At 41.7% G+C, this 117,723-nt stretch overlaps 1 protein-coding gene across 1 annotated transcript; it reads left to right on the top strand.

The window, feature by feature from the left end:
• The first annotated feature begins 25,546 nt into the window (after positions 1–25,546).
• Positions 25,547–117,200, top strand: FGD3 (FYVE, RhoGEF and PH domain containing 3). Its single transcript, XM_077822203.1, has 18 exons — positions 25,547–25,634; positions 25,939–26,107; positions 27,162–27,759; positions 46,041–46,130; positions 48,897–49,033; positions 52,135–52,291; positions 57,270–57,408; positions 58,213–58,271; positions 77,599–77,745; positions 78,075–78,167; positions 79,397–79,476; positions 79,889–79,919; positions 80,445–80,546; positions 87,665–87,727; positions 97,744–97,869; positions 100,864–101,016; positions 108,407–108,547; positions 115,773–117,200. Exons 1-18 carry the CDS (start codon positions 25,595–25,597, stop codon positions 115,995–115,997), a joined length of 2,550 nt encoding a protein of 849 aa, XP_077678329.1. The 5' UTR covers positions 25,547–25,594; the 3' UTR covers positions 115,998–117,200.
• Positions 117,201–117,723: the final 523 nt, after the last annotated feature.

Genomic DNA, 117,723 nt, shown 5'->3' on the forward strand with positions numbered 1-117,723 from the left:
TGCTTTTATAACGTGTATTATATTTAAAAAGGTACACTCACCAGAGGTCCCTTCTCTGGCTTTGTTGGGTTGGGAGGGTATTTCAGTCAGGGTGATGAAAAGATCCTGGCTGTTGGGGAGAACGGTGTGCTGTATGCTCTCCCCAACCTCACCCTCCTCCTCCTCATCTTCCCCATCTGCAAAATCCTCAGGCATGGTGGAGAGTACCCCATCATCGGAGTCCACGGACAGGGGTGGGGTAGTGGTGGCGGCCCCCCCTAGAATTGCATGCAGCTCAGCGTACAAGCAGCATGTCTGGGGCTCTGTCCCAGATCGTCCATTTGATTCTTTGGTTTTCTGGTATGCTTGTCTGAGCTCAAGTTTCAAGCGGCACTGTGTTGCATCCCTGATGTAGCCTCTGTCCCTCATGGCCTCTGAGATTTTTTGAAATGTTTTGGCATTTCGTCTTTTCGAACGTAGTTCTGATAGCACGGATTCCTCTCCCCATACAGCGATCAGATCCAGTACCTCCCGTTCGGTCCATGCTGGAGCTTTTTTTTGATTCTGGGACTGAATGGTTACCTGTGCTGATGAGCTCGCCTGGCCAACAGGAAATGAGATTCAAAAGTTCCTGGGGTTTTTCCTGTACACCTGGGCAGTGCATCAGAGTTCAGAGTGCTGTCCAGAGCGGTCACAGTGGTGCACTGTGGGATAGCTTCTGGAGGCCAATACCTTCGAATTGCGTCCACAATAACCCTAATTCGAAACAGCGATGTCGATTTCAGCGCTAATCCCCTCGTTGGGGAAGAGTACAGAAATTGGTTTTAAGAGCCCTTTATGTTGAAAAAATGGCTTCGTTGTGTGGACAGGTTAATTCGGATTTAATGCTGCTAAATCCGACATAAACTCGTAGTGTAGACCAGGCCCAAGTGAGCAAGAATCATAAGGGTTAAAATAGCTACTAACCACTCCTTTACCTCGAGACATCATTGATATCCAAATAATTACCCAAATTCTTACAAGGTAGATTCTGCTACTAACATTCATGTTACAAAGATTATCTCTTGGGTAATGAGCTCTTAAGTGTCTTTAAAACTAAACTTAGCTTCTTTTTTTATTTTTAATTTCCAAGAATATACATGTATTTGTCCTGTTGGTACTTAGTTCAAATATTAGAAATTTTACCTTTAAGTTATGTTTCTATATCTCTAATAGCAATATGGAACTATTAGATCTAGATAGTCAGTGACTTCAGACTGATGCCAAAATTAAAGTTTTTTGTGTAACTGATGTTTCTGTATTTCCCACATGCCAATCTGAAACTGTCGAGTCATACACTGTTATATGACCAAACTGTACCCAAGTTAGTGATCTCTCTTTAAATATTCATACATGCATGCAGATAGCTGCATTTGCTTCAGACTGCATAGGCTTAAGTTGTTGTTCTTATCCTCCTAGCTAAGACATTCTGTCACTTTCATTAGTTTAGTAGTTCTTTTGTGAACCCCCAGAATTAGTGTAATACCTTTTTGCGAATACAGACTAACACGGCTGCTACTCTGAAACTTAACATACCTGCTATTTTGACTGTAGAAATAAAACCTACACAATAATATTAAGCACTCTTCACGGTTGGAGTGAAATATACATACGGGACATAGAAAATAGGTTTACAATAAGATTATTTAAAATTCCTGCAACATGGTGCTGGAAACCTATCACGGGATATAATTAGCCAGCTATGAGATAATTTTTCTTAAGTGTAATTCTCAAGTTTTTCAAAATGTACACTCAGACAGTTTGTAGAGAGAGAAATCCAACCTTATCTGAAGTAAACACTGTTGGGTATTGCATATTCATTTCCCATAACTGGAAATCAACAGAAATTTTAGATTTACCAAAGGAAAGAGAGAGAGGCAGATAGAGCAAGACAAATTCATGCTTCTGTTCAAAACATTTAGTTGACTTTTTCCATGGGAAGAGTAATTATGTTTCTCTAGATAAAAAACCATGCATAATAATCTTCATGACTTCAAGACAAGAGATAGAGAAGAAAACACATTTCAAGTGAAGTATTATAAACAATGATAAACAATAAAAAGGCTGGAGGAGCCCCGGGCTGGCCTAAGCCCGGAGTGCCGCACCTCTCTCGTCCAGAGGAGCTCCAGTCTGGCTGAAGCCCCAAACTCCCCCACCTGCCTGGAGGAGCCCTGGGCCAGCTGCAGCCAGGCCTCCCTTCCCCTTCCTTCCCCAGACCCAAGCCACCAGATATGTTTTTCATTATTATTCGGACTTCTATTATGTCAAAACATTTTTAAATTTACTTCAGAATTGTTATACAGACAACAACTTTTACCAAAAAAGCAAAAGAAACAATAAATAATAAAAAAGACAAGAACATGCAAAGCAACCTATTTGTGTTTCTATTCTGTTAGGTCCAGTAAAGAATAGAGATAACTGTGCATGATTTTTTTTTTTGAGTGGGCAAAAAACCCCCAAAACCTTGCATAAATAAATTACAATGATTTGGATTTATATATGTGCATATTACTTCATTAACTTTAGGAAAAATAAATAGTTTTAGGAAAAAGTGTCAGTGCAGCCACCAGCAAGAGTTGGTGGCCGTACTCTGAGGCCACCAAAAAATCTGTTGCGAGAACCCCTGAGTTAGATTGACATCATATGTCACAGTAGTAGCCCAGTAGCAGAACTAGCAATGCTGCTCACAAGGTGCATCATAAAAAGCAACCAAAGAGGGAACTAGAATAACATTCTTTCACAAAAGAAAGATAGACAGGAATATAAGATCAGCCAGCATCCTCTCTGAAGTCTACAAAGTTTATTTATTTATCATCTACTGAAGTTGCAAAGCAATAAGTTCTACTTCAATTCCAGATACCAGTCAGAAGGGCCCATCTCCAGAAAGTAAACAAACTAATTGAAATATTATAAACAGTGCTTAACTTGAGAGAAAATAATTGACTTTTTGGCAATACTATTTTATGATGTTCAAATGAATAAAATAAAATGCATCATTCCCACTGTGTTTGGGGGTAGGAGGAGTTGGCGTTTTGTTTACATTTTACATTTATTTTTGGTCTCTTATGAATGAAAAATAACAGGTTTAGCACCTGTTTATGACTCTTTGGACTCATCATTCCCTTCCTTCCATATACATTAGGAACCTGGTATTGAACAGCTGTAATTCTTGTGGTGGATGTTTCACTGCCTATAGACAGGAGTTTCTGGTTTGCAGTTTTACAATCTGAGATTATTCTTTTAAAAATTATGATAAATAGGAGCCATATTTCTCTAGTTTCTGTAGTCTAGAATTCAGTATGTTAACTGGCCCATTACCAGGGCAGTATTAGGATGTAGCCTTTTTCTAGTCAGTAACCTTATTATGAGTCACAGCAGTGACAGGTTTTTTCTAGGGTTATCTTTCCCCAAAGTAGCTGCTTTGTTATCTCCAGCCAGGATCTTTGGTTTCCGCTTCTTCCTCCTCTTCTAAGTTCCACACTGGTTTCCTCAGAAGCTAATGGATTCCATTTATTTTGATCCCCTCCCATCAACACTAATTCACCTACATGGAATTCATCTAACATGGAACCGTGGGGTAACCTAAGATCTCTTTCTGGAAGCCCCAGGTAATATACCTCATCAGATGCCCTGGATTCATGACCACAGCTCCCTCTGTCCGCTGAAACTCCACCAAGGACGCATGGCAGTATGTGGGTTTATGACTGTAAACTTCTTTCAGTGGGAGAATTGCTGGGTTTTGTGTTTAATTTAAAGCTATAATTTAGCCTGTCTTACCATTTGAGCCTTCTGTCTGTGCACCTCAACATCCAAAACATGAGCCCTTCCTTTCCCAGGAAAATAATTGACTAAACTCCAGGAGAATGGCAAACTAGTCACAGAGCACTCTCTTGTAAATCCTTTCACAGATGAACACAGAATATATTTTCTTGACAGGTAGCAGGGTTTTATTATGATGAATGAGTCCTGATTTATATTACACTGATTATGCTAACCAAAGAACATATTTCAAGTTAACAGTTCCCTTGAGACTATGTATCTGTACTGTTTTAACAACATAAGAATTGCAATACCAGACCACTCCATTAGCTTTAAGTCATTAAAATTATATACGGGTTAGAAACACACAAAGTTTATCAAAGCTATTTTGAATTGCCCCATCAGATTATATCTGTCTGGATGATTTATTGCACTCTGGGCTGCTGTTCCTGGAACTGAGACGAAACTCACGGATCTGTAATTCCCAGGATTACCCTTCTTTCTTTGTTAATGTGAGCATCATGTTGACCACCCTCTAGTTATTTACAAGATTAATGTGAAGGTTACAAAGTTACCAGCTACTAATGAATATGACTAGAAACACCACAAACTAAGTGACACCAAAAATGTTTCAGATACTTTGGTAACTTCATAATTTACCATTTTACTATTGCTTTATCATTTTTTGCTAATAACATACAGCCCTCAATTAATCCTTCACGTATAGGTGATCTACATCTGAAGCTTTTAATGACATGTATTAGTATTAGTAAACTCTCATTTAGCAAATGTACATAGTATAAATTATCCATTGCTTAAGATTTAATGAAAATGCAGTGTTATATCTCATGAGGCTTGCCCAATTAGCAGGATGTTTTAAAAGCTCAAAATGTTAATTTAGTTTTATTACGCCAATATATTAGCCACTGCCTGTTAAATAACATACTTAAGTACTACATAAAATACAAATTCTGAGTTCACTTCTCTTCTGCAACCAGGCTCTCCTGGGTTGCAGTGGAGGTGGGGGGTTGCATCTACCTGACCCTGTGACCCAGAGGATGTTAGAGCAGCTGGGAGCAGTGCCCTAAGGGACCCTTGCCAGTGGAGGGAAGGCAAAGTGCACTTCTTCTCTGACATTGCCCCCCACACCCAAAAGAATAGCTATACCAGAGGTGGGACGAAAAGGGGAGTAGGGAGATTGGGATAGGAGCCACCTCTGCTAGCCTTACATAATGGCGATTTCCCTTACACAAGAGGCACTTTTCCACTTTTCTGTCAGCACCAGCTGGTATCCGTCCACTTTGCACTGTAGGTGCAGCTACATCTTCAGTGGAGATCCAGCTTTTCTGTTTTATAAACACATGCCACTACTCCACACCATGGAAGGTAGCAAACACAACTTTTATCATTTTAAACTTTATCACTTTATCATAACGTGTATTTTTTAAAAGGGGAAAGCTATTCCGATGATAAAGTTGCATACAAAGAAAAGGTAGCACCGCTCCACTAATATGTATCTCAACTGTTTCACAAAAATGATTAAAGCAGTAAGAATGCTATACACTTTTCATGAGTTACAACTGCTTTGTAGGTTTTCTATTAATAATTTATAACCCCTTGCAGAAGATGATATATAGCATGACTTGTTTCTGTTTAATATAGATGTAAACCTAAGGCTCCAGAGTCCAATAAAATAAGTCTTTTTCCCCTCCTCTAATAGACATAGCTGAAATACCAGTGCTGAGAGGTGTACTATTAGCATTATTTGCTATTTATACCGCACAATAGCAATGCATGATGACACTTCAAGGGGAAAAAAGAGGAAACAAAGAATAGGGGCTGCATGAAAACTTCCAACTTCTTGCTGTGAGACTTCCACAAAATTTATCACTGGAAACATTGAGTGTGTGTTTGTGGTCTCTTGGTTTTCAAGTCAACTTTTTCATCAGTTTCAACTAAAGTTAACTCAAAGGAGCGATGTGCTGTTTGTTTTGTTAGTGGCTATGGGATCATGACTTTAAAAAAAAAATCCCCCCCTTTTTTTTAAATTTTTTTTTTTTGAGGATTGATAGGCAAGGGGGAGAGACAGAATTTAAGTCTCTACACAGGTGCTTTCTTTATCAGAGTGAAGAAGCAGGATAGAGAAAGAGGTGATGGGGAAGAAGCAGCTGTGGATGCACTGCCTGTTGATGGGGAGTGGGGGCAACTGGTTAGGTCAACTGAGGATAATCTCCAGGTAAACAAGGCCTTAGGAGCTCTGGATTTTGTGGTTGGAGCCCCAAAAGCCTTCACAGGAGTGCCCTGTGCCCAGCTGCCCAAGTCTGTGTTGCAAGTGCCAGAGGGTAATAAAACTGATATGTTCGACAGCCAGACAAACCTGGTGTAGTAATTTGCACTATAACTAGTAAATGTGCTGTCAGCTAAAGACCGAAGTTACTCTTCCTCTCTCTGTAGCCTCTGATAACTAACAGTTGCAATAATGAGCAAAGAACACAAAAGGGCAGCGTACACCATAACAGATGTAGCAGTATACAGTAAGGGCCTTGTGTACAGCTTGGGGTGCACTGTGGAGAGTGACTTGAGTGAAGACGCCTCATCCTCCCTGTCCTTGCTACAGGCCACGCTATCATAGAATCATAGAATCATAGAATATCAGGGTTGGAAGGGACCTCAGGAGGTCATCTAGTCCAACCCCCTGCTCAAAGCAGGACCAATCCCCAATTAAATCATCCCAGCCAGGGCTTTGTCAAGCCTGATCTTAAAAACTTCTAAGGAAGGAGATTCTACCACCTCCCTAGGTAACGCATTCCAGTGTTTCACCACCCTCCTAGTGAAAAAGTTTTTCCTAATATCCAACCTAGAGCTCCCCCACTGCAACTTGAGACCATTACTCCTTGTTCTGTCCTCTGGTACCACTGAGAATAGTCTAGAACCATCCTCTCTGGAACCACCTCTCAGGTAGTTGAAAGCAGCTATCAACCCCCCCCCCCATTCTTCTCTTCTGCAGACTAAACAATCCCAGTTCCCTCAGCCTCTCCTCATATGTCATGTGTTCCAGTCCCCTAATCATTTTTGTTGCCCTTCGCTGGACTCTCTCCAATTTATCCACATCCTTCTTGTAGTGTGGGGCCCAAAACTGGACACAGTACTCCAGATGAGGCCTCACCAATGTCGAATAGAGGGGGATGATCACGTCCCTCGATCTGCTCGCTATGCCCCTACTTATACATCCCAAAATGCCATTGGCCTTCTTGGCAAGAAGGGCACACTGCTGACTCATATCCAGCTTCTCGTCCACTGTCACCCCTAGGTCCTTTTCCGCAGAACTGCTGCCTAGCCATTCGGTCCCTAGTCTGTAGCTGTGCATTGGGTTCTTCCGTCCTAAGTGCAGGACCCTGCACTTATCCTTACTGAACCTCATCAGATTTCTTTTGGCCCAATCCTCCAATTTGTCTAGCTCCCTCTGTATCCTATCCCTCCCCTCCAGCGTATCTACCACTCCTCCCAGTTTAGTATCATCCGCAAATTTGCTGAGAGTGCAATCCACACCATCCTCCAGATCATTTATGAAGATATTGAACAAAACCGGCCCCAGGACCGACCCCTGGGGCACTCCACTTGACACTGGCTGCCAACTAGACATGGAGCCATTGATCACTACCCGTTGAGCCCGACAATCTAGCCAACTTTCTACCCACCTTATAGTGCATTCATCCAGCCCACACTTCTTTAACTTGCTGGCAAGAATACTGTGGGAGACCGTGTCAAAAGCTTTGCTAAAGTCAAGAAACAATACATCCACTGCTTTCCCTTCATCCACAGAACCAGTAATCTCATCATAGAAGGCGATTAGATTAGTCAGGCATGACCTTCCCTTGGTGAATCCATGCTGACTGTTCCTGATCACTTTCCTCTCACGTAAGTGCTTCAGGATTGATTCTTTGAGGACCTGCTCCATTAATGTCATCTGCTTAAAAATCAGAAAAAAGAAATTCCTGCACAATCACCTTGTGGCAGCAGGTACATGTTCATTTTATATAGGGGAGTTACTTCTCTGGTCCCTGTCAAAAGGTGAGTTTACACATCAGACACAAGTGTGCCTGCTGTACTAAACACTGACTCAGAATAAACACTGGAAGGAGAGCAGCTTACATAGGGTACACTTACTTAGATAGCACAGGCCACAGATCCCTCCTGAGCAGCAGTAGGGACTCTATTGGCAGACCAGAGAAATTTTGAAGATAACATTGCCCCATCTGTGCAGCTCAAAGCTCTGTGTGTTCCTCAAGATCTCGGGCAGGCATAGTCAATAGGTGGACTGTGGACCAAATTCAGACCACCAGATGCTATTGAACAGACCCCGAAATCTTTTTATTTACTCAATATCATCATTATTGTTATTTTTCATTATTTTTCTCTGGGGTCTGGACCTTGACTATACCTTGACCAAGAAATTTGGAACTTGACAAAAAGTAATTGATTATCCCCGCTCTATGGTAAGATATACAAGTCTACCAAATGTCCCAAAGGAGCTTCATATCATGTGTGCTGCTAATGATAAGTTCGTTGCTGCTGCTAACTCATTTATCTTCCTCTCAGCCATGCTGCTGCAGCCAGCCACCACCACCGCAAAAGGGGGATGTGGGCTGAGTCCATACCTGAAATGCTGAGCAGTCAATATTTGATTGCACTAATTTTCTGAATCTAGGTAGTGGTCATGGTGTTTTAGAACTGTGAACAGAGTGTGCTGTATTTCACTATGCAGTGTGCCAGATGATGCTACAATAGTCTGCCTGCTACATGGACTATGAAGAAAGAGTTGCACCACTCTGGAGAAAAAATGTCAAAGGAGACAATGTTGGTTTTTAAATCAAAAACCCAATTAATAGTGATGAACCATCCCTTTAGCTATCATTCGCATCCAGGAATGGTGGATCCCAGCCATGCTGGCTGGTGATGCTGCAAGGTTGCTTTAGGTGAGAACTTATTTTAGACCAGTGGTTCTCAGCCAGGGGTACGTGTATACCTGGGGGTACACAAGGGTCTTCCGGGGAGCACATAAACTAATCTAGATATTTGCCTAGTTTTACCACAGGCTGCATAAAAAGCGCTAGCTAAGTCAGTACAAACTAAAATTTCATACAGACAAAATGAGAAATTAAGCTATTTGTCAGTAATAGTGTGCTGTGACACTTTTGTATTTTTATGTCTGATTTCGTAAGCAAGCAGTTTTTAAGTGAGGTGAAACTTGCGGGTACACAAAACAAAACAGACTCCTGAAAGGGGTACAGTAGTCTGGAAAGGTTGAGAGCCATTATAAAGTTTAGACAATGATGTTAGCTTGTTAAAGTTAAGTTTTTAGACTCTAAGACGGGCGGGCAAACTTTTTGGTCTGAGGGCCGCATCGGGTTTCGGAAATTGTATGGAGGGCTGGTTGGGGATGCTGTGCCTCCCCAAACAGCCAGGTGTGGCCCAGCCCTCACCCCCTATATACCCCCCCCCTTCTCGTCCCCTGACGCCGCCCCCCCCCTCAGGACTCCTGCCCCATCCAACTCCCCTGTTCCCTGACGGCCCTCCCAGGACCCCTGCCCCATCCACCTCCCCTGGCCCCTGACTGCCCCCAGAATCCCCGCCCCTGACTGCCCCCTGCTGCCCCATCCAACCCCTCCTCTCATTCCTGACGGCCCCCCCGGGACTCCTGCCCCATCCAACCATCCCTTCTCCCTGTCCCCTGAATGGCCCCAGAACCCCTGCCCCTGACTGTCCCCTGCTGCCCCATCCAACCCCTCCTCCCTCCTTCCTGACTGCCCCGCCGGGACCCTTGGCCCCCATTCAACCTCCCCCACCCCGTTCTCCGCCCTCTGACTGCCCCAACCACTATCCACCCCCCCCAAACTCCCCTGCCCTCTATCCAACCCCCCTGCGCTGTGCCCCCTTACCGCGCTGCCTGGAGCACCGGTGGCTGGCGGTGCAACAGCCGTGCCGCCCGGCCGGAGCCAGCCACAGCGGCGCAGTGAGCTGAGGCTGCGGGGGAGGGAGAATAGCAGGGGTGGGGCCGGGGCTAGCCTCCTGGGTCAGGAGCCGAGCAGGAGGGGCCTGCGGGCTGGATGTGGCCCGCAGGCCGTAGTTTGCCCACCTCTGCTCTAAGAAGTGTTATACTTTTGTTTCATATGTAACCATTCTGTTTCCAATGTTCTTGCTACTCATTTGAATCTTTGCATCTCTGTTGTTTGTTAATAAACTTATTTTCATTTGTGTTATAAATACATCTCAGTGCTGTGTTGTTTTCCCCAGTTGAATCAAACAAGCGAATGTGTATACTGTGCCTGCCCTTTGGGGACAGCAAGCCTAGTTATTTCTGTGAGTGTCCAGTGACAAGGGCTCAACACTGCAGGGGATTCTTTCAGATTAGACATGCTTTGTCTGGCAGAAAGCCTGTTTGTTAACTCTGCCTGGTTACATAGTTTCACATATATTTTTAGTAGGTATGCGTAACTCCTTTCATGCCATTCATACAAACATTTCGCAATGCCTATGATGACCAGTGTGTTACTGGCTTTTATTTGATATTTTACATGGCAAAGTTTGTGGATAAATACCATGAAAGTGGTTTGTTAGGTGCAGTGAGTTTGTCAGGCCTGATAGGAGTTGCTGTTCCAGAACAGTGAACCCTTTGCCAGCTGGCATTGAGGGATTCTGAGGGTCTCAAAGTCAGAGAAAAGGTTGTTGCAGTAACCCAGCCATGAGATGATGGGGCCTGGATGAGAATTTTAGCTGTGTGTATGGGTATGAAAGGCTGCATGTTAGAGATGTTATGCAGAAGGAATTTATGGGATTTAGACTTAGCCTGGATGTGAGGACCTAGGGTGGTCCAAGTCAAAGATGATGCCTGAGTGACAGGATGGATGGTGGTCCTGCCCATGGTGATTGAGAAAGGAGATAGCGGGAAGGGTGTGGCAGGGTGAGGGTGGAAGAGAAGGAGCTTTGTTTTGACCCCTTAGAGACTAACCAATTTATTTGAGCATGAGCTTTCGTGAGCTACAGCTCACTTCATCGGATGCATACCGTGGAAACTGCAGCAGACTTTATATATACACAGAGAATATGAAACAATACCTCCTCCCACCCCACTGTCCTGCTGGTAATAGCTTATCTAAAGTGATCATCAGGTTAGGCCATTTCCAGCACAAATCCAGGTTTTCTCACCCTCCACCCCCCCACACAAATTCACTCTCCTGCTGATGATAGCCCATCCAAAGTGACAACTCTTTACACAATGTGCATGATAATCAAGTTGGGCCATTTCCTGCACAAATCCAGGTTCTCTCACTCCCTCACCCCCCTCCAAAAACCCACCCCCATACACACACAGGTGGGTTTTTGGAGGGGGGTGAGGGAGTGAGAGAACCTGGATTTGTGCAGGAAATGGCCCAACTTGATTATCATGCACATTGTGTAAAGAGTTGTCACTTTGGATGGGCTATCACCAGCAGGAGAGTGAATTTGTGTGGGGGGGTGGAGGGTGAGAAAACCTGGATTTGTGCTGGAAATGGCCTAACCTGATGATCACTTTAGATAAGCTATTACCAGCAGGACAGTGGGGTGGGAGGAGGTATTGTTTCATATTCTCTGTGTATATATAAAGTCTGCTGCAGTTTCCACGGTATGCATCCGATGAAGTGAGCTGTAGCTCACGAAAGCTCATGCTCAAATAAATTGGTTAGTCTCTATGGTGCCACAAGTACTCCTTTTCTTTTTGCGAATACAGACTAACACGGCTGTTACTCTGAAACCTTTGTTTTGACCGTGACCGTGCATAGTTGAGCTGATGGCTAGACATCCACAAGGAGATGTTAAAGAGACAGGGCGAGATTTTAGTTTGGACAGGACGAGACTAGTCTGGAGCAGAGAGAGAGATCTGTGAGTCATCAGCATAGAGAGGGTAGTTGAATGTGTGGTTGCTGATGAGAGTTAGTCGGGATAAAGTACAGAGGGAGAAGAGGGACAGAGCTCTCTGGAACCCCCACACTATTGAAAATAATGGTTCTCTTATGGGACATTGGGGACCCCCACTAGTCAGATCTTGTGCTGAAAATTGTCCATTTAGTTCTACGCTTTTATCAGTTCCTAAGTTTTATGCTTTTACCAGTTCCTAATTCATGTCTGACTAGACCTGGCTTGTAAATGGGGAAAGCTCTCTGTGAAAAATCACTTCCTGTTTTTTTGTAGAAAGTTTGTCTTGTTGGAAATTTTTCTGACAAGCTGTACCACATGATGACTTAATTTCCCAAATAGCCCCTTGTGAGGGACAGTATCACAGCAGCATTTATGTGTGCCCTTATTCTGGCTTTCGGGAGCTCCCTGTACAGTCCCCTCACTCCTTTTCCTTCTGCTGAGATCAAAAGGGATTTCCACGCTCAGCTGGGAATCATGTGATAGGCGCATTAGCACATGGGCCATGACCCGGTGCCACTCCTGTGGTGACATGGTATCCCCCAGGAAGTTTCAAGGTGGCCAAAACTGAGATTGTCAGTTTTGTGCCTCTGCTGCTGGTGGTCATTTTTCAACCATACACTATCATTATGGGAAAACCTTTATTCTGCAGTATGGAATTGGAACTAAGGAGAAATCTGGTTTTTGGTTTTTACAGACGTAAAGATCTGTTTTTATCACCCTCTTGCTAGTTTTGAAACTTGCAGTAAATTGCCTTACAGAAACCTCTCCTTCCTATTTAGCACATCTCAAAGGACCATTAAACTTGATCTTTGTAAAACCAAACAGCCCTTTTTGCTCACTTGAAGTAATATCCACTAACAGCTATCTAGCAACATTCTTCAGAGATCAAGTTTGGTAGGTTTTATCATCTGCTGCTCAAACAACCACATTGTTTTAGAAAAAAATTCAGTTCCTGTGAATGTGAGGCTTTACACGTAATAAGCCAGAAATGTAAATGCACTGTCATTTTAGGACCAGTGCTCTGAGAGTCGGAAGCCGGAACTTGTGCTTTTTATTTTTGGATATCTAATTGTTAGAAAAAATAAGAAAAATGTGGGTCTGTCCGCCAAAGCACAAGTAAGTAATACTTTTGATATAAAACTTCAAATGCAATCAATGCTGGATTCTAGCTTACTTTCTAAAGAGAATGCTAGTGTTACTGAAATTGTCTTCTGTAACTGCTTCAATGCCAAAAGAGAAGATGCAGTTTTAAACATCTGTTACTAACGTAATTCAGCTTAGTAAAAAGGCACTCACATGCCGCTTGACATGCAGGTAGATTCAAAGTCTGTTGCATACCAGCACCATCTGCAGCTACATTAAAGCAAGGTAAGAAGAGTGCTGTGGTCAAGTTTTAGGGGCAATGATTTGAGCAGAGGGAAACATAGAAAGTGGGACTTGATTGTTTTATTAGAGATGTTTAGGGGTCACAGGTCAGAAAGAAGAGGTGTTTTTAAATGGAGTTTTAAAACACTCCTATAGTCAATTAGGCACCAGAAGTAGAGGGAGAAGGAGGTTTCAGATGGCACTGGAGATGGCACTGGAGATCTGTTGCTTACGCTGGCTGGACAAGAAAGGGGAGGGACAAAAAAATTCTGGTGAGTGAGGAGCACATCGAATGGGAGAGAACAGAAAAGATGTGAGATTCAGGGCATCACAAGTCCATGAAACATTTGAAGCTAGTATAGGGTTATATTGTAGCAGGTTCGGTAACGGGCAGGATGATGATATGCAGCTATAAAATCTGCAAGTAAATGAAAAGCATCAGGATTCATTTAATCACAGTGTATTGTGCTTGGTCCTTAACCCCTGTGACACTAGGATTGTCTGCCAACTGAATGCTTTTCGCTACACATAGAGGTTTTTGTGCAGTTGTATAGAGCACAGGCATTTTTCACAATAGTATGCCACATTGTGCACGTGTTTCACCCCTGCTGGCACAGGGGGTGTGACTTGCTCTCCCAAAGAGGAGTCAGTTTCAGGAGAGGGGGTTCTACCAAGGGACAGCACCTTTACTCTGTGACTGGGTCTCTCGCAAGAGTTTTTTGCCTATGAACGTACTGAATCGACACATCTTCCAGTGTCCTGGCTATGTCCTTCCCCTTACCCAGCTCTGCCCTTCTTGGTGTTGTACTGTTCAGCTGTGGGCACCCCATGGACTTGTGCATGAGGATAACACTAGCACAATTCGCTCTTCCTGGATGATTTCCTGTCTATGGGGACCTGCAGGCCTGAGTGACATGGAAGTTGTAACCAAGGGCTGAGTAAAGTTGTGTATATCTCAGGGAAGGACTCGTCCCTGGCTCTTGGCTATATGATATTTATTGGACAGTACTGTTACACAATGCATCAAATGGATGTTTTAGCTGAAAATGTGCAGTTACTTCTTACAACCTGTTGGAGGTGTATCATCAAAAAATTTGGAGCCAGATTTTCAAGACCTCAGCTTCCATTCAGGCACGTAAATAGGGACCAGCTTTTCAAAATAGCTCGACATGTTAGAGGTAGAACTCTCTAGAAAAGCTGCCTAATAGTGTGCATACAGAGAGCTTCCATATATTGTACTTCTCTCGCTCCAAGCTAGCTACAAAATGTCAAGTTCAGCAGCTGCAAGTGTTGTCTGCTCACAAACAACTTGTAAAAACCCACACATGAAGAGTCTTAATATCTATCAGCACCACAAATCTGTTATAGCTTTCCACCAAGCATCTTGTCTTACGTTTTCAGTATTTACCCCCAGATAAGTGCACAGAACATGTAGCCGTCACTGTGTATCCACTTTCAGTGCACAATAGAAATCAAAAGGCGGAGTCAAGCAACCACAATAAAAGTACTTTGCTTGTGTTGATATCTTGGTCTGCTGATCAGAAACAGTGAGTGTTTTCCTCTGCTTATGCTTTGATGTATTGCCTGTATTTAGGGAACAGGGCACATGCTGCATGTTGTAATAAAATGAGGCCAGGAATAGAGAAGCCACAACAAGGTCCATCTCTTGATGTTAAAAGCTAGCTGAGTGTTAGGTTATTTTATTTTTTAAAAGACTGATTCAAGGAGTGAGAATCATGATCTCTCTCTGTCCTTGCAGACATCCACAGTGACCTATTCCATGCAAACGGACATGCTGTTCAGTCCCATTGATTACACTGAGGTTGCACAGGGCTTAAATCAGCACAAAATTTGGCCACTGGCATTTTAAGCTCAAAACACCAATCTTGCAAGTTATCTCTTCTGGCTAGGCATATGATGCTGCTAACTGAGAACAGAAGAGAGAGTGCTCCTTAAAAGCTTATTAAGAACCAGTTTCTCCACTTGGCATCCAGGTGTGTCCTCCATATCTCTGCTGCCAATCCAGCTGGCTTCATTTTCATCCACTTTACTCCACCCCAGCTTTCAGGACACACCTCGCAAACACCATCCTTCTAGTCAAAAGGATTGGATGAAAATCCTTCAGAGCAGTCAGTGCCTATTAGGAGTAAGTTTTCAGCCCTCTTCTGATTTTTTTTTTTTTTTTTGGGTACATCCACTTTTGCATGCCTGACTGATGGTTCTCATAAAAAAAAAAGGTTACACATCCACATTTGAACATGCAGGTCTAGGATCCCAACTGACCAATCTGAGTGCATAGGTGGTGACTTTTGCATGCAAAACAGGTGCAAAACCCCAGTTTTGTTGTGGCACAAACAAGGGGGTCTGCAAATATGAGCATACAAAATCAGAAGCTGGGAAAACCATTTGGCCCTAATATTCCTGGTAGTGTGCTATGGTGCGAGAGACTCCTCCTAGGTGCTCAGCACGTCAGCCCAACAGTGTTCCTGGATGAATGAGAGACTGGGCTTGGGAATTTAATATGGGTCAGTGATAGAACTGCCACTGTGTTACTGGGATAGAGCCTCAGCTGATGTAAATTCACTTGGCTCCTTTGAAGCTGGTGCTACTATGATTTACAATAGCTGTAATATTTGGCCCTTTATATTCCGTTTATCTTAATTTAATAGAAATACATTATAGGCTTCAAGAATCTCAAACCTGAAACAGCTTCTACAAAAATGTTTTTATCTTAAACTTAGCCAGCTCAGTGAGGAAACCATCTGGCATGGGTATGATTCAGAGGACGAATGATGCTCTTGAGAAATTGCTCTGTTCTGTGAAAAATAGTCTTCCTGATAAAATTCTGAAGTCTTCAGCAAAGATTAAAGTGGGTATTTTTGCAAAAGTTGTTGCAGGTTTTAGGCTTCTTTAGGAGTCTAGTTTATCCTGTATTCAGTTAAAGTTAAATAAATATTACAGGAAACCTTAAACACCAATTGTACTATGTGACTAGTATGTGAAAAGTTATGGACAGCAGTGACCTGTGCTCGCTGTGGGCTGGTCATGCAAACTTTTATGCTTATGAGTAATTTTACTCATGTGAATATGTTAGTTCCAGGGAAGTCATTGAAACTACTCTTGTGAGTAATTTTACTCATATGCATGGCCTATAGGAGTGAATCAGTGACTGCAAAGTTGGATGTAATGAAGCTGAGCTTCAGTTATGTGGCGTTTGTCTTTGACTAGTTTCAGAGTAGCAGCTGTGTTAGTCTGTATCCGCAAAAAGAAAAGGAGTACTTGTGGCACCTTAGAGACTAACAGATGTATTTGAGCACAAGCTTTCGTGAGCTAACCATGTATATGGTAATCAGGCTTGGACGGTAAAATGCACTGACTCTTTTTTGCAGATTATTTTTTAAAATTTGAATTGAATTGGTCTTTGCAAATAGAACCAGTGTTCATGCAAATTAACCTCAGAGTCTGAAAGAGAAGCATTCGTCTCAGATTTCCTTTTGGCATTACCTGCATATTTCACAGCTTATTCACACCATAATATTCTTCCAGCTACTCTGTGACTAGGTGTAAAGCACATTACAAGAGACAGCCAGACCCTGGAAATGGCAATGTGTTAGAAATGTTTGTATGCAGTTACTACAAAACAACTTTGCTTTCTACATTTTACTGACTTCAATTAGTAGGGATAGTTATGACCAATCCATTCTGAGCTAGCTTGTGACTAGGGGGTTGCCCCTGCACAGAGGAGTTAGGGGAAGTCTGCTCCTCTTCTGAAGCAGTGGAGTCGGGCAAGGCCTGGAGTAGGAGGAGCTTTGGCCGGGGAATTGTACTTCATGGGTGTGTCTCAAAGGGGCTATCTCTTACTGGGACAACTTCCTGGGTGGTGCAATTTACACCACCTCTTTCTCAGTTCTGTCCCTAGAAGCACAGTATAGCACTCACAGCAGCCTATAAGTGTCTTACTTTGAGAAGAATTCAGCATATAATAATCTAGTAATTAGTAACTCTTTTTATCAAGGTATTTTATAGTGTTGGAAAAATAAGTTAAGAAAGTAAAAAAAGTTGTAGTTAGGTGTACTACATGTGAGAAGTAACGTTTAGGGTCACATTCACAAATGCACAGGGAATGGCTTAAATTTAAAAAAAAATGAACCCCACCACTTGTGTGGTTTCACATAAGCATATTTTTCTTGTTACATGGCCAAGAATCTGCATTTGCTGTTTAAAGCTCTTATGGATTCAGAGATTAGCATTGGTTGTAATTGCTTATCAATTCTTTTCTGTGCCTGCTTGCTCTTTTGATACGATGTTAATAAGTGTTTGCATGTGAAGTGCAGAGAGTTGGTGAGTAATATTGTCAACAATAACACGTATATAGTGTGCAAGGCACAAGATGTCAAATTTTGTTCTAAGGCAGTTGACTTTTTTTATTTGTTCTTTTGAGCTAGGCAGCGGCTTTTAAAAGGAAGTGGTTTAAGACTTATCTAAGTGTTTGGTGCTCAGACATATCAGGGAACAAATCATTAGATGCTTTCAGCCAAATTCAGAGGGAATGAACAGAACTGGTAATCATCAAGTAATCCATCCCTTGTCACCCATTCCCAGCTTCTGGCAAACAGAGGCTAGGGACATTTCAGAGCATGGTTTGCATCCCTGTCCATCCTGGCTAATAGCTATTGAATGACCTGTCCTCCATTAACCCTTTTTTGAACACTGTTGTAATCTTGGCCTTGACAACAACATCTGGCAAAGAGTTCCACAGGTTGACTGTGTGTAGTGTGAAGAAATACTTCCTTTTGTTTGTTTTAAATATGCTGCCTATTAATTTAATTGGGTGACCTCCCAGTTCTTGTGTTATGAGGAGGAGTAAATAACACTCCCTTATTTACTTTACTTATTTCATTTACTTTCTCCACACCAGTCATAATTGTATAGACCTCTATCATATCCCTTCTTAATCATCTCTTTTCCAAGCTGAAAAGTCCCAGTCTTATTAATCTCTCCTCATATGGAAGCTGTTACATACCACTAATAATTTTTGTTGCCCTTTTCTGTACCTTTTCCAATTCCAATTTATCTTTTTTGAGAAGGGGCAACCACATCTGCATGCAGTATTCAAGATGTGGGCAGTACGATATTTTGTCTTATTTTCTGTCCCTTTCATACTGATTCCCAACGTTCTTGGCTGCACATTGCATGGATGTTTTCAGAGAACTATCCACAATGATTCCAAGATCTCTTTCTTGAGCGGTAAGGGCTAATTTAGACCCCATCATTTTATATGTATAGTTGGGATTATGTTTTCCAATGTGCATTACTTTGCATTTATCAACATTGAATTTCATTACCATTTTGTTGCCCAGTCACCCAGTTATGCGAAATCCCTTTGTTTCTTCAAATGATTAAAATTCAGTGCTTATAAAGTCCTGCGTTTAAGTTTGAAGCAATTCTGAGTAGCTGAGATCAAATAAATCCCCTGAAAAGTAGATTTGATAGCAGATGCACTAATGAACTTTTAAACAGCAGTAATAGGAAGCAGTGTTGAAGAATTCAGAGATTATGCATTAGGGTGACAGAAGTGGACAGACTTGTGCTAATTCATATTTATTTGATGGCTTTGAATTGATTTTTGTCAGCAAACAGTTATAACTTTGGAATATTCCACATCAATTTGAAAAAATCCTTAATGCTCCCGTGTAACCATCTACCTTTTAAGAACAGCCCTGTGAAATATTTGCAATACTGTATACCTTTAACCCACTCAAACTCAATCTAGATCCAAAGGGCAGTGTTCTGAGGTCGGTAACACATGTAAATCCAGTGTAACTCCATTGACTTCAGAGTCTGATCTCAGTGTAAAGCTAGCCGTGAGTAGGTTGCATTTGTGCAGCTCAGCTCATGTTCCTGAATAATTCACAAAAAAGTCTGAAGATTACTTTAATGTTTAGACAGATCCTCCTTCTCAAGTTTTTGAGATCATCTTATCATTTTAAAGGGGTAGAGACAATTAAACTAGTCCATTTTAAAACATGAAATTAATAATAGTTTCAGGGATTACCTCTGCTCCAGAGTCCCCTGCCAATTTTTATACATTTACAGTCACATTACAGTATTTCATTCAAAGAAAAAACTCTCCAGTTACCATGTTAACATCCACACAGACTGACAATAGAGAAGAAATACCCACAAATACTGTTAAATTCACCAAACAAACTGAAAAAAGAGACTCTCTCTCTCATCTCTCATTTATACTAGTTAGGGATGTTACTTGTAACAATGGGCTTGATTCAGGAAAGCATCCCTTGTTCAGGAAGGGCACTTAAACATGTTTCATGGCTTAAATTCTGATCCCTTTGAAGTCAATGGCAAAACTCCTATTGACTTCAATGGGGCCAGGATTTCACCCAATGGAACTTAATGCTTAATTGCCTTTCCTGAACAGCAATGCTTTCCTGAATCAGGGTCAATAGTAGGCTGAAAAATGTCAGAAAGTGTGACTTAAGTTGACAACGACCATGTAAGGACCAAATTAAGACCTGTTGTGAATAGGTGCAACTCGATTAACTTCAATGCATATGCATCAGGTCTGAACTTGGCCCAATGTGTTTATCTGCAGCAGTTTTAATCAGAATCAGTATTAGATTGGGACACTGGACACTTGATTGTCCAAAAGCACATTCTGTTTGGCTGGTTGGGCCATTTTTGATGACATCACACCCACATACAGTATCAACTTTCTTTGGTACCTGTTGAGACTGCATCAGTGAAAGCCAAAACAAAAAGCAAACAGAAACCTACCTCCCAATATATTAAATTGGGTGGGTTGTTTTATTTCTTTAAAACCCGTAGGAAATGAGTAAATAATAATTTTTTTAAAAGAAACAAAACATCTTAGGCATTCCTTCTCTGGATTTCTCAATGCATCATGTCTAATCTGTCTTTCAGACTATCAGCCCTCTGGGGAAGACCCTGTTTGTATATTGTCTTGATGTATAGGCATTTAATAAATAATAAACAGCAATATTATGTCATTTAAATTGTTAATCTAATTCTTGCAAAGGATTGAAGCATGTTCATCATCTGCCTCGTCTATCACAGGCATTTGTGATTCAGCCATTCTTGAATTTAGGTGCTGATTTACCAAGTAGAATGCAGTGCCTGTGCACCTGTATCTCTACTTAGAGCAGTAGTTCCCAAACTTTAATAACCCGTGAACCCCTTTCACTAAAATGTCAAGTCTCGCAAACCCCCTCCTAAAAATGAATATTTCCAGGGATTTTCTCCTATACCTGACTATAAATTATAAAAGCAGTGATCTTGGAAATATAACATTTGTTTTTATGACATGCTTATTACACACTATTTATTATTATTTATCATTACAGTATTTATATTACATTATGAAAACAGCAACACTCTTCCAAGATCTCACTTACGTAGCTTGTATCACTTTGAATAAGCCAGTTATAAGACAAGGCTCCTATATTTCATCAAGGAGTATCAGATGTGAAACAGCATGAAGGTATTTAAGAAGGAAACTCAAAGAGTTTCTCCTCCACAAGCATTCAGGTCTTGAGCAGTCCAGGCAAAACAGTAAAAAAATATCCACCTCCCTTTCCATTTCTTATAAGGAGCCTTGAACTTTAAATCTCCTCAGTGTGATAGATATGCTCGCTTTGATCTGCTTAGCTCTTGGAAGTCCAGGGGCTCCGGGCCGCTGGCCCTGTGCTGCCTGGGGTCCCTAGGGACAGCTCTGTCCGCAATTAGGGAATTTTTTTCCGAGAACCACCTGTAACATTTTGCAAACCCCCAGGGGTTCACGAACCCCAGTTTGGGAACCACCGACTTAGAGGAAGCCTATCAAAAAGGATTTTATATATACATACTCCCATAACCATTCATTGTTAGATCTATTTAGCTTTTTAGTGAAGAAGTTACTAGTTGCTTGGACAAATTAATACCGAGGTTCATGACCTCTGTCAACCATCCAGTTTAAAGTGATTGTCAAGATGGATGTTTCTGAAGTGATAACTTCTAAGTTAATGACTTTTCTTTCCTTCAAATAACTGATGCAAGCTAAGCTACCAGAGCCAGGACAAGCTGCTTTTCAAGGGAAAAAAAGAGGAAATAAACATTGACCCATTTCTTTTTCCAGGTTGCCCTTGTGCTCCTTTTCAAATCAAATGTCATATTGACTCAAATCCGACATTGGAAGCATGTGGCGAGCTGCAGCACATCGGCCCTGTACAATGTATCCATCAAACTGGAAGGAAACCCAAAACCAAATCTCCATTGGCCAAAACACATCTTCTGCAGAAACCCCAAGGCAAGTGGTTTTGTTCCTCCAATTTTCATGCCATTTTCTATTGTGCTGGAAGTCTAATGTTTTTAAAAAGATTGTTTTAATTTGAAAATTAGAGCTGTTGTCTCATTTGATACAGGGAAAGTACAATTAGCGTGACTTTGTATTCATTTTTCCAGTGTTAAAAATTCAATTGAAAAAGCTTTGGGGGGGAAAAATGGACTCATGAATGACACAGATAAATTAACTTTTCAAAAATGTGACCGTATACATTTTCAGTGTGTATATCACATGTAGTAGTAAACATTAGGAGTTAATTAAAAATATTGTTTAAATTCTTTATTCATTTTTATTATAAGAACAGCTTAGCACTCAAGTCTAGAGCTCCTTTGTGCTATATTGAAAACAGCTGCACTTCACCTAGCAAAAAGAAATGCCTGAAAAATTACAAATATATTTTTTAAAAAGGAAACATTAACCAAACCAATGTGCACAGCCAAGCATACCATTATTAGATGTAATAACTGTGCAACCCCATCTAATTCAAGAATAATCACAGTGAAACAAACGCCTCCACCTTACTTCCGGACACCTTACTTCAAGATACAAAGAGCTAGCTCCTCAGCTGGTGTAAATGTATGTAGTTCTGTTGAAGCCAGTGTAGCTATGCTGATTGACACCAGGTGAGGAGTGGGCCCCAAAAGTGCAGAGTTTGAGCATTTAAAATCCCCAGGCTGTTTTCCCCCCATATCCATTGAAGTGCTAACTGCTTGAGGAGACTAAAGGCCCAGTCCCTTGTATGGGGAGAAATTATTTCCACATGTTGCAGTCTGTACAGTGAAGTGTTAGTCTCTTTGTAGTACCAATTATTGTTTTTCTTACTAGCTCTTAAGAAATTACTTAGAATACTGTGCGTACTAGATGTTTGTCTTCTCAGCTAAGAGATATGCTTAATTTGGAAGGCCTTTTTTTTTGACAAGTGCAGGTGAGAATATCCCAAAGATCTTGATTTAAACAAAGCTTATAAAAAGCAGTCGCATAAGTAGGTAGGTATCATCATTACATGACAACAGGAAACAACCATTTTGGTCACAATCAAAAATATTTAAATATACTGTACAAAATGAGACTCCTATCTTATCATCCTGAATGCCTGTAGAAAAAACAACTTTCTGCCTTACCTTTAACGACTGTTATCCATAAAGAAAAACTGTTGACATTTCTGAAACTGAAAGGCCAGTCTTAAAGTGTAATATTGGTATATTAGTCAATACTTCCCTCCCTGTAGGTGATGTTCTCTGTGTATGTGTGTGTGTGTATATATATATATATATATATATATATATATACTAATTAAGTGTGTATACTAATTAAGTAAGAAATTACTAGTTGCTTGGACAAATGAATACTGAGGTTCATGACCTCTGTCAACCATCCAGTTAAGTATACACACACTTAATTAGTTTTCATCTAGAATTCTTTCTCTTTCAGATTTCATTATTGAACAGTCCATTAACATTATTAATAATGCTATAAGGTATTCTGATAAATAGGAATAGCTAAAACTAGATCATCAGCTGGTGTATATCAGTGAAACTGCTCTGGATTTAGTGGAACTGTACACATTTAAAACAGCTGATCTGGCCCATTATCTGTATCTGCATCAGCTTGCTCCATTTGATTCAGATCATGTTTAAAAGTGCCCCAAATTGCATTAACATTGGTCAGCCTCATCTCCATTACTCAAATATCAACATTCCTGAAATGGTATATCCAAGCCTTCCCTCTCTCCCCCACATGGAGCAAGGAATTTAAACTAAAAGGAGTAACTCTCTTTCTATCTGGCTGAGATTCAGTTTAACACCCTGAGTAATAAAAAGTTATTGAGATAAAAGGGACAAACACACATAAAGGAAGGTGTAATTTTGAAAAGTTTATCTTGCTAGTACTCCCTACACTCCTGTTGCAAACCAATTTGACACCAATCCCCAAAAGTAGATGACATATATTCAAATAGGAAAAATAAGAAAGTAAGCCAAGATTTTCAAAAGTAGCTGTTGCCAAGTAGCCACCTTCAGCAAATCAATCTCCGTTTCCTGACAGCCCCACCACTCCTGATAGTCACCCAGTGGGAATATCAGGAGAGGTTCAATTCTTACTTCATAATTACTGCAATACTTTAAAAATATTGCTACACCTAATTCTAGTTATCCTTTAGCTTAAATTGTAGAGGTCTGGTTTTCTAACCCTATTGCTCCGTGTGTGTATTAGTTGACAAACATGTCTGTGTGCATGCAGCCATGGAGTCATTACATTTTGGAGTAGTGATCTGTGACTTGCAGCTGCTTCCCCTTCTGGACTCAGATCTACTCTTCTTCTGTAAGAACCAAATGAAGCCTCTAGATCATTCCAAATTTCCGTTGCTGGTTTAGTTTCCCTTGGAAAAGGCCTGCACATTCTTTTGCAAACACGTGTGTGTCCACACGTCCTCACTGTATAAAACATTCTGTTTGAAGGTTACTCATCAAGGCCTACAGTGATAAATCTTCAGCTAAGTCTGAGGAGATTTAAATGTGCAACCACCAATATCATTAATGGAAATTGGATTGCTAAATCAATCCAAGTTTGCTCAGAATTGGCTGAACTGAAGATGTAGTTTCACACTCCTCTTTTCTCTCTTCCACAAAGTAAGAGGAGGGCTTGTGACCCCCCCGATAATAACCTTTTGACCCCCAGTTTGAGAACCCCTGGATTAATGCCTGCAACAATTTACAAACATTTTATAGAATCTAAACACATTCTTACAAGTCTAACACCTATCTGAACAATACTAATATATAGGCGAGCTGGTCTGGCTTCCCGCTATGAATTTGTCAGTGGTGAGCTGATGCCAACAGCCTGGCCAGAGCTGGCATCTGGTCTGCCAGTGACACAGCCACCCTTTCACATGCAAGAACATTTCCTTTACCATCTCCCCACTCTTCCTGTGCACTTTCAGTTTTCTAGAAAAAACCCCAATAGCAACCCTCTTATTTTTGAAAGGGAATTCAAAGTGGCTTTGGACAGTAGACCAATCCAGGAGTTTAATCCTACTGCTCTAAATGTACAGTAAAGCCCAAATCCTTCACAAGATGTACTTTGTGTTTAACCAGTATTGCTCAAACAAGCTGTGCAGTTTAAATGGTTATAAATGCTCCTGCATGTTGTTCTCAAACACATTAAATCATCCTTAGTCATCAACTTCAGTGGAGCTGTGACAACTGACAGCAGCTAAAGATCTACTCCAAGAAGAAAGGACAGTTAGGCTCGTTCAGATCTAGAGTCTGAAACTCTCATCCAGAGCTTTGCCTGAGTAAAGACTTCAGGAATTGGCACTCTAAGTTCGTTATCATATAATTTAAAAAAGAAAACAAAGCTCTAAAATTACTCATTCAGAACTGTTGATAATTAAAGACATTTTACAACATTAAGCACATTATGCAAACATGTTCCAAATGGACCATTTCACCATAGTTGCTCTGACTAACATGAAAAACTTGAATTCAGCTGCTGTTCTTGAAAAGTTATTTAGGAAAACGCTTTATAACTTGTGTGTCGAACTTTTAGTATATTTCCTATTAGACAATTTAGGGCTGAGTGAATATTTGGCAGCACTGTTCAAAGAAATGCACACTTCTGGATTAATTTCACTGTCAAGTTTTTCTTAGCTTCTAGTTTAAGGTCAACTTATGTGAAGTTGCTTTCACTGCATAAAACAGTAAAGCATGTGAAACTGTTGCCATGGGTTACTGCTTACGTATTTATAAAACCATTTACTCTGCAAAAAATGAAGAACTGATTGCATATGTTTTGCTACATTACATTAATTAGAAGGAACTGCAAAGGACTAATTAAGAGGTTAAGGTACAACGTTGACTTTCTTTTTCAACAGATTGGAGACATGTTTAACGTAAGCACTTATTTATACAGTATCTTGTTCAGTGCGGTACCAAAAGAGGAAGGAAATTTGTGAAGAATATACCACAGAGAAGCTGGGGGAGGGAGAAGGAAATAAAGTTTTTTACATTTTCTTGCAGTGCTTCCAGTAGAATGAGTGAGCTGTCCAAATCCATATTTTTCTTATGGGATCTAGTTAAGTGTATTAGAGCAATAAGAATTCTAAGTTTTGAAAAGTCACCGTAAGGGAAATTGAGCACTATGGTGGAGATGAAGAGAGTGCTTGCACAACCAAGTCTTGGTGTGTGCACTGTGCATCCTGTTTGGCAACAAGGAAGCGGTGATGTTCTGTCAGCTACTCAGTGCTTTGACAGATCTGACAAAACTGTAGAAATGCAAAAGAGAAGCTAGGCTATTTCTTTAGAACATATCAAAGTGTTTTTGTGTGAAAAATATCTTGTGACTGCAGTGGTTCCGATGTAATTAATAAACAGCAGTAAAACAATGGGTGCTTCTCGCTCTTTCTTCAGAGTGAGGATCTGTTGTCTTTGTTGTTATAAAGAAGCCAGAACTTTATCCTCTCTTTTTCCCCTTAATTTTATTAGTACCTCCTAAACCTGTCCATCTCAAACCTGGGCAGGAAAGAATTCCTCCAGCACCTTCTCGGCCTTTGCCAGCTGATCCCAAGTCATCAAGAAGCTTAGTGCCTGACGAGGAAGAAACACAGACATCAGCAGGAGTCAACATCCTCATTGAAAAGTTTGAAAGTATTAGGTAAATATTTATATTTGTCTATTTCTACCTGTGTCATTTTTTGCATTCGGTTTGAAACTTCGTTTCAATGGGAGGAAAATACAAGTGTATAAAATCAAGAATATTTATTATAACTATTGTGTACAAATTGACATAGAGCAATTTGTCTAATCATAAACCCTAAACTTAACTGAGTGCATAGGGGGACTTGATACAAAAAGCAATGTTGCTAAAAAATGTATTGATCTATATCATGCCATGAATCCCCAAATAGGAGTTTCCACTGAAATCATTGAAGAGTTGTGCCTAGACATAACTCAGTGTCTGCTTTTAGTAGGCAAAGTTTGGGTTGGAATTGTTTAGCTATTACAAGATCTTGATTATTGTGTGGCTTTTGATTTTATTGATTGAAAACTTTATAACATTCAATAAATGTCAGGCAAACTGCTTACAGTTTATAGGGAAGGAGAACAGATCACAGCATATTCTAGATCAGGCTAATGTACAAGCTAGTTTCTACAGAAACTGCATTTGTTGAAATTTGGTTGGTCAGTTTTACTGTAAAATTGGCTGATCTTGCAAACCCTATTCAGAGGAAATTCCCATTGAAGGCCAAGCCTGCAGGACAGGGTGTGGAGTTTAAAAAAAAAGTTCTTTCTACTAGTTATGATATTTAAACAGATCACATGAATTTTGAAAGTTATGCTTTGATATAGGAAAATAGTACACTGCTGTCCCTTTAAAATTTCATCTCTCTTGTAGGAGATCCCCTGCCCTGAAGGGATAATTCCATTGAAGAACAATGAGTTCCTGTCTTTAAGTGGGAGAAAAGGCACTTCCTCCCTGCAGGACAGGAGGAATTTTAAAGGGATAGCAAGTGGCATGGCTTTGTGTGCAACTTTTGAATGAGTATTTGTTTCAGTCATTCTGACTGGAATTTTCAAAGGTTCTTAAGGGAGTTAGGACCCCGCTGCCATTGCAACTGAATGGAAATTGGGCTCCTAACTCCCTTAAACACCTTTGAAAATCCCAGCCTCCAATTCAAATGACCAAGGTGCTTCCTCTTCATTTGTAGGCAACCTACCCACGTTCTTCAAAGAAACCAATTAAATTTAACTTTTAAGATGGAACCTGGATTGGACTCTTCCAAACAGCCAAGCTCAAGTGACTGTGAAATGGTAGCTTCCTGTGGCAGTTCTACAAACGAAAAAAGTGAGCCCGATGAAAATGAGCCAGACGTCCTGTGCAGTGCAGAACTGTCCAATGCAGACAAAATGAAAATTAAAGAGCTAAGCATCGGGGAAAACAAAAGCTCTGAAGCCTGTACTGCTGTGAATGTGAGCAAAGAGCCCTCTGGAGAGCTGGAGAGTAAGGACTCAACCTCAGAGCTGAATGGTAACGGTAAAATTCCCAACAGAGACAGTGGAATTGACAGCCCTTCTTGTAGTGTGGCGGGAGAGACTTTCCCAAATGAAGAAGGCACAGACCAGAAGAAGTCTACTGCCTCTGGGAATCCAACAGAGATGGAAACTGACAGCAAGGGTAGCAAGTCTTCACCTGTAGAGCAGAAGAGAGACTCAACCCAGGATGAAGACAGTGACCTAGATGAGGGAAGTAGCGAGGAACAAGAGACAGCAGAAGTGCCGAAGTTAGAAGATTTAGATGTAAACAAGGTAAGATACTTATTTCTTCATCGCTTTCAAACCTTAAGCCCTGATTCTGCATCTGGCCTTGTGCTGGGGAGAGACGCTTGCATCCACATTCATGGATTTTAAAGCCAGAAGGATCATTATGATCATGTCATCTGTTGCTGTGTATACCACAGGTTATACACAGAGTTAGAGTATCTCTTTTAGAAAGACCTTCAGTCTTGATTATCACTTGACTTCAAGTGATGGAGAATCCACCCCATCTTTTGGTAAGTTGTTCCAATTATGCTCATATTGCACTCAAAGCTAAAAAAGTGCACCTTAGTTCCAGTTTGAATTTGTCTAGCTTCAGCTGTTGGATCCCTAGGTGCAGGTGTCTACTAGTGTGGAGCTCCTGGAAGGATCAGGGCCTCACATAGTCATATTTAAAATCATAGCCATGGAAGTACTTGCACGTCATTTGAAGCCTTTGTTGTATTTTTCATAAAGGCGCTCATGCCTCTTTCTCTTTTATATATTGTGGGTGGAAATGTTTCTTATTAAGGCTGGAGTCTCTGTAAATTACATTGTTTCCAGGCAGTAATACATCTGAATACAGTGTGCAAAGGGTCCAGTCCTAGAGCAGTATTACGTAACTTATGACAAGCAAGGAGCAATACTGGTTCACTGTTCAAACAATTCTTTGCAGCTAAAAGACAACATCCTGGAATACAGAGTACTATAGCTCACAGCTGCAGCAATGTACACAACAGTCTGTAATTTTATATTAAAGGAATATGTAATTAACTGTATTTACTTGGGCTGTCAAGCGATTAAAAATATTAATGGCGATTAATTGCGCGATAAAAAAATTAGTGGCGATTAATCGCGCTGCCGAAGAAGAATAGAATGCCATTTATATAAATATTTGTGAATGTTTCCACATTTTCAAATATATTGATTTCAATTACAACACAGAATACAAAGTGTACAGTGCTCACTTTATATTTATTTTTATTATAAATATTTGCACTGTAAAAATACAAGACGTAAAATACGAAAAATACAAGTGTATTTTTCAATTCACTTAATACAAGTACTGGAGTGCAATCTCTTTATCATGAAAGTTGCACTTACAAATGTAGAATTATGTACAAAAAATAACTGCATTCAAAAATAAAACAATGTAAAACTTTAGAGCCTACAATTCCACTCAGACTTACTTCTTGTTCAGCCAATCGCTCAGACAGATAAGTTTGTTTACATTTGCAGGAGATAATTCTGCCCACTTCTTGTTCACAATGTCACCTGAAAGTGAGAACAGGCGTTTGCATGGCACTGTTGTAGATGGTATTGCAAGGTATTTGCGTTTGTAAGTTGTGCTTTCATGATAAAGAGATTGCACTACGATACTTGTATGAGGTGAATTGAAAAATACTATTTCTTTTATCATTTTTACAGTGCAAATATTTGGAATAAAAATAATATCAAGTGAGCACTGTATACTTTGTATTCTGTGTTGTTATTTAAATCAATATATTTGAAAATGTAGAAAAACATCCAAAATATTTAATAAATTTCAATTGGTATTCTATTTAACAGTGCGATTAAAACTGAGATTAATCATGATTAATTTTTTAAATCACAATTAATATTTTTGAGTTAATCATGTGAGTTAACTGCGATTAATTGGCAGCCCTAGTATTTACCACTTAGTAGTAGAATTGGTTGGAAATTTTTCCAGCAAAAGATAAAATGCTATTGTGCCTATTTCCTTGACCAACTTACACCATCTCATATGAGCAGGTCTGGCCCATGGTGTAGACCTTATTATAAAGTCACTGTTATGTAGCAAGAATATAAGGCCTGATTCTCCTCCAAAGTACCCTAGTGTAAATTGGGAGCAATTTACTTGAAGACAAAGCTGTAATACCAGTGTGAATGAGAGGAGAATCAAATTCCTGGAACCAGGAACATTTATAACCCTCCACTTGCAAATGGAAATGTAGCAACCCAAATGAATCTTGTGGTGATGGGCTCAGAACTTGTTAATAATTGTAAATCCACATGCATCAAACACAGTATTCTTCCTGTAGCACCATCAGTTAGTAGTCTGAGCCAAGTCAGAAGGAAGGACAAAAACATTGATTTTGGTGTCACTGAGACCATTAACTTCAGAGAAAGAGCTGACGTTAAGGCAAAACTTGAAAGTTTATTCTGGCAAATGCGGCTTCTCAAAGTGAAGGTTGTTTACATTTTCCAAACAGCGAGATGAATGAATACACAGTCCATTCTAGTGTCAAACAAAACTTTCCAGCATAATTGTAATAGTTTATATTTATGTAGCTAGAATTTTTCATCTGGGGGATCCCAAAGTGCATTGTAGGCTTAACCAACTGATGCTAAAATGTAACTGTTGAGAAGATGGCTTCACCAACTGTATAAGTCCACCAACCCTGAGCTGGACAGCCGCAACCATTCAAGAGTATACGCAGCATGGCAATGCTCCAATTTTAGAACAAATACTGAGATAAAAGAATCACTGTCTGGCAGATAGCGGAAGCCTGAGCAATAACTAATGTGGGTTTGATAAACTACAGCTACTTGGAAAAACCTGATTGCTCTTTTGACAGAACGACACCATCGGTCAATGAGGGTAAAGCAGCAGAGGAGATATATTTGGATTTGCTTCCCTGTGCATTTTTTGTAGTTCACAAAAACTGCAGACACTGAGAACCATGAACCCGATACAGATTTTATACCATCTGCACTGGACAATGAAGACTTTATAAAGTTTATATCAGGTCCAGAGCTACTGTGAACCTGCTATGGTCTGATGTAGGTGCTGTGGACTTAAACATTTGCAGGGAGGTAAAAATGGAGTCGTGCAGGAATCAGGGTATGGAGGCTTGAGAAGCTGAATCAGGGGGCTATCTGGGCACCCAGGAGGGCTGCAGGATCTGCTTAAGGCCAAAGGAAATCTGCACAAGACTCTCTGCATGGACTCTGAGTGCGGACTAGAGGGAAAGCCCTTTGGAACATAGTGGTGCAGGATTAATCAGAAACTGCTGGGGGGAGGATTCAGAGAAAGGGACATGGTGAAGCTCTTCAGGACTGTGGGTCCCCTGACCTATAGAAGTGAGCTCCCCTTTCCTCTCTGGCTCCCCCAGGCCGTGATTTCTACTAATTTTCCTAGCTTGCTTCCAGGCAGGCCTTCTAAACCTCATAAAACTGGCTGCAGGTTTTAGTAGGTCTTCAGGAACCATTCATTTATAAAGTCCGCATTCAAGTCTTCCAGTACTGTGGGCTTCTGTAAGCTTTATAAAAAGTTCACACTAGTCCATGTAGACTTTATAAAATCTTCATTAGGCCCAGGTTCTGATCAGGACTTACAGCAAGTCTTGGGGACTTCAGGAGAGCTGCGCTATGGCAAAGCTGGGAAGAGGAACGAGGGGGGCAAGGTATAGAGCAGTGGTTCTCAACCTGGGGTGCAGGGCACCCTGGGGGGCCATGAGCAGGTTTCAGGGGGTCAGCCAAGCTCGGCCGGTGTTTCACTCGCTAGGGCCCAGAGCAGAAAGCTGAAGCCCCGCCGCTCAGGACTGAAGCCCAGGGCCCTGAGCTCCAGCACCCAGGGCTGAAACTGTAGCTTGAGCAACTTAGCTTCATGGTGCCCCTTGTGGCATGGGGTCCTATGCAGTTGCCCTGCTTCCTACTCCTTAACGCCGGCCCTGGCTTTTACATGGAGAAAAACCATTGTGGTACAGGTGGGCCGTGGAGTTGTTATAGCATGTTGGGGGTGGAGGGGTGTCTCAGAAATAGAAAGGTTGAGAAACCCTGGTATAGAGCCTAAGGAAGCACGGGAAGGCTGGGAGTGGAGGGGAGATACTGTGGGAAAGCCAGCTGAGAAGCTGGGGATCTAATGAGAGCTTCTGGAATGACAGGTGGAATTCTATGGGGAATTTGAGCTATGGATGGGTCACTTGAGCTGGGGTTGTTTGTCATACATCCAGGGAACCTACCTGACTCCCTTGGCACACCACAAAGTCTGCAGAATCCTGGCTGGCCATTTGCTATTGACTTACTTCAAAAGTATGCCTTTATCTCCCTCATAATTGGTCCTGTGCATTAAATCTCCTGTGGAGTTTCTAGATCAAACTTTTTCTGAGATAAACCACGGCTAAAAAAGACTTACTCATGTTTTCTAAATTACACAGATTTTTTTTTTTCCTAAGTCTCAATCTCAGAAATGGCTGGCCTGAATTGCTATACACTAGGCCAAAAGACCATGCAAGATCAAATAAGAACAATTGTCTGGGTATGGGAAGGGCCTGGGAATCTGGACAGCATCAACAAGAAAAGTGAAAGAGTTCTTGAGCACACAAACATCTCCGTTGTGCTGCAAATGTCCTTGCTTACGTCGAACACTCTGGACTCTAACCCTACGAGCAGGGCTTTCTGAATCAAATGTGCAGCTGCTTGCTGTTTATTTGTACTGAGATGTAGTTCTTAGGAGCCCCAGCCATGGACCAGGACCCCTTTTGCTAGGTCCACACAGAACAGAAAGAGGGTCCTTGTCCCAAGGAGCTTGCAGTCTAATCTATTGGTGATAGCAGCAGCAGGCTGGTAGATACGATGATGATGTGTGTAGTATAAGAATCTAGACAAGATACCTTTGTACTAACTGTATCACTGTGCTCCAATAATTTCTGGTTTTCACATAGGTGATCCTTTACTAAGACTCAATTTTGGAAATATTGTATTTCTTTGGTCTCCTGTGATAAACCTTCATAGCTCTGTCACTTAATTCCAACACCAGAACTAAAAATGCTACAGAGTCAGATTGTAGAAGGGCTTGGATGGCTTGGGGATTGAAGCCTTCCCCTGCAGTCCACTGGTTCAAATCGAATTGGTAGTAACAGAAAGGTGTTACAATCTGAGTGCTGTTCAGTGGTCTTTGTGAACTGTCATGATTTTCAGTCCATCTCCCAGTGGATGTGTGTCACTTTTGCAAAATCCCCACAACACCAGGAGATGCGAATAAGGCACTTTTCTCACTAGCCCTGCAGTCACAAAAACACATTTTGTTTTCCAGTTTAACGTTTCTTTGAAGACTAAATTCAGCTAGTTGAACCTCAGGTTGCCAAAAAGAAAAGGGAGATCTATGCATTTACTGTTTCTGATGTGGACCGAAGGCTCACCAGATGTAAAATGTTACAAAGCTAATAATGGACCCAATCTAGAGTCCAACCGTATGTATTCAAGTCAAACCTGGTGGAATAGTAGTCATGACTGGGCTACAGGTATTGAAGGGTATGTGCTGTTTAGGAAAGACCGAAATAAAGGTAAAGGTGGTGGAGTAGCACTGTATATCAATGATGAGATAGAATGTAAAGAAATAAGCGATGAAATGGATATGACTGAGTCTGTCTGGGCAAAAATTAAATTGGGGAAGAAAACTATTAGAGCCTCCCCTGGGATAGTGCTTGGGGTGTGCTATAGACCGCCGGGATCTAATTTGGATATGGATAGAGCCCTTTTTAATGTTTTTAATAAAGTAAATACTAATGGAAACTGTGTGATCATGGGAGACTTTAACTTCCCAGATATAGACTGGAGGACGAGTGCTAGTAATAATAATAGGGCTCAGATTTTCCTAGATGCGATAGCTGATGGATTCCTTCAGCAAGTAGTTGCTGAACCGACTAGAGGGGATGCTATTTTAGATTTGGTCTTGGTGAGTAATGAGGACCTCATAGAGGAAATGGTTGTAGGGGATAATCTTGGCTCAAGTGATCATGAGCTAATTCAGTTCAAACTGAATGGAAGGATTAACAAAAATAAATCTGCAACTAAGGTTTTTGATTTCAAAAGGGCTGACTTTCAAAAATTAAGGAAATTAGTTAGGGAAGTGGATTGGACTGAAGAATTTATGGGTTTAAAGGTAGAGGAGGCCTGGGATTATTTTAAATTAAAGCTGCAGAAGCTATCGGAAGCCTGCATCCCAAGAAAGGGGAAAAAATTCATAGGCAGGAGTTGTAGACCAAGCTGGATGAGCAAGCATCTTAGAGAGGTAATTAAGAAAAAGCAGAAAGCATATAGGGAGTGGAAGAAGGGAGGGATCAGTAAGGCAAGCTACCTTATTGAGGTCAGAATATGTAGGGATAAAGTGAGACAGGCTAAAAGTCAAGTAGAGTTGGACCTTGCAAAGGGAATTAAAACCAATAGTAAAAGGTTCTATAGTCATATAAATAGGAAGAAAACAAAGAAAGAAGAAGTGGGACCGCTAAAAACTGAGGATGGAGTGGAGGTCAAGGATAATCTAGGCATGGCCCAATATCTAAACAAATACTTTGCCTCCGTCTTTAATAAGACTAAAGAGGATCTTAGGGATAATGGTAGCATGATAAATGGGAATGAGGATATGGAGGTAGACATCACCATATCTGAGGTAGAAGCGAAACTCAAACAGCTTAATGGGACTAAATCGGGGGGCCCAGATAATCTTCATCCAAGAATATTAAAAGAATTGGCACAAGAAATTGCAAGCCCATTAGCAAGAATTTTTAATGAATCTGTAAACTCAGGGGTTGTACCGTATGATTGGAGGATTGCTAACATAGTTCCTATTTTTAAGAAAGGGAAAAAAGGTGATCCAAGTAATTATAGGCCTGTTAGTTTGACATCTGTAGTATGCAAGGTCTTGGAAAAAATTTTGAAGGAGAAGGTAGTTAAGGACATTGAAGTCAATGGTAAATGGGACAAAATACAACATGGTTTTACAAAAGGTAGATCGTGCCAAACCAACCTGATCTCCTTCTTTGAGAAAGTAACAGATTTTTTAGATAAAGGAAACGCAGTGGATCTAATTTACTTAGATTTTAGTAAGGCGTTTGATACGGTGCCACATGGGGAATTATTAGTTAAATTGGATAAGATGGGCATCAATAGGAATATTGAAAGGTGGATAGGGAATTGGTTAAAGGGGAGACTACAACGGGTCCTACTGAAAGGTGAACTGTCAAGTTGGAGGGAGGTTACCAGTGGAGTTCCTCAGGGATCGGTTTTGGGACCAATCTTATTTAATCTTTTTATTACTGACCTGGGCACAAAAAGTGGGAGTGTGCTAATAAAGTTTGCAGATGATACAAAGCTGGGAGGTATTGCTAATTTAGAGAAGGACAGGGATACCCTACAGGAGGATCTGGATGACCTTGTAAACTGGAGTAATAGGAATAGGATGAAATTTAATAGTGAGAAGTGTAAGGTCATGCATTTAGGGATTAATAACAAGAATTTTAGTTATAAGCTAGGGACGCATCAACTAGAAGTAACGGAGGAGGAAAAGGACCTTGGAGTATTGGTTGATCATAGGATGACTATGAGCTGCCAATGTGATATGGCTGTGAAAAAAGCTAATGTCGTCTTGGGATGCATCAGGAGAGGTATTTCCAGTAGGGATAAGGAGGTTTTAGTACCGTTATATAAGGCACTGGTGAGACCTCACCTGGAGTACTGTGTGCAGTTCTGGTCTCCCATGTTTAAGAAGGATGAATTCAAACTGGAACAGGTACAGAGAAGGGCTACTAGGATGATCCGAGGAATGGAAAACTTGTCTTATGAAAGGAGACTCAGGGAGCTTGGCTTGTTTAGCCTAACTAAAAGAAGGCTGAGGGGAGATATGATTGCTCTCTATAAATATATCAGAGGGATAAATACCAGAGAGGGAGAGGAATTATTTAAACTCAGTACCAATGTGGACACAAGAACAAATGGATATAAACTGGCCACTAGGAAATTTAGATTAGAAATTAGACGAAGGTTTCTAACCATCAGAGGAGTGAAGTTTTGGAATAGCCTTCCGAGGGAAGTAGTGGGGGCAAAAGATCTATCTTGCTTTAAGATTAAACTCGATAAGTTTATGGAGGAGATGGTATGATGGGATAACATGGTTTTGGTAATTAAATATTCATGGTAAATAGGCCCAATGGCCTGTGATGGGTTTTAGATGGGGTAAGATCCAAGTTACCTGGGAAAGAATTTTCTGTAGTATCTGGCTGATGAATCTTGCCCATATGCTCAGGGTTTAGCTGATCGCCATATTTGGGGTCGGGAAGGAATTTTCCTCCAGGGCAGATTGGAAGAGGCCCTGGAGGTTTTTCGCCTTCCTCTGTAGCATGGGGCACGGGTCACTTGCTGGAGGATTCTCTGCTCCTTGAGGTCTTTAAACTACAATTTGAGGACTTCAATAGCACAGATATAGGTGTGAGGTTTTTTTTGTAGGAGTGGTGGGTGAAATTCTGTGGCCTGCGTTGTGCAGGAGGTCAGACTAGATGATCATAATGGTCCCTTCTGACCTAAATATCTATGAATCTATGAATCTATGGGCTCCGAGGAAGATTTGTTTTTGTAAGGAATGCAGGCTCAAACCAGATTTATCCCTTGTGTAAATGCAATGGGATGGATTTGTTTCATTTTAAAGATGTGCTTTACTGACACACCAACATTTTATAAGATATTTGAGTTCCAGGGTGCAGCATTTATAATAATACTCCTTGCTCCTCTGAGATAATTTATGTAATTAAATATATATATAAAGTTTTCATTGTGAGTTTTAAATAACATAAACCATGTGTTTGAAGTAAAGCTAATTGTTACTTTGCTTGGTGCTTTGAGTAGGTTAGGGAATCTGTAAATAGAGACTTAACTTTGCAATTTAAATGAGAAACTCTTGAGGGGAAGGAATTATCCCTATTGCCAGGATTTCAATATTACATTGCCACGTTGTCCTCCCTTCCACCTCCTTGATTCTGCTCACTTTGACTGTTATGGTTGTTCGGTGCTATGGAATGAACTGGGGAAAGCCCAGAGCATGCGCATTGCCTTATCTGACAGCCTTGTGCGGAGGAAAGCTGGGAAGATTTTTTAGGCTGCCCTGTCCCGATTGACTGTTCCATTACTGCTCATTCTGGAACTGTCAGCTGGAGAAAGGTAGGGCCCAATCAGGCTGAAAGTTTATTTCACTCTTCCCAAAACCAGTTATTGTGTGGAAGGGAGGTTTCCCTTAACATTAAAAAGCTCCTGCCCAGTTATAAGGGAACGAAGAAACATCAATCACCATCAGCTCTTGAGATTGGGGGCAGAGAGAGTGCCTCCTCCCTGTCTGAAAAGGACTTTTTAGAAAAAAAACATGCCCGGGGTTGGACCTGTTTCTTCCTGCTTTTTCTCTACACACACACTCAGACCCATACAAGTGCCCCAGACGTTGCAGCCACTCAGCAGGGGTAACTAGTAACTGTAGTAACATCCATGTCTCTGGAAAGCTTTGTATCTTGTAGTCCGAACAGGGTACATAGTAATTACAGCTGCAGGTTGGTTTAATAATGACTTGATGATTCCCAGTCCACCAATTTAAATGGAGATCATGAATAATTGCTGATCTTTCTTCCCCCCACACTGTATTTTTCACACACACACACACACCCCAGCCAAAAACAACAACTTTTGAATCAATAAACCTTTGCTGGTGAAGTACTATTCCCTACTGTGAAGCTTGCATTTTTCTCTTTAGACTAGCTTTAAATATCCTATGTCATGTAGCTTCTCTTTGGAGTCTAACACATCTCACTATCAGCACACAATTACTGGAATATATTTTTAAAGTAATTGGGATTTTTATCTGTCTTTTGTCAAAATGAAAATGGACAAGGGGAGCTTATCAGTTTTGATAATGTCTCAGAAAACGTCATCAGCGCAGAAACTGAGACATGTTAGCCTTGATATACTTACAAGAGAGTGAATGAAATGAAAGTGGGATTGGAGCCACTATCATGTTCTGTAGACTGTTAATGTCAGCGTCTTTGGTGGAACTACGGCTTCGCATGGACTGAGTAAAACTTTTGAAAGTGAGAACACTTTTTCATGTCTTTTTATTTAAATGTTTGCAGTAAAAGGAAAAATAAGTAGAGAAACTCCTCAGCAGACAAACCCCACTCCCCCTTTTACACCCCCCCCCCCGTTGTCCATCACTGTACTATTTGAGTGCCTTTCACATAACAACGATGGCAATAGCAAAGCCTATAGGGGACTTCATGGAGTCTCTGGCTTATCTCCTTTTGTGGCTGAAAACTCTGTTTGGTGTAGGGATTTGGGGTTTTTTGTTTTTTGTTTTTTCATTACCTGTTTTTCAGTTTTTGTTGGAGGGTGTCTTTGGAAAGAAAGGGGTGTCGATGTTGTGTTATTTCTATGGTATTTGCAGTGTTGTTCCCAGAATATGAGACACAAGCTTGTCTCCTTCACCAACAGAAGTTGGTCTAATAAAAGATATTACCTCACCCAGTTTGTCATTACAGTGGTGGAAAGATGGTCGTCAAGTAGGAAGGTTTTGCAATGTTTCCTAAAGATGCTCAGGCTCTGGAGTCATCTAAATTTCTCTGGACGTTCATTCCATAGCTGGATCCCCTCATTTTCCCTAGCTCTCATGTACTTCATCCTGGGCTGTGTGATCTGCACTGTCTCAGGGGAGCACAACTGTCTTGGTAGTTCATAAATCGTAATTAGGTCTATAATGTAATTGGAGATTGATCTATTTATTCCATTGAAAATTAGAAACAAGATATAGGTCCTGCTGTGACTATGTAACTATACAATAGATTATTTCTTACAAAGAGGCCAAAAACCCCACACCTCAATCTCAAAGAAAGATCTTCCTGTTCTCTTGCTATTTTCTATTCCCACTACCACCTAGGGCCAATAATACCTCTTGGTGAGGAAAGATGCAGAAGTATAGGCTGTAACTATGTGTGTGGGTTGGCTTCTATATCATCCTGGATTATGGGCTGACCAAGATGGGTTTATTCATGGGATTTGGCCATATTGGATCTCGTTACTCCATCAATTCCAGTATTCTGTTGCTGACTGTGACAAGTATCTGAATAGAACTCTGCATATTTGTTGTCTGTATAGTTAATTGAAAGTTCAGCCTGTCTCAAGGTTGAAGAACTATAAGCGGAGTTTCAGTTCCAATTTTGTGGCATAATTTATCTGTTGGGAAACTTCACCTGGATTTCTGGGTCAAACTATTGGTCAGATTATCTCTGTGTGTTCAGAATAACTTTCTTTGCCTTAAAGAGGATGTGAAATCATTATGTTTGCTTCCTGATTCAACCTTTAAAGTTGCACCATTCTAAAGGTTGAAACACGTTTCTTAATTTATTTCTTTAGTGGCTTATGTGCAATGGAGTGTTGCCTCTTTCTTTCCTAAGTCAGTGACATTTAAAGGCCACAAATAGATTCACCTAGTTTTCCCTAAAGTGCGCAGCTGCTTTGTCAGTCTTTTTGTCTTAATGGTGGTTAAGAAACAATGGATTTGCTATCTAATCACAATCAATTTATTGGCAACCCCTGGGATAGTGAGGCATCCAGGCTATAAGGAAGTGGATTTAATAGCCTAGGAAATAGATTACCTTTCACTACTGTTTTCAACATTTTTTTTTTTGAGTAGGAATTTTTTCCATAACAATTATTTGCCAGAAACTTTTGTGATTTTAAAAAGAGCTTGATCATATTTGACTTTGGATTCCTTTTCACATAAGATATATGTTGCTAGTCTGTCTGTTTGGCAAGATTCAAGACACACCCATCTTATAATAAATTGGAGATACTAGCTGCGTATTCCTGTTGACTTAACCTACAGCTCTGCCTAGTCTATGAGGAGTTAGTGTCATGTGTCACTTGAACAGTAATTTTCCCCAGATTGAAAGTCAGGGCTTGGGTTTGACCTGTTATTTCGCTGTGATGTATGTTCTTAACATAATCACTGCTCCAATGAGCTCCTCCACAAGTGCGTGTGCTTTCTATGGGAGAGAACCCGTGTGGAATTATGGGTGATTGTTCATTTGGCCCAACTCTTCTTGTGTCCCCTCCCACTTCTACACAATACGCATATGAGGCAGAATGCCCCCCATTTGCCTCTATGGGTAGGGGGAGCTTGATGAGGCTGTCTGTGAAGGGGGACAGTCCCAGTAGTGAGGAAGGGGACACTCGATGAAGGACACAAAGTAGCTCTCCCTTTCCCAAACCCCCCCCCCCCCCGCTTTCCCCCCTGGCCCCAAGTGCCTGGGACCCACTGGCCAGCTGGGAGGAAGAGGTGCTGATTGGCCAGCATTCCCCAGCTCCCAGGATTTAACCTGGAGTGGGGGCCATATCTAGCCTCTCTTGGCTCCATTCCAGCAGGAAAAAATTACTCGCCACTCACCTGCTTCCCTCTTGGTCTAGGGCAGAAGCAATCTGCACTCTCCCATTAGTTGGTACAGCTTACTTCCCTTTTGGCTCTGGCTCAGCTGCACTGTCTCTTGCATTGGAGGGGAGGCGGGGTTTTGCAGAGCCTTGGCTGTGCCCACTAACCCTCTCCTGTTTCCCCCACTCCACCCACTTCTGCAGGAGGAGTAGCAGTCCCAGCAGTGGCTGCTTTTCCTAATGTGTGGGGGTGAGCAATGTGGATAGCTTATCCCAAGGAACAAGGGAGCTCTTCACTCTCCTGAGTGGGTACATAGCAGGACATGTGATTGAGCTCTGAGGAAGTGCAGTGCACACTTACGGCAAGCAAGCTGTCCAACTAGGCTTTGTGTGTGTAATTACCCATTTGCCTCTTTGACTGTGATAACTGCACACACAGTTTCAGAGATCCCTCTGCATATGCGTGAACCTGGGCCTCTGCTTTAGGAACATGTGGTCCAGTGTTTTTGCTAAAGTAGAATTTGCCCCCATTTTTTAGTGTTGGAGAATAACTATAGCCACGTATGCGTTGTGGTTGGGAAGAAGTAATTGGACTATTTGAAAAGGAATGAATGACCATAGTGCAATCATTACTTTCAACACGCTGTAATAAGCTTCCCGTGTCTGCAAAATAAACGCCTACTGCTTCCCTTTTTCTTGTCCTTCTACTCATTCAGCCAGCATAATACTTAAACTACTTCAGAATATTTTTAACAGCTGTAATATACAGCATGGTCATACTGACTAATCATCCAGCAAGACTATTAGGAAGAACAGAAGTTGAGTATATTTATAACGCATGTGTATACGCAGTAGAGGAACATATTTTACAACTTCCTGAAAATTACACTCGTGTTATCTGTATAATATGTGCTTATTAGTAAAGCTAGCTTCACTGGTGCCCTTTGTATAATATCAAGAATTTATTTATACATAGTCTGGAGTTTAAGTTTACAGGTATCTTTAGTCATTTATGCTAAATAAATAAAATAATCGCTCTGACCATTACTCCCAAGAGTAAAAGTTTATGTTTCAGTGCTGAGTTTATGCTTGGTAAAGCCTTGGAGCCTTAATCTTTTTGACATAAAGCTGAACTCAATGGCTGGATGACAACATTATAATCAGCTAGTGATTTCGTTCCACACATCAATAGAGGCACTTATACAGCTCTTTTCATCCAGAAGATCTCAAAGCACTTTCCAGAAATGGGCAAACATCACTTTCTCCATTTTACAGGTAGGCAATGAGAGATTAAGTAACTTGCCCATGAGTGATGTGATGGGGTCAGGCTGGACGGCTATAGGAGAGTGATCCTATTGGGTGCTTGGAAGTGGGTAGGTACAAGCCGCCCACAGCTAAAAGCCCCTCTCCCAGCCGGGGGACGAGCTACTGAGCCCAGAACTCAACCAAGTTTGGGGGACAACAGAGGAAAGAACAAGAACAGGCATAGGGTTCAAACTGTGAAGACTAGGGAACCTGAAGGGGACACCGAGCAGAGAACCCCAGACAATGTCCACTACTCCTCAAAAGTATCCAAGAAGCCAGCGGACGCAGCCCAGAGGAACTCTGCCCGGATGTGTGAGTGGATAAAGGAACAAAAACAGGCTCCACAGTCACAGAGCCTCCCCTCAGCCAACCTCCTCTCCCTAGTGTTATAAATGGCCACCTTGGCCATAGCTAGGAGGAGGTTGACGAGGAGGTTCCCTTGACTTCGTGGGGCCACAGATGGGGTATGCATAAACAAACAGGTGGGGGAAAAGTGCAGCCAGAACCTCTATAAGAGGTTCTGGAGGAGCCGGAAGAGGGGCTGCAACCTGGTGCACTGAAGATACACATTTCCCTCATGCCACAGAAAGGACAGGCTTCAGGGATGGGAGTGAACCGCGTCAGGTACACGCCTGTGCTCACAACTCCATGGTGGAGCTGTCAGCTGATATCCCCGGCGGGCTGCAAAACTAGGGTAGAATACAAGCTGGCCCACCGGGGTTTCCCACCCTCCATAGCTGGTAATAGATCCCGCTACTTGGTGTCCAGGTGGGACGTGAGGGTGGGGAAATGAAGCATGTGGACCATGAACCTGTACAGCTGTTCTCTCAGCGCGGTTCAGAAACAAACCGGCTGCAGAGTACACAGCTGGCTTGGGGTAAGAGGAGGACGGGGTTGGGAGGGCTCACAGGGCAGTGGCCCATTGGAAAGGTCCAGAAGGCCTGGGGTGAGGAGTGGGTGGGGAGTGTCCTCTCGCAGGACCCGCTCGAGGTCGACCCGAGAAGCGGTTAGTAAGGCGGCCTCAACCTCCTGAAGTACGCACCGCAAGGTCCAAAGGGTGGAGAGCCCCATGCGCCAACCTAGCCAATAGAAGGCAGGTATATTAGCCCCAGGATAAGCAAGTCACTTTTCCCCTGGTAATTGAACAGGGGTTACTCCAGGTTAATTAGGATAGCTGGGGCCAGTCAAGGGCCTGCCAGAACCTGTTAAAAGCCTCCCCTCCAGTCAGATAGGTGCGCACAATAGGAGTTGTGGGGAGCAGGCGTGCTACTGGAGAGCCGGACAGTGCAGACACTGACAAATGCCAGAGGCAGACCTCACAGGTACAGAGGTGAAGAGCACGGGAAACCCTGCCCAACAGGGCGTACAGCCCTTCCAGGCCCCAGAGGTTTGCGGAGAAGAGACTCCGCCAGAGGGGAGAGACTGAACTGGCTGCCTGGCCTGCCACCACAAAACCCGGAGGAGTTACCAGAGGCTAAGAGGAAGGCTGGGAGGAACCCCTGCCTAGACAATGTGGGGGCAGTAAACCCAGGGGTGTGGGGAAATTCCCCAGCCCACTGCTAAGAGGAAGCACGGAACCCATCAAAGTGGAGAAGGAGCGCCGCCGCAGTGTATAGCAAATCAGTGGTATGGTTTGGAAGAGAACCTGGGTTTCCTGATCAACAGGACTGTGTTCTAACCATTACACATGCTGCCTCCCAAGCATGTGTTTTCTAGCTCACTCTTTTTCACCAACTTTTGTTGTCTAACTCATATTGGGTTAAAACCTGCTTGATTTACTCAAGTAAAGAGGCTTATTGCCTTCAGTTGGATTATTTACATACATGAGTAAACTGAGCAAGAGTTAGCATATAATGTCTTCATCTATATGGCAATTTGCTTTGTGTTAATTTTACCTTTATAAAATGTAGAGCCTGGAAGTTTCATGCTTTTTTTTGCCCTAGTATCTTTAAGGCCAGATTCTGTAATCTTACTCACATTGATCAGTATTTTACTCCAAGAATACTAATTGCAGAGTTAAGTATGGCTCAATCTTGGTAGAATCAGACCCTTAATTATTCAAACAACAGAAGGCTGCAAGAGTAGGACTGTCTATAACAATTAATTCACTTTGTTAAAGGTTATGCCAGTGAGAAAATTACCAACCAAGCATTCATTTAAGACGTTCAAGGTGACTATACAGGGAAATGATTGAAAAATACAGCAACTTAAATGCCCATATCTCTGCCACCACCAGCAGTTGCTGCTGTAGTGTAATATCACTTTAAAGAATTAGGTCCAGCTTGAGCTAAAATTATCTTTAGCCATTGTTTGGTATTTAAACAGATGTCAACATGTTTTTTGGAAATGTAAACTGAGTTACAGACTGTGAGGCCCAGGACGTTAAAAGTAACTGTGTGCTATATAAAGCTTTACTTTTGAGAAGTAATGTATTTGGTTAAAACTAATTCTTTTCAAGTTCTGAATTCAAACAACTGAAAAGATAGCTTTAGTGGCTGGCATGGTGGTCAAGTTAAAGCAGGTTGAACTTCATGCCTTTCACTTAGAAACTCCTTCATTTTCAGCAAAATTGGCAAGTAACTAACTTTCTCCCCATGAAGAGATCCATCCATTGCTAACAACTTGAACGACCAAAGAGATATCTTGGTATAAAGTAATATTTTTTTTATTTCCCTTTTGCAAGTTCAAAGGTTATGAAAGCAGTGGTGTCCCATCATTTACTATAAATAGTAGGCACAAAGATCAGTACTTATTCTGTGTAGAGTCAGGTAGGACACAATGCAATACGTTTAAAATGATACGTTATTTCAGTTTACTTTACATGCTATGATTTTAATATTGGGAGGGTTGCAATAAGAGCTTATTTCACAGGACAGCTATATCATAAATTATCCCATTGCCCACAGCAAGCTGCAATGCACAGTACATCGGAACTGAGGAATTGCATCAGAGTAAGATGAAAGAAATATCTTTACAGAACAATCAGGGAAATGGATTCCTATCCTCTGTCAGTTAGTGGTTGACTTAAGTTCTGAATCATGCATGTTTTATCCTAGCTAATGTAACTGTAGAGTTCTCATTTATCCATATAAATGTCTAATTTCTGAATTCTGCCAAGTTCTTGATCTCAATTCTGTTTTGCGACACTGAGGTCCACAGGATAAATTTAAGTGTTTTCCTTTTATTAATTTAAATTTGTTGGCTTTAAGTTTCACTGAATGTTCCCTGGTTTTGATTATAAACAGGAATTAATAGGAACACTCGATTTACCTTCTCTATGCAAAAAGTACCCCATCAAGTCCCCTGTTGTTTATCTCCTCTCTAAACAGTCCAGTCTTTTCAATATCTCCTCTAACGGAAATCTTTTCATGCTTTTAATTATTTTTGTTACATGTCTCTGGTCCCTTCTGTTTTTCATGTGTTTTGGGGATTGGATGATCAGAAGTGGATGAAGTATTTCCTGTAAGGCTATACCATCCATTTATATTAATGACATTCTAATATTTTCAGTATTATTTTCTCTCTCACTTGTAATCACCCCATTATTTTGCTTTTTTGATCACCACTGCACATTGAGCAGATGTTTTCATTGAGCTGCTGACAGTGAAATCCATGTTTTTCCCTTCAGTGGGTACAATTAACTTAGAATCCAGCACTCTGTGTAAGTAGTTCAGATTATTCCTTCAAAATATGTTAGATTCCCTTGAATTTCTCATCTCTGTGCCATTGCCCAATCATTGAGGTCTCTGGAGTTTCTCAGTCTTCTAGTCTTGACTAACCTAAATAATTTATATGTGCATATTTTGCCCTCTTTCTGCTCATCCATTTTTCCAGATTATTAAAGGTGTAATCATTTTAATACTAAATACTGATGCTAGTACAGAAACTTCTCAAGTTTCCCTATCTTTACACGGTAATCATCTGCTAATGTAAAAACCTGTATATTTTCTAATGGGACCACTAGAGAGAGAGGAGATATTGTTTCATCATAAGCACACAGTTTGCATTTAAAATCTTGGATACTACAAATTGTTGATGGATATTAAAGAATTTGTCAAGAGGATAAATGTATTTCAGTCAGCAACATGCTGACTCAATGAATTTTAAGAATTGAAAGGACTGAATTTATATACAGTCTAAGGCTAAACTAAGACTGAAGTGGGGACGTTATAATCAATGTCAAGTGATTGAATTATATAAAAACCAGGACTGGGGAGAAATAGTTTGGTAGAAGGAATAGCACTAAGAATAATGGGATGAAAATAAGACAAGGTGAATTTAGCCTGAATATCAGAGAAAACTTCCTAATAGCAAGTGCAAGAACCTCTAAAGGGAGGTAGTGGAAGCTGCATCCTTATGCATTTAAAACTACACCATGCATTAGAAATATACTGTAGTGTACTCTGATTTGTAGTCATAGCTCGTGAATTTAAAAATGGACATCAGGTAAAGTGGTGTCTAGCATGTTAGTCACCAGATTAGTGTGCTAATATTTGTAAAGGCCTGAAAACCGAATTTAAAGATTTTTCTGGTTTGGGGTATTCTATCATTTGTAGCAAAATAAAGAGAACGGAAGTGCTATCACAGCCAGCCATCACATGTTAATTAGGTTTTAGACAATAACTTTGAAAATGCACTAGCAGCAAACAGATCCTTTGATTAGAAATGCTGGGGCAGTTTCTCCCATGGGATGACTTAATACTAGTGAGTCTTGGGAAATAGAATGTTTGATGAAAATAGGGTTTATATTAATTCTTGGATAACTTCATTTGTAATATTTTTTTCAGTGTACAGAGCCGCAAAAGCTGTTCAACATTGCCAATGAACTGCTTCATACAGAAGAGGCTTATGTTAAAAGACTGCATCTACTGGACCAGGTAATTCTGCTTAGATCAAGTTGTGCTTCATTTTCAATACACAAAACAGATTTCTTCAGATAAATGTGGATGTTGTGATTACTTTGTACATAGTTTAAGACTTTTTCTGTGACATCAGATTATTAGTAAGGACAAGTAAAATTTAGGTAAACATTATAGGTAGGTTTGAGAGTTGGCTTGGTAATTTCCCCTTAAAATCATGGATGAGTCATAGAAAGTGTTACTAAAATGCAGTCATGATCTTGCCATTTCTTAATAGGTTACTCACTGCAAGACATTTCTTCCTCTCCATCCTCCAGCCCACAGTCCTATTTCTACTTCCTTTTTCTCTGGCTTCCAGTATTCCTACACTGGCTGGCATTTCCAGCTCAGGCTCCAGATGAACAGCTCTTATACCATTTACAACTCAGCCTACAGGTATTGCACATGCTTTGGTTCCCATTAGAGTTATTGTGCACAAAGTATGTTAAGTGCACATGGTAGAGAAGCTGGTTGCAAAAGCCAGAACTGGTTTTGCTGGTGGAAGGAGGAGTTCAGCTTACCAGAGACAAGACAGTAGAAGTTGGTTGAAGACAGTGGTGGTGGAGAAGGGCTCTAAACAGCTACCACCTATTTTTTTTTTAAATCCCTTGATCTGTGCTGAGTACCATTAAAACAGGCCGTAAGGAGCAGGAAAGAATTAACTCAACTACCAGCACTGCAGGGACCACAAAGAGGAAGCAGTTACTGAACAGATACTGAAAGGAAATCATGGGCACAGTAAAATGCTTTGTGATACGACAGGATCTGTGACAGCTTTGTGACCCCTGACAGGCTTTTGTCAGTAGGAGTTGGGCCTGCATCAGCTCAGCAGAATCAGGCCCTTTATGTCTCTGGATTCTTCACCTGGCCACACTCTTTAATTTACCTCCTTCATGTTGTGGGTAAAAGTAAAACTGGTGCAACGATACTGCAGTTTTTAACTTCAGTGGTGTGTTTAAAATGGTCAGCGGTTAGAATTGTTTAGAAAAGTTGACTCCTCTGTCTGTAGTACTGTGATGTTTTGGGGATCACCCAGATCAGGAAGATGTTCTGTCACCTCCAGCTCTGTCACCTTAGTGTGCTGCTATGGCTCAGATCCCTGATGCCAGTCGCCTGCCCAAGGTCTCATCCTGGCTTCCACCAGCCTAGTTACTCCTTGCAGGCTGATTTCAGGAGTCCTTCCAGTTCTGAGTCTCCCCGTCTTTCACAAGTTCTTAACTCTGACTTTTCTCTTCCTATCTGTCACCCCCAAAGGCGTGAAACCAGTTCCCCCCCCCTCCACACAGTTTGCACAACAGAGACCTGCATAGGATAAAAATAAACAAAAGGGTTGTTTAGTAGAAAAACCACAGACTCAAAGATGAAATAGTAAGGGAAGCCAACATACACAAGTGACACAGAAAATAAACATAAAGGCACCAATTCAGGTGTAAAACTTCTATATTAGATAAAGTCCCTTTTTGAATACAAATTACCTATTGCATTTGAACAGTTTTCCAGGCTATCCCCTAACTCTGGGGGGAATCCAGCATTTCACAGACAGCTTCCCACTTAGAAGCTGTCCCTCTGTTTCTGAACAGATTTCACTTTAGCCCCCTTCTATTTTAAAAGGGCTTGCAGGTTCAGTTTTGTGGGTCTCTCTTCCCCTCCCCCCCCCTTCAGTCACTATAGATATTCAAAGTGGGGGAAACTCCCTCCTTTCTTAGTTTTCAAAGCCTGGGGTTTTCTTTTCAGTTTCAAGTTGTTCCCATTTACTTTGATTTTTCCTCAATGTTTTTTTCCTGGGCTGAACGATTGCTTGGTGCGTGGAGTGAGTCCCATCTGATTGGGGAAGCAGCCCCTCCCTGCCTGGCTGCCCATCAACCCATTGTGAAGTGGAGGTGAAACTGCACCACAGATTATGAGCACAGTTTCCTATATACACAAATACATAAATTCCTAACCACAATCTGTATACATGTGTCGTAATGAGCAGCAATTTCTGAACACTACAAGCTTTCATAAAAGACCAGGCTTGATTTTTTTTTAATACCACACTAATACAGGATGCAGTCAATTGGTTCAACTGCTCATTTTGGGGATTTAAACCTCTTCTTCCACTGCGGAGGTCTGGACCATGATTGTCACCCAGGCAATTGTGCAATTTATGAATGTGGGAGAAAGAAGGAATAAAAATGGTGAATCACTTTGGTAAGTCAGGTGTGCTGGATTTCTTAACAATGAAATCTGTCCTCTTGCTATGAATGCAGCTAGGGAAGTCATTATTTGTATAAGCCCTTTACACTCTGCCCCTTGGACTAAAGATTTCTGTGGAAATTTGGGGTAGGTTGGGTTTGGATGAGCAGAGGTCTATTTCCAGGGGCTTTAGGAAAATCTGAGGAGTGCTTTTCACTTTCATTCATGTACAGAGTACTTTTGTCCTGGACCGAGTAAAGACAGGTAGGAAAAAAAATCTGCTTTTCTTCAACTAGTTTTCACATCAAAAAACAACTAAACTAGTTTTAAACCTAAATGGGTTTAGCCTCCCCATCTGAATGAGAATCAGTCTTGTTTAACAGATTACTCTGTATGACATACAATGTAGCTTCAAAGAAAAAAACAGAAAAATACACACTCCAAAATACAGAATGTGTGATCCTATACTAAAGCACATTAGTCATCTTTTAAATAATATGGTTCATAACATAATGCCAGGTTTTAGATTTATATTAAGTAACTGGTAATATCTTGTTTTTTCCCATGCAGGTTTTTTGCACTAAATTGTCAGAAGCAGGTGTTCCAACCGAAGTGATAACTGGCATCTTTTCAAATATTTCCTCCATCTATTGCTTCCATGGACAATTTCTCCTGCCTGAGCTCCAAACAAGAATTACACAAGAGTGGTGGGTAAACCAATGTATTACAAATAAACATTCAGTTTGCAGGTGTTCTAGCAGTCAGAAAGCCTAGTCTTACAACATAGGTTTTAATTACACAAGAACATACTATTTCCCGTATAATACAGAAGGTCATCATACGTTTTTTAATACATGCCAAGATACTAAGGCAAACCTAAATAAAAAAATATTGTCTCAGAGTGCTTTGTGGGTCCAAAACATTGCAAGAGCTGTCCTCCTTGACAGTATTTCCACCATTCCAGTGTTACAATGCCATAAGACAGCCAGATCACTTACTCTTTTTTATTACTTTGGCCCCACAAGTGGTTCTGTGAGGCAATCAGAAAGGCAGTGGCAAACATCAACATATATACTTATACAAGGATGCTAGAACGCTCCTATAATGGAATAGCTTTTTGTGTGCTATATCTAAGGCTTGATTTGATCAGTCCATTTCTTTAAGAACTAAGTTGTGATTATGTTAAGATTAACTGTAAATCTAACTTTTTAATAGAAATAGTTTCGCACAATGTATGAAGCATCTAGACAAGTTACGTAGATCTGCAAATCTGTTAGTCTATTGTCAAGTCTGTTCCAATAGTGTTTTACACCTTACATCAAATTCTATTTGACTCTGAAATCCAAATTCATTGTCTCCTGCAAGATAAACTGCTATAATCATAATTATATTAACATCCACATTGTACACACACAAGTACTTCTTTAAGCATAAGCAGATGTTTTTGTTGAATGTTTAATAATGTTTATGCTCCAGTTAGGCCCTGAAAATTGCACCAAGTTGTAAATACAGAAGCTCTGGAATGCAAGAAAGACAGGCTATTTGTAAGATAGACCTAGAAAATTAAATTTGAGATGACAAGTTGGCTGTAAAGACTTTTCTTCCTATAGAAAGCATAGTGTGTTCTGACACAGTGTTTTTATATTAAACTATAAAGTCAACCAAAAGTTAATCTGCTCATCTACTCTGAAATGATGGAGACAAGATCAGAGTTCACATCTTACTCTGCTGAGTCCACTCTTTTTCAAATTGTACATCAGTGACCAGAGGAAATAAGCAAAAAGTTTGCCACATTTGAACATTACTGGAAACTATGGGGACAGCCATTACTTAAGATGAGGAAGACTAGACACCAGAAGGGTGCTGGAAAGTCAAACGCATGCATGGGCTATTAAATGACTAGTGCAGTTTAACGTAGATTAAAATTAAAGTTATAAGCTTAGTGTTGGGGTGAAATAACAAGAAGGCATTGTCTCCTAATGGTCATGACCTGCAAGACAGCCACTGGGAGAAAGGTCCGGCTTTGAGAGTCAATAGAAACTTAGAGCTGGCATTTGCAAAAAGTCTAAGAGAGTTAGACACCCATCTCCATAGAAACTTGTGCACTGAACTTCCTTTGGGCTCCTTGGAAAATCCCAGCCTACGTCTATCAGTTCTAGAATTGCCACCTAGGATTTCTAATATTAGCACATAGCTATCTAAAGATGTCACTGTGCTTAAGCCTTACAATACCCGTATGAGGTTAGTGAGGGTTGTTATAGACAGGAAAACTAAAGCTCAGGAAAAGCGGCAAAGAGTCCTGTGGCACCTTATAGACTAACAGACGTATCGGAGCATAGGCTTTCGTGGGTGAATACCCACTTCGTCGGATGTATGTAGTGGAAATTTCCAGAGGCAGGTATAAATATGCAAGCAAGAATCAGGCTAGAGATAACGAGGTTAGTTCAATCAGGGAGGATGAGGCCCTCTTCTAGCAGTTGAGAGCACCAACTGCTGGAAGAGGGACTCATCCTCCCTGATTGAACTAACCTCGTTATCCCTAGCCTGATTCTTCCTTGCATATTTAAACCTGCCTCTGGAAATTTCCACTACATGCATCCGACGAAGTGGGTATTCACCCACGAAAGCTTACGCTCCAATACTTCTGTTAGTCTATAAGGTGCCACAGGACTTTTTGCCACTTTTACAGATCCAGACTAACACAGCTACCCCTCTGATACTTAAAGCTCAGGAAGTGTGACTTGTCCTGGTCACATAGGACTGAAACAGAACCCAAACCTGCCGGTTTCCAATCCAGCCTTATTCCAACATTGTGATGGTTGGGCCAGTTAACCATTATTGTAGTTATTCCTTCCCTTGTGTGTGAAGTCAGAAATAGGAATGCAAATGCGCAGATAAGGGATAACACCATCTCCTGGCTCCTGAATAAAATCTTTTCTAATAAACCCTATGTACATACTGAGGTCTTGTCTCTCCTAGGCCTCCATTCTTGTCTGATTTCTGGCCCTCTCATGCTGCTCCAATGGCATAACGGGGATAGAAAGTAGCTGAAAACTTCCCCAGCCCAGGAGGGATCCTGAGAAATGCTCTGTTCCTTTGTGACCCCAGTTGAAAAGACATGTCGTAGGATGAAGGGAGTGTGACCAGGCTGGCAGCTCTCTGTGCTCAAGCTATTCTGGGCTGCGGAGCAGCCCATAAATGAGTATGGAAAGCTTTTGGAAATTAGAGTAACCCTATGGCGGCTCTGACTCTTTCTGTGGGCTGGGCAGACCCCCAATCAAGCCTTAAATTTAGGAGATATGAAGGTCTAGATCCAACTTTGCTCCCAGCCCCCACTTCCTGGGCTCTGCCTCCTGAGGGGCCCAAAATATGGAGGGAGCATTTATTCAGGCTATTCTGTTTCCTATATTGTGAAAGTGAATTTGTGGGAAGTTCTTCATATATTACTGAGTTTCTGTGTCCTCCCTATATGCTAACATGTAACCCTCAGGTGGAGTGCCTAGATGTAACTACATGGCCTCTTTGCATCTTCAGTTCTTTTGCTATACGGAAAAAAAATAATTGTGAAAAATCACAGACTCTTTTCAGTAAATTACTTTTCTTATTGGACAAAAATCTAGATTATTCTCTTAATAAAATTTCACAGAGCTGAATTCAGCCTTAATGTAAGTCTGGGTGAGCCCCTAGTGATGTCAAAAAGGAATTGCCCCTTTCTACACCAGGGCTAAAATTGGGTCGAAGTAAGTGTGTGTGTGTGCGTGCAATAGTGTGGGTTTCAAGACATGTTTATCTGCCTTCTTTGCAATAGGAATGCAAACCCACGGCTGGGAGACATCCTTCAAAAACTGGCTCCCTTTCTGAAGATGTATGGAGAATATGTAAAGAACTTTGACAGAGCGATGGACATGGTGAACTCATGGATGCAGCGATCATCTCCATTTAAAGATGTCGTTCAAAATGTACAGGTATAAAGCCATTCCTTTCAGTACATCTCCAGCTTGATGGGATTTTAATTCTTCTTGCCTTTCCAGTTCTAGCACTCCACAATGGGTTGCAGGATAATGTTCGTAGAGTGCTGAAATATAAATATAGTAAAAATCCTTTCTTCTCCTTCTGCATGTGACAAATCTCACTACACAGGTGGAGTATTTCTCCAATGTGATTTGGGGACTCTCTGTAAGCTATGACAATAATGCCAAGTTACTCTGATTTTGGTTGGCTTTATTCCCTTTGTTTACAGAAATTTTAAAAACACTGAACTTGTCTCCTTTATTATTCTAAAAACTTAACACTGAGTTTGTCCCTAAGGCAAAAAAGGAATAGGATAGGGATACTGTAGCTATACACTTTGTATATTAATCTTTTTAAAATTCCTTTCCCTTCTTACTAATAAAACGTTAATTTTAAAGTGAAAAATTAAAAGCATAATACATATCTTGATTTTCTTAGCTTGTTTGCAGTGGGCACCTCATTCTCCTTGGACGATGAAAGTAGAGCATTCAGTTTCATTTTTATTTCTAGTCAGTTTAATTTTCTGATGCTTATGCTGCAACACAGAGCTCTTGTTTGGGCTAATGATTTTTCAGGAGAATGATTTACCTAAAACTTTCAATTGTAATGAAAAATAAACAATGAAAGCCTTTCTGCTCACATCAATATGCTTTGTAAAAATGTTTCCTGTTTCTTCCTTCCTTCTTTCTTTGCATGAGTCCAGAGCCAGCCAAGTTAGGAATGTAGTTAAGGCCCAGCAGGTGCAGGGAGAGCATCCACTGTTCTTTGCAAATAACAGTGACTAGCAGGGAAAGGGTTAATGCTTTCTCTCTGTGCACAGAGGAAAGACCACAGCGGCATGCCCGAAATGCAGGGATTGTCCTGGTGGTAGGGCTGGGCCAGCTGTCATGATTCTTTTTCCCTCCCTCTCCCCCAACCCCGCACTGCAAGAGAAGAAGTGTGCCAGGGCTGGTTACCCATGTGAGTCAGAAGCTCCTTCCTGGAGCTGGTAGAGGGGAGAATATTAATTGGGAAAGTTGTCCTTCTACCAGACTTGTACTACAAATGCCCTTTTCTACCTCAATCATCTGTCTAATCTTGGACTAAGCAAGGTTTTGATTATTCTGACTGGGGTCTGAAAAACTAAGTGCTCCTTTTGGTTGAAATTTGAGACCCTGGCACATGGGCCCCAAATGGAGCATTGCTTGTGTGATTTGTCTGAGAGCTCTGGAGTGTACTCTCTGCAGGGCTCCCTGCTTCTTTCTGCTTGTGCCAGCAGACTGTCTCGGCTCACTTCCACTTTGGTCCTCACGCTCCAAACCTTCCCAGCCCAGTTCTCCAGAACAACACACAACTGGTCTTTACATTTTGATCTAAAAATCTGTTGTCCCTTTAAAATAGAGCAGTGTTGTTATAATTCACTCTTGTCCAAGACACAGTCCCACTGACTTCAGTTTTTATCAGGCTCCTTGGTGAAGGTTGCTTTCTCAAGAATATGGGAGCCCCACTGTAACTCATTATATGTCTTACTTCCTGCAGCAAGGAGATGTATATTTCCCTAAAATTCTGCTATGTCTCCTCTGTCACATCACCAAACAGGCTAATCACACAAATGGTTCACATTAGCTGTCAGAGCCACAAAACATGCCTGCAGCTATCTGCGATCATGAGTGTCCTCTGCTGCCCCATGAAAAGAGTTCTTGACAAGTAAGTTTAACACAGGGGTTATACCTGGAGCTTCAGTTCTGAAGCCCAGTGGTGGTAATCTAAAATGGCAACACTGTTTACTATTTCACTGCTGATTATTTTAGCAGAGATGTGCAGCTTGGTGGCTAGATCTCCAACTGGTGTGTCAATAGGCCCTAATCTATTGCCTGAGGATTTACCCAGCATGTGTTCTGCAAATCTCTGGCCTCTCTGGTGCCCTCTTACCAGCTTTTCCTTTATTTTTGCCCCTATAGCTGTTGTGACACGCATTGTCATGGTCAATACAAAAGCCTGTAGCTCTCAAAAATGGAAAATGCAGCCCATGTAAAACAAATTGGATTTAATGTCAACATATGGGCTACTGAACTGATTGTATTTATTTTCATATTTAATTAATTTCAAACCGGACATTTTCATTTTAAATGAAGCTGCCATAGGATTTCCTGTCTCTGATGCCAGCACATCAAAGAACCCAGGAACCTTGCTACAGAGATTTAGCTCCCCCTTTCCATGGAGGTCATGGGGGAGCCTTCAATTACAGATAGAGAATGTCCAGTAGTTTAATGTGATTTCTGTTGGTTGGTCCTTTGACCTTTGCCCTTGCTTTGCAAAACACCACTTGAAATGTGTTGTAATCCTTCAGAAATGCACTGTCACTCATGTTTTATTGCTTAATTATAAAATTCCATGCAGGTTGTTAATAACACTCTAGGGATTGTTGAATGGCATAGTTTTTCAGGTTGAGGAATTAGCAATAATTAAATTGAGCTCATAAACACCTGACATTTTTTACTGCAAAAAGCCATAACTGATCACAAGCTATTGATTGTTTTCTTTAGGCAACCTTAAAGGGAAATACATCCCTATGTGTTACCATTATATCCAACTTCTGGGGCTCAATCCTGCTAGGTGTTGAGTGCCCCCAACGCTTATTACAGGCTCAAACCTTACATTCTTGACGAAAATGACACATTGATTTTTCTGAAGTCATAGGAGACTTGTACAATCTCCTGTCTTAACAGAAAGACTGTTTGCTTTGTGAGAACTCGCTTTTCATGCACATCTGGTACCCTCGCCAAGGTTTTTTGTATTTATAGGTTTCACACCATTCTGCAGCCCGGCTCTCGCTTGAACTTGTTTAACGCCAAAGTTTGAAATGCCTGTTGCTTTTTTTTAGATTAAATGGATTCTGAAGATGAGAGACATGGTGCTTTATTCTTAGTTGTAGCGGTAAAGCTGGGCAAAACACTTCCATGTAAAATCTCACCAATTTCTTCCCCACCCCATTCTTTGTCCAAATTTTGAATTTTTCAAATTTTCACATCAACACTAATTATTGATTTGTCTAAAAGTAATGGCCACTGACCCCGAATAGGGGTCATACAAATATATCGTAAGAAATGATCCCTGCCCTTAAGAGTTTACAATCTAATTAAAACAAGATACAAATCACTCGCTTGGTGCAACAAACACGTGGAAGAAATGGTGTGTGTGGGTATCACTGAGAAGGAAAAGTGACTGTATAAGAAGTGGTTGTATGGATTAATTATTTGCATATGCATTAAGAGAAAACAAAGCACCTGATTTTCACTGGGGTCTAAGTTGATTTCCTCTTATATACTGAGACATGTATATGCTCATTTTGGTGCACTAATGAGTCTACATGCAATGGAAGCAATTGGGTTTTTGTGACTGCAGATTCCATCAGCTGTGCTTGAGCTTACGGGAGTTAGCAAACCATGTGTGTGTACATGTACTGTCACACATACACTTGCATAAATAAAACAGTTATATAAAATACCCCCCTGTTTAGCCCTGATCATTTGGCAGGCAGTTCCCTGCGGGCGTCCTAGTAGAAGTGAATTTTAGTGAAGGATTAGAAGGATGACCGGGTATCAGCTTTGAGGGCTAGTTTGAAGATGCCGTTGGAGGCATGATAGAAGAAGGTGTGAAGATGCTTGTTGGGGAATTGGGCAAAAGGGCAACAGAGGATGTCATCCTTGTGGGGGGATGCATGATGCAGTAAGATACAAAAGCGAATAAGGGAGTAGTATAATTCTCCATTTTACTTTTCTCTTCCTGGAATCTTTAATTCTTTCCCTCCCAATTGTGGCATCTGAGAAATGTTATGCTGTAGATCTCTGAAAGATAATAAATTCACCTCAGCTACCATAAACAGCAGTAGTGTTCAGTACATGGTGACAGATTATTTTTAAAGTAAATTTACATCTTTGAATTACTGGAAAGATGGCTAATATTTTTCTGTCAGGTATTTGCCTCATTATCTCCCAGAATCAGGCAAGTCAGCATTATGTCTTCAGCTGTAATATTTATGAGAAATATTGGAAATACTTGACACAAACATCTTTTGACTGAGGAATAGAATACAGAAATTAACGTGGTGGTTGAGGGGATGCTAGTATTCAAACAGAAATATATGACTGGACCAAAACTTGGTCCAAAGGATTTATTTTATTAGATAGGCTGAAGTATTAATTCCATAGAGGAAGGATGTGTTTGTGGTTAAGACACTGAACTGGGATTGAGGAGTTGTGGGTTCAGTTCATGGCTCTTCCAGAGCCTTCCCATGTGCCCTGAAACAAATTACTTAATCTTTCTCTGCCTCACTTTCCCCACCTGTAAAACAGGCATATTACTTCCTTAGCATGAATATCGTGAATATAAATACTTGGAATAGTATAAGATAATTGGGGCCCGATGAGTGCCTTGATAGGTTAGCATTTAATAAAGTAATATGCATGCTCAGTCTTTGAACCAACCACTGATTGGTCAAGTGAAACAGGGATGCAGTGTCATGCTTTAGAAGCTTATACAAATTACTTATATTTTCAGTCTCTGTGCTGTTTGTACAATAAATACTAATAAGGGAGAAGTATTTTTGTGCCCCTGTGTTTATTGCATCAGTCATATGATTTCTGATTCCACTTGGTCTCCTAGGGCAAAGTTCTAACAAGGGACTCACACAAAGTCTTGCACACACCAACACGGGAGAAATGTTTAATAAAAAACAGGAGAATGACTGTAAATTTATAACAATTGGTAGAGAAGTAAGCGCCAACTGTCTACATTAAACACTTTTTAAAAACTGACTAGATTTTAGATTGACAGTGTCTCTCTATTTGTGTGGCTGCAAATGTGATTTTTTTTAATTGCAGTTTGAGCTGGGAAAAAAATCATACAAAGAAACAACATAATCCTTGCATAATTGTTTTGTCTGAGTTACAGAAACAGGATGTGTGTGGGAACCTGACGTTGCAGCATCACATGCTTGAGCCTGTGCAGAGAATTCCTCGCTATGAGCTTCTTCTAAAGGATTATCTAAAGAAACTTCCAGAAGAGTCTCCAGACAGGAAGGATGCTGAAAGTAAGTGTAGCTTCCATGATCTGCATCATGAATGTGAACCATGTTGTTGGGAAGAGTCATGTTCTTGTGTAATCTTGACTTCAAAGTTCAAATGTTGTAAACAGTAGATGAGATGATTGTAGATGCATAGAACTGAATTAACTGTTTGAACAGTGGCAGAGAAGCTATGCCAGATGGAAATCACAGTTCTAGAAGTTAGGACAACTTTACCAAATAAACAATGACAGAATACTGTAGTCTATACCAGAGACACAGGACATTCAGTTACCTTTATGATGGCTTGGTGGAGGAAAACAGAAATTGTCTGAAATGTGAGTATTTTCTAGGGAGTCGGGCCACATGACATCAAGACGGGGAGGGAAGAAGCATATTCCTTTATTGATTTACAACAGCTTGGAATTGTCTCAAGAAATGCCTAGAGTATGGTGTGAACCATGGCAACGCATGTAGGCGCTGATTCAGCAAAGCACTTCAGCACATGTGTAAAACGTCTTAATTGGGACTTAAATTACAGTTTTATGAAAGGGAAATGGTTCCTAAATTGTCAATTTTGCACCTTATGTGCTGTTTTGCTTCTTGTCTGGACTTGTAAATAGAACAGGATAAAATGAAGTATCATTTACATGCCTGCTAAGCATGCAAATGCGATTCTATGTGTCAAGGCTTACAAATGTTCCATTTACTTCAGGGAAATGCAGAATTCAGCAGGTCTTTTGCAGTGGAAACATACATATCAGGAAGATAAAAATCGTGCTATTAACTGATAGGCTTAAGAATGTATAACTGCTGCTACCTTTATTACAGAATCGCTGGAGCTTATTTCTACAGCAGCAAACCATTCAAATGCAGCCATCCGAAAGATGGTGAGTAGAAATTGTGTAATGGAATCATGATGTGACCCATTAACTGAGATCCTTGGTTCAGTCAATTATTCTCTTATTGCCACATCTTCCATTAAAGAAAGGCTTTAGTTCTGGGAAAATTTTTCAAATACGTTATATCAGACTTAAATAGAGATTGAGGAGCCTTATACCTGTGTTCCATAAATGCTCCTGCCATTGTTACCACACACTGAAGTTTTTGTGTGCCAAGATTTCAAATACCTCACACCAGTCTCAAAACAGAGGCGGCTGAGGAATGTGAGAGAGATGAGGAAGAAATATTTGCAAAAAAAGGTCTTTGTTTTGCACTGAAAATTTTTGAAACTAGAAATCTCCTTGACCAGTTCTGCTCAAAGTTTGCTTGCAGTTTTTCACATGTAATTTTTTGGGCATACAAAGACTCTTTATTTGTGCCTAGTCTTCATATGTGTAACAACTTCTAGTGTGCATGTTCAAAGTTGCAGACATCACTTTTGAAAATTTAGTCCTATGTATCTAAAGTTGGGCAGCCAGAATTAGAGATGACTGTAAAATCTACCTCTTAAAACATAGGGTCACATTTTCAGTGAGACCTCAAGCTGGCCTCCACAGACCTGTTTGTGCACTAACAATTCTGCACACAGTTAAAATAAGGGAGGGGGGTGGTTCGTGCTTGCAGATCGTGTCACTTGTGCGTGTGCACGGGGATGTATAAGAGGTCTAAAATACAAAATGCTACTGTTTGTGCCCATGGATTATTTGTGGATGCAGCACCATAGTTGTTTTCAAAATCAGGCCTGTAGTATTCTACGTAGCAGTAAGATGATCTCAAGAAAATACCCTTTATTCTATAAAAAGCATACTATCCTCTCTTTTAAAGGTTGTTTCTGCACAAAAATGTTTGGAAAAACACTCAAAATTACCGCCATACATTTTCACCCTACGTAATTTGTATTACATTTTTCATTTCAGATTGCCTTCTAATATGGTTTCTATTTCCCCCCATCTATATATCGGGCATTCTCTACGTTTTTCCCATGCTCTTATTACTTTGAGTAAAATAATTCTAGACAATGTGTTGAATAACACACTTGTACCTCACTCTGTGCAAACTAGAGGAATTGTAGCTTCCTCTTGTCAGCATGGCTGGCAGACACCTCATCAGATCCCCACTTCCTTCATCCCCGAGACATCATCTGACCACTTTTCCTCTTGCTGGTAACCAGCTGATGTCTGAATCCTTTCACATATAAAAGGATTTAGGAACCATCTATTTCTGTTTGAATTCTGTTCTCTCCTAGCTTTTCTCTCCTATAGCTTTTTGGTATAAATGTTTTCAACTTTGTGTCTTTAACTTCTCCACTGTGGGTAGCAATTATTTTACTAGGCTCTAGGGCCGCAAACACCAGGTACCTGTGCTTATAGTGGAGTGGCATATTTTATAGACCTTCATTACATCCCATATATGGAGCAACCACCCCATCACCACAGTGGTGGGTACTGTATAGAGATATAAAGGAATAATACAACTATCAGGGGATGTATAGAAATCAAGCTTTCCAAGCAACTATTCTCAACTCTGAGTTGTCTGCAAAGAGTTCTGGGGTGAAGGTCATTTACTTTATTCCACCTAACTACAGCTGGCGAGACCCTAAGGTCTTTACTCAGTTTTAACCCAGCAAATTCCCACTGTAGGTAGTGAGTTCCTCTACAGTTAACGGGATTTGCCCAAGCTAACACTTTGGAAAAACTGAATGAGGAGCTCAGCGTTTGGCCCAGTGGCTCATGAATTTGCTTTGTCCCCTAACACATAAACTTGTTATCTCCAGCATGCCCTCTTTTACTGCTCTGCAGGGATTGAGACACTAAGAAGTGCTTTTGGAATGCAAAGGGGGAAGATAGGGGTCATACAGGGCAGTGTAGCATATGGTGAAATACCCACTGCTAAAGGCTGTATCCTATAGGTGCACTGGAAGTAGCATGCAAGCCTGCTGCTAATGTATGGATCAGCAGACAAGATCAGACCTTAAACATAATACAACCAAAAGGAAGGCAAGAACCGTAGCAAAATGCTCTAATTCCTAGACCTGGATTAAAAAAATCCCACCAGTTTCCCTTCCATAGGTTCACAACTTTTGTAGCAATGGAAGAAATTATAACCGTTGCTTCAAAATTTTATTAAAATAATGTATCTTGCCTAGCGTACAGATGTCTCTTAGGATGTTGTACTGCCATCTACCACCAGAGTGTCTGAGCTCCTCCTACACAAAATGGATTGGTAATAGTGTGGATTTCAAGGGGTGTTGGGCTCGTCTCTCTTTTTGGAACATAAAAACTCTGCTTGGACTACGGCCTTTTGTTTGTTTGGTTGTCTTGTTTGTTTCAGGTCTTACTGGTTTTGTTTTTGCTTTGCTGTTAATAAATGTGATTTATTTTTGGATGCGGAGGCGGGGGGGGATATCTGCCATCTATGGCAGAGTGTCTTAATTGAATGAGAGAATACTGTATGCAAACTTTATTAAGCACTTCCAAAACCCGTTTCATATGCATGAGCAAATTCGGATGTTCAGTGCACAGGGAGCTTGTATGTGACCTTTTTTTTTAAACTCATCCATGAAAGACTTTGATGGAGCATATCTACCAGCTTGCAGTTTAAATTAACTGAAACTCCCCAAACATGATTGTTTAGCTGATTTTGCAGCTGCTTGGAGATTTAAGAATCCTTCCTGTTTCAATTTGTTAAAGCTATTGAAAAACTGGTAGTAGTAAATGCCGGTGGATGAACTACACAACTTTACAAGACTAGTCAATGAGCAGGGAAGCTAAGATGTTTACAGGGTTGAAAATAAAGCAGGCATGTGGTGGTGGTTGTGCTACAGAGTTGAAATTCACTCCTGTGCAAAGATCCTGACCAGTGTTTATGCAACAGTTAAGTTACCCTAAAACCATATTTTGAGAACTTACGTAGGACTTTAGTGCTGCATAGGCTTTGTGCTGGCCCTCATAAGGTAAGTTTTACCCTCAGGGGGCAGTTCTTCAGACTCTGCATAGGAATGCAGAGTTCCTCTATTGAGCTGCCATAAGTAGTATAAGGGCCCTACCATCAATCAAACCCTAACCCCGCCCCTTGACCCGCCCCTTGACCCCTTAGCCCCGCCCCAGCTCAAGGGGGCCCTACCATCAATCAAACTCTAACCCCGCCCCTTGACCCCACCCCCTTGACTAGAAGTCCTGCCCCCATCTGGGGTATTACTTCCAGGGTCAAGGCTGCCACGTGACCGGAAGCAAGGTATGTCATGTGACCCCTCTAACAACTCCTCCCACTGCCCTCTACCAATCAGGAGAGGTTTTGTCCCTGTAGGACTTCCCCTCAAGAGGAGATTTGACCAATCAGGGTGAGTTCCGGGGCGGGGTGTCCTCTACGGAAGTGGGTCTTGTGACCCCTCTAACGACTCCACCCCCAACCCTCTACCAATCAAGAGGGGTTTCGCCCCGTAGGACCTCCCCAAGAGGAGATTTGACCAATCAGGATGAGTTCCGGGGTGGGGTGACCCGACCGGAAATGATTCGCGTGTGACCCCTCTAACGACTCCTCCCACTGACCTCTACCAATCAGGCCACCCGGAGACCAGATTTGACCAAAATAGGGCACGTTCGGGGATGGGGTGAACCGCCCAGAAGAGGGGCGTGTGACCCCTCTGCCAATCAGAATGCAGCTCCATCACCCCATGAGTCCCAGCGTCGGGCGGAAGAGGCTGTCTTTTACCAAGAGCGCATGTTTTACAAATCGTGGAAACATGGACTCCTTCACCACCCCCGTGAGAACTTCGGACTTTGTTTTAGCCCCGAGGACCTTTGGACTTGTATGCAGAAAGCGCTACATCAGCGAGAGTTCCGAGGAGGACCCTTTGGCCCAGCCGTTGATGGACACACCGGAGTCTGACCCCGAAACCCAGCTGCTTGTGAGGCACCGCGATGAGCGTGATGGCCTCTTGTTGTCCACCCCCCGAGAGGTGGAAGGTGATCATGGCTTGGGGGCGTTACGGGCGGACAAGGTGAATGAAAAAGACGTGGCTCAGGTAAATGAATGTTTAAGAAGTGACGGTCTGGGGTGGGGGTGTGTAATGGGGGCGGTGGGGGGGGTTAGGAACCAGGGATTGTGTAAATCAAAAACCAAGCAGTGTAGTGCTTACGCTGTTTCTTTTTTTGAAAAAAATCTCTCGACAGCTCAATGATGCCTTTCTGGAGGCCTTTGAGAACTTACACATTGGTAGCCCTGTTGGAGTAAATGTATCATGCATCAGCTGTTTTTGCTCATGTCTGAGACACAGCTCTCAAGAGGAAAAGGACAAAATGGAAGAATGAACCAGCACAGACACCCTCATGTTAGGACTCATGGCGTCCATTTTTACAGGCGGTTGTAAAAGGTTGTGTTAAACCAGGCGATTAATAAAACTTATTTAAATGTGTTCATGTGAATGTTGTCCCCCACCCTCACTTGTGTTAGTAAAAGATGGTACCAGTAACAGTCATGTCTCCACAGGCGTCTCTGTTAAAGAAAATATATTACACCCCTGGGGAAGTTGGGAGCTTTGGCGGGGTGAACCCCCTTTTTCAAGTGGCCAAAAAGCATAGTAAAACTTTAAATAGAAGACAAGTAACAGCTTGGCTTTCAGACCAGGATGCTTATACTTTACACAAACCGGCTTGAATACGTTTTAAAAGAAACAAGACCATTGTTTCGGATGTGGATGCGCAAAGGCAGGCAGATTTGGTGGATATGCACTGGTTCTCCAAACACAACAGCAATTTTAAGTACATCTTAACAGTGGTAGACATTCTATCCAAACATGCCTGGGCCTTAGGCCTAAGGGACAAGATGAGTGGGGAGGTAACCAAGGCCTTTAAAGCTATTTTTAGTGAGGGGCGCGTGCCTCAAAAATTACAAACCGATCGGGGGAAAGAATTTTTAAACAAACCTTAAGCAGATTGTTAAAGCGGCACGGCGTTCACCATTTTGTTACTAATAATGAAGTCAAAGCAGGGATTGTGGAGTGATTTAACAGAACTTTAAAAACTAGGATGTGGAGATATTTTACAGCCAATAACACCTTTCGCTACATCGATGTGTTACCTGGCTTTATAAAGAGTTACAACCAGAGCTTTCACAGAACTATACATACCAGACCCGCTGATGTTAACCCTTTAAATTCTGTGAAGGTATGGAAAATGGTTTGTGGCGATGGTTTTAAAATAAAACCGGTTGTTGCCCCTTTTAGAAAAGGCGACCACGTGAGACTATCTAAAACCAAAGGAGCTTTTGAAAAAGGTTATGAACAGACATTTACCGATGAGATATTCATAGTGGATGAAGCCTTAACCAGGGGTCAGAGACCTGTATACCGATTAAAAGACTACGAGGGTGAGACAGTTACTGGATCTTTTTACCCTGAAGAATTACAAAAAGTAAACCCCAAACAAGACAGGATTTACAGGATTGAAAAAGTTCTAGCGGAGAAAGGAAAAGGGAGAAAAAAGCAACTACTGGTGAAATGGTTGGGGTGGCCTGATAAGTTTAACAGCTGGGTGAAAGATTCTCAACTCTGTGACATTTAGACACAAACAAACAAAAGTTATTCCTCCCCGCAAAGACGGAGAAGATGAGCGACGGCGGGTTTTACGTTACTTTGCCCAGCAACGCCAGCTCTGCAGTTTTTCCCCAAAACACCAGCTCGAACTTTAACAATATGGCTAATTAAGCCCTTGGATCTCCAGGGTGCCTGGGAGGTGGGGTTAGTGGAAATACAATACCCACACAGCTGGAACACTATCAACGAAGACATTCCTTTTGAAGTCACCTTTGGAGATATGGCATGGAGTTTCATCCTACAACGAGGTTATTACACGTCCATACCCAAATTACTGGATCATATGAACAGTATCATAGCTCGTCACCCCGGACCGCCTGAGATGATCATGAACTACGACCCTGTGGGTAGAAAAATTAGACTTAAGTCCGCCGCTTTTACTTATATGTTTTCTACCAGCAGGGAGCTAGCTAACATTCTGGGCTTGGGCCCCAAACACAGCATCCAAAAATTCCCTTTCTCGGCAGACATTACAGGGGGTTTTAATTCCTTGTATCTGTACACGGATATCATAGAACATCAGTTTGTGGGGGACTTTTCTGTTCCCCTGTTACGTTGTGTCCTCGTCCAAGGAAGGAACAACGAGTTTGTCACCATCACCTACGATAAACCTCATTACATCCCTATCAGTAAACACCACATCGACACCATTACCACTGAAATAAAGACAGATCAGAACAAAAGCGTCTCATTTCGCTTTGGCAAGGTGATCATCAAGCTACACCTGCGCCCCCCGGAGAGAACGAGTTTTCTAAAAAAGCAAAACAATATTATGGCAATCCTAAAAAATTACGGCAAGCCCAACGTCTACAGAAACTATTACAAAGCCCAGGCGGGATACGCCCTTCCTGGATATCATGGGGCCCCTGTGATGTATGGGGCAGGCGTGGGTGGAATATTCCGTAGCCTCTTTCGAAAAGCCGTACCGCTTTTGAGGAGGGGGCTAGAGATTATTAAACCCCACGTAAAAACCGCCGCTCAAAACATAGCTAAAGACGTGGTAGGTCACGTCTCCTGCGCTGTTCTGGAGAAGGTGGGGAACACAGCTTCACAGGAAGGATCGGGGCTGATGTACATTAAAAGGAGGAAGAAGAGAAAGAGAAATGCGTCATACCCGCGACGCACAGGTCCCCCGAAACCCTTTAAAAGAAGGGCTTTGATCCGCAGGGTCGGCCATAAGCGAAAGTCCAAGAGGAAGCCTGGGCGAAAGAGGAAACACTCTCCGGCTGATACGAGAGATATCTTTTAATCAACATGGCTTTCGTTCACTGCGGGTCTGAAGAATGCACCAAATCCGAACTAGACTTGTTCCAAATAGCCCCTACGCAGACCAGCATTGAGAAAAGCATCTACATCGAGGTGCCACCTCTGTCGGCCATTACGGAGTCTGCCCCCATTGACTTTTTTATAGCAGGGAATGGCGTAGATTATATGGATTTAAACAACATACTGCTGTACCTGTGTTGCAAGATTGTAAAAGGAGATGGAACTGAACTCGACGCGGACGCCGAGGTGGGCCTGGTGAATTACCCAGTGGCCTCTATTTTTAGTCAGCTGGATGTCACGCTCGGAGACCGCCTTGTAAGCCAAAGCAACAACTGTTACCCTTACAGGGCCTTTATAGAATCGGTGCTCAATTACAGCAACGACACCCTCGCCACGCAATTTTCCGCTGGCCTCTTTTACAAAGACACTGCCGGACAACAGGAAGACACAGACTTGGATGGCGAGAATCTAGGGTTTGTGAGGCATGCAAAGCTGACCGCTCAAAGCAGAACAGTAGAGCTTCTAGGTCATCTACACAGCGACCTGTTTTTTCAAGAAAAACTATTGTTGAACGGAGTGGATGTGAAAGTTAAACTGACGCGCAGTAAAGATCCTTTCTGTTTAATGGGCAGCAGTACCGAAGGCTTTAAACTGCGCATTCTATCAGCATCCCTTTTTGTGAAGAAAGTACAGGTGGCCCCGAGCGTTCGTCTGGGGCATGCCGGGGCCCTGCTTACCGCTAATGCCAAATACCCCGTGGACCTTGTGGGAATGAAAGTGTTTAGCATCCCTGCAGGCAGGAGAACCTGTTCTTGGGACAGTTACTCAAAATGCTTGTCCTGGGGTTCGTGGATAACGAAGCCTTTAGCGGAAGTTACGCTAAAAATCCCTTTCATTTTAAGCATTACGATATTAATTTTGTGGCCTTGTATGTGGACGGTGAGCAGATACCGACCAAGCCTCTGCAACCAGACTTCGAGGCAGGACGCTGCGTGAAAGAATACATGAATTTGGTACAGACGGCCGGTAAACACATGAAAGATCGTTCTCTGTTAATCGACCGTGAGGAGTTTGCACAGGGTTACACCATGTTTGCCTTTGACCTGTCCCCCAACCAGGAATGCGCTGATCACTATTCCCTGATTAAAACCGGGAACCTAAGAGCAGAAATTCGTTTTGGGAAGGCTTTAACCATTACCGTCAATATGATTGTGTAAGGGGTTTTTGACAACGTCATAGAGATAAATCAGAGGAGAAATGTTCTGTTTCACTACATGTGAACATGGACACCGTGCAGCTCTCACGTGTCTTATCAACGGACCCTTACACAAAAAAGAATTTCTTAGACGTGTTTCCCTGCGATTCATTCCCTGGCGGCAAGCTGTCTCAGAGACCCCTAGGTTTGGTGGTCAACACGCATCCACACAACCGACCGGGTGAACACTGGCTTGCCGTGTATCTGGTGGAGCGTAACCTTGGAGAGTTTTTTTGACTCATACGGGCACCCTGCAAACAGTGTGTTCTTTCCTAAAAGCATTATGAAATTTTTAAACAAAAATGCCACAGACATTGTGTTTCACAACAGACAATTACAAGACCCCAGCTCCATCGCATTCAGCTCAGTTCCGCCATGGCATTCATAAACACATCCCATCCCTTAGGTACATGTCTGCTAGGAACAGAGCGCGTCTGGGTGACGGCCCTGACTAAGTCGAGCATGTTAGAGCCATTAACCACAGAGCCTTTGTACACAAAAGACCCTTTATTGGTCTATGAAGAAATGTTTTTATCTTGGCCCAGCTTATTTAGCAATACTGATGCATTTTTCTTATAACACTTATTCACGTTATCCAATACCTCCTGAGCAACAGAGTCTGAGGTCTTTGGTGTTTCGGAGGGTTTGGCAGTCACACTCTGTTCCTGTTCTGGTAGAAACAGACTTATTTTTCCTTTGTCCACATCGCTCTGCTTCACGTACGTTAGGTACCTTTGAAGCACGGTGCTGTAAAGTTTAGCCTTTTCATATTCACCTAAGTCAGTTCTTTGAAGAACAGATTTCATTTCAGCATCCAGTAAGCGTGTTGCGGTTGTTCTGATATTTTCCTCTGCCTGAGGGGGAGCGCTTAATTGCTCCAACTGCCGGCTGGGCACCAGGTACATTTTTTCTGCATACTCCATTATCGATTAGTTAAAAGCCCCGTTATCAGAGGGATAGCAAAACTTAACAGGGGTCCGATAAACCTCCCAGACTGCTTCACCAGATGCTTCTTTCTTTTAAGTGAAACCCTTTTATTACACAAAGTTTTTATAAGCGGGTGTTTCTTTTTCAGCCCACGCACTTGCTTCTGTGTTAAAGGTACGTTTCCTTTTAAGGTGTTGAGCGCTATTTCTGAGATGGCTGCTACTAGATCGTCAGAGGCTGAGCACAGTATAGCCCTCCTTTGCTGCAGGGACGATTTGCTAAGTAATTTTAAAAGGCCCGGGTTTCTTTTCACGCAGCTAGACATGTTTTCAGTCAGCAACTCCGGCTATTAAAAAGGGGCCTGCCAATAATTCATCTCTTTTTATACCGGGCTGTTGTTCTTTTTAAAGTATAAACTGCTGGCCAGTCTGGAGGGAAAAGACCAGTTCTTAGCCTATAAGCTTCTGGGGTGGAAGCATTTAAATCCACCACCAGGTAGCCATAAGGCCTTTTGGTAGCATCCTCAAAAGCTTCTAGAAAGAACTGAGCTTTGCCAGGGTACATTTGCCGAGCGAGTGTAGCAATTTGTAACCTGTCCCTGGGGTTTTTGAACAGAACCATGTACTTTGTGTTTAGGTTAATAGTGCGACTCTTTTTTCCCTGGCAAAATACGTTCTGAACTATATACATAATGCTCAGGTTCCTGTGATGCACGTACTTGGTAAAGGCTTTCTCGATTTCATCGCTTTCACAAGTGGAGTTCATCAGATCGTCTATGATAATCATGTTCACTTTACTGGTAGGAAACAAACGGTCATCATCAAAAGCATCAGGCAGACCCTCCACAAAATTGATAAAGGGGTATTTACAGAGCAGTTCTTTATACAGAGGTTGCCAACAACTGTATCACCACACAATATTCTCAGGCGTAACAGACAATGTTTGTTTGGCATTATCCAATACATTTTTTATAAAGTAACTTTTCCCGCAGTTGCTAGGCCCCGCGAGAATTGCAGAAAAGGGGTGTTTCCACCTCATATCCATTTTCCAAAAGCCGTAGGGCAGGGTTTTAAACCCTTCTCCTACGACCCTCTTGTTGTAAACAATTTTCTGTGTTTTTTTAAGGGTTTTTGTCTCTATTTGCCACTGATTTTTGTTTCTTACGATAGAGGGTTGCTGCACCTCTATCTTTTTGAGGGGTTCTCTCTCAGACCCGTGCAATAGTCCAGGACTAGATCTTTCAAACTGTCAAAGTTGATCTTTTTACAGTTTGCTACGTTCAGGGTAATACCTTTGACCTTCATACAGGCCTTTCCTCCCGACAGTTTATACCCGTATGTTTTTGGGCCTGCCGACACAAACTCGGTGATGTGTTGATCTGGTGGGATCTTGCTCGTGAGGTCCCCTAAATAATCCCCCAGAGGGGGATTCCAGGCCCCCTCTCTTTTCGCAAATATCACCGAATCAGTGTCGTGGTACAGGCACCGCTCTTGCAATCCGTCTAGGAGGCTGTATAGTTCTAAGCGGGCATAAGCGGTGGTGAAACAGGCTATGAAAACATTGGTATTGCCAGAGACAGAATAACGGTCTTTTGCATGCTTCCAAGATACGCACGCTGTTTCATCGTCGATAAACTCACAGGATGAAACCTCGTAGTTGGGGGAAAATAGGTATTGAAAGAGTTCGTCAGGGTCTCTCACGATGCTGATATTGGGTAGGTTGGTTCTTTGGCCGAATTTACCCCACAGAGAATTTAAAAACAGTTTAGCAATTTGGCGTTTAGCGGGGTTTAGCCTGATCTCGTGTCGGCGTAAAAGCACGCCTTCTTTCTGGTAGAAATTGTTAACATACTTATTTTGTTTGTCTTCGTCTGTGCACCAGCTGGGATACCCTGAAGCCTCTTGTTTCTGGTGGAGGTGTAATTTTATGTACTCCGAAAAGAGTTCATCAGATTTTTCATTAAAATGCCAGATTTCATAGATTTTAGCTACCTTCGCTATGGCTGCGTTCAATTCCACCGTGCACCAAGTCCCCAGGATGGCCCTCTCCTCGTCGGTGTGGGTGTATGTCTCCCGCTGCTCGGTTTCCGCGCAGGTTCGGCATAGCAGGAACATAAGCTTGCCGCCCACTCTGACAGGTAACAATGGGAAAAAAGAGGCCTCGTGGGGGGTACACTTTAACTTTCGCAATTCCAAAATAATTTGCAAGGGGTCCAAATTGGTCATAAACTATATCGGGGTGCCCAATAGGGTAGTCTTTGGTTTTGTTTACAAAAGGGTACAAGCTGGTAAAATCATAATAGTGGATTTCTTCGCCGGGCTTAGGTTTATAATATAGACAGATGGCGTTCGTCCTCCCCCCAAAAAGAGCATCCCTAAGCATGAGAGGCTGGGTAACTGGGCTCGGTTTAAAAAGCTCGCAAGCTCCCTGTCTGTTTCTTTCATCACCACCCACTCGTGCTCCCAAAGAGTCCTCACTACAAAACCAAGCCGTTTTAGATAGTTGGTCTTGAGCTGCGTCTTGTAATAAAGAAATCCAAAAGTTGTACCCATCATAGGGTTTTGTGCTTTTTCACAATGACAGGCGACACAGCCGTGAAAAAAACACCCATTAAACTCAAAGGCTGTGTGTACCCCGTCAATATTGGCATAACCGTCTAAAAAGTAGGGGCCTACCTGTAGTTCCCCACCCTGTAAAGTGTGCTGTATTTGTATATTTTCTTTTTGAGAGATATACAACAGCCACTGGATAGATGGTGTCGAATATCTCTTTTTCTGTCTGTGATAGTTGTCTGGAGGGAGAAGAGCTACTGTGTTAGGCTCCAAAAACATAAACCTGTACATAGCCATGCAGACAGATGCCAGCGTTATGTACCGGAACGGATCTATACACAGTTTTATCTCGGTGAATTTACCGGGTTCTCTCTCTGCTAGATCGACCTTCTCCGTCATATTCATAATTTCTTTTCTGTATAGGATACAAGCCTGTCTCAAAATTTTTACATCCTGCTGGCAGTAATATGCAAGCTCTTTCTGCAGGTCAAAAGTCTCAGAGCTGTGGTCTTGATAACAGTCGAGAAACTCTGCTTTTTCACCGGGCATCATGCTTTCTACACCGTAGTGCTCCACACGAGGCATAGGCCCCACATAATTTTGATTTTCTAAAGTGTTAAAAAAATGTGGAAAATACGCTTTGCAACCTTCAAACCCCATCGCCTATGGGAGCTTGCTAAGCTTCATGGGCAAGAAGTTTAAAGAGTCTATAAAACGAATGCCAAGGGCCTTAACTTTCACGCACATTAATTTACTACCCTGAGCGATCAATTCTATGCACATCTTTTCCTTCAGTAACTGTCTAACGCAGAAATACGCATCATAACCTTTGGAATTATGCGCTAGGAACGTGTAGTCCCGGAACTCTTTGCCAATAAAGGTCTTAACAAACATAGAAAGACATTCGTCACCCTTAAATTCCCAGGATTTTTCCGGCTTTAGGGACATGGCAAAAATGTAATTGGGAGTGTGCAACCCAGTCTCTTGCATGCATTCAAAATCATAAAAAATATACTTTTCTGATGATTCGGGCTTTCTAAGGCTGCCCATAAAACAGAGGTGAACGTCTACATCTCCAACGATCAAACCCTGACACTGCTTACAGCGCCTCCCTTTACACCTGTGCCGCTTGTCCACGTACGCCTGACATTTATCGCACAAAGTTTTAGACAGGCATTCAACTTGTTTTTTTGACATGTCTGTCTAAACACTCTTTGGACAGACAATACAGTTTACAGTTAGGACACCTCCGCTGCACACCCACGTTGTCAGAGCATGTTGCGCTCAAGCAGAGGCGGCAACGATACCTGCAAGAATGGTCGTGACTGTACACTGTGTGGCAAAACTCACAGTAATTTTTTGCTCCGAACAACTTTTTCACATCCAAAACCCCATAGTAATGTTCATCGTGCAACAGGATAAAATAAGTCTTTGGGTACACGGGGCCCCCCGTTTTAAAAAAACCCCAGCCACCTTTCACCGCATACAACACCACCTGTACGTTAACTCCTAAATGCTGTTCAAACTTTGCCACGTCACGGAGCATAACCTTTTTTTGATCTGACCACCCCAGTTTCTCGTGCAACTTTCTCGCCTCTGCTAACAATTCCGCATCCGTAGGTTTATGACCGGCCATGACGGCCAAGAGCCCTCCCGCAAAACATAGATTGGTACCGGTGTAAGTCAGGTCTACTAAATGTTGTCTCTTTTTATGAATAATCTGACTATTAAGGATAGAATTTAAAACTCTTTGAGCACCCCACCCCTATTTTTTACAACTGTCACAACGAGGCACAACGTACCATCGAGATGCAATTCTCTATTGCTCTGAAGCAGCTTTGAGGTCTGATTTAAGAAATCCTCAGCGGATAGCTCATCCCTAGTTCTTCTGACCGAAAACAAAGGATTAGTTAAACGACGGCTCTCTAAACGTAACTGTACGTAATCATCAGGGCCTACCCTACCATTAACGTCATCAAGAATTAGCTGTATCCCTCTGTGTATGGCTTCAACAGCCTGTTGAGCTGAATTTATTTGCTCAAGATGGACAAAATGAAACTCCTCACAATACACCGATCCCCCAAATCTAGGTAATTTATGTTGCCAACTTCTCACTCTCTCCATATACACCTCTGCATTTTCAGGGTTACTTGGGGGTTCCTCTACGGAACCATCAATGGCATCTTCTACATCAGATACTAATTGAGAGTCAGACTCTGAGACGCCCCCTTGAGGGTCATTGGGAGTAGATGGGACCCCGTCTAGAGAGCCCTCTGGGGAATTTTCTAAACCAGAGTCTGATTTCGCCTCCCCATTTTGAGGGGAGTTTGAGACATGCCAGTTTGAGAGCCTCTGGTAGGGGGCATCTCTTTTTGGTTTTTTTCCCTCATTACCTCTTTAGCCCTTTTTAAAATTTTTACAGCGACCCTGGCCTGGAATTTTTTGGCAGCCATCTGTTTATCCCCCAAGCGCCGTCCGCCCTTTTGTTTACACATGAGCTGATGTGCACCCTTGAGGGTACCCCTTTCCACACCTAGTCATGCCTGATCAGAGCCACCCTTTCCAGCCCCCCTTTCTTTTAGGCCCCCTGAGGATTCAGCGTCCATCAGTTTTCTGAACAAAGCGTCGTATTTTTTCCAAATCTTTTTAGAATGCCGTAGTTTTAGACCCCCCGAGGATACAGCGTCCATCAGTTTTCTGAATGAAGCATCAAACTCTTCCCAAATACTGGAATATGGGGGATCTGTGACAAGCTTATGGTTTTGGGAGAATGGCTTGTCAGTCCTTAGTTTTTTATTCACAACCCCTGGAGCGCCTGCTCCGGGTTTGTGAATGTGGGTGTTTCTGCGCACATTCAGAGCCCCTAGAGTGCCTACTCCGGGTTTGTGAATGTGGGTGTTTTCGCTCACAGGTTTCTCAGGGCTTGGCGTGGCGGTGGCCGCTGAGGAATTGGAGTTGTGTTTGCATGGATGTTTTTTACCAGAGTGTTTTGTTTTGTCTTTGGGTTTGACGTAAATGAGGTTTGGACTGGGCTGATGCTTCATCTGCACTCTTGTGCTGTTTTGCGTTGTTAAAGGTCTCAAAGCAGATTCCTGGTTCTTTGGTGGTTCTCGGGGAGGGGTCCTTGTAGCTCCCACTACAGCCTCGTCAGAAGGGCTGCATATGCCTGATTGGGGCAGGGCGGGAAAAAAAAGCATTTTACAAAAACGTAACTTTGCCAGCTTTCTCACCCACACCTATGTATGTACTTAAAATACAAAACCTCATAAATTAACCAGACTAATAAGCAAAATATATTTACCCGGCTTCATCCATCCATCTGTCACTGATACTTGTGAATTTTTCTTTTCAGTTGTCTCTTTCCTTTTTCTTTTGAGCATTTTTACCTGCTCATGTTTTGACTGTGCTGTAAAGCAAACAACATTCTAATAAAACACATGAAACTGTCTAGTAAACTTTAAAATAAAATAAAAAATATCCATTAGGGTGTTTTTTCTATTTAAAAAAGTCATAGCTTTAAAACAAAATAATCCATTTCAGGCTGTACAACAAACACAGGTTTTGAGTTTATTTCTACCACTTTGAAAACAACCCCCACAAATATTTTTTTTAAAAAATACATCTCATTTTGCAAAGTAAAAACCCTGTTAATTGGAAACACACCATCACCATCAGTTTGTAGACATATACTTTTTAAAAACCACCTGTGTTTTACACACACACAACAAAATACTTTTCAATAAACCCACATGCTTTTAAAAAGACCCCTGGTTGTTCTGTCCCCAGCCCGGCCTCAGCCATGTGTGCTTGGGGTCTTTGGGGTAAAAAAACAAGCCAAAATGTTAGTTAGTATTAGCTCCCAAATCCCTATTCAACCTATGTAATACCTGAAGTTATTAAGCACAACTACAGTTAAAAATGGTTTTTACCTTTGCCTGGTGATGAAGTGCAACTTAAAGTTACTGGCTCCATGCTAAACAGATCACACTGCAATAAAGATATGCACCATTATTTACTAAGACAGCATGGCCAAAGAATGGCATTATATATAATATATATATATATATATATATATTTTCAGAGTTAAAAAAAAAAACAGGGAACATACCTCCACTTGCAGTCCAGCAGCAATTCAAGAGAGTTTCTGTTGAAAGAGACAGTCTCCAAGCTACCTGAGGTTTTTTTTTTTTTACACCGTCCTAACTCTTTTGTTTCAAAATAGTTAGCAGGTTGATTGGATCACCCCTCCCTAGCATTCCCTTTTGTGATTGAGGATGGGGAATAAGTTTTCTGCACAATTGGGCTGCTTTTCTTTTTATCTTTTTTAAGTTTAAATACTTCTTTGTTTTTTTCCCCCCTGTAGGGCCTTCTTACAGTAACCATTTCATGTGAGGGGCCCTTTGCAGATATCAATGAATGTCTTGGGGCTTGTTTTTGTTTTTAAAAACATGTTTCTTTCATGCTTAAAGTTTGGTGGGGCAGGGGTGCTTTCTAGAAAAAGTGACCCGTGGCCTTCAACCAACTCCTGGGCCATATTTAAACTGGCCTATAGTGTTCCACCAACTCCAGGGGTTATATTTAAACTGTCCAATAGCATCTGCGAACTCCTGAGGTTTTATTTCATTTCATATTAATCAGAACTCACCATCCTCACCCACCCACCTCCCTTACTATGGGTGCACCCCCATTCAAAATTAACCCTATGACAACAAGGGTGAGTAATCACACCCACCCTGACTATTCAGTGAGGGGGGGGCGGGGGAGTGGTTAAACCCGTTCAGTTCAACAGAATAAGTCAGCTCTATTGTACTCAACCACATGTCTGAACCATCCCTGTTTGTTTTATTGTTTTTCCCCTTCCCACAACATACATTTCAGCTTTTTTATTTTTTTGCTGTAAATGGGTCTCTCTTACACAAAAGACACAAGAGCTAGGTTCTCACAAACATTTTTTTTTTATTTAAAAGACATACAGCTCCTTGAAAACAAACCAAGATGCTCCTTTAAAAAAAGAAAATGAAAAAAAACTTTAAGCTACCTTAAGGGCCAGAGACCTTTTAACAGAAATACAGATAATCACAAAGCCCTTTTCAATAGATTTTTTTTTAAATTTACAGCTACCAAGTTTTATATCGCATGTTTGGCCCCTCACCATTTTCTAACTTAATCCTTTTAGATTTCTTACAAATAGCCTTTTTCTTAAGCAGGGTTCTGTAACTTTTTGTGCGGACCAGACGGTCAATATAACGCTCTAAGCAGGCATCTTCCGGTTTGGTCATTTTCTTTAAAACATGGTCAGGGTCTCCACTGAATTGCACAGCATTTATCAAGGTCACCCGTTGTGCTAAATGTTCTTGGGTTAGGCACAGACATTGCATAGCATAACCTATGGCAATAATAGTGTTTAATAAGCTTTCCAAGCACAGCTCAGCACACAGGCCCCAGAGCTTGCAGTTTATATCCACTGAAGTCCAAGTCACACAGTCATGGTGCCGCTGGCCTGGTGCATCTATGACACAGCCCTCACAGTCTTCAAAAAGCTTTTCCCTAAGACAGTGATTAAGAACAGAATAAACAGCAACGCGTACAATAGTCTGCATGACTTTTTTACGCTCACGACGTGGCACTGGCTCAGTCAGTTCCATGGCAAGCCTCCTCCTAAACTCCTCATAGCCGTCATCCTCGGAGTCCTCTTCAACATTTTGTGTCGGCGTTGAGCAAAACAAGGTGGGCCCGGTTCATCTTCGCTGCTTGGCGCAACGCTGTCCAGGGTCTCCAGGTCCTCTAGAAAGGCATCGTCGAACTGTCGAGAGATTTTTTTTTTTTTAAGAAAAGAAACAGCGCAAGCACCCCACTGCTTGGTTTTTGATTTACACAATCCCTGGTTCCTAGCCCCGTTACACCCCCAACCTCGACCGTCACCTCTTACCATTCATTTACCTGAGCGTTGTCTCTTCCGTTCATCTTGTCCACTAGTGACTTCCCCAAGCTGCGATCACCTTCCACCTCTCGGGGGGTGGACAACAAGAGGCCATCACGCTCATCGCGGTGCCTCACAAGCAGCTGGGTTTCGGGGTCAGACTCCGGTGTGTCCATCAACGGCTGGGCCAAAGGGTCCTCCTCGGAACTCTCGCTGATGTAGCGCTTTCTCCATACAAGTCCAAAGGTCCTCGGGGCTAAAACAAAGTCCGAAGTTCTCACGGGGGTGGTGAAGGAGTCCATGTTTCCACGATTTGTAAAACACGCGCTCTTGGTAAAAGACAGCCTCTTCCGCCCGATGCTGGGACTCATGGGGTGATGGAGCTGCATTCTGATTGGCAGAGGGGTCACACGCCCCTCTTCTGGGCGGTTCACCCCATCCCCGAACGTGCCCTATTTTGGTCAAATCTGGTCTCTGGGCGGCCTGATTGGTAGAGGTCCGTGGGAGGAGTCGTTAGAGGGGTCACACGCGAATCGTTTCCGGTCGGGTCACCCCACCCCGGAACTCATCCTGATTGGTCAAATCTCCTCTTGGGGAGGTCCTACAGGGGCGAAACCCCTCTTGATTGGTAGAGGGTTGGGGGTGGAGTCGTTAGTGGGGTCACAAGACCCACTTCCGTAGAGGACACCCCGCCCCGGAACTCACCCTGATTGGTCAAATCTCCTCTTGAGGGGAAGTCCTACAGGGACAAAACCTCTCCTGATTGGTAGAGGGCAGTGGGAGGAGTTGTTAGAGGGGTCACATGACATACCTTGCTTCCGGTCACGTGGCAGCCTTGACCCTGGAAGTAATACCCCAGATGGGGGCGGGACTTCCGGTCAAGGGGGCGGGGCCAAGGGGCGGGGTTAGGGTTTGATCGCTTCCGGTCACGTGGCAGCCTTGACCCTGGAAGTAATACCCCAGATGGGGGCAGGACTTCCAGTCAAGGGGCGGTGTCAAGGTGTCAAGGGGCGGGGTTAGGGTTTGATTGACGGTAAGGCCCTTATACTACTGCCATAAGCTCAGGTACTAGAACCTTGCAACTAATGCAGAGTAATTATGTACATGGTGCTGGCAGTTGGATCTCGTTAGCACGGATGAGAATACAAGAGAGGCTGGAGTATTGATCTGAGACTGAGGGCTGGAATACAAGAGATTATGCATGGAAACACAGGAATTGCCAAACTTTGGGAGAAAGCTTAGGCTGAGATTTATATTGTGTTGCTGTTGGGTTACCATTAAAGCCAAACTCCAAGGAAGAGTTACGTGTAAACTACACTCAGTGTGTGTGAGCTCTGTTTGGAGCAGGGTAGGAACTCTAGCTGTTCACAGTGTGCTACTGGCTCATTCATTGACTATACTGGACTTAACCTCATTGCTTTCATTGATATGTGTTTAATGTATGGATATGAAAGATGTGTGTTTAATGGATAGGAAAGATCCAAAACCATCCAGATAATTTCAAGCAGACTGACCAAAACATGCAGTTGTTCTATTTCAAGCAAAGAGTGAGACAAAAGTGACCACAGTAGAGAAGTGAAACTGTTGAAGGGTAGGGAACTGCAATATATTTTTGAGGTAGATCTTTCACCCTCCTCCATAATATATTGGTTTCCAGGTTTATTTGGGTCATACTCACAAAAAATGGTATTTTGGGTAACAGACAAGTGAAGTAACTAAAAAAAATCGCTGCTTGGATAGACATTATGTTCTGCGCTTACAGGAAAAGATGCACAAGCTGTTAGAAGTATATGAGCGACTTGGGGGTGAAGAGGACATTGTTAACCCCGCCAATGAACTCATTAAAGAAGGCCATATCCAGAAACTCTCAGCTAAGAACGGCACAGCTCAGGATAGGTACTTGTATCTGGTGAGTTTCTTGCCAATTTTTTCACACTCATATATTCAGTGTTACCGCTATGAAACATTCTCTTCTTTCCTCTCTCTGATCACAGTCCAAAATGCAATGGCCTACTCTGCCCAGATGTCCCTCTCTTCTCCTTAGACTTTTCTTTCCTTTGATTTGTGGTTAACTCTCTGAAACATGTTGTGTAAAAATGAACTATATTAGATTATTTACAATAGCGGCGTTTTGTTATGAGACACCAGAGCCTGGACCCTGAGTCATGATGCTTTGCAATCAAAATGTGGATCCCTTCCTACCTGTATTATCTAGTACATATCTTTTCTCCACTACAGTTTAACAGCATGGTGTTATACTGTGTGCCAAAACTGAGGCTGATAGGCCAGAAGTTCAGTGTTCGAGAAAAGATGGACATTGCAGGCTTGCAGGTTGGTATCTACTTTTTGTGCTTAATCGCAGTTCTTCTCTATAGCCAAAAGGGCAGTGATGCATTGGCTTTGAGGCTGATGCCAGTTTGTGGCTGGAAGTTGATAATACTCCTGACTATAAGGCAGCTAGACTTCATCACAGAATTATCTGCCTGTGCTAGTCCATTAGCTAATTATGTCACCCTGGGGAGCCGGAATGTCAGTAACAGTGCCACTCCGATTAAGTTGATGGTGTCACAGCAGTCAGCTTTTTCACTCTTCAGCTTGGGGTTTGGTTTGGAAATGAGCTCAAAACTTCGAGGCCTAAGGGCTGGTAGAATGTTGTCAGGAAACCAAAATTAGTTCAGTATCCTCAAGAGATGTACCAATAAACACTGGTGTCCATGGACTGGTTCAGACATCTGTGAGCTAATGCGCTAGTTTCCTACACTCCTGTCAGATGTACTATGGAATTGAACACTCAGGTATATTTCCTCTGTTATCTCATAAATAGAAATATTGTGCTGCATATTTTCTATGCTGACCTCTTGACATACTTCATCAAGTGGTCAAAAGTTCTGAGTGTGAGATTTGCATACAGTAGAATTGCCAATAACTGTGGCTAGTATAAAGTGGGAACATGGGCATCTCTCTCAATTATACATCATTGTAAAATGTGGGCTACGACTCCTTTAGCAGCTCATTACACATACCTAAATTGGAAACTCTTTCTCAGATGTATGACTTTGAGCATAGGTAGGTAAGTAAGGTCCCCTCCTGCACAGATTGCTGTGGGATGAATGGGAAGGGGCAAGGAATATGTGAAATGTTGACTGCACCCAACTTACAATTTAAAATTTTTGAGTAGGGTGACCAGATTTCCCGATTTTATAGGGACAGTTCCAATTTTTGGGTCTTTTTCTTATGTAGGCTCCTATTACCTCCCACCCCCGTCCCGATTTTTCACATTTGCTGTCTGGTCACCCTTTGTTTGAGGTATGGGACCAGATCCTGTCCTGTGTTTGTACTGCGCCTCACACAATGGGGTCTGGTTCCATGATTCTGTCTCCTCTAGGCACTACTACAATACAGATAATATATAATAATAATGAAAAGAATCCCTTCATCATTTTAAGCTTTATGCTGTATTATTTTTGGTAGTCACCCCAGCTTGGATATTTAGAGGATTGAATGTAGTGTTTGGGAATAGTTATAATGAAGAATATAAACTATCAACTTGCTTTTTTCAGGTCCAGGAAATTGTCAAGCAAAATGTGACTCATACATTTTCGATAACTGGAAAAAAGAGATCCTTGGAACTCCAAGCTAGGTACAGTGTTTCCTCTGAATTCCAAAGTCTGGGAATAGACACACTTTTTATTTCTGAGATAGGGACATGACTATGCTAGAATGACCTCGTTTCAGACCCTGAGATCAATAACAAACATGATTAATTATACTACAGGTAATTTTCTGCTGTTAAGTCAAAGCATATTAAAGTGCAACATTGATTTGCATTCATTATTAAACAAACAGCTTATAATGGGCTGGTAAATCGAATTCCAGCACCATGTCATGAATTTTGGTAATTATTATTTAAGGTCAACATTATGAATGTTTATAAGGTAGCTGATGTACAAGTTAAAATTGTTTCTGGAAATAAAACTGTGAGAATATCAATATTTTGATTTACTGAAAATACTAAATGTAGAGCAAATGTGTCTTGTCTTTTATTTTTACAGGACAGAAGAGGAGAAGAGAGAATGGATTCAGGTTAATAAAAAAACATTGTTATACTGACGGAAATCCCCATGTATCCAGCTCATTTCATTGATAACATTCTCACATTTGGATTATGAACAAATGGAAGTTGTATGTAAGAAATAAGGCAGGGTGACCTGAAGGGCTTAGCATGGAGTAGGAAGTCCTGCATTCTAATCATGGCTCTGCCACTGACTTTGCTGTCTGTCTTTGTGTAATCCACTTTGTCTCTCTGCCACAGTCACCCCATCTCTAAAATGAGGACAGCAATCCCTAAGTGCAGTTAGGAGGAGAGGTCAGCTCCACCAGCCGCAAGAGAAGACCCTGGTTTCTGAGATTAGTTAGTACGTACCTTGCAAGTGGAAGACTGATAGAAGACTAAAAATCTTGTAAGAACAAAGAATTGTGACAGATAGTTTATCCGCCTCTCAGTTTTCCACTAGAGCAAAGATTCTGCCAGTTTTCCTGAACCGGAATTTTTCCAGGACATGCTTTGTGACCCATACTTCTGTCTTCCCCTGGCTTTTTTTTTTTCAGGTAATTCAAGCAACAATTGAAAAACATAAACAGAACAGTGAAACATTTAGGGCTTTTAATAGCTCTTTTTCTCAAGAAGATGAGCATCTTCCAGACTCTTCGGTAAGCATGAATGAAAATTCTACCTGTCCTTATTTTTCCTAAGTATTTTCCAGACTTTTTCGTGAACTCATATACAGCTAACTTTCTTTTTTAACACTGTCGTCCTGGTCTTGATTTTTATATTATATTGTTATGCAGTGCAGACCCGTTTTTCTGACTCTCAAATTTATGTCAGTCATTGTTATCTAGCCATGCAGGTATGGAATAAAATTACCCAGGGTAATTCAGTGCAGGGACCTATCAGTCATGTTTTCCAGACTAGTAGCTCACTTGGCATAACAGGTGTAATTCTTCAATGTTCTCAGTGGTTGGCTGTCTGGAATGAAGTTTGTGCAACTGGGTGGTTTTGCACACTACTTTTTTGAGAGATGCTTTTTGTTGGGAGTTTCTTCCCAGCTGCATACCTCTTACAGAATAGTCCTATGGAAATGAATAGAAAAAGATAACTTTTGCAGAGGTTTTTAATGGTACCATCTTAAAAAATTTAATAGAGAATGATATGTAGATCCTAGCAATAGAGTTCTACACGATTGTTCAAAAACACCTGTAGAGAGCCACTTTTATTAAATTCTGTACATTTTAAGAGCAGTGTCTATATTAATTTTTAAAAGGGTTCATCACTTTAAAATTCTGCAGGACTTTTCCATAAGGGATGTGGTCTCTCTGGTACTTAGTTTCAGGCAGTCACTTGAAATTGATGATAAAGACCAAGGCCAGGGTCACTGGAAAAAAAAACAATAGAAGGGGCCTCTGAGGAAGGGAAATGTCCATGTGTATTGCAATTAGAACTGACCCCTGGGGTCATGTGACCTGCCCTTAGGACTGGCAGATCTCAGAGCAGGGAGTCTAGGTTCTGTCCCTCCCAATTCCCTTGAAGTGCAGATCTGTTGGAGCCTCCTTTTTCAGGGACTCACCTTTCCCAGGTTGCCCTGATGCCCCTGAGGGGCACTCTGCAGAAGAGACGGTGCAGCTCCATGCAGCATTACTTCTGGGGGTAACTTCCCCAGAGCCTGAGTGAGGTATCTTATGTATGCATCTCATCCCAGCATGGCCCCTGGGCTGCAGGGAGAGGGCTACACAAGCTCCAGAGGTGGGTGGATGATGCAGTGGGAGTGAGTGAGCCCTCCGTTCCTTGAGGAACAGGGAGGATCCTTTTGCAGAGAGTTCCTTTCACGTGCAGTCAAGAGACACAAAGTAGCCCCAAATTATTCATCACTTAAGTAATACCCTATTTAAAATCAGAATTAACTCGGGGGAAAAACCTGAACCCCATAAGCTAATATATAGGTTCCATGGGCTGCTTTCAAAGCAGAAGTGTTCAGACAGAGCATCCTCTTGTTAATGGCCAAATTAACTAGCAGACTTTCCCTGTCCTCATAGGACTGACTGTCTGATTTCTTCATAATTATATCTTGCTTCTTAACCTCCAGTTTACTTTGAGATTGTGAACACGAGGTAGCCAAGTGCTCACACACTAGCAGTTCGTAAAAAGACAAGCAGGGAATAAATGATTAATTTCTCCGCTGTGATGTGAATGCAATATACACGTTAATTTCCTCTGTACCAGACTGCTCATCTGTATTTTCAGAAGAGTAAATTATCAGTATGATTGACTTTGAGATTTGATGTCAAGCCGAATGTGCAATAAATTGCTATCAGTAAAAAAGAGCTGAAATTGATACTGTAAATATGGAAAACTGGACAAATACCAAGAGCAATCTCAGAGCAGCAATTTTATCACATTGTAGGTATATCAAGTAAGTTTGCCATCATCATGAGATATTAGACAGATCAGGACACATTAGAGTGAAAAATAGATGATGTATTCTCCTCACTTTCTCTTGTATGACAAGAATGACTGCATTCTGACTGGCTATAATTTACGTTTATATTGGCTCCTACAAATGATGTGACTTCTGTTGAGATCCATGTTCAGTGCAGTACGTTGGAGCAAGTCGTTTGCTCATCTGTCAGGGCAGAATGGGCCCTGGATCTAGCAAGCTCAGGGGAAGATCTGAAGTATGTTGAGACTCTCCACACTATGCTCTTGGCATCCAGTATTTGTGCTGAATTGGCAGTCATTAGTGGCTGCTGCAAGGCACAAGAGTCAGTCTTTGGTGTAAATTTATAGATGACTCCTAACACTTTTGTTAACTGAATTCCCATAATCCTGTGGTTTGCAAAGGTCAACGATGTGACTAAAGTGTAGGTTTTTACTTACTATCATATACATTAGGCTGAACATTTCAGTTATGCAATAGGGATGCTGAGGAATAACTGAACTAGGACTGAATGCAGCTTCCACCAGAGCTTGTCAGTGCCCTTCAGTTGCAAGCTTGGAGGGCTTCTAAGGAGTGACTGAAGTGCTCCCAACCTGTATATCTAGTAAAGTGTCTAGCCCCTTCTACTTTCAGGAGAGAGAGACCAAGTTCAATCCTGAAGTTGGATCCCAGCATGGCAGTGCATTGAGTTCCCCACTGACTGTACTAGTATTTTTAAACTGAGGTTGAAAGACTTGATTATAAAATATATATTCTTTTTACTAATTTTAAAAATCAGGCCAATATGTCACCCTGAGTCTGTGATTGTGCACTGACAAGAATCTGTATGCTAGTGTTTCTGCAGATGCAAAAAGGCATTCACACGTTCAAATCAGACAGTGTGGGCATCAACCTCCAGGAGCTCCAAGTGCCTCTTTTCTGCCACGAAAGAGATGAATGCACATTTTTGTGACCAAGAATTAGAAATTCTGAGTAGGACATAGCAAAACTCAGTCTATGGGTTGTTGGCATCCCTTTGCAGGATCTAGCCCCGACCAGGCCGGAGAGAATGTTGTGTGTAAGGAAGTGTAGCTGTAGGTGTCACTGTTTCAAAACAGTTCTGAAAATTTGCATGCCTGCTCCAACTTCCTCTCCCTTCCCATTAACGAATCCTGACCACTGTATCAGAAAGGCAGGGGCATGGGTGGTTCTGGGAGGATTGTGGGGTAAGTAAATGGGCTCAGGGGGAGGGTGCTATTGTAACCTTGGCCTAGTTCTGCCGCCAGGCTTATAGGTATTGCTTACTTAGCAATTTCTGATATAAACTAAAAAAAAGGGCTCCAAACCTGAAAACCAGTTCCTGAGCCTCTCTCTTAACTGGGTATTGCCATTGATTTTAACACCCACTTGTGTCTCTTAGTATGTTTGCATAGCACCTAGCACAGTGGGGCCATGACCCCGGGCACTGCTGCAATACAAATAACAGAGTAATCATTAATTCACACCTTAAAAAAGATTTGTTGAGTGGGCAAAAATTGAGCCTGGTTATTGGCCGGTTGTTTTTCCTCCTCCCCATCAACCCAAGGATAAGAGCAGCATCAGTTTCGAAGGAGTCTCTTTTGAGTCACTTGAGATTCCATTGCAGCACCACTCCTTTAGATAGAGGACATACATGGGTTTTTTTCAGTCCCCATTTGCCATGGTTAAGGCTATGTAAATGTCTCCTCTTATTAAATACTATAAAAATGTTCCCAAGAAAAATTATTTTTTCCCATTAATTCACAAAAGGTTAGTGACCCACAATGCGTGGACAGAACACAATGGTGGAAGTAAGCTAAGGAAGAGCCTTGGTTCCTTTTATGCTAAGAGGCTAAATTCCATACACGTGGGACTCCCGAGGTCTAGAAGCTGAATTCCAGCACTGGCTATGTACTGCAATTACTTAGTACCTTCTGGATCCTGTTAAAATAATGATTCTCTGGTGGAGTCATTTAGACAAATGAATGAAAAATTATCATCCCCATAGGACACATTTTACAAATGTTGAAAGTAACATTTAAAAAGTAACTTAAGGGCCATAACTAGGGATTCCAAATTGGCAGGAGTACATGTACATTTTCCAGTAGGAAGGGAGATAAAAATATTTTTCTCTGGAGAGAGAACATTTTTTCCATAGAGGCTTTTCTCCAGAGCAAATGTGAGATGCATGCTGCGATAGAATGTTAGAAGTTGATAGAATGTTAGAAGTTGCAGTTAAAATACTGATGGGGAACCTATGTGACCAGCAAATATCAGCTGCCAAACGACATTGTACCGGAAACTGCATGGATACTGTACCTAGCTCCAAGGGGATTTAGGACTTAGTGTATTAATGTTGGTAAAGCTCTTTTGAGATCTTCTGTAGCTTAAAGCTAGAGAGTGCCTGTGGAAGGCATCAGTTTCTTAGTGTATGTTTTACATATACAAATTTTTGCTTGAGGCCACTGAAGTGCTTTAGGACAACTAAGATGATTTCCCCCCACCTAGAGGGCATTCTCCACATCTCTATCAAAGCTTAGATCCCTCCCAGCCACGATATATATACTCTCTCAAGGCCTTGTGTCACAGGCTTCATCCTCCTTGCCATCAAGGATTAACTGAGACTCATCAGTGCGGCTCCTTAACTGATTTGATAGAGTTCCTGTAAGACCCGGTTTTGCTGCTTTCCCTTCTTGCAGTACTAAGTAAGTATGTTGTCTCCAAAGACAGTATTGTTGCCCGCTTTGCAGAAGACAGTGCAGCTGGTTGGGTACAGAGAGGTCCGCATACGTTGCATCGTCCTAAATAGGTGTAATCCCACTCTCAGCTCCTTTTGGGGTAGTGCTAATCTACCATTCTGGGTTTGCATTGATTTAAACCACATTTGTACGAATTTGGCTCCTATTTGCCTTACAGTGTTTTTTCTGCGCCGTTGTTCGATTGTGTTAGCATATAAAGGGTTACACCTAGACTTCAAATTTAGCAGCTCTTTCAGTGTTAGTATTTTAGTCCACTAGCTGAGTCAACAATTCTACAGCACAAATTGTTTTTACAACAAAAATAAAAACTTACTGCTTCTAATTAAAGTTGGAAGATGTAGTGTAACTAATGGATTTCTCCGAGCCTATAGATTTGGTCCCAGATCTATTCATTATATTACATGTGTTAAAGTGGGTAATGCAGATGGCATATGGGTGTGATAGGTAGGGCACTTAATGATAAAGAGGGCCTAATCCTTAGAGGTGCAGAGCATCTTCTACTGCAGTTTAAGGTAACAACAGATACAGGTATTCTGCATCTCTCAGCATCAGGCCTGTGTTTATAGAAATGTAGAGCTGGAAAGGGACCTCAGTAGGTCATCTCTGGTCCGTCCATCCACCCACCCTGAAGTAGGAGTAGGTATACCTAGACAATCCTTGGCAGGTATTTGTCTAACCTGTTCTTAAATTTCCCATGATAGGGATTCCAGAGCCTCCCCTGGAAGCCTATTCCAGAGCTTAACTACGCTTATAGTTAGGTTTATTGTTTTGTTTTTGTCTTTTTCCATCTAATATCTAACCAAATCTCCTTTGCTACAAACTGGAGTATTATGGAGTGTTCCTACAAGTTATGTCCTTGGTGTTTTTGATTTGCTATTTTAGCTTAATTAAATAAACTGTGTACATATGTTCACATTCTTGGTCTGTCTTAACATGAATGAGTTATACAAACACTTAAATGGGTGAAATCTGTATCAAGGAGCTACACTTCCATCCTAGGGTTCTGATTGTGATGGGTTGGATCACAGAAAACCCCGTGGGGCTGCCAACTGATGTGCCGAGACTACCTCCGAGCCTGTTTTCCCTGCCAGCTTGGGACTCCAGAACCTTGCCTTGTTTGAGCCAGACACATTTGCCTGCTGCAAACACAGACCCAAGTCTGAACCACATCCCGTAAAAGCTGCAGGCTTAACTGAAAACAGCTTAAGAAGTGTTCCTGTCTCCAATACTCAGATGCCTAGCTCCCAGTGGGGTCCAAACCCCAAATAAATCCATTTTACCCTGTATACAGTTTATACAGTTTAAACTCATAAATTTTTCTCCCTGTATAACACTGATAGAGAGATATGCACAGCTGTATACCCCCAGGTATTAATACATACTCTGGGTTAATTAATAAGTAAAAATTATTTTATTAAATACAAAAGGTAGGATTGAAGTGGTTCCAAGTAATAACAGACAGAACAAAGTGAATTACGAGGCAAAATAAAACAAAACGCTAAGTCTAAACCTAATGCGGTAAGAAAATGATTACAGATTAAATCTCACCCTTAGAGATGTTCCAGTAAGTTTCTTTTACAAACTAGCCTCCTTCTAGTCTGGTTCCAGCAAACACCCCTGTGGTTACTGTCCTTTGTTCCAGTTTCTTTCAGGTATCCTTTGGGGGTGGAGAGGCTATCTCTTGAGCCACATGAAGACAAAATGGAGGGGTCTCCCAGGGGCTTAAATAGACTTTCTCTTGTGGGTGGAGACCCCCTCTTCTCTTCTATGCAAAATCCAACTCCAAGATGGAGTTTTGTAGTCACATGGGCAAGTCACATGTCCATGCATGTCTCAGTCCTTTCAAGCCAGGCCACATTCCCAGGAAAGCTCAGATGTGGATTGGCATCTCAACGTTCATTGTTAGCTTAAGTGTTTCTTGATTGGGCACTTAACTTGCAAATTCCTTTCGAAAGAAGCTGACCAAATGCCTTACTAAGGCTACTTAAAATCAAACAAGTACACAGCCAATATTCATAACTTTGAATACAAAATTGATACATGCATACAAATAGGATGAATAGATTCAGTAGCTCATAACCTTTACAGAGATATGTTACATGGTATATGTAGCATAAAACATATTCCAGTTATGTCATATATACATTCAGAAGCATGGTTCCATAAAGCCTTATGGGGTGCAACATCACACTGATGACTACACAAACTACTTTGCTTTTTTGGTTTCTATTATAAGAATCAATGTAGCTGTGAAATTGAAAATCTGCCCCTTTTTGTTTTATATGTGAAACCCAAAACTTTTCTTCTGTTTAAGGTGTCTGTATTAGGTATTTATTGTGTGCATGCACATGTCCGAGTATGTAAACCGGCCTTTGTCACTCAATGCCGTCTGTAAAGTCACCCACTTTATTGCCAGCTGAATATTCCAGAGTAGTTGAATACATGTGCAATTACATATATTCATAACCAGAACAAATGCGGGGTTAGAAGTATATTATTCCATGTTTTGATTTTAATGATTAACATAATTTAAGAGCAATCTCCACATTGAAATGTTTTTTGTGATTTACTTTTCCTTCAGATAGTAAGCACCAGCTCCGTAGAATCTATGCCAGGAGCAGATGGCATCAGTGCATCTGGAGGGGTAAGTAATTATGAGATTAACATTTTTGTTTAGGCAGGCTTTTCTCAGTTTTTTTAGAACTCTGGTTATTTTCCCCATTCAGTGTTGTTATCCAGTCATTGACTGGTTTCAGGTATATGTGTTTGCAATTGTATAATTGAACGTCAGCTCAGAAGTAGAATTTGAGAAATAATTAGTCCATAGTATGTTTCTCATTTATTTCTGCTGAGGGTGTTGGGTGGTGAAAAGGTTGGTTCTTTAACACCGTGAAAGATTGGATACTGTGCAAGCCAAATATTTTTCATAACAATTTCAACACAGTCCTCATAGCCCTGTGATGTCAGCTGTTGAGTCATTTCAGCACTCCTACTCTAAGAGGGTTTGTGCGCTCATTATCTTATATCTTTAGTACACTCTTCCCTCCCATCTAAGACAGCCTACCAGAATCCCAGGTCTTCAGGAAGGGTCTTAGATACTGCATGACCGCCTTCAACAGCAAGCGTCCTCGCCAAAAGTTATCCTAGTTTATTGTGGAACGGTCAGAAGTAGTCTTTAATAGCATTATTTGCCCAATGCATGGACTGTTGTCTCCAGGCAGCCTCACATTGTGCCCCCATCTCCTCCCATCCACTTGTGTAATAGTAGATACCTGAAGTGTCTTCGTTGTCCCTTTCTGGAAGCAGATGAGAGATGCTGCATGGCAGCTCTCCTCCTCCTTACCCCCCATTTACTCCCTCTCACTAGTAGGTGGTCTTCTGTGGTCCAGCTACCACATATGTACAGAATCAGCCCAGAAATGCATTTAATAGGATGATTCCCCAAGTATCTTTGTTGGGATTGGCACATTGTTAGAGCTCTGCCCAGGAGACACATCCTACTTCAGAAACCAGTAAGCAGAGGGTTAACAGTTTTGTATAAGTCCGTGTGTTGACGTATAACACCAGATAAGGGGAGTTGATATAGACAGTTATGATTCAATTAAGTTTTTAATTTAAGTGTACAATTCCTTACCTGTACCACTAACAGCATGTAATCTATTAAAAATGAAAGACTTTTTGAAAACTGGCATAGTTCTCATTATTTATGTTTGTTAATATTTTGCATTTCCCTGATAAACCATGAAAATCACGTCACTTCTGTTTTTCTTTAAGTCAGTCATACATTCAGTGCTGCAATGTTTGGGTTGCAAATATTACAGAAAAATATTTGTTTTTAAAAAATTGTTTCAATTTCAATTTTTAAAAAATGGAAACATTTATCTGGGTCTCGTGTTTCATAAAATGTTTTAACTAGATCTAAATTTTGTTCAAAATTAACTTGAGTCCAATTACTTTTAATACATATTTGTGTAACAATGGATTTGAATGGTATGTCTTGGTTTATTTAATAATCTTCCATAAAATTATATTTTAAAGAAAAATAACTTTTAAATACCCCTGAATTTAAATAACATATTTTAGTTGATTAAAAATAATTCATTGTTCCTCAGGCTAATAAGACTTATGTTCCTCTGCCTGCCTAACAATGATTGTTTTTCATTGTGCTATATTTTAACACAGTTGTGTGACGGAACAGTAACATCAGCGTGAACTGTGTTGCAGGTCACAGCCTTAAGTCGTATTTGATTTTAATTGTCACACCTATTAAGAACCATCCCAGTATTCGTGCAAGAGGAATTGCACTGATTCTACTTTAATCTTATTCATGTAAACCACTTGGTGGTAGTGGTGGTCAGCAAACTAGTATCTCCCTTCTATGTTTGGCTCGGCTTAATGAAGAAATATGAAGAAGAATAAGACTTATTTGAAAGATTATTACGTGTTAGCATAGCCAGACAATAAAGAAATAATAGAAGAAATGCAACAAGTGTACAAACGCTGCATTATGGTAACTGCTTACAGCCAACATACAGTGCTCATTATACTTTTGTATACATAAATTCAAACCCAACCTACAGTTCCTAATATTCAGTATAAATGTCTTACACATACAGAAATTGGTATATGGTCAAGAATTCTGAACCATGTAACTAAAAAAAACCCTGCAATATTACAAAGTGTAAAACATACTATTTTTAATATGAGTTAACTCCATTTCACTTAATTCAACACATTTTCAAAGACTCATGCTGAAGGGGTGTGTGTGTGTTTGTGTGTATGTTGATGAACAGGTAGTTTTCACATGGAAAATATGTAACCCCATAAAATGGGTAAATGAGCTTGGAAATACCTCTGTTGTTCATGCATCTGTCTATGTGAGCACCTGATTATCAGTTTGAACTCTTGCATATAACAGGCATGTGCAATTTAGGTGCTTATATTTTAAATAGGGCTGTCGATTAATCACAGTTAACATGCAATTAACTCAAAACAATTAATCGCGATTAAAAAAATTAATCACAATTAATCGCAGTATAACTCTCATTGTTAAACAAGAGAATACCAATTGAAATTTATTAAATATTTTGGATGTTTTTCTACTTTTTCATATATATCTTCCATTCTGTGTTGTAATTGAAATCAAAGCGTATATTTTGATTCCAAATATTTGCACTGCAAAAATGAACAGAAGAAATAGTATTTTTCAACTCACCTCATACAAGTACTGTAGTGCAATCTCTTTGTCCTGAAAATGCAACTTACAAATGTAGATTTTTGTTGTTGTTACATAACTGCACTCAAAAACAAAACAATGTAAAACTTCAGAACCTACAAGTCCATTCAGTCCTACTTCTTGTTCAGCCAATCGCCAAGACAAACAAGTTTGTTTACATTTACAGGAGATAATGCAGTCCTGCTCTTATTTGCATGGCACTTTTGTAGCCAGCATTGCAGGGTATTTACATGCCAGATATGCCAAACATTCTTATGACCCTTCATGCTTCAGTCACCATTCCAGAGGTCATGGTTCCATGCTGATGGTGCTCATTAAAAAAATAATGGATTAATTAAATTTGTGACAGAATGCCTCGGGGGGAGAATTGTATATCCCCTGCTCTGTTTTACCTGCATTCTGCCATATAATTCATGTTACAGCAGTTTCGGATGATGACCCAGCACATGTTGTTCTTCGTTTTAAGAACACTTGCACTGCAGATTTAACAAAACGCAAAGAAGGTACCAATGTGAAATTTGTAAAGTTGGCTACAGCACTCGACCCGAGATTTAAGAATCTGAAGTGTCTTCCAAAATCTCAGAGGGACAAGGTGTGGAACACACTTTTAGAAGTCTTAAAAGAGCAACACTCTGATGCAGAAACTACAGAACCCAAACCACAAAAAAAGAAAATCAACTTCTGCTGGTGCCATCTGACTCAGATAATGAAAATGAACATGCGTTGGTCTACACTGCTTTGGATTGTTATTGAGCAGAACCCGTCATCAGCATGGATGCATGTCCTCTGGAATGATGGTTGAAGTATGAAGGGACATATGAATCCTTAGTGCATCTGGCATATAAATATCTTGCGACGCCAGCTACAACAGAGCCCTGAGAACACTTGTTCTCACTTTGTAAACAAGAAGCAGGCAGTATTATCTCCTGCAAATGTAAACAAACTTGTTTGTCTGAGTGATTGGCTGAACAAGAAGTAGGACTGAGTGGACTTGCAAGCTCTAAAATGGTACATTGTTTTATTTTTCATGCAATTTTTTTGTACATAATTCTGTATTTGTAAATTTAACTTTCATGATAAAGATTAGGTGAATTGAAAAATACAATTTCTTTTGTCTTTTTATAGTGCAAACACTTGTAATCAAAAACAAATATAAAGTGAGCACTGTACACTTTGTATTCTGTGTTGTAATTGAAATCAATATATTTGAAAATGTAGAAAACATCCAAAAATATTTAAATAAATGGCATTCTATTATTGTTTAACAGTGTAATTAATCATGATTAATTTTTTTAATCGCTTGAAAGCCCTAATCTTAAATACTGGACTAGACATAAGATGAAAGAGAAAAATGAGGAAAAAAATAACAAGAAAACAATGAAATTATAAAAACAGACAATCCCCCAAACCCTTTTCATTCCTTAATGTTATGGTGAACTTTCTTGGCTTTCCTTCCTCCCTCTGAAGTGAAGGAGGCTATAACAGTTTGCTAATGATGCCTGGTTTTCTCATTTTTCCCTGGCTGAAGCGCTGATCTAGCAAACACTTATGCATATGCTTAGATTTAAGGCATGAGTAGTTCCAAAGTGTAGTCATTGAAATGCTCTTCCAATTTTTTGATCAAAATTCAAAACTTCAATGAAAAGTTTAACCGGAAATCAAAATTTTGAAAAATGTGAGATAACTGTAGAATAAAAGCAGATTAATGGTCAGAACTTCCCTGTTTGAGAAAGCAACTCTTAGGCCCTGAGCCTGCAAAGAGTTCCACATACAGTTAACTTTATCTGTAAGTCGTCTCACTAACCTCAATAGGATTAGTTGTATGAGGAAAGTTGAGCATTAATATTATTATTTTTTATTGTTTACTTGCAGTAAGATCAAAAGGCCTCAGGTGGGGTCAGGCCCTCTTTTTGGTAGGTCCTTTTTGAACATATATAATTAATTCAGTTGGTCAAACAAAAGAGACAGATGCTCAGCTGGTCAATGGAGCTATGACAGTTAGGATCTGATCTGGCCTCCAGAACACGTGCGTTATTCAAAGCACTCTCTTGACTTACAAGGAACTCTCTTCAGGCGATGTGTAATTAGCAGTAGATGGAACCGCTTACTATGTGACCTATGCTCCTTTGAATGGGTAGACTGTCTTGTTTAATGTAATTCAGTGCTTAAAACAGAGATCTGAAAGCAAAGTCTCTTTGGTTCTGTCCCCATTACTGCCACTGAATAACTGTATGACATTAAGTCACTTGACATTTCTGTACCTCAGGTTTTCCATTTTAAATATGGACCTCAGAGGGGCATTCTGAAGCTTAATTAATGTTTGTCAAGTATTTAGATCTTTGAATTAAAGACATTTTAACTTTTTGGGGGTTTTTTTGTTTGTTTATTAAAAATAATACAAAGTAAAGTTCTTGTCGTGGGCTCTAGGCCCCTTTGCCCCTTTGCCATACATTAAAATACAATCATAAAAAAAATCAGCTCACCCGAAACCCAGTCAATATCTCCCTAACCACAACCCCAGCCTTTATTTTACTCTTCTGTCCCTCACTATCCCCCACCTCCACTGTGGTAAATACATGGGCCTTGCAGTCATGAAGGTCACCTAATTCTTGCTATTTTAGATGAAGAGGAAAGTAGGTTTCAAAGCTGAGGTCTCTCATGGAAAATACCTTACTGGCAGCTTCCTCTCTTTTATGCTATGGAAATGCACATTATTATTATCATCTCATTTATTCGGGAGCTACCCAGTGCATTCCAAATCAATCAGCTGACTTCTCGCTAAAGAAAGCCAGTGTACAGTGAGGAATTTTAAGCAGTTGTTTCTCCTCACTGCAGTTGTTAGTATGTATCAACAGGAATGGATATTGTGCATCAGGTAGACGTAGTGTTGGTCTTATACTATTCTTTAAGATTACCTTCCAGTAACTTAACTCACAAGGCCAAATTTTGCCCTCAGTTACACCCATGCAATCCTGTTAACAGCAATGAAGCTATGTGGGTATGTATGAGCACTAAAATCTTGTAGTGCAAATTCTAACAATATAAAACTTTTCAAAGTTTAATTAGCCAGTGATGAAGTGCTTTGCTGTAACGATTTAAGAAGGGTTCATTCCTCTACAGTTGAAAGGAAATGCAGTCTCCTAAACATTTAATTAGCATTAACACCAGAATTAAAGCTGTAAAACAAATCCATCAGAAATGAATGACTTTAGCCTGTAGAAATGCTGGGAAAAATGGATGCTGATTAGGGAAAGTATTCCAAGTCTCCTTAATTGTATGCCTTACTTTGAGAAGGTCTGATATAGTCTGAAATGAAACTCAGTGGTAGTGCGTCATCTAAGACATCTGTAAATGATTTAGTTGTGATAATGTCAGGTTAGCTGCAGCAAACTCTTTACAAGTGAAGTGCAGCACCACATTTGAGCTGTGTGTGTGAGAGGACATGGATCCGTAGGAACTCTCTCTGTTCTGGGCAGCTGTAAATGTGCACATAAAGAGAGCTCTAGTCATTTTCCTTAAATGAGCAAATCTGTGTCACTGCACTCCATAAAGTTTAACGCAAAACATCATCTGTCCCTATGTAAAGGTTTGCCCTTGCAGCAGGAAGGAAGCAAACAAAATCGAAAAGAACAAATTCATTTAAAACTGAGGGACTGGTTGCAGTCAGGGTCGTTCCTGTAGCACTGTTGACTGGCATTCTGCTTTCCATTGTCCCCAGAGAATATCAGAACAGAGGGTCAGTTAGAGGCGTTAGAAAACTTAGGAGTAGCAAATGTAGTCAGCAATGTAGCAGCTTGGCCCCTTTGCATCACCCTGTCCTGCTCCAGGAAAAGGAGTAGGGCCTCGGAGGAGCAGGGTGAAGGGTGCAGTTAGGGCAAGTGAGGGGAACCAAGTGTGTGTGCTGGAGACATTCTGTGAGACCAAGAGATAGGTAAAGGCTAAGAAGAGCAGGAGAAAGCAAGAGGGTCCAGAGCAAAGGGAAAAAGGAAGAGGGACAGTGGCTGGTTGGGGAGGGGAGGTTGTGGCCTGGAGCATGTAAGAAGGTGATAGCAGATGGGACAGATAGTAAACAAGGTCACAAGGAAGATGATGCGGAAGTCAGCTGGTATAGCCACGAACTATATCATGTGGTGATGTTGCTTTCTGACATGCAGATTTTCCTGTGGGATAAAAATATTAAATGTAGCAAATCTTCTTTCTAAAAAACAATGAGGAGTACTTGTGGCACCTTAGAGACTAACAAATTTATTTGGGCATAAGCTTTCATGGGCTAAAACCCACTTCATCAGATGCATGGAGTGGAAAATACAGTAGGAAAATATATATACATAGTACATGAAAAGGTGGGAGTTGCCTTACCAATTCTAACGAGACAATTCAATTAAAGTGGGCTATTATCAACAGGAGGAAAAATCAATTTTGTAGTGGTAATCAGGGTGGCCCATTTCAAACGGTTGACAAGAAGGTGTGAGTAACAGTAGGGGGAAATGAGCATAGGGAAATTAGTTTTTAGTTCTTGTAGTGACCCATCCACTCCCAGTCTTTATTCAGGCCTAATTTGATGGTGACCAGTTTGCAAATTAATTCCAGTTCTGCAGTTTCTCATTGGAGTCTGTTTTTGAAGTTTTTTTGTTGAAGAATTGCCACTTTTAATTCTGTTATTGAGTGTCCAGGGAGATTGAAGTGGTTTTTGAATGGTTTTTGAATGATATAATTCTTGACGTCTGATTTGTGTCCATTTATTCTTTTGCGTAGAGACTGTCCAGTTTGGCCAATGTACATGGCAGAGGGGCATTGCTGGCACATGATGGCATATATCACATTGGTAGATGTGCAGGTGAACGAGCCCCTGATGGTGTGGCTCATGTGGTTATATCGTATGATGATGTCCTTTGAATAGATATGTGGACAGAGTTGGCAACGGGGTTTGTTGCAAGGATAGGTTCCTGGGTTAGTGTTTTTGTCATGTGGTGTGTAGTTGCTGGTGAGTATTTGCTCCAGAAATTGCTACTGAGAAATGGAACACAGCTCCCTCCTTCGCCCCTTTGATTTTGCTGAGATTGAGTGCTCAGGGTTCAAACTGCTGGCTGCTCATGGCCTTTTCACAGGTTGCATTGAAATCAGTGAGAGTTACAAACATTCAGCGCATCTCAGAATCAAGTCTTAGAAATGGTTGCTTTAGTGGCTTTCACAGGGGCAGCTACAACATGTTGACTTACTAGAGAGACCTCACTCACTGGGTTGGCTTTCACTGTGCTGAGGAGAGAGGGTTCTTTAGAAGGCTACAGGCTTCCCTTCAGGCTGGTATCTCTAACATGGCAATGAAAGGGCCGCCACCTCTGATTTTATATACTGGCTCCCATCTCTGAATTCCCAAGCCTCTGGAATCCCTCTCCTCTTATGAAAGACTTCAGCTTTCTGAAGATGCAATTATTTGGGTAGATGGCTCTCTCACATAAGTCTTGTGACTTACCTCTTCTTATGGTGCACAGCTCTCTGAGGAAGAAGGGTGTGTGTGTTTTTCTCAATGTACAATCGCATCCCTTTCTAAATGTAATCTGTAGGTTGTTTGTTCTTTATCTGGTAATATAGGTTCCTTCAGACTGCTCTGGGCATAATGAAAGCTGGAAACAGAGCTGCATTATTGTGAAATTACTGCTTACACGTTCCCCTTAAATTGATTGCTGGAGCGCCAATATAAACTCCATAACAAAAGTAAAATATCTTTTTTATTTTATACAAAGCTCCTGCTTTAGTTATGGGCACGTGATAAAAATTTACGAGGGAAAGGTTTTTCTCTCAATAGATTGTGAGTGGATTATCTGAAGCACAGAAATAGCAAATGAATTATTAAGGCTTTTGTCTTGCACGCTGCAGTTTGACATTATTTCGCTAGTGAAACCATCTTACATTCCCATAGTGTGATGTATTTCCTCTGCATAGACATAAGTGAAATTCACGCCAGGGACGGTGCCAGAGTAATTTGGTTGTAAATTTTTGCACAGAAAGTGTGTGGAAAGTCTGCCATGGTGGGAGTAGTACAAAGTGCCTACTACAATCTTCCCTCCTACTATAGGACCCAGCGGCAGCCAGTAGAGTCCCCAAAGGGAGCTGTGCTGACCAGGGAGAAGGCACAGGGATTTATTTATCCAAATTTATAAGGAGATGCATGTGTCCATCCAGAGCTCTGAGCTCAAGACCATAGTTTTACAAGCTCCTCGTAGACTTTAAGGCCAGAAGGCACCAATCATGATCATCTAGTTGGACCTCCTGCACATTGCAGGCAACAGAACCTCACCCACCCACTCCTGTAATAGGCCCATAACCTCTGCCTGAGTTATTGAAGTCCTCAAATCTTGATTTAAAGACTGCAAGTTACAGCGAATCCATCATTTACTCTAGTTCAAACCCACAAACAATCCATGCCCCATGCTGCAAAGGAAGGGGGAAAAAACCTAGTATCTCTGTCAGTCTGATCTGGGAGAAAATTCCTTGGCAACCCCAAGTATGGTGATCAGTTACCCCCTAAGCATGTGGGTGAGACCCACCATCCAGATATCCAGGAAAGAATTCTCTGTAGTAACTCAGAGCCCGCCCCCATCTAGTGTCCCATCTCTGGCCATTGGAGATGTTTCCTGATAGCAGTTGCAGATGGGCCATATGTCATAATAGGCAATCTTATCATGCCACCCCTCCATACAATTAGCAAGCTCAGTCTTAAAGCAAGTTAGCTCCCATTACTCCCTTTGGAAGGCAGTTCCAAACAATGCCCACTTCAAAACTAATCAGCACATCAGAATACAAGACTGCTCTTCCCATCCAAGCCACCCTTGCACAAATCTCCCTCTCCCTCACCCCGCAGAGAATATAAGTTTTGCAACATGAAATCATAGAACTATAGGGTTAGAAAGGACCACAAGGGTCATCTAGTCCAACCACCTGCCAAGATGAAGGATTTGTTGTGTCTAAACCATCCAAGACATTTGGCTATCCAGCCACTATGCTATAGTTTGAACCCATGTCCTGAAGGATAATCAAATTCAGGCTTTGTTGGATAACCAGAGAAAGAGTGAGTTCCAGAGTGAAGCCCCCTCACTGAAAATGCCCTTCCTCCAGACCCATCCCCTTTAAACCAATAGGCTATCAGATGGAGTGACTTTCTGGTTCCGGTGATGCACAATGGAAGAGGTGGACTCTGAGGAGTAGGGCCCAAACAGCTGAGAGCCTTATAATTAAAAATCAGCACATCCCCACTGCAGCCTCAACCCCAACAGGCTTGGTAAGAGGAAATTTTCCCTAAAATTGTCTGTGTGGGGAATAAATCTGGGAAAGAGCTTCATAAGCATGGTAGAAATTGAGTGGCAGAAAATTGTTTTGCAATAGTTATGTTGTATAATGTCACCTATCTGTATGTTTCATTTCAGCCTGATTCCTGCAGAAAATCATCTTCTAAAACCAAGCGAGACAAGGAAAAGCAAACTTGCAAAAGCTGCAACGAAAGCTTTAATTCCATCACTAAAAGGCGGCACCATTGCAAACAATGTGGAGCAGTGAGTATCAGAATGAAATTGTAGCAGTGTTTCATTTTATGTCCATTTAATTAGTCTATCTGTAACAAACGACTTTTTAAATCAAATTCTGAGTTTGTTTCATTCTGAGGGAGCTTTTCAGTTTCCAGTAGGATAGACACTGGAGTTCGCAGCAGGGCTGTGGTAGAACAGACCTTTCAAATTGCTTTGTCCATTGGGGATCCGGCAAAACAAAACAATGGTGGTGTAAAAGGCCATGAGTGAGTGGTTGAGGAGACAAATGTCACACGTCTGTGGCTGAAAGGAAAGCTGCCTCTGTACCTAGGTGTGTTTTGTATCAAGTGTCCCAAAAAACAACCTTGTTGACCAGGGTTTCCTTCACATAACTAGCATCCCTTAGCCACTGACCAACAGCAGAATAAATAGCCTGGAACACAGCTCTTCTAGATCTTTGTCAGCAGCCTTTTGCTGCAGGCTTCCAAGTGCCTTCTTCCTCCTCCTTTTCTGAGAGGAAACCAGCCATTTTGTGGCTAGGGTAATGAGTTCCAGCTGTTAGAAGGCTACAGGGGCCCTCAATATTCAGTGCTAAGGTGATGGGGTTGCATTTCCCCCAGTGGCAAAACTAAATCAGGGTGCTTTTGGCCAAAGAGGGTGTCCTTCTGTGCTTGAAAGGCCTGGAGAATCCAGCACATGAAAAATCCAGGTGCTAGAAGCATAAGGCCTGGATTTTAAAGGAGCCAAAGGGAGTTAGGTGCCTATCTCCAATTGAATCTCAGTGGATACCTGATTCTCTGAAGCTCTTCCAAAAATCCCAGCCCAAAATTATATGAGGTTGACTGCCTTATTGTGGCTTGAAACCTTCCTTCTATGACATCAGTTTCATGGTTCCATGTTCCTGGTGTAACTAGTTTAGAATAGTTAGTGAAATAATATCAAGTTTTTGTAGAATGGAGATAAATTTGGGTCTGAACAGACAGGTAAAATGTGTAACTAAGAATATTAAAAGCCATTCGTTCTAAAACATTCATCTCAGGAATCCAAATACTGTTACAGTGGAAGAGACATTATTATTCTGGAGTCAGCTATCTTGAATCTTTGGAGTTTTTAAAAATAATTATTAAAATAAATACACTTTCTTTGGTATTTAAACTGTTACATCAAAGCTCAGTTTTAAAAGAAATCAAACAAAAACCTCCCCGTGGACAAAAAAATAATGAGAATTAAGTTATTAATAATTTAATGTTAAATAAACAATTGTTGGTTATGCAGTGTTTTCTGGTGTGGGTAGCAGAATGCAAATGAAAGGAGTTAATTTGCCTCTAGCAAAGACTATTTAAAAAAATGTTAGTTTGCTTTTGTTTGTGCATTTCAGCAGAATGATGCTGCATTCAACACTTGCATATGGTGCACTGAACTGGAGCAATGCAATGCTTTGTGTAGTAATACATATCTTGTAGGCATACATAAGAGAGCATACCATTGCGACTGAAGAGCATTCAGACTCTGTTGTTGTGTAATAAAATGGGATTTGAAGTTAAATCCTGCTGACTGCTCTTGTAATGCACATAAGTGGTGGATCGCCTTCTGCTACTGCAGTTAGTACCATGAGACTGCAAATTTGAAAACCGACTTCACTGCTCTGTAGTGGGATATGGAGTCAAGGGGCCATATCCTCCACTTTGCCAGGTTCACCTTGCACCAAAACTTAAAGCAGCTAGAAGTTTGTACAAGTATCCTTACTCTGCAGGGGGAATCTCTGCTGACACAAAGCTGGCTGTGCCATCTCCTTTATCAGCTGTGTTGCCCCTCCTTTACCAGCCCTGTTGCCCAACTCCATCATCGCCTGTGCTGGAAATTCCACTGCCCAGTGTGAGGGGAGGCAGGGGACATATTGGGTGGGGGGAGGGAAGAAATTATGTTAGGAGGAAAGAAAAGGAGAGGCAGTATGATGGAGCAAGGCTCCATTCTGCTCCATTCACCACTGGTGTTCGGTCTCTACGGGACCTTATGCCAGCAGCGTAATTAAAGCTGCCCTCCATGGCCAAGCAATTGAGAGAACCCCTCATTGGCCTCCCTGGGAGCTTGGGACAGTGGTGGTCCCAGCTCATGAATTCAAACCCAGCCAAGATTAGTAGTGAATGACAGTTGCTGCCATTTTGGCAGCTGTTCAGTGGGCTACGTGAAATAAGTTGGTGCTTTTTGCTCCTGCTGGAGAGATGGGCACATAAACACAACTGTGCTCACTGCATTCCTGTGCATAGTTCCAATAGACTGAACTACCCTCTTCCTCTCGAGGAGGATGGTACCTTGAGTTGAGTAGTTAGGTTCATTGCTTGGGGTCATACAGGGGAGCTGTGCAGATAAACAGACGAGTTGAGTCTCCAGCACTGTAAATCCAGCACTTTTCCCAAGCACTGATTTCATGTCAAGTTTAATTGCTTGTTTGGGCCAAACCAGAAAAAAGAATGGAAAGCCATAAAATCACTGCCTCCCAGCCCAATGTGGCATCAGGCAGATCATTATATGCAGTGGATAGTTCTCAAAATTCTCAAAAGTGACTCAATTTTTGGATGCTGAGCTCCAGACAGCTCAAAGGGGCCTGATTTCTCAGACAGTGCTAAGCACCAAGCACCACCTCCCACCCACTGTGAAAATCAGGCCTCTTTAAGGTATCTCAAGCTGGGCACTCACGATCACTAGGCACTGAAAACTTAAGATTATTATAACTCAGACCTTTTATACGGGAACAGAAAAGCAGATACCTATCAGTCACTTTCTGAACGATTAGAAACACAATGCAGGACAAAAAAATCCTTTATCTCTGATTGAGGGAAGTGGGGTGTCCCATCTCAGACCTTGACCTACGTAAGATACTGAACATCTGTCAATCTGTCTCATCCTTGCATTAGTTTGCAGGATTTTATTTCAGCAATTTATCTGCAGCAAAGTGATTGTAATAACAGGGATTATATTTTCATAGTTGCTGAAGAATGAAGTATTATCTTTCTGATACAGGTTATTTGTGCAAAATGCTCTGAATTTAAGCCACTTGCAGATAACAGCCGTCACAATCGAGTGTGTAAAGACTGTTTTCTGCTGTCATCAGCAGTCCCGTGCAACACAGGAGCTGAATCTATGGGAGAACAAAAGAAAAAAACTGCAGTCGAGGTACAGTTATCTTGCTAATAAGCTTTTAACATGCTAGATGCCTGAAGAGGCTAGTTATTTTATACGTTATTAAATCCCTTGGAGTGTGCTTTTCTCCTTGATCTTACACCCTTTTAGTAGGCTATCACTCACAACGTACACCTGACAAACTGGCACTTGTCAAGCTGTATGGACATACATTGTGAATCTTATTTTCAAACATGAGTTTTATACTTTTCATGCAGGGATACACCGGTTTTGCAGGGAAATTTCAACCCCCAGGTTTTAAATAATTGGCCTGCTGGGACATTCGATTCTGTTCAAACGAGTGGCACCTTTCCCAGCTTGCTCTAGGTGTAGCTGTACAGACATCAGATCTGTTTCCATGCAACTTCTCTTGTTCCTGTTCTGGAAAGCTTTGTGCTCTTGACATTTCACTTTCCTACAAAATGCCAGTGCAATTGACCATTTTTCTCAGTGATTCATGCAAAGGCATGCCAAGCCATTTTTAAATGAAAAATCCTGTGTGTGAAACATCAAGCAGTAGTAGAGTGGGATGGCCACTGTCTTTGCAACTTTTCTCTTTGGGGCAGACGGAGTGAGCTGTGCTCTGCTCCATGCTCCACCAAGAAATAAGGATGATCGTGTGCTTAAGGCCTGGTGCTGGGAGTGGAGGTGTCATATGTGTTTAACTGTCCCTCAAGGAATACTGCCTGCCCTACCATATGCCCTGGCACAGAGGTGTGCTTAGGTGTGTGATGGGGGTGGGAGGAGACCTGACTACAGTGCTTTGAGCTTTGGCTATTCTGGCTGCAGAGCAGCCCTTTGACTGTCGTGGGCAGCTGCCAGAAGTGAGAGCAGTTTCTTGACGTTTCTGATTAATGGAATTCTCTGTTGCCTAGGTGCTCTACCTCAACTTTGTACCTTCATCTTGGTCCCAAATCCTAGAGGTGCAAAGTGGGGTAAAGCCATAGGTGCACGCTCCCTTCCTGAACTGTGTCTTCTGCAAGGCACAATGAAGTATTTGGCTCTGTGGCTTGATATCGTCATGCTGCAAAGTCTCTGTTATACCATGCACCTGTGATTACAGCCCAAGAATAAAATTGAGTATGCCCCAGTATTTCATGCAGTATGTCACAATAACCTATCAACGCCATTTCAGCAGAAGTATCTGCCAAGAAAGTTAAAGCCTGCACCTAAACAGCAGAGAACTCTGCTAATCCTAAAAGTCAGAAAGCTATTTAAAAGCCAGTGAAATGTGACCCAAGGCTTTACTTCAGAGAACAGATTACTTACTGTAAAAATCCAAGAAATGGAGTAGTTTTCATTCACATGCTCAGACTTTTAGCTCTGTGCTAAGTCTTCAAAGAATCAGGTAAAATGCAATAAAGGTGGTAAGTGCACAAAAGAGAAATATTTGAGCAAGTCTGTTTCTTCCCTTCCTTTTTTACATAAAACTTTGTTAATGAGCTTAATAACAACTTGAGAGCTTGCCACTTCACAAGTGCTATTACAGATGCCAAAAATCCTCTAGAGCTTTTTTCCGCTGGAAAGGCCAATACAGTACAGACATTTTTTCAGTCACAAAAAGCTTTTTTCTTCCTTTTGTCACATAGCCTTAGGATATGGTTCATCATACTTCCTCCCATTCATATACCAGAGTCTCTGCTAATTATAATGTTGGAAAAAAACTGGGTTTCTAAACACAGGCTATAATGCAGTCCAAAGAGCATCAGTAAAAATACTGCATTTTCTTAATTCTATCCTTCTCGATGTTCTTGTTCGTTGATTTTTTTTTCCATTCAAATCAAGACATTTGCCTAGTCCACACTAGGGTAATTATCCTCCTAAAGGAGGTATGCGGTGCACAGAATATCTTGTGCATTTCCTACAGGAGAGAAGATTGTGCATCTTGGTGCCAACCTATGGTGAAGCAGGCTAAGTGGTGAACCATGGAATGGTGCCAGTTTTCCAGGCCCTCCTTTACCAAATGACCGCCTACAAACAAACCAAATAGGAGAAAGTTACTTACCTGTAACTGGAGAGTCTTTGAGATCTGTGGTCCCTATCTGTGTTCTACCAATGGGTGTGCCTGTGCGCCATGCGTCTGAGTCCAGAAGTGTTTCTTAGCAGTGTCCGTTGACCTGCACGTGTGTAATGCTTCCCCTCGTACTCCAGCTGAGGGTATAATAAGTAGTGCAGGTCGATACCTCTCTAGTCTCCCTCTTACCATCATGGAATCCAGTCTGAAGCAGAGGGGATGGAGGGCGGGTAGTTGAATACATCTCGAAGAATCTCCAGTTACAGGTAAGTAACCTCTTCTTCTTTGAGTGATGGCCGCTGTGTGTATTCCACACGTGGGTGGGTGACTCGCAAGCAGTGGTTAGTGTGGAGGTGGGTGCGAGAATACCAATGGAAGTGCAATCTGCAATATAGCTTGGCCCACTGTGGCTTCTGTAGCAGCCACTTGTGCAATGGCATAGTGCATTGTGAACGTGTGGACGGAGCACCACATTGCCGCACGGCGGATGTCTTGCCAGGGCACATCCGTTAGGCCAATGTGACAGCTTGTGCTCGCGTAGAGTGCGCCATGACTTTATCAGGTGGGGGTGTGTTGGATTGGTTGTAGCATTCATAGCTGCACCCCGATACCCATTTGGACAAAAGGGCCATTCGGCAATGGTCGCAAATAATGAAGGCAATGTGCAAAAGGGTGGAGTCCTGTGTAGGCAGCATGCCAGTGCATGGCAGATGTCGAGGGGCATGCAAGCCTCTCTTAGTGAGGGAAGCATGTGGTTTGGGGTGGAAAACCAGCAGGTCGATGCTCTGATTTAGGTGGAATTCCGACACCACTTTTGGGATGAATTTGGGGTGGAGCCACAAGGATACTTTGTGCTTGTGGGATATGGGAGGGGGGGTGCGGTCCATCATTATGGCTGCTATTTGCTGCCCAGTCTGGCTGAGATAATGACTGCCAAGAATGTCACTTTCATTGAGAGATGGGAGAGGAAGCGTGTTGCCAGCAATTCAAAGGGTGGCTTCGTGAGGGCAGAGAGAACGAGATTAAGGTCCCATGGGGGTATCCGTGGTGGTCAGGCCTCAATTATGGACAAATAGGGAAGGTGGCCCCCCAAAACAATATGGGGCGGCACAGGTGGCATCGGGGGAGGTTTTTGGGTCTCAACCTGCATGTCAAAACTGAGGTTTTGCCTGTTGCTGGGAGAGGGTTGAGGAGATGGTTGTGGTGGAGGCAGGGAAGCATGGCTGTTGAGATCGGGGTCGCTGACATGGGGGTTCCTGCTGACGTTTGTAGTTAGCCAGATAAGGAGCATATGGGCACAGGCAGAATGGTTGCCTCTGATGTCTGCATCTTGGGGACGGGGTATATATACCGAGGGACCATAGCATGGCTCTGGAGACCTTCAGTGGAGGGATTCATCCGTCTTCTCGTGGAACAATTTGTTCTCGTCAAAGGGTAGACCCTCGATTTGGACCTGCCTGGGGAAGCCAGACGATTGTGTAGCCACAAGTCCCAGCGCATAACAACCCCAGGTGATAGAGAGTGAGAGGACGTGTCAACCATGTCCACAGCTGCCTGGAGGCCCACCTTGGCGACCAGTCGTCCTTTTGTCTAGCAGTGCCTGGAATTGTTGCTGTTTCTCAGGCAGCATCTTGTCCTTGAATTCTGCTAGCCTGGTGTAGTTAAAATCATACGTGGCTATCAGAGTCTGGTAGTTTGCAGTCTGGAACTGTACTCCCGCCAAAGAATATACCTTTCTGCCTAGCAGGCCCCTCCTCGTTGCCGCCCTGTCCAGAGGAGTAGACTTCTGTGAGTGCTGGCATGCCTCCGGCGCTGCCGTGTGGACAACCAGAGAGCTGGGGGGTGGAAGTGTAAAAAGAAAACCCGCCCTTTAGCAGGTACGAAATGCCTCTTCTCTGCCCTCTTCAGTGTAGGGGCACAGGAAGTGGGGCTGGGCCATCCTGCCCATGTTGGTTGGAGGATGCCATTGTTAATGGGTAGAGCTACCCCAAGAGGGCCCCTGGGTAGGAGGATGTCCAGGAGCTGGTGTTGCGGGTCCTGAACCTCCTCCAATGGGATATCCAGGTCTGCTTCTACCCCTAGAGCAAGTCCTGGTACTGGCGATGGTCGTCTGGCAGAGAGAGCCTTGTCAGGCAGTGAGGATGCAGCAGTGGGACCTGGCAGAGCCAGCTTTACTGGTTTGATGTCTGCCTCTTCCCCATAAACCGATGGCGCTGATGGGCAAATGGGGGACGGTTGATAGGATCCCTAAGATGGTGGCTGGCGTTTGCAGTAAGGATCCCAGTGTCCCCAGCGGAGCCAAAAAAAGGGTCTGTCAGATGTGGTGTGCCCCATGGATAGTGATCCTTTGTTGCTGGATCATATGCCAGGGAGTAAAGCAGTCTGTGCTATCAGCCGGGCTTTGGCATGACATCAGGGAGAACGAGGGTTCCGGCTCCAAGAACTCCTCTGACTCTGAAGCTGGTTCCGGCAAAAGTGGAACCACTGGTACCGGAGGGCTGCGGTGTGACAACAGAACAGGTTTCTGTGGCAGTAGCAGAAGAGTTTTGCCCTCTGGAGTAGGGATGTTGCGAGTGGTGGAGAGGAGTGGAGACTGCTGATAGGGTACGAGCGGCTCCTCTGCTGATAAGAAAGGTTCTGAGCATCAAAGAGTCCGCAGTGTGCCCATGAAGATGCCAGAGGGTCCTGGCAGCATCTGCGAGGCAGGCCTGTCTGGGAGGCGCAGAGGTACCAGTGGAGTGGGTGGAGCACATGCCAGTGAGTGTTCTGGATGTCTGGGTACAGGGGTTGTCGTTGGTACCATTGGATCATGTTTGCGCCTGGCCTTACCCTCCTCACAGGGAAGCTTGGGCACTGGTTCAGCCAGATCCGTACGTGACATCTCACCTGACCCGGCCCAGCTTGGGGAAGAAATGCTGCACTTGGGAGCAGTCTGCAGCAGGGATCTGCTTTTGTGCCTGTGAAAGTGTTTTTACTCTCATGCCGGGACTTGTCCTTGGCTTTCGATACTGATGGTTCCGGGGCGTGCAAGGTGCAGTGAGGGGCACTCAGCGTTGGTGACAGTCACTGTACAGGGTGGTCCGCCGGTCCCAGATCTGAGTGCGCCCTTAGTCTCAGAGCTTCCTCCATCAAGTTCTTAAGGAAGCAGAGCTCTTGAGCTTCCTGGGTTCGGGACAGGAAGGACATGCAAATGGAGCAGCGCACTGTGATGTGTAGTAGAGGCAGTAGAGGCACCATCGGTGATTGTCTCTCACAAAGAATGAACGTGGGCAGGAAACGCAGTTTTTAAATCCCAGAATCTCAGGCATAGTCCCCCAGGGAGGTTGGACAGTCCCCAAACAGGGAAAGAAACTACACTAACTAAACTAACTCATCTACCTACACTAGAAAGACTATCTACAACTATCTACACTGAATGAAAGGTAGATCACGCTCTTAGACAACTAAGAGTGCGAAGGAATAGGAGTTCTGACTCTTGCCATGCGACGGCAAGAGGGAACTGGGGAGGCGTTGATCCACACAACCTATTATACCCTCAGCCAGGAGCATGAAGGGGTGCACTACACAAGTGTGGGTCAACGGACACTGCTAAGAAATGCTTCTGGACTCAGGCACATGGTCACATGTGCACTCACATGTGGAATATACATAGGGACCATCACTCGAAAAAGAACCACAACTAATAGTGTGATGAACAAGGCTGGTGCAGAAGGGAAGGCTGATGGATTTCTGAGTTTGAGGAGTATGGAAGGATGGTATCCTGAGGTACAGGTACTGGAAAGCCATTTTGCCCGGGGTGGGGTGGGGGTAGGAGGGCAGAATGTTTGTGTATTAATGATCAATATGCTTTGACACTCCTTGGAGGGTACCCAGGGCTGTGAGGCACCTTGCTACCACTTGCCCTTAACATGAGGGAAGTTTTTTCTGTGCCTACCAGGGGTCAGCTCCCCAGCTCCACAGGCATCACAAGCACACGCCTCCTGGCCTGGGCAGGCCTCAGTCTGTCTACAGGTTGGTGATACGGGTGTGTTCCAACCCACGAGCCTTCCTAGCGTCCTGCTGGAATGTCCAGCCCCTGGTCCACTAAACACTCGCAGAATACAGACTTGCTGCTCCCAAAGGAACAGTACACACCAGCTTACCAATGTCAGCTCAGGATCACTGGTCCACTTAACACACAGCACTTAGATATGTTTATAGTGGAAACAAGTACCAGAGAACAGAGATTCAAGTGATATCAAGTAAAAGTATTTGAAACAAATGGTTACATGTAAAATAAAATTGTCACATGCCTTTTATAACCTAATCTTAATTAACAAAATACTGGCTTGCTGAATGAAATGTAGCTCACCAAAAGTCTCCGCAGTGTTTTCCAGGCAGGTTGGCTGTGACCCTCCTTTCATAAGACAGAATATGCTGATAGTTCATCTCCTTGATGAAGGATCCCGGGTGTACATCAGGACCCCCAGTTATACCCTTCAAATCAATTCTCTTCATTCATAAACAGGATGCCACCCCCTGCTGTTTTTTTTCTGCAGTTCTCTCACGTGAATTCAATTCTCTTCATTGCTCAGTAATGCAAATAGACTTACAATGACCAGCCAGAGAAAGAAGCATCTACCAGCCCCTGCCTGAATGGAATCTGTTACCACCTTTTGGTGACCTGTCTTAATTCTTGTACCTTAAGAACATAGTTTTCAGTGCAGGTACATAACTCCTTAAATATCATCCATCCATACATTTCACTATGATTATGATGACCAGTAAACTTCTGCCTCTTGGAAGAGACCTTATGTGCCATCCTTTGGCAAACTAGTATGTAGATACCTGACCCAGATGATTGCTGTAAACTATAGTGTGTATCCCTTATGCCCTCTGCCATTAAGAGGTCCCTGGACCACATATGCCTCAGTCATACTCTCGTACTCTCTTAACATTGGTGTAAAAGGAACTACTTGATGGTGAACCCAGAGCTCTTACACATCCTTGCAGCTGCTCTGTGCCTTTCTGATGGAGTTCACTTGTGCTGAGACACCTTTTTCATTAATTTTAAATCTCCTCCCAGCCTACTGGTGCTAAGCAAGAAACAAGCTGTATCATCTTAATTGCTTTTCTCAAATTACACTGTGGAATTTTAACTCCCCAGTCATTGAGAACAATAGTTCAGCACCTAACTCTGAGTACCTAGGAACATACTATATCTTGATGATACATTATGCTAATTAAACTCTTGTACAGGTATGAACTACTCAGCATTTGCCCTTCTGAATCACTTGGCTGTGTATGACTAAATATTGTACTTAATGTATAATTGTAAGTATCCGGACCACATAAGCATCCGTATAAGCAGCTCCTGCTTTCTTTTTACAGAAACCAAACTTTTTGGCAGCTGAAAACAGCCTTTTCAGCAGCCGCCTCCTGTTCCTAGACAAAGGGAAGACTTGGTGCAAAATGTGTGTCACCATCCCCAAGACTGAACCTCTTGTCTTGTATCTACATGGAGGAAGTCAGGTAAAAGTGATAGTAGCGCTGAGTGACATCCGAAGCTAGAAGCATAAGTTTAAGTATGTCAATCTGCGAAATAGGACAAAGGATTTGGCTTACTTTCAACAACAGAAATTAATTTGGCAGTCTGAATTTAGCACAAAGCCTCAGAGATTTCAAATTTCCTTCTTATCTGGAGATGGAGCTTATGAGATTTTAAGCAAATGTCTAGGCTCACATCTCTTTCTAAAAAAGATAGCAGAAAAGAAGGATAAATCAATGATAATTATTTCAGTTAAGATTTATATTCCTAAGGTTTCAGAAAGGCGTATTTTCAAAATAGATACTGAAAGGGTTAATGACCTGTTATATGGAAAATACATAGGACTTAGAAAATACATAGGACAGCAAAGTGTTTCTGATAGGATGGTGTTGCTTTAATCCTTTTTTGATTAATGCTATTCCAATTCTGGGTTGACGTTAGATGGATTTACACAAATTCAGATGTTCTGAAGGGTGGGTGAAGTGAACTCTGTGAAATGAAAGCCATATGTCTTAACAGCATCTGCTCTAGGGCTGATGTTATTTTTTTTTAATTGTTTCTTTGAAAATGATTGGGGGAATACACTGTGGTAAGTTAGGTGCTTACTTATGCAATGTACGTTTTTTAAAACAAAAGTTAAATTTTTTTGCAAAGGTACTCAGACTAAATGTAAGATGATGAAATCAAACCCTCCATTATTGCTGGAAAAGTAGAATGACCATGCTGACAGTAGAAGTCCTTCAGATTTAGCTGTAGTAGCACAGCTCCACATCTCATTTATTGTTATGTGCCAGTGGTCTTGTTTTAATCTGTGTTTGGGGGGAGCATTTGGGCCAAATTCAGCTCCTTGTTTCCACTGTGCAACTCCAGAGATGTCAGTGGATTTACTTTTGGTTGGCACCAATTTATCTAATAGTAAATGAAAATGTATCTTCTATGGGTGATGTACTGTGAGTGCTTTATTTTCCTTAGTTATTGTGACTGTGTGTTATCCATGTGTTGTAGAACTGTAGGAAAATAAAGCTTCCATATAACACGTGTAAATATGTGTAGCTCACCCTCAAAGACATGCATTGTATTCATGTCCTATTGGAATGGATTTTTAAGCTCACTTTTTGTAGTGTTTTTATGTGTAATATTTAGGAAGCTGGAAACTTCAACTGAAGGATATGTGTATATGATATTGGCTTTGCTTCAGCTGGAACTCAAACTGTGGAACAGGGTAGCCTTCCAAACCATTTTACAGGCACTCAGCTGCCATATTTCCATTCTAGCACCAGGGCCTGCATAGCTGAAATTGTCAGTTTGAAAAAAGAAATCACCTTGGACATGAGACTTAAATGAATACAGCAAAACCTAACCTTTAGATCTCACCTGGAGTCTGTTTTGGGTAGAAGAAGTTTTTAAAATAGTGCAGAAAATATTGTTTCCCATAAAAATTAGACAATTGAAGTGAAATTCATCCAGTGCAGAGTTCCAGCATGATTTCTGTGTATCACTTGAGTCTCATTTAAACTCAGGTTAAGTGGAACATAGGCCTTACGTGATGAATTTCTCTGCAATTTCACCTTCAGGGGACATTATATGTTATAGGGTTCAATATGAACTAAATCCTCTGTTTGGGACAAGTGTTGCCCCCTTCCCTTTGCAGGCGTAGGGTGCCCTGAACGCAGCAGAATGGATGTATTTCCCCTCTGCAAGACTGAGTGGGATGTAGGGACCTCCCACCAGAAGTCCCTGTGTGCTGCACAACTCTGTTGTCTTCAGTTTCTACATGTACCCCAGTGCACAGAGGAGCTTGGGGGAAGAGCCCCAGATCTATTGACCTTTTCTGCTCAGAGGCAGGGTACATCATTTCCAGAGCATACTGCAAACAGGAGGCTGCAGTATTTGCTGCAGAGCAGCTCCACTCCCACAATGTGACTTGGGAAGAGGATTTCTGTCTCTTATCACACAATTTTATCTTACAATCCAGTGTCTCAGCACCGCACTAATAATTCATATCAGACAAATCAGTTCCATTGGATGCACAGCAGAAGAGAAACAGCTATAACATGCAAAACTTTTCAACATATGTGGGTTGGGGAAATGAAACTAACGCCTGGAGACTGGGGGAATTTCTACATAATCAAAGGTTTCAGAGTAACAGCCGTGTTAGTCTGTATTCGCAAAAAGAAAAGGAGTAATTGTGGCACCTTAGAGACTAACCAATTTATTTGAGCATAAGCTTTCGTGAGCTACAGCTCACTTCATCGGATGCATACTGTGTGCATCCGATGAAGTGAGCTGTAGCTCACGAAAGCTTATGCTCAGATAAATTGGTTAGTCTCTAAGGTGCCACAAGTACTCCTTTTCTTTTTACATAATCAAAGGCACCATATTCTTTCCTCCTTGCCCTGCCACACTTAATCTTGAGCTATTCTGGGGAAGCGGGTACCTTTCACACTAGGCATTAGTTTGATGACTGTATAGAACATTCATTAAATCCAAAGGTGAGTACTTCTGAATATTCCAAATATAGGATAAATCACCCCCCAAAAAATCCCATACAGGGCAAGGTTAATCCAGCTCACATTCAGTAACAAGAACCATAGATTTCCTATCAGAAATCAACAATTGCTGGCTGGAACCATAACAATGAAAATGAGCCCTTATTTCAAGATAGCATCCCCCCACCCCCTCATGTGCTTCCCAGCACGTATGGCAAACTGAAGGGAAACAATTACAGAGCAATCTATTCCGCATTCCCTCATATAATCCAAATGTTCAGTATAATTCCAAATGATATATTATACAATGTACTTACATTTTCTGATAATAATAAATAAATAAAAGCTCTCCAATTCAGATTAATAGATTCCACAACAATTCTTAAATGTTATTTTCCTGGACATCACTAGTGTTTTAGATGGCAATCCATTTTGTATAACACTCCCATCCCATCCCTCATAAATCTCCTTTGTGGTATCTACTTATGGTATACAGAAATAACAAGGCATGAGATTAGCAGTGGTGCCCCCCAAATTTTCATAGTTTGTAAGTGCCTTTTAAACATTTAGGACTATAGGAGGCACCTCCTCAAATTCCTGATATATAGGATCCTTGACCCTAGCTGCTGAATAAGATATATAGCCCTCCCTCTGAGGCCTACAGGAGTCTTTTCATTCACTTCCGTGGGTTTGGGATCAGTCCCTAGGTGCACAGGGAGCTAGTAGGGGGAAAGGTAAGGAATTCTTCAAGGCATTGAGACTCCACAAAGGTGTGTGTGTGGGACACCCAATAAAGAAAACCCATCATTAGGAATCTTTATATCTATTATTATTCATTATTGCGGCCAATGGCTTATTTTCCCTCTATTTATATGTAACTCCTCTTAGCATTAATGGGAGCTATGCTAGTGTATTCAGAGGAGCTAAAATGGTGCTCACTGACTGAGAGAGCCCCGTTAGGAAGTGGACTTGAGTTATTTGCATGAAATCCCAAGTCCTGCATGTTGTAATTACCAACGCCATAATGTTAAAAACAAGAAATAAACCTACTGCTAATGTTCAAATTACTAGAATCCTACAGATGATAGACAGTAACATCAAAATGGTGCATGCTGCGTGTGATTAGTGACAACGCTCGATACCCGTTTGATTTTAGTTTAACACAGTTTTATCTATCATTTTGCTAGGAGAGAGAGAGAGAATTCTCTTGAGTTCGATTTGATAATTTCTTGCTACCATGTAATCCAAAGCATTCCTTTCATAAATGTCACAATACACAGCAGGCCACATCCAGTAGATGTTTACAAATGGCATGTGAAATGCACCGCTATGCAGATGGCCAGCATGGCGAGGCCTAGGCTCCGCATAACGCTCAATTTAAAACTTAAACAGGAAGGATGCAAGTGGTGCACACCTAGAAATGATGGGATAATACGAAGTGCAAGAATTCTAAAAAAGCTCCTGAACCCTTAAAGAGAACTGTATATATGTGCCCTCAAGTAAGGGCCTGATTCTACAAGGTGCTGAGTGCCCTCTATTTCCACTGACTTCCATTCCAGCAGTCAACGGGCAGGACTAGCCCCTTATAGATTAGTGTTGCAGCTGCACAAAGGTAACCCAAATTCCCTTCCTTTTGTTTCAATAGTGTCCACAACCTTGGGCCACCCAGAAGTTTATATACAAAAATACACACACACAAAATAAATCTACTTAGAGAAGAAACAAACTGGTCAAATTAAAAGAAAAAAAAAAGATACATGCATTGTTAACTTTAAATGTGTCTGTTAGTATTGTGCAGGAATAGCAGATACAGCCCAAACATCAATTTATTCTTACACTGTACTTCCGGACTGCAAAAGAGAAGAATTTTCCAGTGCTGTCAGTGACCTTCAGTTTAATCATGATAAATATTTAATCCTTATTTTCTTAAATGTTAACTACGAGATCAATGAAGCAGACCTGGGGCCTGAGTCTGGCACGTCTTCACTGCTGCGGAAATGAATGTGCTTGTATTACACCCACAAACCCTGTATTTGCTTGCTTCAACCAGGCCCATGCGCACCAATGTATATCACAGAATCAGAGAACATCAGGGTTGGAAGGGACCTCAGGAGGTCATCTAGTCCAACCCCCTGCTCAAAGCAGGACCAATCCCCAACTAAACCATCCCAGCCAGGGCTTTGTCAAGCCTGACCTTAGAAACTTCTAAGGAAGGAGATATCACCACCTCCCTAGGTAACGCTCAGTCTGTGCATGCAAATACAACGGGTGCATTGTTTTGTAGCTACAGCTTAGGTGTCAGTGTCTAGAAATTTTCCCTAGATTGATATTTCACAATAACATTGTATCTAAAATCAGAACCAGATACTTCGATCTTTTACGGCCATTTCACAGCAGTCTCCCAGTGCAGTGCTACCCTAATGCACATGGACCTGCCCATTGAAGGATACTCCCTATGAAGATGAGTTCTAGGTGGCATAGAGCCATCGTAACAGCTCTTTTGTTGCCACTCCCCAGTTATAGCCATGGCTGGGGTGCCCCAATGTTCTGATATTTCCCTGCTGCTTGAATAGTTCCTTGGGGCCTTTTGCTGTTGGTGCAGTTTACAGTAGCATTCACACTGTTCTAATCAGCTTTAGAAGACCAGCCTTGTGCTGAGCCATTTGAGACCTGGAAGCTGCAAAGCCGCTTTGTCCTTCTCTCCACCCCCTCTTAGCTGGCCTAGAGGATTGAGCCAGCATGTTCAATGAAGAGGTTAACTTCAGCTTTACAAAACCAAACTCGAGTTGAAGTAAATCTTGCTCGTATAATACTATTGGTATGCAAATCAGGCTTCACATGCTAATTTAATAAAATGAGTTTTATCTCCATAACTATGTATGCTCACATACATTGACTGCATGAGATGCTACACGAATTTGAATTCAGGTGTTAAACTTTTAAGATCACCCCAAATCATATAATCATCCCTTGGTACCAGGGATGGAATTCCCTTATAAACGTGCTGTTGGCAGGATAACCTGCTCTAACATTCTCCCCATTTCACAGATGCTATGGCACAGAGAGAGCTCAAGCCCCAACTTTGGTGTGTAACATTTAGGCTGCTAAGTAAAATGTTCTGATTTCCAGAGGTGTGGAGTATCTGCAGCTCCTGCTGAACTCCTGTAGATTGAGCCCCTGGGGCTGCTCAACATCTGTGGATTTAGTCATTTGGCTTTAGGATCCCACTTTCGAAACTCCTGGCCTATGTCACTGGACAAAGGCCACAGATACGGTCAGGGTCAGCTGAGATTAGACTCTTGCACTGTCTCCTGCTAGGTCCACTAGATCATGGTGCTCTCATGCTATTGAGGTGCCTCCCCTTGTGGCTCAGCAGAGGAGTTGGTTCATCCTCAAGCACATGGATGGTAGTGAGCTTATGGCAGCCCTGGTAACATCAGTGCTATTCCTTCAATCTCTGAACTCGTCTCCAGGGTCTTCTCAGAAATCCAAGAATCTCTGGGTCTGATTTTTCTGGACTCCAAAGCTGTGGAAGTGTGAATAAAGCTTTCAACCCCAGTGATTGGTGAATGACAGCTGGGATTCTTCTGTGTACTTCTAGGATCCCCCCACAAACTAGAGGAGAACTACAGTTATTCTTTGTTGCTTGCAAAAGCCAGCTCTGCGTACATGACCTCCAGTTAGCCATAGGGATATCTTGTTGGGATCTAGGAGAATCGCATTTGGTCATCCTTGGTTGGAAGCATAGACTGAGCTAATATAATGTTTGAAGAGGGACTAAAGGCGGAAAATACCAGGTTTCCAAAGGGGTGTAGTCATAGTTGAAATGCTACAGAAATCCCTAGCCACTGCCTGAACAGGGAGAGTCTGTTAAATGAAAATAAGAACCACTGAATCATTTAAAAAATAAAATCTAGATTTAAAACCATTTTTGCTGTACAGGTCAAATTCTGTGTCAGCTTGTACCCTGAGCTATTGCACTGAGCTCAGTGCAAGTCAGCTGTTGCACTGAACTCAACGCAAGTCAGCGTAGAACGTGGCCTGGGGTGACATACGGTGTGCACCCGTGTGTGTATATAATACATATAATTATTTGTTATAAAACAATATAAGAAAGGTTTGTCACCTAATTAGATACAATAAGGGTATGTCTGCACTTTGAGTGAAGGTGTAATTCCCGCTGGAGGAGACATGCCCATGCTACCTCTCAGGGAGCAAGCACACTAAAAATAGAATGCAGCTGCAGCACTGGGAGGGGCTACTTATCCGTCCAAGACCCTAGCTATGTACTTGGGTTGGGGTGGCTGGCCCCTCCCACCTCCATAGCTGCATTTTGTTTTTAGCACACCAGCTCAATGAGAGCTGGTGCAAGCATGTCTCCATGAGCTGAGAATCACTCTTTTCCCCCCCCCCACCCTGCTTGACGTGCAAACGTACTCTAACACGCTTATAAAACTGTGTATTGAATTGCCATATGGCACCCTAGCTGTAGGTTGTGACCGATGGTATTTCCTTGGTGTTTTGAGCTGAAGTGTCCCCCTACCTGTTGCTCCAGGTAGATCTTAATTAGAAAACCATTGGAAAATGAGTTCCCTCAGATCATTCTTACATGTTGGTGAGAGGAAGCCTTTATATTCTGTACATTGCCCTTTTTTCCCCTCTATTTCAAATGCTATATTTTGGTGGGGTTTCACCTTTGCCTTTCCCCCCTGTGTCTTAGGATGGGCAGACTCCACGTGCTATACCTCTGCCTGGATACGCAGTCAGTTTACCAAGTTCTGGTGAGAAGTTTGAAGTGAAGCACGTTTTTAAGCTTTGCCAATCCCAGCAAACTATATATTTCAGTGCAGAGGATGAAGAACAGCAAACAAAATGGATGGAAATTCTCACCAAAGCAGCTAAAGGGGAGACTGAAGATATAGCTGAAGGAATTGGTCACCTGTAGAGCAAGCTCCATTTAGTTTCTTTAGTACATGCTATAAACCATCACTTGAATTCAGTATTCATAGCACTTTGAATCTGTATGGCTTTATATTTTCATGAGTCCGCATAAGAATTTCAGTGTTTTCTCTGCTTTCATTGTACATTTATCACGTACAGTGCTAGCTGTCTGGCATATATTATGTTAAAGGAAAAAGTAATTGTAGTTGTTGAAAGTGTTTATGCTGGTTTTACGTAAAAAGACAAGGAGAAAAGCATTAATTTTATCAAAGGTATCAGAAAACCATCAGTCTCTTGTTTTCCTAAATGTATATTTTTTCAATCCTTTCAATTGCTGTTCAGTGCAGGATGTGTATAGTCTGTGATTAGTTATATAAATGCTGCCTTTAAGGTAAATGTTGTAAAGGCTTGTGGCTGGCCACTGACATTCCGTTCTCTGTCCTTTCCCTTCTGATAAAATGGTCTTTGTGAAATGCAAGCAATGTACTGAATTTTTTCTTTTGCTAAAAGTGTTTGTCTCTGCTATTTTGAGATGACATGTTCACAAAATGAATACTGTAGAAGAGACTTCTAATAACTACTGCAAACCATGCAGAAAAGAACATTGAGAAGCCGGATTAATATTAATCACTTATGTATAATTTTTTCTCTTTTGAAAACACCTTCCTTATTTCATTTTATGAGCCCATTTTAATGTAAGTGAACAAACATTTTATACTGCAAACTGGGACATGACCAATAAACAAGAACATTTTTAGTACACACCATACAAAAAGGTGACTTTTTTGTTGTTGTATTGGTTAACTTTAAAGTAATCTGGGATTTATTTATATAATTTGTAAATAATGTTACATAAGTATTTTAAAACGTTTTAAAGGTTTTGCGCTAATAACCGGATTTAGTTCATAGAATAAGAGATTTGTATTAATTCAATTTGTAATTTAATTTTCCTGTTTACCTGTATTTGTTATTTTCACACTTAAGTGCTTATCTATTTAAATAAAATCCATGCAGTTAACACCTGAGCCAGATCTCCAAGATACTGAAAGCTTTAGATCAACATTTAACATAGGTATAGTATGAGAGTAATGTCTATTTCTAGTGATAGCAATCGTGTAGTGCTGATATGCAAGGAGAAAAATGAATAAAGTGTCACATTACTGTAATTTTAAACGGTTTCATTTAACATTTGTTTCCTCTTCAGACTTCTACATTTTCTAACTGACATTTGTAAAAGAGGAAAGCTGGTCCACGTAGCCAGAGTTTGTTAGCAGTGTCAAAAATTAAGGTTCTGCACCAGTGAGTATTTCCCTTATAAAAAAAGCCACTCTGCTGACAAAGGATTCAGTTGTTTTCTACTTTGAATGAATGAATCCCTGTCCGTAGCTTTAATGGTAATCAAGACCTACAGTAGTAAAATATCAAACCCATACACGTAATGAGCTGCCCGTACAGCTTCATGCAGTTGTGCCCACCATCACATTACTGTGATCAGAGCTGGTCAGAAAATGGAAAATCTTTTTTTTCAAATGTTCTCAAAGTTATTTTTGCTGTGCAGGTTTTGAAAAGACATTATTTTTTTTATTTATTTAATTTTTTAATGAAAATTTTTTTGTTTTGCAATATGTCGTTGCTCGCCCCTTTTTTTGCCATCAAAAAAGGGAAGGAAGAGAAAAAGACAGGTGACAAACCAAAAGAGAGAAAAAGTGATTTTTTCCAGCTTTATCAAG

Source organism: Eretmochelys imbricata, chromosome 7, assembly GCF_965152235.1.
Source record: "Eretmochelys imbricata isolate rEreImb1 chromosome 7, rEreImb1.hap1, whole genome shotgun sequence".
In the NCBI taxonomy this organism is placed as follows: domain Eukaryota; kingdom Metazoa; phylum Chordata; order Testudines; family Cheloniidae; genus Eretmochelys; species Eretmochelys imbricata.

Excerpts from the sequence above, each read along its gene's own strand:
- FGD3 (XM_077822203.1), top strand. The coding sequence starts at position 25,595 with ATGGTGGAGATGAAGAGAGTGCTTGCACAACCAAGTCTTG. Across the intron at positions 25,635-25,938 it reads GCTTGCACAACCAAGTCTTG|TACCTCCTAAACCTGTCCAT; the intron begins GTGTGTGCACTG and ends TAATTTTATTAG. Across the intron at positions 80,547-87,664 it reads AGCATCTTCCAGACTCTTCG|ATAGTAAGCACCAGCTCCGT; the intron begins GTAAGCATGAAT and ends CTTTTCCTTCAG.